This window comes from Falco cherrug, chromosome 3 (genome assembly GCF_023634085.1).
Source record: "Falco cherrug isolate bFalChe1 chromosome 3, bFalChe1.pri, whole genome shotgun sequence".
In the NCBI taxonomy this organism is placed as follows: Eukaryota; Metazoa; Chordata; class Aves; order Falconiformes; family Falconidae; genus Falco; species Falco cherrug.
The window spans coordinates 104,151,684-104,295,862 of record NC_073699.1 but is presented as its reverse complement, the minus strand read 5'-3'; the positions used below and the strand labels follow the sequence as shown (position 1 = coordinate 104,295,862).

The 144,179-nt window shown below is 41.7% G+C and overlaps 2 protein-coding genes and 1 long non-coding RNA gene across 32 annotated transcripts; all 3 read right to left on the bottom strand.

Annotated features, from left to right (window-relative positions):
* Positions 1 to 9,880: 9,880 nt before the first annotated feature.
* On the bottom strand, positions 9,881 to 34,002 carry LOC106631344 (uncharacterized). 30 transcript variants are annotated; one of them, XR_008731359.1, is made up of 8 exons: positions 33,740 to 34,002; positions 32,671 to 32,745; positions 32,392 to 32,460; positions 29,122 to 29,330; positions 21,159 to 27,519; positions 18,887 to 18,961; positions 12,625 to 12,810; positions 9,881 to 10,823 (listed from the first exon to the last, which is right to left on the bottom strand). It is a non-coding gene; the product is annotated as an uncharacterized LOC106631344 (long non-coding RNA). The 30 variants fall into 30 exon arrangements; XR_008731360.1 differs by having other exon boundaries at positions 12,706 to 12,810; XR_008731374.1 differs by lacking the exons at positions 12,625 to 12,810; positions 18,887 to 18,961 and having other exon boundaries at positions 21,159 to 21,247; positions 21,335 to 21,397; positions 21,541 to 27,519.
* An 8,384-nt stretch (positions 34,003 to 42,386) lies between these two features.
* Positions 42,387 to 109,310, bottom strand: TPPP (tubulin polymerization promoting protein). Its single transcript, XM_055705541.1, has 4 exons — positions 109,203 to 109,310; positions 95,340 to 95,657; positions 64,515 to 64,668; positions 42,387 to 50,861 (listed from the first exon to the last, which is right to left on the bottom strand). Exons 2-4 carry the CDS (start codon positions 95,648 to 95,650, stop codon positions 50,667 to 50,669), a joined length of 660 nt encoding a protein of 219 aa, XP_055561516.1. The 5' UTR covers positions 95,651 to 95,657; positions 109,203 to 109,310; the 3' UTR covers positions 42,387 to 50,666.
* Positions 108,580 to 109,695, bottom strand: LOC129735591 (uncharacterized protein C10orf95-like). The gene is made up of 2 exons (XM_055704824.1): positions 109,480 to 109,695; positions 108,580 to 109,035 (listed from the first exon to the last, which is right to left on the bottom strand). The coding sequence occupies exons 1-2, from the start codon at positions 109,693 to 109,695 to the stop codon at positions 108,580 to 108,582; spliced, it is 672 nt and encodes a 223-aa protein (XP_055560799.1).
* Between the last annotated feature and the right edge of the window lie 34,484 nt (positions 109,696 to 144,179).

Below are 144,179 nucleotides of genomic sequence, written 5' to 3'. Positions count from 1 at the left end.
AACCTGCAGGCTGCTCAAAATTGTCATAGGAATTGGAAACAAAAATCAAACAGAACTCCAGCAACAAATACACAGTTTCCTTCCAGGAAAAAACAGCAGATGCACACTTATCCTGTTCTCGAACTCCTTACGAGGCCACAGGTATCGGCCACCGTCAGAGAGCTAGGGGGCTGGCTGGAAGCAGGGTGACCTTTCCTTATTCTCATAATCACAGCACATTTAGCTCTAGCAGCAGTGCTCATGACTAACACTTCACGTGAAACTTTGTGACCTAGAAAATAATCTAACAAAGGAAAAGGAAGCTAAACAGTGTCAGTTTCTCATTATAGGGGAGGTTTCTGAAAGGTCAGAAAGTTTCTGAAATAGAACGCAGTAGTGTACGGACAACACAGTTAAAAAAATATCTAAAATCAGCAGCAGGGGTTGAGTTTATACAATATTTGTAATTATTAGGCTCTATATAAGCAAGAGACGTTCACAAAATAAATGTTTAAGCCTGGAGAGTTCTTAAAAGACAGGACTTAGATTTACAGAACAGAGCATTTAGTGATTTTATTATTTACTCCAAATACCGTGGCACCCACGAGCATTGACTAACCTCTTTTTTGTTCCCACCTCTGATTTCTAGGACTGTAATTATTGATTTTATTTCTTTTTCTGTGCATGACTTTTGAATTTATTATCCTGCAATTTCACAGAATGTTTCCTTGTTCCTGTTATGTGATAGGAAGAACAAAGGGTTCCAACTTACTTCCAGTGTTATTTTACAATGTACAATTACCATATACCCTCTTACTCACTGTCCTCTTAAACCATATCATTCTTTCTAGTTGTTCTTTAGATGCAGGATTTTTCCCCATGCTTCCCAGCTTCCACAGTGCTGCCTCATTCTGAGTTACCACTTCAGTATTTCAGATTTGGACAAGGGTTCATTGCACTTTACATTATGTACCTCACTGAAGTTAAGACCGTATTTACTTCAGTGTTCTGCATTCAGTGGAAAGACACAGGCTATCCATAGGGAAACTCGGGAAATTCCAAAACAAAAATTAATTACCTTCTGGAGGGTTAGGGGGGGTCTACTTTAATAATTCAGCCATTTCAATGATACTCTTACAATTAAGTGAGAAGAATGTGAAGCTACAGATAGTGAACAAAATACTCTAAATAAGATTGTAATTTCAACTTATGTTATATTCTCATTCTTTTCTATTTTTTTTTTAATTCTATATCCTTATTACTGCTACATGCTTGCCAGAGTTGTTTGGTTGGGGTTTTGTTGAGTTGACAGAAATTATTTTTTATTTTTATAAATAAAAATAAAATTATATTTTTATTACATCTAACCTATCCTAAAGATGATAGGATTTACTTAGAATTTTATGAGTGTTTAGAATGAGTACTTAGAACTTCTATGAGTTCAGATCCCTGGCCTCCACAGTCAAACACTTTGCTTCAATCAACAGACTTTCATCATAAGCCAGTTCCTCTAAAGTTCCTCAGTTTTTTTCTTTCTTTGACTAGCTTCTGTAACATAATATCACTTGCATATTTTTAAGTGTATTAAATTGGAAGCTATTACAACTTAAGTTTAAATACATTTGAAATTAAAGCATCTTTAACCAGGGAGTGGTATACACATTTGCTTCTCTTAAGGAGGGAGATAAAGCTTGATTTCTACCAATTCAAAAGTTTACAATCAATTGCTACCAAGAAAATGGTATCAGCTGAAAACTCGTTTTCAGAAGCACTGTTTGCAATCCCTTTGCAATTTCACAGTTATATAAAAATGACTCGTATTTTCTTTTGAACTGATGAGAGTATGATCTTATTTTAGATCAAATAAGGCATTGCTTTAGTTTGCAGACTGAACTGTAATCCTCAGTAAACTCTAATCTTGGCAACGTAACAAATGCAACAACAACAAAGCTGCTTCTACATGTTGTTCTTCCTTACAGCTATGAGTAACTTCCCATATATCAAACACAAAGCTTAATATAATCTCGGTCATTCTTTTCTCTCTTGGGGGTCTTTGTAAATTGTATTGCTTTAGGAAATCTAATACAGTGACCACTCCACCAAAGATATTACAGAGAAGTGAGGAATACACACTTAGCAAAAAGATCTGTTTAATTGTAGGAGTTTGGGTGGGGGTTTTTTTGCCCCCTTCATGTTATCATTTAGAAGTCATATTGTTATCTGGCATATTTGGCATGTTTTAGCAGAAACCGCAAGATTCTATTCAAAAGAAAAAATACTACAGACCTTGACTTTACTGTTATGTCTTTTTCCCAGAAAATCTGCTTCGTTGCACTTGATTTCATATTGAAAATATATGTACATTCCAACATGACCATTAAAATACTTTCTATCAAAAACATGTTTTTAACACAGATTGATAGCTCATGGCAGAAACGCAAATGGTTATTATGCACATGAGATTCTGGGAAGGCAGACAGCAGTATTTCTACTTGTGGATTTAGGTAACCTTTTGCCTGGGATCGTAGAGGTATCTAGAAATTAGGGCTATTTTTCTTTTTCTTTTTTTTTTTTTTAATTGGTATTGAAAACACTCGAGGGCTCTTCTGTGCTTCTGGTTTTTTTTAACATAGAGCATAGCTATACACAGGAAGATTCTGTAAGGGCTACAACACAAACAAAATATTGACATAACAAGAAATTGAAAACTGAAGGGAAAAAGAAGAGCTACCTTAATCCAGCTATTAGGAAATGTTTGCTTTTGCTTTCAGTTATTTAATTTCAATAGCTAAAGAAAACAAATTAAAAAAACCACATAACAGGGAAAAGACCCCACATTCTAAAATCATGTATGAAGGAATGGGTGTAAGTTATGGAAATTCTTTGCAATCACCACGTGGGCTATATGAAATCAATTTATTTAGCATAGTTAAGGAAATAACTTCAAAAGCTCAGCCAAAAATGAAGGTTTTTAAGGAAAGTACTTCATAAATATGACCTAGAGGTGCAGTAAAAACGTGATGATGTTTGGAGAAACAAAATAACATTGTTACCATAGGATACACATCATTGAGCAATATTTCACATTTGTTTATGTTTCTGCTCTTGGCACGTTCATGGCAAATAACTTGCATATAAGATCTTGAGTATAAGGAACAGACTTACTGGCTCATTTAGCTGAATCTGTCACAGACTTACTGGGAGTGATTAAAGACACATTCTATGTTCTCTAATGCAGTACAGCATCACAACACCCAGCTACTGGCTTGGAAGTCTCCATCCTGTACTGCGTGGTCCTGGCTTTGGTAGCTGCAAAGCCCTGTTTGCAGTAGGCACATTACCTGTCTGATTATTTCATTAGCCACATTCTGTATTACTATCATTAGTATAATTTCAAACCCAGATCTTTATCATTCACAACAATTTTTTAACCCGCTCTGATCAGGATTTTCCTAAATTTGTAACAATTTAGTGACCATCCTAGCCCAAAACTCCTAAGTGTGGGGTTAGTTCAGAACTTTGATCTTGAGGTAGACAACCCCTTCTGGCCAGGCCCTCTGGTATCCATACTGATCTGTAAAACTATTTTCTCTCCCACTTAAGGGCTGCCATCACTGTAGAGAGGAGTGATGTCAAACTGCACCTTCATAACATTTATTATGTCCTGTGTTCAAACTCAAAAGTGCTGCATTTTTCCAGCCTGACTGCTGTTTGTGGCCTGATAAAATTCAACTGCAGCAGCAAACATGCATGTAGCTTTTCTACTGGTATCTAAAAGGATGCATTTAGAGCAATGCAAATATTTTCTTGTTTATTCAGTGGCTACATCACTAGAATAGAAGAAAAAAAGTATTGATTTGGGTGAAATCACAATTTTTAAAAAATGATACAAAATTTTTAAAAAGAAAACCACAGTAGTTTCTGATAAACCTGAAATCTTTCACTCTAGAAAGAAAAATGGCCTTAAAAACTTATTTTCCAAGTTACTTAGCCTCAGGTTTTTGCATACGGTAAAACAAATGCAAAATGAAAATTACTGTTCAAAACAAATAATTTATTCTGAATCATTCAAGATCAGTAATTCAGAAATTTTAATATTTTCATCACTCACCAGATTTTTTCAAGTAAAACATTTTCTAGTAAGCAGTTTAGTCCTCTCGGAATTATGGTTATCATTGAGTTTGCTTTAAAAATAATTCAGGTTGTATATAACAAAGATGGAAATGGTCATCATATGCCAAGTAATCATTGTCTTTACTCTCTGAGTTGATTTATTATTATTAATGCTGAAATACTTTGCCTTAAAAAAGAATTTGAAAGCACAACTAATTGTTTTTCTTTCCCCCCTTGCTGTGAGTGTTGCTTTTTTAGTACCGAGCTATTAATGAAGTAGATTCTGAAACAAAGTAATACCTGAGTGGGACCCAGGTTCCACTTCTCTTTTCATTAGCCTGTTTGAAAACACCAGGTGAGTAGGACAAATTGGTCTGATACCGATTGCTCTGCACTGAATTCATTTTTGGCAGTCATAATTAATTAAGAATCAAAGTGCTCCAGCATCATTCCACGGGGTATAGTAGAAAACAATGATTTCCTATTAGTAATTGCAATACACAGGACAATAAATGAATTTACACTGATCAGTAGGAACAGAAATATCTGGAAAACAAACTTACATTATATTAATTCAAAATGTTAGTCCCCTAACGTGCATCCCGCAATACCTCTAATTTACAACAGATCTCTATTCAAGTACAACTCGTTGTTCTGGTACAGTAACATATGAAGAAAGAAGTGAGCTAAAGTTTAGCATATCAGAGACTGAGTAAGTTTCAAAATGTTGGTGTCTAGACTATGTCTACTAAAACACAGTCTGTGCCGAAGGAGGTGTGAAGTGCAAGGACTTGTTGAGTTCACTGAAAAGCAGGGTTTGCTTACTCTTGTTTACACTTGGTCTGAACAGGTCTGACATTTTAGTTAGTTTTATTTTCAGAACCTGAAATTCTAAGGAAAGTGCCCCAGGTACCCTGCAGCTGCTCAGGGAATTTAAAGTTCATGTAGCTATCAGTATTTTTCTAACAAATTATTAATCAGAATTGACAGGAATGACAGTTTTTCTGGGCAACTGCAGCAGCCTGCCAAGAACCTGCAGACCCACGAAGCCGATGCCAACACTTCAGCACCCCCAAGGTGTGTGTGGGGTCATCTTGCCAGGACTCTGAGAAACACAAAAGTGTTGGTGTTCTGGATCAATAAATTTTTTTCTTGTATTTTCTTTTCAGTATTTTCTGACAAATTTTTGTTTCAGGGAAAGGTTTGTTACTAACTGCAGCATGATGAGTATAGGCCAGGGAGTGAGAAATGTCTGTAATGTTTCCCCTGAGGGACCCCAGGGACTGTACTGCACACACTGGCAGCACATTTCCCTGCCGCGATGGCTGCGAACCATCGTGCAGGTGTAGGCTTACTCTTCCTTTGCATCTCCCTGAACACTGAGCAACCACCGGGTATTGCCCATGACTGTCCCCCCGAGGCATGGATGCAGCAGTGGTCACAGTGCCGCTACTTAACAATGAAGTAACTACACAGTATGTACAGTAAAAGCTAGCCAGCCACCCTCAGGTCTTGCTGGCATTCCAGGTTCTGTCAGCCTGGATGTATATGACTAATGGAATATCATTATTCTTACTTTCTCACGTTTTAGGGAAAGTTCTTGGCGTGAATGGCCCCAGCTTTTGCTGCCAATGTATAACCACAGGACACTCATTTACTGAGCTGCTCATAATGAGAGAAGATATGAATGAGGGAAAGTCAGAGACCCTGGTTTTTGGTATTGCAGGAAGCCGCAGTATAAGCGGTGTGAGTAGTGAAGAAACTTGGAAACACCCAGGGTGAAAAACAGGGAGATGGTGAGCACAGGGCAAAAGAAGAGCACAGCGAGACTCTGGACAAGTTATTTTTGTGTGAAATGGCAAGAAATGCCCTGAAATAGAGAAGCATGCAGTAAGCTGGGCCTAGAGCCATGGTTCTGGCACACACTTCATGATTTGATGCCCCTTCATAGTTCTATCTTACTGGGAACCAGTGCTCTTCTTTCTCAGATCTATACTGATTCTAACGTCTGGAGCGCGTCTCCTGCCTCACAGTGGGTCTGTGATGGTGGGTCTGTAACACTAGAGACCGAAGCCAAGAACAGAAGCGAGTGTGACAGGAAGAAATCTTTTGCCATTCCCTCCCTTTCATCTTAAGATTCGTGATCGTGTTTTTCAGTTATTACAGCTGAAGGAGCATATAACACTATCAGACTTTGATGGGGGAGGGAAATAGTAAAAGTCCACGAAAAAAAAGTTTTTCTCCTGTGTGCAAAAGAGGAGGTGCATGTCTTTGCAGATTTGGTGAGTCATGCCTCACAGCAAATTCTCTTGGGACCCAAGAAACCATACTTTCTTTTTAAGGTGAAGGCAAGATTCATAAAGATAAGAACAGTTTTCTACCAGTAGGAAAAGTAGTATACTGCTACTAGTATTCTACTGCAAGGAAAGTCCACATAAATGCGATCAAATGTCAATGCATATAGCTTTGATGCTTTCTTATTTATTAACTTACTGTAACTCCATTAGTTTCAAGGTGGATCTTCATACTGGTGTACGCTGTAGGAAAATGCCTTCTTACTGAATCTTCCAGTCCTTATTTCTTATCGGCTATTATACCATCCATTGCCATCCTGTCTTTCTCCTCTGCTTCATATCCTCTCACAGTTCTGGAGTGACTGCAGAACTTCTACTTCCCCCATGATAAATAACAGAAAGGAATTCCCATCCGTGTCAGAAGCTGGAACTGAATTGCTTTCGTTTGCGTTAGGCAATTAGGCTCTGCTGACTACATCTCCTACAGCTGTGTTTCACCTGTAGGGTGCCTCAGGAGCCCATTAAGAGCAGCTATTAATAAAAGCAAGATAATTCAGCTGTCCCATTAGCACACACTTCATTGAATTTTGTGAAGAGTTTACTTTTATTTTGGATTTCTCAGCTGGCTTAATCATAGCCATGAGGACTTGTCTTAAATAGACTTTGTTTTTCAAACTCCTTTTAGCTGCCACTCCCAGAATATTTCAGATTGCATACCTGAGTATCACAGCTGTCCAACAGTTTAATCTTGTCAGGTAAGTGTTTTTGAACAAAAGAAAATAACATCAGTAAAGCATTTCTAGACAAGAACATTGCTGTTTTTTTCTTGAACAACAGGAAAGCATCAGTAATAAAAGGATCAAAGCAACAAAAGGAAGATTTTATATGATCATTACAATTTTTAAAAATGAAAATTCCCATGAAAGTAATAACATTAGAAAATTAATATTATATTTCCTTCTATTTCTCATTGATCAAATAAAAATGGATCTGGTAGCATAAACAACGCTGAGTACAGATATGCTAGTCACCATTCACTTATTCATTTCAGTCTAGTGGCTTTTCATTCTACAGCTAGCTTAAATTTCCTGAGGCAAAGCCTGTTGTATGTTTTTGTTTTTCCAGAGGCAAATTTTGTTGCTCATGAAACTCTGATGCTGTCCTACTCACCTGAGGGTATAGCCAAGTTGGAATTTTGAACCATAACAGTAGATAAAGAAATTACTGCCACTGAAAAAAAGGAGGGTGCATACATGGTCTACTGCAACAGAAACTAAAGAGCACTAGGCACCATGCACTTAAACCCTTTGCAGTGGTAATGTTTCCCCTCTGTTGCTTTAACACAGTAAGAGCATAAATGAGCACAGCCTAAGCCAATTTTAGATGGATATTACAGAAATATTTTAACTGGACTGAGATTTTGACTGAAGTAAGTTCAGATGAAGTCATTTGGCTCCAATAATGCTAGATGATTTAAAGTATACTGACTTCAGCATTTATGTACTCTCAAACCTTTACCTTAAAGTGTCTTGACATAAGTAGGTGTACGGGGGGAACGTACAGCTAGGAGGAAGAAGCATTTTCTCAAACTGTAGAACAGATACACAGGAATGCCAGTGCGTGCTTTTTCTATATATTTGCAAAAAGAAAAAGTTACTGTCAGACAGACAAGACACACAGCTGCTTGTTTTGGAACACCATGTAACGGTCAGCTCCATTTCAGGCTGCAGTTTCTGAGTCTGCTTGTGTCACTTGGAAGAATCTGCCGGTGACTGACATCTCACTGGGATCCATTTCCTTCCCTGAGCTTTCACCTTGCACTGCTCCAGGGCGGCCGCCACCACTTTCTGGCTTCCAAAGCCACACAAACAAGATCAGCTAATGCCATTTGGGATTCATACTGTGTCCCTGCACTCTGCTCCTCAGCACATCTGCTTCCAGTAATGTTTGGTGCAGACAGCAGAACTGCACTCTGTGGTACAAGCAGAGAATCTATTTATTCGAGCCCTGTGCTGTATTTCACCTCCAGTGCCCATGTCTCTTACTCCTGTGAACAACTCGTCAACAAGCAAGTGGGAATCACTTGTAGGGAACACAGATGGTTATCTTTATACAATGCCCAGGAGGAAAAATACTTCAGTGCAGCATTATTTCTACAGGAACAAAAATACACAGAAACCAGAGAAAACACAAAACTGCATTATTTAAGTTAGCACCCAGACCCCTGAATAAAGATTGGCAGATGCAATGTGTTCTTTCAGTGCATGTTAGTAAGTGGTCAGTAATTTACCAAAGGATGACATTAAACTGATGTCTTTGTTGTTAAACCACATCTAACTGTTGTGAAGGCTCTTGTGGGGTGGGTCACTTAAAAAATTAGTCACACTTTGTAGACTGATACATACTTCTCCTCGTGACAGGATTAACAGACAATTAACAGTTCCTTTTGTGGGGGGCTTCTGCTGGCATTGTAGCAAATCTGCACAAACTGGTACAAGGCATACTTATTGTCATTGACTCTCACCCTTTTAGATTTGTTGAGACTTCCTATAAAGAGCATTTGCCAAATGGGGGTACTTAGATTTTAATAATTATTTTGACATTAAAGTGAGACAGACCGGAAAAAAAGGGGATATTAGTAACCATAGCCAAGACAAAAGAATAGGAAATTACCCTCCAGCTCCTGTAATAACTAGTGCATGGATATTAACCAATTAGGAACATCTCTCTTCTTGCATTACCACCTACTGCTGTGCAGAACTGTTTACCATTTCATTACCTTCTGTATTTCAGGACACGGTAACACTGATATTTCTAATGAAGCAGGGCGTTCTATTTGCCATAGCCTATCATTAACCAGGGAGATCAAAGGGCCATTTCATGACCGTTGGCTCTTACCTGGGAATCTCTGTGTATAAACTGATGAAAGTAATATGCATGTGTGGAGGCTTAATAACCACTTTCAGGAAGCTCTGGGCTGCTCATTTCAGTATTAATCATATATATTTGTATCCTGAAAGTTCCTTAATTGTTAATGCAAGAAGATATGAGGTTATCTGAACTCCTCTCCACCCTACTTCCTCAAGAAAAAGACTTACAATACATCCCAGATTTTAACAACTTAGCCTGGTGGAGATAGGTAAACTGAAAAATATAGGTTATTCCATTAGATGCTGGCCTTCACACTACTGCCTCCAGTGACCATCAACTCCAGATGTCCAGCAAATTGCTAGTGATAATACAGATAATAAGATGCAGGACTTCCTAATGAATGCCCCAAGCCATCCAGTACCCCTGAAATACAGAATTAGCAGGACAAAATGAGTGCTGAAGCAAGCATAAAGCCTATACATGCTTCCTAGTTTACGACAGACATATTTTGTGCTGTAAAATTCATTTAATGTAGAAATACACCACAGAAGCCTTGTAGAAAACCATGGCAAACAAGTAATATTTACTGAATACCCTAAGTGACAAACAGTACTGGTAGAATGTATAGTCACATTATTTTAGAGCTTTATTTGGCCACATATAGAGTCAATCAAACGCTCCTAGAAGCATTTCCCACATATGTGATGTAGTAAGTAACAGCACTGTATAATGGCCCTGAGGTATACCACTACACACATATTAGCAGCCAGGTTCAAATCTGAGAGAACACTGGAAACGTCTAGAACAAAAATACCTTTAGCCTCCACAACCACATACACACAGGAAGCAGACCAGGGTCAAAAGACCATTGCCTAGGTCATGAATGCTTTAATGAATGTACAATCCCTTAACAAGTAAGTCTTATAAACAGAAGGTTTTCTGCAGCTCATTTCACTCACTGTTGTTATGCACTGGTTATCTGCCCTTTCGAGATTCGAAGATCAGCCTGCCCCTGGGAAAGCAACATCAGCAACAAAAATACACAGTGAAAATGAATGTCTGCATCTTTACAAAACTAGAGCCCCAGAAGACTCAGTGTTTCACCCACAACCAAGTACAATGCTGCAAAACTGATTCAGGACTGTCTGCACACTGGCCAGCCCTTGCCTAGCACCACAACAGCTGAGGACAGAGTCCCCGTGACACGCTCTCCTGCACGCAGTGTCTTGGCTGGTGGCATACAGTTAAGGCCAGAAATAGAAGCCTGAATCTGCTTCCGAAAGGTAGACTGTGCCTTAGGGCACAGCCCTAAGCAAAGGTTGGTGTTTAATGTCCATTGTGGGAGTGGGAGACAGAGGAGGCACTATGTCCCAGAGACACACCTCGGGGCCAAAACATACCCGTTGTTTCCTCATTGCTTCAAGGCGATAATAATTTACTGCTCAATCGGCATCATTGGCCATCATCTGGGGCATGTCTGATGTAAGGCTTAGACTGGTTCTCCTCCACGTTTTCTGCCTGCCTTCATGCTCTGAGATGGTTGTGGATGTTGATGAGGTAGGTAGCCTGCACAGAGAAAGGAAAGCAAGTGTGTATGAGAGGGTCTTTCTTCCTCAACCCCTTCTGTAAGTGCATCGTCCAGATCCGTCACTGGAGAACTGAATCTCCAATTCACAATTCAAAACTGAATTTATGTAGAAATTCTTGCCTCCACGAGACCTAGAACTTTCCTTTTGGTGCTTAGTTCATCTTTTATATGTGAATTAGATTTACTGCTTCTTTCTAATTAATTTTTTACCTAATAGTAGGCAAAGGAATGGAAGGCAGTATTTAGTGATTGGAAAAGGGTGAACAAACAAGGTCTGAAGACAAGAAAAGCATACATATTCTGCTCGTTTTAATTATTTCATACAAATAACCTTAAAAGCAAGACTTCATATGCTAAACTTTATTTTAATTATGTATATAAAAGAGTTACAATAGTTTATAAAACCCTAGGAAAAGCTAATTGTTGAAAAATTAAGTTTGCTGACTCCACTAGAACATATGAAATACTTTTAATCCTAAACCTAAGATTTCTTCCAAACTCAGCCAGACATAGCACCTAGCAATTTGCTTTCCCTGTAGTTTTTGCTTGTTTGCTTCCTTGCTTGGTTTTCACTTTGAAAGTAACCAACACATAAAAATTCTCTTGGACAAAGAGTGCAATGAAGAAAAAATTGCTTCAGTTTTACCAAAAAGACAGCGTATGTGCTTCACGTTCTCTTTCTATTAAACTTGAAATACTTTGCCTTCATAGTATTTTTTTATTTGCAATAGTCCATGTGCATTGCTATCTTCAAGGAAAAGGGTTAGACCTATTTGAAGGAGTGAAAGCAGAACTATGATTTCTACACTGTGCTCCTGGACCAGACTGGATAAAGTTTTAGGGCAATAAGCCTTACAAGTAAACAACTCTTTCCTATTTCCTTGAAGAAACAGCTGACTTTAGGCTCCATCTCTATTACCTTTTTGCTGATTGACAGGGTCAAACTAAGCTAAAGAACTGGTTTCTCTGGCTTGTTCCTATTACAGCAAGTTTTGTGGAACTCAACATCTGCCACTAGTTTTAAACTTTCTCACACTCCTGAACTGCCCTTTATACTAATTCTAATCTCAGCTCCTTTACAGACTTGCAGAATGTGTTCCTGGGGAAAAACTGGCCCAAATAAAATGGAATCCAAAATCCTCATTGCTTCTAGGCTTGCTCCCAGCACAGGTTATATTTAAGGAACATATTTAAACCCCAACTAGTTTCTGAAATTTCTGAATACTGATCTTGTCCCACCTAGGTTTACCTCCCTTCAAAAAGCAAGATGTTGACTCATTATTACAATTGTATATAAGGCTTTAAGCCTTCCTTGTTCTTTTTACTGATTCTTTTTGTTCTTTTTCTTATCTTACACAGTCCTTTGAGTGCTTGAAAATAGCTGATGAGCTAAATAACAAAGCATGGGCATGATATCTAAAGTACAACATGGCTGGATGTGTTAAGGCTTTGCCTTAAAATTACATGGAAAAATACATGGTCTGATATTATAATTTAATTTCCTTCTAAATCTGTAAACGGAAAAGCAGAAGGGAACTACCTGGTATGAAGAAAAGCTGGTTTTATATATATGCGTGTGTGTGTATGTATGTATGTATTTGTACCGATATGAAAGATATTTTAGACTGATTGAAACTGCTGCCTTATCTGCCATACAGACTTCCTGACAATTGGATAGCGAGTACAATTATGGCACTGCAATAGTTAAGAAAGTGAACAGTAGCCAATAGGTGAGGACAGGCTTTATGATTAGGTAATCTAGAACCTTTCGATTCTTACTCTGTTTTTCTGTAGACTGTTGCTCTCTATTGATAAAAATTGAGGAAGGACACCTTTTGTTACTTATTTTCAAGAGTTTACCAACTCAGCTGAAGTGGGAGAACTTCCAAGCCTGGGCATTCCTGGGGTAGGACCATTCTTGACAAGCGCACCTTCACTCGAACCAGTTCTGAGACTTCTGAATTTCTGAAGTAAAACACAGGGACATGGCCCCTTTCTAAATGCAAAATGTACTTAATACATTACTATTGTTACTCATGTGCAATATAGAATCCTAGAATGGTTTGGGTTGGAAAAGACATTAAAGACCATCTGGTTCCAACCCCTGCCATGGGGACACTTTCTTCCAGACCCAGCTGCTCCCAGCCCCGCCCAGCCTGGCCTTGGACACTGCCAGGGATGGGGCACCCACAGCTGCTCCGGGCAGCCGGTGCTGGTGCCTAACTGCCCTCACAGTGAAGAATTTCTTCCTAATATCAGATCTACATCTACCCTCTCTTAGTTTAAAACCATCACCCCCCTGTCCTATCACTACATGCCATTGTAAAAAGGCCCTCGCTAGCTTTCTTGTCGGCCCTTTTAGGTATTGGAAGATGCTTTTAGGTCTCCCCGGAGCCATCTCTTCTCCAGGCTGAAACAGCCCCAACTCCCTCAGCCTGTCCCTGTAGGAGAGGGCTCCAGACCTCTGATCATCCTCGTGGCCTCCTCTGGACTTGCTTGCAATATCTTAATAATGTTCACATCACTGACTAGAAAAAGTGCAAAACAGTCTGTATTTTGGTTTCAAATTCCCTTCAGGTAAAAAGGCACACTTGGATGAGTAGGGTATTCTTCCATTAAATTCTCTTCCATACCAGACCTGGTGCATGACAGGAAGTCGTTTGTATATTAAACTTCGCCTGATCTGATAGCACACAATGGACTGGTAAACTTAAAAACTTGATTCTTCCATTAGGTATATCATCAGATTACTGTTCAAACTCCAAAAAGACAGCATTTCCTTTATTGATTGGCCATCTTGAGATGAGCAGACATCAAAATCCAACCTATTTACTATACTGCTTTAATGTTTCTGTCTTATAGAGGTGTATATGGAAAAATGTGTTGTCAGGCAATAATCACTCTATTTGTGGGGGGTTTTTTGAGTTTAGATACCTGAAGTACATGCTTTTGAATAACAAATAAAATTCAACATTGACTATTCTGAATTGAAAGAATTTAGTGCTTTGGGAAAGAAAAATTGTTTTGATGCAAAAGGTTAGGACAGAGGGAGAAAAAAAAATAAATGAAATTATAAACACCAGTTTGCATTTTTATGCTGAACATCAGTTCAGTATTAGGTTGTCTGCAACAATAACGTGCTGTATTATTAACAGTTGTCATGCGGCAAGGAAGCTTGATGTCTCCATGAAGGACTATGCTTGAGAAGCAATGGGATGGCAAATTAAAGAGGTAATAAAGGAAGCAGTGCTTTGCAGGCAAGAGAGCTCTGCCTAATCTAAGATACTGAGAATCTGGGCTCACACAGAAAGTGAAATCAGACTAGGAGAAGGAGAAGGAGAAGACTCTAACATCTGAGTGTTTCAAAGATAAGATGACTTTAAAAAAATCTTTCCTAAATTTCTATTTCTGCATTTCCAGGCGTGTTGTCCCTAAAGTGATTAACCTAGAAGCTTGAGAATTTGACCTGTAATTCCACTGACGGAAACAGCAGTGCTCTATATAGTCCTGTCTGGCTATCTATCCTATCAGGACACAATTATCACACCAGCACACAGTGGGACTTGGTCAGGCTCAAACAGATCTTTCCAGCCCATTTCAACACATCCCTTTGTAACATCTGTCACCTCTTCCCCATTTGCTAGTGATTTTTCTACAGAGAGGCCAAATGTCCTAGTGTTCTTGGCTCATCTGTCAATGTCTGTTTAGATCTCTCAAATGTACTCTGTAAATTAAATGTTATTTTATGAGCTCATTAGGAAAGAAAACTAGCAAACATGATAAACAAGGGCTCAATCCCTTTTGTACAGACTAGTCTAATATATGAATTCACTAATTCATCACTTAATGAGGTTTCTAACTCAAGTTCTTTAATTCATAACTTGCAGCTCATAACACATAACTCATGAACCTATGAAAAAAACTGTTACCCAGCTGATGGGAAGAGCGCTCATCCTTTCTCCTCTGTCACAGTCTGGGCATCCCCTGTATCCCACAAGCACGTATGAAAGCCTCGGAGTCCAGCAGCTGTTGGATCCACTTCAAAAACTTTTTGGGTAAGCTGATGCATCTATACCTTCCAGCTGGGAAGTCTGATGTATTTCATCCATATTTAGCAGATTCTTAAGAAACTGCCAGACAATTGCTACTGCAAGGATTATGGCTGCAGGAGACTGCAAGCTGTAGGTAATACTGGCTGCATAATGATCTTTAGCCATTTCTGGCCACCATACCCTGCCAATGTGCTGCCCTTGCTTTGAGCTAACGGTGCTGTTCTCAGCATATGTCAGGCCTTAGAGAGAGTTGGCTTAGCCAAAATCTGAGCTGGAGTTGAGTGAACAGTCACACTCATCTTAAACAGAATCTTCTGATCATTATTCTGCTGGCAGTGGTAGGGGTACTCAAAGAAAGGTCTACATGCTACTCTACTTCAGACCTGTAAATGATTTGTGAAAACAAAATAAATAAAAAAAAAAAGTTCTGAAGATCCTTTTTGAAATGGAACTTCAGCAGATATTCCACTTCTTTGAGAAGCTGTATTTACTGTTTAGCATATTCAAGCACATTCTGTACTAGCCTGACTAATTTTGAACTGAAATTGTTTGAGAGCAAAGAATTTGTCATCTCAAAACTGTCTAACAATTTTGACACTTATTTCAGGTTTCTTTAGAAACAGAGTTCAGCAATATGTAGTCTAATAAGGCATTTAATTTGTAGCTTTTTTCACTAGCAATTGGTGTTAGTGAATGTAATACTTGCATTACTGTATATATTAGATGTAGATGATTTTAAACAAAATACTTCAAGTTACATGTAACTTTCTTCCAGAAGAGCTACATTCAAACTGCCTGTTCTTACTAATGATTCTGCAAATGACAGTATTTTATAAATTCTCAAGCACACAAGAAATGAGAAATGTGCATTAGAACATGCTCTTTTATTGATATCATCCTTGTCTCTGCAGAACAGTCACTGTACAGTCTGCAACTAAATATGGTTTCATATTGCAGTGAGACTAATAATTTTTCATTGCTCAAAAGGAAAGAATCCACTTGCTCTTTCCTCGATCTTCCTTTTCTAATCAAACACTGTTTTCAGATTCCGCTAACTCTGGCACTTGTCTGCTTGCACTGTGAGCTTACTTAAGCTAAACACACATATATTTTTGCTTGGTTAGTGAATCAGGCCAGCTTATCATGTGATTAAAGGAGCACTACCAAAAGCTGGGGAGAGGGAACTGCACCATTGCAAGCCAGCAGATAGAGGTCTCAGCTCCAATATAACACCAAGTTCCACATACACTCTCCATAAAAGCTTATTCTCACTGAACTTATTATTGTAAGAAAAACTCATTATTGGAGTAATAAGCACTGTGTTATTAATAATTTTTGCATTAAAAAATCTTGTGTGGACTTGGAATAGCATAAACTTTGCTTAGTTTTCTTTTACAACAAACGCCTGTAGCAGGCAAGTCAATCTTTGGCAGTTTATTTTGTAATGTGCTTCAGGTAATACAGGATACTATTGGTAATTTTTTCCTAAAATATGGAAAATCTTGCAATTATTTGTGCTCATTATAAAGAGCTTAGATGGGGAAAATCAGAGGGAAGAGGTTTTTTTGTTAATGGGCAATCACTATCACAATAAATATTCAATATAGAGAAACACAGTTAAACATAATCATCAGAGCACCCATTGTCTCCATTGGCTTTTTAAAGAAATGCACATAAAATACGACAGAAAGATATTCAGTAAGTGTGTCTCCTCAAGCATTGATAAAATTTTCAGAAAGAAGCATATGGGCTGAAACACCTCTGTTACCATCCATCAGGTGACTCCTTAAAGCTTAAGTACCTGTAAAGGCTTGAGGTCAAGGTCAACCCTTGGTATCTCTTAAGTGCTATATATAGTCTGAGTATAGCACAACTACTGTACTGTTTTCAGGGCAAAGAGCAGAGAACAGACCTGTGCTGAACATGAGGAGATAGCAGGTTGCACCCTTAATAAAACTAAGGTGGGCTCTGCCCTTTCCAGGGCTGTGATAGCTGACTCAATGTTGTTTGTGGGAAAGAAGAATAATTACTAATTTATCAGTAATGAATTAAAGCAGCATTTTTCTTTTCAGATGCATTCCAGGAAACACTTAAATTCAAGTCTGAAATTATGGAACGACTTAGATTAGTCAGGAAAGATACACTCTCTGCTACACATGCTCAACAAAACATAATACGACCTATCAGCACTGCAGTATAGAATACCTCTATGCAGCACAGAGCACAGACCCACCAAGATGCTTATGCTAATTCAAAAATAACTAGCTAAGAGGTCAGCATTGTGGCTGCCTCAGTGGATAGCTCTGTTGCTGTATAATTATTTTTACTGGGAAGCAGGATACGTTATTGAAAGTGGAGTGTGCACTGATGTCGGTCAAGGCTACTATCTCTGTATGGCACCTAGCTGCCCACTGTAGACATACCAGCTTAAGCAGAACTAGCTCCACCTTTGCTATGTGAAGCTGCACTCTGTGATGGAGGCAGATCCAAAGTTTCAGGCTTTGGACAGAAGGATATGCTTCTGTCAAAGTAAGATTCCATTGTACTGCACCATTATCTGGGTGAGTCTATCTGAAGCAATGAGTCATTCATTAAGCATGCCATGGAAAGCATCATGTTGCAAGTTCATCTCTGCTTGCCATTTTAAGCTGTATAACCCAAACACTTCAAATAGTCTTGAAGGAGTCAGGGACTTACTAGATGTGAGAGAGGTCTGGCTGCTCATACGTTGGGAAAATCCAACTATCCAGTCAGCATCAACTTATTCATAATTGAGATAAAATAGGTAAGTGGATGGGCACAGCATTTCAAAGGAATTCTCACAGACCACTAACGCGGCACATGATTTTTGTGAAATACATGAACCATCAGTCCAATGGAAACAAGAAATACAGACTGTAATCAAGAAACTGATAAACAGAGAAGCAAAAGGAGAAACTCAAGTCAGAACAGTGATTTTAAAGCAGCCTCCCTACCATTAAAACTGACAGCACTGCTGAGTAAAAGCTGAAAAAGGGGCCCACTGCTTGCTGAAAGAAACTTGGGACCTTTGACAGAATATCTAGCAAAGGATATTTCACCAAGTGTGACTGGAGAGAAATCTTGATAATCCCTGTTGCACAAAGAACCTTCAGCTGCATGATGCAAAAGCATCATGTGCAGCATGCAAAGCTCAAAGAAAGCTGAAAACTTCCTTTTTACTGCATATTAAATGTACTGTATATTAGCAGGTATTCACACTAACATTCACAGTCGTACGCACAGAACAGTCAACTAACCCAGCGCTGGTTTTGTTTCTTTTCAGAAGGCATTACCCTGCAAAGACCTGCAGTGCGGACCTTCAGCTCCATGGAATTCCAGTTTGGCCATCAATATCTTTATGTTCAGATGTGTGAAGTGACCTGTAGGGTTTTAACCTCCAGATAAAAGAATATTTCCATGTGGAATCACTAGGTTTATACAGGATTACATCTTGTCACTACCATTTGGTGTTGCCACAGGCTTGGTAATGAAGAATTGAACAGACAACAGAAACACCAGCAGAGTACATTTACGCAAAACCACACAAGACCTAGATTTTGAGTCTACAAAGCACACTCATGAAATGCTACAAACAAGGAAAAGTAACCTGGCACGAATAACAGACCAGATTCAAAGTCAGTTAAGTCATACTCAAACCACCATAATATTATGTCTAAAGGGAAAAGCTTCAATGAAGGAAAAAGTTCCCCAGCCACTACCACACAAGCAAAGACATAACTCAGGTAGGTAGCACATCATATTTCAGAAACCCACTTGCAGCATTTAGTAAGTTATTCTTATGCGGTAAAAATACTGTATATTATGTAAAATATGTTGTGTTATATTTTATATAACAATCTCTCAGAAGATGCTTGTCTCTCATAATTAACCTGAACTACAAGCAGAAGATATCATGTGTTAGCTGTCCAGCTATTTCTCTGGATTTTGCTAGAAAGTACATGAGTTACCTTCTTGTGAAGAACTAATGGTTTAGATAGTCTTTCATTTTCCTGGACAAATTGCATGGTACTACTCATCAATACCTGAAAAAAAAAGAATTTAAAGTTCCATTTCATAAGCTAGGTTCTAGCACTATACGTACAACATGACTAGCAATAAATAATTTAAAAAAAACAACTAAAAAACCCAAATTCTTTCATGCAAGGTTATACATATATCATGACTTGTAAATGTTGTTCTATCAATTTTAAGCTCTTCCGAATAGAAGCATTTATCCATTCATCTGTACACATCACGTATCAACTTTTGGCCGAATTCACATTATAATACATCAGAATTTACAATCCAACTAAAAATAAAAATGAAAAAATATATATGTGTGTGATCTATAAACAATCTAAGTGTCCAAGTGATGTGTTTCTGTCTCTGCCTATGCCTGTATTTTATTTAACATAAACGACACGGTCCCTGGGATAAAGGGCATCTGTGATTGCCAGATCGGAAGAGGACACTTAGACCTGAGCAATACTCTTACTTAGATCTTACATGGAATTTCTTAACATACTGTGAAAAGTGGTCTTAATCATTATAGTTTGAAAATCAAGATACAATGAGATAGAGTGGATTGCCTAAACTAACTATCTCAAAAACCGAGCTGAAACTGGGCCAGCCCTGCTCTCTGTCCCAGCTGATGAAGCTCCAGGCCCTAAGGAGGGATGGCTCTAATGGGGTGTGCCTGTGGTCCTGCAGTGATGTGCTGCCTCTCCAGAAGCATATCCCCTTCATTTAACTTAATGCAGGACATGTGACAGGACACCACATGACCAGGTGGAAGGGCTGAAACCACATCCTTCTGCCATTACCCTCCACCTTGGGAAAGCCAGCTAAAGTGTTTTGGTAGAGTTGTATCAGCTGAAAAGCTGTGTCTACAAAAGCAAATTGTTTTTTACCTTTTCTAAAGAGATGCAACACTTCAGCCAGCTTTAAAAACTAGATGGCTTTGAAGCCTGGATTTAGGTATCAAAGCAGAGTTACTCTCCTACAGGACACACCAGGGAAAAGCTAAACTGTCTGTTAAGTGACCTAGTGACAGCAGAACTGTGGGACCTCTAGCAATTCCAAAAGATAAAAAGCATTAAAAAAAAGCCACCATTGTTCTCAGTTTGCAAGAAGTAAACACACACAAAAAAAGGTCTGTGAACACAGAGAAAGGATTTCCCGCAAGTTAGGTGGGGTATTCAAAGCTTGTAACTGAATCAAATTGAGCCAAAACCGCAAGAATTTAAACTCTCATACAAGGGGATCTGTCTGTGTCTGTATGTGCACATGTGAGTAAAACCATAAGTATTTCCTACTTCTTAATTACTGCAGAGGATATAACAGCGTTTGCACAACAGCAGTTTCCTGTTACTGGTATTTATGTATTTTCTTTTTGTAACTATGAAACTCTGCAGCAGGGACAGTCTTGGTTTTACTGTCTGAATCACTGAGTGTGCTACCAGCTGTCTTACTAGACATCAGCAAATTATATTCCTTATACTAGAATGTAAGAACATACCCATTTTAATGTTGTAATCAACATATGCTGTTGTCTCAAGACTGTACCCTGTAACAATTCACACAGCTTGCACTGAGACCCTCAGAAAAGACTGCAGGTCAGCAGAAACTCATCTGTGCAAACTTAGCAACGATGAAATGTAGTTCATGAGAATGCTTTAGAATGCATTATTTTTTAAGCTAGTTAAACACACGTGTTTAAAATGGAACTAGTTTTTCTATTTTAGGAGGCCTTTTAGTATATGGAAATCACAACTTCCTGAAATATGCGATTTTGTAAGAAGACAGCATAGTAGGGAAGAACCTTATTTAGCAAAGATAGTTTATATATTTATACCAAACTTACTAGTTTCTCACTCCCCCAATCTCATGCCTTCCAGCTCCAGCTGACTGACAAATTCCCAGCACTGTGATTCACCAAGTCCCATGATGGGTGAAATGTTTCCATTAGGACCCCAAGTTTCTCCTTGGAGAGATGTCTGGGCTTTTCTGCTTAGGGAGTACCAAAAAGTTCTGATTCAAAAGCAGACAATTTTTTCAAAAAAAAAAAAACACAGCCGCTCAAAGGGCTTTGTTTCTTGTTGAAGGATGGAAAAATCAAGATCAAAATCTCAAAAGTTCTCATGAAAAATACCTGATACCAGGTTTGGTCAGTCCTGTTAAGCTTGTACAGTTTTTGGAATTATGATCTTGCTTATAATTAAATAAAATTTTAAATCTTACATTTCATGTTCACATACAGATGTAGAGACTAAATCTTCAAACTCAAATGTAGTTCCAATCTGTGTTGCACTGTTGTGAATATGTCAGATCTACAATTAAAGAAAAGCACTAGTTTATTGACCAAGCAGAAGTATTTGGCTGAGTTTTGATTTCACAAACTAAGTGAATTACTCAACTATTTCCACATTCTTTTCTTTTATTCTATTGGTGAAACAAGAAAGCAGGAATTTTCCTTCTTCCTGAAAGGATACAAGTTAGTGACTTGCCCTCATACCTGTCAAATCTTTTCAGCCATCAGCATTTGCCCAAAAGCTGTCTCAGTTGTTTCTTTGCTGACAAAAGGCCATGCCCTCACAATTATATTAGCTAGTTAATGAAATACCTTGCTTTACTGAGGCAAAAGTTTCTTCATCCCACCTGTCAATTTATTAAGTGCCCAACTGTTGTCAGCCAAGCTGTTTTCAGGTGCACACTGCCTGCTGACTCTGCATGCAAGCCGAACAGAGCAGGCCTGGAAGCCAGTGCTGATCTATGAGTCGTCCCAAGTGAATTCTCTGTGCTCAAGAAAAAAACGGGATTAGATAGGCTCTGGTTCCACCTGCAAAGACTATAGGAACAAGACAGCTGCTCTGGCATAGAAATTATCAGTTTCTTGTCCCAACCACAAGCACCTCCAGAGATCCTGACAGTGAGGGAGGAACAATACCTTAACTACTTCTCACAGTGGCCTGAATGTGCCTGAAGATATTTTTAAAGAACTATGTGGCAGTATCTGGATAGCAGACTGCAAATGACACAATCTACACATACATGATGTCCGATACTGATTGCTTCTATCTGCTGGAAAAATGCTATAGCAGGGAGCAGGAGACAATATTGGGAATGTAGACACAGCACGGTATCCTTGACTGCCTTCCAATTGCTCACAGTCTATAATTATTTGTTAGTTATGTCCCATGGCATGCTGGTATGCCTATGTCCTTTTCTCATGTGAAAAAAATATTAGAGGAAGGCTCTGAAAAACTTGGTAAAGATTTTTGCTGCTAGAGCCTGTTCATTGAGTTTCCACACTTTGGGGGTAGTTGGATACACAGGATGACATAAATAACCCATCTTTTTATAACATAAAAATGCTTAGAGCATGAAACTGCCATAGACTGATTTTTTTAAAGGCAAAGAAAAAGAACCAGAATGAATTCTTCAAATTACTATATAAGCAAATGCTTTTATGGCATCTTTGCATTTATAGCATTCTCGCACTAAGGCAGGATTTTTAATTCTAATTCAAACCAAGTAATGTTTATCACGCAGCCAATCTATGGAATATAAGGAACTCTGTCTTCCCTGGAGCAGTGTATTTTTTCATACTCTCCATATTGAGTGTAAAGCTCATGGTCAAACAAGATCAGATGGGATCAAGATAATAAGTATGAATGATAAGATGCTTCTTAGTCAGCTCATTTTGACCAAAAAAGACTAGGGGGTGTTCATACAAACAGCTCTGTAAATGTATTTTAGAGGCTGCAAGTAGGAACAGGAGCTAGCTAGCTCCAAGGAGCCAACTACTCCTGCTTGGGAGTAGTAACCTACTTGTTTATCTCAGCAGCTAAGTGATACACACCAAAGGCACAGGTTCATACACCTAGACACTATCTAAACACTAAACACTATCCTCTCCAGGACAAGCAGTGCACTCCAGCAAAGTTTACGTATATTCTAAATATTCCTGCCAGGAATCAAGATATGCAGGCACATGTGATAAGCACATAGACTAGGAAAGGTCAGTCTGTTGTGGCAGTGGATGACTTCTCAGTGCCTACCGAAGTTTATGTTCTCCTTGTGTTCCAGAAACTTGACAGTATCAGTGTCAGAAAGGTCAGGCACACCCAGTTGCTGTGTGAACAGACTCCAGAAGCCAAGCACATGTCATAGGTTTAATACTGCAATGACTTGAAAGGTACAGTGTTCACTGGAAACAGGTCTTTAACAGTGCAATATTCATCCAGATGGGCAAGATGCACTGCACCTAGCACTGATGGGGTTGTAGTGGAGCAGGGTCACAGCAAGCCATTTTGGCACCTTGGGCATCTTGCATAGGAGCTCTTCTGCATTCCATAGGCCTGTTTTGATAAGGTACCCAGTTTAAGGCTCTGGGCTCAATCAAATACTGCTCACTAGTGGGACAAAAGACAAGCATGACATGGCAGCAGAATGGTAGGATCTCAAACCCACTTTCTTAGAACTCCCTGCCTGGTCTATCCTGTAGCTGCGGATATTACCTCCCATACAAAAGAACGACCTCAAGACAGAAAACATGTGAAAGTAGTTATTTTACCACCCTGGTGATTACTAATTAATTTGGCATACAAGTAGCTCAAACATTAGGGCTGTCATAATGAGACATGTTACTCTATCCAAGAATACTGCAACAACCCAAGCTGTATCTTTTATCTGTATTGATTGCTACAAATGGTTTTACGTAGCTGGCATTCTCCAAACCAAAGGCAGCTATTGATTGTACAAATGGTTGGGTTTTTTTACCCTATACACCAAGGTTCATAAACAGAGAAAAAATGTTTCTCCACGGTATGTCATTGTTTGGTCCGCATATGGAAAGTCCACCTACGGTAATGAGATATATAGAAAAGACTAAGGCTTAACACAGTGGCATGTCTAGAAGACTGAAGGGCAGGCAGAGATTCCAGAGGAAAAAAACCACATATTCCTTTTGATTGCTGACTGATGGTTCACAGAAGCTCAGGAGAGCAAGAGAGCATCCTATACAAGGGAGCAGGAGAAAAGCAAGCTTTTTCATGGCATTAGAGCTATAAAGCAAAAAGCAAAAAAAGTTAGCTTCCTCATGTGCATTGCTACTCCCCAGGTGTGATATGAAGCATCACAGTGAAAACTGGTTGCTCTGCCAACCTGGAGAAATGAATGAGCACTGACAAACTGGCTGTTCTTGTGAATATTGTAAAGCCACATAATGACAGCACGTTAGTGAAAAGCTGTAAGTTATGTGTGCTCTTTCACCCTCTCCAAGGTATCACTTACTGACTGTCTCTCCTCTACATCTTTCTTTAAAACAGTCACCTGGATATCACTTTTTTCAGGGAATTAAATGTCAACTAAGGAGAAGTGAAGAGATGAAGCACCATGATCGGGACACTGTTTCTGTTTGTATGTTCTTACAGAAATAGGGAAGTGGTAACAGGTGGTGTGCAGGACAGCCAAGCATCAGTCAGGGTGCAGGCAAGGTGGTAGGAAGGGCACTTTAACCCATGAAACAAAGAAAGGCTGGAAAAATGTGTTAGTGCCATTAAATTATTTAAACCTCCCTACCCACCTACGCTGAAGTTATATTCCACCATAACAACTTCTCCTTACTGGATTTGACCCCATGCATGGGTTTTGTCCTCTGCTTGTGGTTCAGACTGTTTCTTCAATGTTTTTCAGGGTCTTCTAGTTCTCCATGTCTCTGTCAAGGTTTATGAGATCCAATGGGTCTGACATACTCATATTTGTGTTACTGAGACTGCCATAGCCTAGTTAGCAAGATAACATCAAACTCTTCATAGCCATAGCAGACCGTGGTAATTCTCATCCAAAATCTACTGATAAGGTATTTAGTAAAACCAGAATTCATCTCATGTATTCCTTCATCTGCATAATGGTGGTTGTTTATATAACTGCAGAACAGTTAAAGTAGTGCAGATCATTCTGGTGGAAGAAGACTCCACTCCAAGCTTCTCAGTATATGACTGCAGAAAACATCATATATGGTAGATGAAGCAACAAGAGCTCTGGTTTGTGAATTCCTAAAGAATTAGGCACGACCATGTAAAAGCCTTCAGATCAACATTTAAACAGCACAGTAACAACCTCTCTGTCATGCCTCCAGGACAGAAAAGGCAACATGGATGAACAGAAAGCCTACAGAAGACTACCATGTAATTCTGAGCAAACCAACAGACTCAAAAGGAAAATATTCAGAAAGCATTTCATTTTCAAATATGGAAAACCAGTGACACACTTTTAACATATATAAATATGTGTCAGTTATATGTTAAGTACCTATATATGAATATAATTGGGTTTTACTGCTTTATGTGTATATAGCATACTATGAATGGTTTTAATTTATCAGGCAATAAGCAGCTACTGCCATCTATTGGAGAAATAATTAAAATACAGAAATTACATTATACGGCCAGCAAGGGATCTGGAGTACAATATCCTTTCTGGAAATAAATGCTCAGTATTTTATCACACATAAAAACTGTTACAAGAAGATTATCAGGGGCTGTTAGCCTAGTTATAGATAGATTACAAGTAAGGAAGTATAAACAAAACAAATTTTGTTTAGCTCCATTACAGAACTGTTCTGAAAGCTTGCTTCTAAGATACCAAGTAATTGTCATCAATTCCATGCCCACAGTCTGCACCACACAGCTGTGCTGACTGCTACTGTGCTGCCTGTTGTCTCTACTCTTCCACTTGACCTGTGACAGCTCTTTACAACACCAGCACCTGTTGCAAATGTCTTTTAACATAATACAGTTCTGGTTTGTGTCGTACACTACTTGCATTGAAACTCGTTCCCAGGGGCAATAGTAACGAACAAGAAATTTACAGCAGCCACCCTCAGAGGCTGGTCTTCCTGCCAGTGCAGCCTACAGCATCAGCAGAGGCTGAGGGTATGGACTAGTGACCTCAGGCTCCCAAGGCACCAGATCATAGCCAGTGACTACTCACCAGCTAAGCTGTGGTAACTGAAAGTGTGTGCACTCTTAGCCTCCCCTAAAATACATTGTGAAAGAAAATGCTGCCTCAAGTCCTACTCTAAGATTTGTTGAAAGCCAGGAAACTAAAATTAATCTCTCTTAGTTTTATAGATAACGTGAATCCTCTATTCACCTACGAGATCCCCTTGTAAGCCATGGAGACAAAGTAATTAAAAAGGTTATTCCTACAATTTGTCTTAGATATCTGCCTTACAAGATGAATTATCTTGTGGAGAGGTCTGTCTTCACAGACTAGAGAGAGTGTAGATTTGAAGATCCATTTTTGAGATGCCTCAGTATACAGTAAACTGATGTGCACTGCTCCCAGAAAGTGAGTTTCTGCTCCTTTCTGCCTACAACCCGTTCATCTTCCTATCTCCAGCACATTCCACATCTTCCATCTGGTGGATTTTGGACCTTTCCGCGAGTGTCTTTAACTGAGTAAATTAACAGAAATCTAGCTTGGCAGGAAAGGTTTGGGAATCTTTTGTTCTAGTAATGATCGCAGTCACTCACATAACAATTTGGACTGGAATGGACATATGTTGCTTAAACATGTATCAGTTTTCTGCCTTGCTAGTGAGTTGGAACGGCTCACAGGAGTCTGACAAGCACCAGACTGGCACAAAGAAAGGGACAGTAGCATGTGACCTGGAACAAGGGAGGACAGAGTAAAGCAGGACAAAAAAAATATCTCTAAGACATGCTACCTTCAGCAGTAAGAAAGCATTTGATCAGCTCTGCCAACTGTAAAACTTGAGATTTATGATCTGTTTCCACAAAAACCCTTTATAAAAGTCAGTCTAAAAGATAAATGTCATTTTCTACTTACAGTTCAGTTGTCTGTTTTAATTAAAAAACGTAAGAAACCACTGTGAGAGAAGATTAAAGACTGTATGTTAGACTTAACAGACATCTGTATAAAAAGAATAATACATCCAGAAAGTCCTTGGACAGAGAAAACTGCAAATAAGGTTGGTGGTTTTGTTTCCAAAAGTAACACTGAGTTGCTCCCTTGTCAGGAGTACATCTGGACCTTGGCCAGCTCCACAGAGGTAATTTTTGACACCTACTCTAGGGCCTGAGTAGAAGTTTGGTACTAAAGTTCAAGATAGTGACCCAACGAGGCCAATATCCAATGGTCAAACCCAAAAATCAATGAGATATTGCAAATATTAACATATTTCATTATATTTATATATATATTAATAGAAATTAAGGACTTGCTCTCCATATGAAGCAATCCATTATGCATTAAAATCATTCTATGCAACTGGTTGTAATCTGTGCACTGAAGAGCAAACTATTTTTTCCACCAAGTACTCCATATAATAGAGGGGATATAGAATGCTGCCTGTTCCTTGCAGAATTTGCATAAGGACATGCACAGCAAAATTTCAGCATGCATGAGGAATCTGTTCCAAAAGAACAACAAAAATCAGACCACAATGTCCCTTGACGAGATTCATAGCTGTCAGTATTCACACTACCTTACCAGTATTTCACAGCTTCACCTTCACAGAATGTCTTGCAGCCACCATTTCAGGGACTTCCTTTTAGAGAAAAATGAACAGATGCTGAAGAAGGAAACACCAACGGAGGTACTTTAGTTGATTGTAACAATGAGGTCTGAAATTCTAAACTGATTCTTTGTCATACTGACACAGACAACTAAAGACAGGCATTGAGCTGCTTCTTCCTTTCTGTAAGGTTTTGAAAATGAAAGAAAAAGTAGTCATGGTTTTTTGGAGTCCCAAATGCTCACCTGTGTTATAGTCACTTTGCTCTGTTACATTAGTAAGAGCAGCCTTAGAAACTATAGTTACCATGATATGATCACTGCTGGATTGTCTACTGGTGTACAAGTTCTTGATAGAGCAAGATTTGTGGGTGCATCATCAAGTATGGTTTGGGAATCTTTTGTTCTAGTGATGATTGCAGTCACTCATATAACAATTTGGACTGGAATGGATATATATTGCTTAAACATGTATCAAGAGCAATATCACCCATGCTTAAACACAACAGTCTCCTTAGTCTTGAACAGTTGTTACGCTCTCTCTCAGCCTAGCTTGAACAGTGAAGTCTGGAGCACACTGTCTCACTATTAAGTATCAAGCATAAAGTCCCCCAGCACTGAATTAAAATGCATTCATATACACATGAATTACAGATTACAGCACTGTACCTTCTCTGAATGTAAAGTGTTCTCATGGAGGCAACTGCTCCCAGCATACTTAAATGATTAAAAAAACTGAAGATTATCCTTCCTCCAGGTTGAGAAATGTATCATGTGCCTGATGGAAATAGTTCTTAATCTCAGTTTCAGCTAAAAAATTCTCATAAAATCACAGAACTAGAGACTAAAAATGTACTGTGGCCAAAAGCAACAGTATTACACTTGATTCACATCTGTTATATCAGTTTTCTTAAAAAATCTTAAATATATCTTTCTGTCTTAGTGTACATATATTTTGAACTGCCATAGAGCTTAAACATTCTTAGATTTCATAACAACACACATGTAAAGAAGCATATCAGAGTCAATTAAAACAGCCTTTCAAAACTCATGCTTTAATTACTAATTGAAAAAGAAACATACCCAGATCACAAAAAAAAGTAATTATGTCATACCCTGCTATCTGCTGAGGATGCATTCCTGAAATATACAGTGGTTAGCAGTTTTTAATTTTTCCACTGGAATGAATGCAAGTGGGACATGTGTGTATTTCTTGATTTTCTATACAATGTAAATACACAGGGACAGTACATATGACACAGAGGATGGTCTACCATGAGTATCAACTGGAGAAGATGCTGTATTTCAGCAGCTGGCTTTTTGGAATAGGTTAGTATTCCAAAAGAACTCATCTGCTTCATCTACAAAATTGAACACTTATAAAACATTTAGTTCTTGCTGATGAATTAAAGCAAATCAAATCAATAAAAGGTCAAGGATAGAAAAACATGGTAATGATGACAGTCATTGGAGCATAGTATTAAGTGATTGATGACAGAACTCCAAAATGATAACTAGAAAAACTACAGATAGCAAAGTGGTATATTTATATTTCATTATGGTTCATATTTTCATATTTTATATGGTACACCTTTCACCTTTCAGTGTCATAAGAATGTGTATTTGAATTAATAAAGTTAACACCTAACAGTTCACTTACCCAGATGAGATCCAAGAGCCACCAGGATCCAGAAAGAAATGAGATACAGTACATGAACGTCATATCAAGAGCAAGTATGTTTAATCCATGCTTAGTATCACTTCTGTTATTTCTGTTTCATCTGTCTGGAAAATCAGCCATGTCTTGGAATGCTTCAAACACCATAACTGAAGGGCTGAAGGGAAGATGCTTCCAGCTAGTTCCACAGACTGCACAAAAAGTAACACCAACAGCACAGATGAGAGAGTTTAAACTTTCTTGCCTTTGCTGTCAACAATTCTTCTATAGATGTCTTTGCCTTGATTTTGGACTTTATTTTCCAGTTTCCCCTGTTCTGGCCAATAATAAGGCTTTGCTCAATATGAATAAACTTTACTTCTAGTATCTTGATCACCCTTTTTAAAAAAAAAATCCAAACATTTGGCTTTTAAAAATGAATTTTGACAACATTTAGAGCTACAGACTGTTTCTTTTGCGGAACTCCACTTGCTCTTTTGCTCTAAATTCCTTAACACTGTAGCCCCAAGATTTTGTTTCTTGATGCAGTGCTGGAAGAAAGAATTCTAACCCAGACTTATCCTACTCTTTTTCTTACCACTGGGGTTTTACCTCCTTTGAGGAAAAAGGGATGCCTTTTTTTATATGTTAATATATCAGAATGGGAGGCGTTTTCTTACACCTATCAGAATATCACATTACAACATCTTATCTGCAAATAGTTATAATTAAAATCATTTCCTCTTGGGCATAAATATTTTGACATAAATTAAAATAACCTAGTATTTTTCAAAGACTAATAAAATTAGAAACATGCTACAGAATTTGTCCACAATAAAATTATACAACACTGTATTTTCTATTAAAAATACAAAAGTAAATCAGTATTATTCAGTATACCCTAATCCCAGATCAATCCAAACCACTTTATGGGTTCTACTTCCTTCTAACATCAATCATTATTTACTATGCTGGTAAAGCCAGGAGTTACCCATGCAGGTATAAGATTAAGGCTGTATTTTGTCCCAGAACATCACTCAGCAGGGACCTAATGAGGAACCGTGAGTCAAAAAAGAGACTTTTTGTATCATGATGTGGGAAATACGACAGAACCACACCTACCCACACACTTCTCCATCTATTTGTTTGCAAAATAGTGCACTGAGAATACAGTCCTTATCGCAAGCAACTGAACCCAGGACAAAGATTTATGTGGCTACATACTAAAATGATCTTGTCATATGCCTTTGCACAGCCACAGTGGTCTAGGAAAATCCTAGATCCTAGAAATCAGACTGAACTCATATAAGGCAAAGTCAGCAGATCTAAAGTCTTACCACTGGTGAATGGCTGTCTTGCTCCTGCTGTACACTCAATGGTACTTGAGTTACCCTGGCTCTAGCTGGGTAGACAGCCTTGTGCTACATTAAGAAGTTGGATCAATCACAGAAAGCTCCAGCAAACAGTAAAGCTGGTAAAAAGGAGTAGATGGAACTGTGTAGCTGGAAGCAGCACAAGGAACAAGGACATCCCTTTCCAGAAGCTGCGGTTACTAGATTGGCTCAGCTGTTTCTTTTAACTTCACCATAATGGATTGATCTGAATTTAAAAAAACAGATACTTTTTTTTACCTCCATACTTATTCTGAAAATACATTAATGAAGCAATTACTGACATTTACAGAAACAAGTAAATAATAAATGCAACTCCTACCCATCTGGTATCTTCAGTGCTATGCCTACCAAGAAGATTTTCATAGATTAGGTATTTTTTTCTGTCCTTTGGAAGATCTATTAGGAGCTCATTTTACATAGGCAAATTAGTCACCAGCTGGTAAGCAGTACTGCTCTCCTATTGACATTAATGGATTATTTAGCAAAGCAGAGGTTTTTGGAATGTGCAAGAAGAAAAACACATCTGTAAGTGCATGAGGTGCGGAACTACTCTGGGAGTGACGAATACGAAAACAAGTAATTCTCCACTCTTTGCACCAGTCTTCCAAATCTCAGATATTCTTTCTAAAATCTGACAGAATGGTGCAGACATATACTTACAGTTCTCTCAGGCCATTTCTGCATAGGGAAAAGAGGAAGCAGATAGTCCTAAGGAGTAGAATTTGTTCAGAAAAAGATTTAGCCAGTGCCACAGCTTGCACAAATGAGAAGAAAGAATTGTATGATCAGCAATGGGGATGACAAGGAGAGTTTCGGTAGTGGTGAGCTATTGGATGAACTCATCATGTCTCTTGGAAGCACACACGTTTCAATGCCAAACTTCACATAATCTCATGGATTTATGTGACCCAGAACTAAAAATCTACTAGCTAAGCTACAAACCTACTAAGCTGTTAGACTTAAGAACAATGTCTATTCAGATGGTTGCAAAACCCTGAAACTTTTTGCTGTCTTGAAGTTAGAGATGAAAGTCCAAACTAACAAAACTGATTTCCTTAAAGAAACTTACACAGTGAACTGAATCTGTCATGAAAGAAAATGCTAAGGATCTTACAAGATAATCTTACAAGATAATACACCCTTCTGAGAAGAACTGAATTTGTAGTCAATGTGAAGATGAATATGTTTAGATTGCTTAAAAATCAGGTTGAAGATAACATATTTTGACTGGAGTACAAAAATTGATGGGAGTATTACTTTGAAAGCATGTTATCATTCCGGCTTCTCTGAATGTATAAGGACCAAACCTGTTGTGATGGGTTGTAGTGAAAAAACTTTGATTGAATGAAAGATGATAACATAATCAAATACTGATTTAAGAATAACTCTCAAACTACTTGAAGGTATCACATTGGCAAAAAAGCTATACATCCCAGATTTCTACTCTGAGCCACACATAGCTGGCAAACATTCCAAAGTAGCTCCTTTACCTGAGTACTTCAACTAACCAGTTATGAAAGGAATATTAAGTAGGGACAGGGAATGCTAAGAAATACGGAATGCTAAGTAGTCCAAACCCCTGGCTAAAGGGGAAGTAGAATCAGCAGAATTCCATGAAACTTGCAGGGATTCCCCTGGGAGTCAGCTGCATGCCCAGCTGAGCTGCATTCTGCAGTGAAGCAATGGAATTTCTGATAAAACACTACCCTCTTCTGGAAACCAGTTACTTCCAAAGGTTCTAGATTCACTAGTTTCAAGTACATGACAACAATGTTGCAGTTCTCTGTCAAACATCCTATGGAAGTCTCTTAAGGTTAGGGAGTTGGCCCATATTTGTACCATATTTATATATATACACATTTCATAAATGAACACTTACCCAGAAATTTACTGAGGTCATTAGAAGTCCCTTATTTGGCTCCAGGGAACCAGCAATCTAGAGCAACAGCTTAAAAAAAACAGAAATGCAAGAAGTGACAGTCACCATGTGTGCTCAAGGAAGTTTAATGGTGAGTACCCAAACAAAGAAAAGGTTGGCCTTCTAACTGTGAATGAAAAACATGGGGATTTTATCACAGATATACGCTGGAAATACACAAATAATAATGATCTGACATACAAAGATTTATTACAAACAAAATGGTATGTCATCCAGTACCTGCAATGAGATTAAAGGTAAGGCAACTCCAACAGTTCCAGTACACAACAGGGATGACATGTTATCTGCTGCCATCTGAAGAAGAGATTGTAAAAAGCAGATTAGTAATGAATATGAAGGTAACAGATTTACTAGTTTTTCATGCTTCATCAGAATTCAGAAATGTTTTACATTAATTACATTAGTTTACTAAAAGTTATCATCACAAGTACAAACCCTGAAAACTCGCACAAGGACGCGATTGCTGCTGTTATGTTCTGCCAGTTCCTGCCTGGTCACCATACCTCTTATCAAGTATGTATTTATTAGAGATATGAACAGAAATAAAACCAGGTAGATAATCAACACTATAGAGCTTGTCTTCATATCCATTTTTTACAAAGGCAGTACAGGCAGGTAAAAAGACAAGACATTTTTGTGGCTAAAGATGGTCACATGCTCCTCTTCCTTAGTACAGCCCGTGGTGACAGTTCAGAGGACCCTGCGGAGCACTGTGTTACACCCATGTGTAAGCCCCGTTCGGAGGACCCTGCGGCGCACTGTGTCACACCCGAGTGTGACCGCGCTGTTGCAAAGCGACAGGCGGTAAAAGGGCCCGGTCCTGCTCACAGCCCATAAACAGCCACAGCTCAGAACCTGCCTACGCCAAGTAAACACATTAAGGAAGCCCAGCAAGTTAAAATGCATTTCACTGTCTATGCACTTTCCCAGAATGTACTTTTACATAACCAACAACTAAAATACTTCAAGTTAATAGATCACAGAGGGCGGCAAATGAGCTCGCCTAACGCCAGCGCGCCCACGGTGACGGAGCAGGCGCCCGCGGCCACTCCACGCCCCGGCAGGCGGCACGGCCCCCTCAGGCTGACGAGCAGTCCAGGCCGGCAGGGCCCTGTAGGGGCCACCCCGTCCCCTCCGCTGCGAGCGGGGCACCCGCGGGCCGCCACAGCGGGGCGGGCCGCGCCGGGACACCTACAGGCGGCCTGAGCCACCCTCCCTGCCCCTCCCCTCCCGTGACCGCTCCCCGGGGTGGCGGCTCGGCCCCCGCGCCCCGCCGCTCTGTTCTTACGGGCAGCGCCAGTGCTCCGGCTCCGCCGCCGCAGGCCCTGCTCTCGCTGAGGCGCTCGGGACTTCAACCGTCCGCCCGCTGTCCCGCCCCGGCGGCTGCGGCCGCTGCGCTCCCCCGCGCGACTCCGGGCCCGGCGGCGCTTCTCCCGCCCCCGCGCACTCGGCGCAGGCCCCAGGCAGCTGCCCCGCTCCGCTCCCGCAGCGGGGCGAAGGTAGCGGCGGCGCAGAAAGCGGCAGCCCTAGCGACAGCCCAGCGGTGGCGACAGCCGCAGCCGGCGGTGGCGGGCCCCGGCCCCGCCCTGGCGGGTCCCGGTTGGCCGCAGAGCAGCGGGGCCGGGGGGCCTGCCCAGGGTGGCGGCCGGCCTTACGCCGTGTGAGCGGCGGTGCCGGCGGGCCGTACGGTGGCCGTGCGGTGCCGGCGGGCCAGGCACGGCCGGTTGCCCCGCGGCGGGGGGCAGCCCCTAACACCGCCCTCGCTGTCAGGGGGAGCTGCCGGTGACGCGACTGCCTCCGCGCTCCCGCTCGCCGCAGGCCCGAGAGACAAGCGCCGCTGTAGTGCGGCCGAGTGCGAACCGGTGTCACTTCTCCCTTGATGGATTCATACGTTCAGGAGAAAATGGCTTCACGGTGGTTTATGTCAGAAGAGCACCCGACTCGGGGCTTCAGCCCCGCCGCCCCCTGCTCCCCGCAGGCGCCGGTGGGAGGCTTGGCGGGCCCAGCGCGCTGCCGCGGGCACGGTCCCCTTGGCCCGGGGCCACCGGCACAAACCGCAGCCGCCGCACCGCAGGAACACGCCGGCTGTTTTTCAAGTGCTGTGCGCTGGAACGGCTGTACTTTGCTGGCTGGCTGAGTCTCTTGTCATCTTGCCCTTCAGTGGCTTATTTGCGTGCTCAGGGGATGTAAACCTTTACAAAATCAGAACGTGTGACTCGTTCAGATGTATGTGTATACACAGAAGTACTGCAAGAGAGAGACAGTCTCTGAAATTATGTGTTTTCTTAATATGCTTCTGATTAATTAATAGATAGATGACATACGGGGGTGCCTTGTCTTCATTTTCATCTTTCCTTAATGCTCTTCTTTCTCTTTTCTTCCCTTCCACTGCTATATCCTCCTACTTTGAATCATCTCTGGCACTCATCAGTTCTTGCAGTACACCAGTTCCAGTCACTGACCCAGCAAAAAGCTATTGCACAATTCCGGTTTTGTTGTCCATTATTCCACACAAGCTGATAGAGTCACTGCCAGAGTCCCAATAAGAGCTAACTTGATTTAGATGTGCCATTGACATAGTTCAGTGTTTAAATATGTTCTGTTTCATTGTTTCTTGAACTTTGAGTAACATGAAATACAAAGTGTTTTTTATAATCTGGTCCCTGAAAACCTAAGGTTTTTAAAATGGATGTAATGCTCAAACACCCCAAGGTTCTTGGGAATAGCATTCCTAGATATGGAAACAAAGCCCATTAAGGCTTATAAATGTTTCAGAAAAGATGTTATATGTTGAGTTAAATCATGGTAGGAGTATAGGTAGTGATGGATACAGAGAGAGACAGAGTAGGAGCTCCCAATTTTGAAATACATACTTTGTTTCTTGTGTTCTGGATAGATCTTACTTCGGGTGGCTCCTGCACTATATTAAGTACCTTTCCTTTGTAATTATTTCTACAGAAATAATGTCATAGATTTGAGCAGAGATAGACCCAGTGTTACCAGAGAACGCACAACCCATTTTCTCTTTCATAGATTACCTTTAAATTAAACAACAAAAAAAAAAATCAAACAAAAAAACTCAAACAAACAAACAAAACCAAAAAAGCCCTTGATTATTGCAGGTTCATAAGACAAATCTAAAAGGTTGGTTGTGGTCAAAACCCTCATATATTTAGAAACTGAGGTTTTTTTGTTCCATAGCTTCTGTCCTAAGGAAGATGGTAGGTACACAGGTCAGGTGTGTTCTCCCCATAGACAAGACGATAGTGATTTAATTTGTGTAACATGCACCTGCTGAAAATACTTGTTTTCAGGGAAAAGTTGGAAGCACAGAGGTTATTTTTTCCTGGACAGTGAGTATGCAGGATTTTGAGCAGCTGCAGGCTTGATATTAAATGATATTTGAAAGATGTCATACTTCTTTCTAGCATCCTTTTGCAATCATTACCAAATAGTTGCTATTACTAGTTCTACCGTAAAAAACCCAAAACCAAACTATCAAGAAACCCCCCTGAAGTAGCAACAAGAAACCCATTTCCTATTTTTGTTTAGTACTAAAAATGAGATACTTAAGAATAGCTTCATTCTGTATTTTGCATTAACCATATTAAGTATTAAAATGTATAGAAGCTATTACCCGCCTTTTTTATAAATATGCTGAGGTTATGTCTTCTCATAAGATTCCCTTCCCAGGCAGGCCCCTACCCTGCCTGCCCTTTTGCTCTGCTGTAGGTGATGCTCAATCCTTGCACCTTTCTGGAAAACATGTAAGAAAATTGCTCATTTATAAGATAATCTGAAAAATTTTAGTCATCTGAAATCCCTAGATTTCTCTCACAATCCATTGGTTAGTTTGGCAGTAAGGACTTTGTATGTTTGTTTGGTTTTTTAACAGCTAGTTTAGGAAAAATGTAACCAATACACACTAGGTTTTGAAAGCAAATGGAAGACAAGGCTAAGAAAATGTCAGCTGTCTGGAGCAACATTGTGAAAGTTACATGTATGCTTTGTTCATATTTGTTTTCTGTGGACAAAGAAGGGGAAGTATGACGGAGAAGTTTATTTTCCAATAAAATGGAAAATCAGCATTTTTTAACTGAGAGTCTCAGTGCCTAATTCCAGTTCCAGCATACCACTGAACGTGTAACTAAGGTATTGGTTCCTGAGATGTGTGTCCAAAGAGATGGGCAAGTGGTAGGTTTCATGCTGAGATCATAACTTTACTTTGGCACTTGATTGTCAGCAGTTGAAGCTTATTTTCCTGTAGCTATTCAATACGCTTTAGAAAGCATGTGTTGATACAGTCTATTGCAAGATGAGCAGCCATAGCAAGCAAACCTTTGGCAGTAGTTTCAGTGAGGTTGATACAGAGCTTGAGTAAGTATTTCAAACTTCAAAGTTTGTCTTTCACAAAGATTATATTGCACTAGTGAGTATGCAGAAGAATATATTGCAATGCTCTGCATGTTAAATTGGCAGCACTTGTAGGAACTTCTCTTTAGTAGCGACTACAATTCCACAAAAACTCAAACATAGCAAATCACAGAACTCTCAGCAGCATCATGGGGATCCCAGGTGCTTATTATCCTGGGGATCTTAAGTAGTTGCTTGAGTTTCGGAGCTGAGTTACTCAAGTTGAAAAATGGCATCAGTATATTCAGCAGTTATTACAAGTTTTTCTGACTCAGGTGAGATAGCAATTAAGTCCATGAATTGATGTTGAGTTGCTGAAATGAACGTATTTAGCTGCTTCCTGCCCCTACCACAAGCACTAAACCAGACCTTTGTATGGCTGAGTGCTGAAATATATCTGAAAAAGAAAAGATACTAGAGCACCAAAAAATATCTTTCCAGCTGCATCAGCTTTCCAGTCTGGTTTACTGTAGTGATGTGACACCTGGAATAATGAAGAAATACAATGCAGAGAGTGAGAACGTGAACAAGTGACTGGAAATAGCAAAGAGGAGAGAAATAGCAAGCACTAAGGTTACACACACTGCTTCAAAATCTGGATGTCAGGGATGTTTTTCTGTAATTAAAATGAAGTTTGCTAATTTTTCTTCCACTTTTTATAGCTTTTTGCAATGTTAATACCAAAAATAAAATCACTCTTTTTTCCTAGTTTGTAACTATCAGGTTATTTTCAAGAAAAATGGAGTGAACAGCTTGCTGCCGTAGCAAGGGAGAATTTTTGTTCCTGTATTGTCCTTCTCTGTTCCCTTCTCATACCTGAGGTCTCCCTCCCTCATCCACAGCTCCTGGCACACTCCCTTGTCTTCTCTCTGGCACTCATCAGACAATTCTGTGAGTCAGTTTGGTTCATTAATCTATCAGAGAAGACAGCCTTCTTTTTCCTGGTAGACTTGTTTTCTGGCAAGTTGACACATTGCACGTGCTCACAGAGGAATCCAGAGAACACAGGAGTTTGTGCAAAGTAAAAAGTATGGGCATTGACAACTTCTAATTGGAAGGCTGGAGAGTGAAAAATAGGGGAAAAGGATTTTCAGCTTCCTCTTACAGGGTCTGTGAGCTGTTAGATCAGGTACATCTCAGGATGCCACAGGCTGATGAATGCCAATATTAACTGATGACTGAGCTCATAATTCAGTCTTGCCTCTCTTAACTTTATGCTTATCTAAAGCACAATGTTGTTTGTTTGGAAAATGTGTAAAGGCAGGCTTTGTTCACCAAATACCTTTATATAGATAACAGATACCCTGTCATGTCTGTTTCTTTTTTTGCACCTCTCCTCACTCCCTAAACAAACACCACCAAACACCACCCTTTCCCCACCCCATGCCATTTTGTGTGGAGACCTAAACCTTGTACAGGTGAGTCTGTCGGTTCTGCCTTTTGATAGAGCCTAGTAGGTGTTACTAACTTGAAATTTTGTTTTGTTAGGAGGGGTTTAACTCAGTGTGTCCATCAGAACATGGACAACATTAGTATTCACTTCACTTACAAGATGCTACTGTCTCATGCCATGCAGCAAAAACTTCTAGTTTCTAGCTTCCTGGCTTAATGAAGTGATGTACAAATGTTAAGTTGCTTTGTTTTCTATTTATTAAAAGGGTATTCAGCATCTAAATTCTTTAGAAAATCTCAGTCTCTACTACAACTACATTTCATATCTATCAGAAGTGTTTAGACTTTATAGCTTACTGCACTCCAAGATTTAGACCTGAATTTGAATTAATGTGAAAAAAACCCCTGATTATTGCCTTTTCATAGTGCTCATACTTCCAAGACTTAGACAATTATGTAACTAAGTAAACAGTACATGCATTCCCTTGTTTTTGTAGGACAGGCAAATTTAAGGAAAGTTGGGAGTTTACTTAAAAATCTTGTGTAGAGACTCTGTGTGTTTTACATTTCTTATATGTGTCATGAGGTAACCTTTGTAGTGTAATCATTACATTTATAGTTTTTTATCCTCCACTTAAATAGCAAACTACAGTGGCTTTGATCTGTGTGTTTGGGGCTCTTCCGTCTTGGTTTTTTTTTTAAAGTTTGGGATAAAATACTTTCACCACCCATGACAGATTCCTAGTAAAGTCTAAGGTCAGTAACATTTCTGATCTCCTTTTTTGTTTTTAGAAATGCTCTAGAATGCATTTCTTTTGGATAGGCACTGTCCATCCTCTCTAGGATGTGGGGAATGGATGTTTAAATGTTTGCTGTGCTGTGTATTGTCAGTGACTTCAACGTGTGGAACCTATTTTCATTGGATAAATATCAGTATATGACTGCAAGAATTTTTTCCACTAAGTAATTTATAAGAATTGTTCGTGTAAAAAGTTTCCTTTGAAGTAAAATTTAGAATTAGTAGTACTAAAATGGACTAAACCCACCGAAATACTACTGAAAGAAAACTTTCAAAAAATCAATTAATTTAGCTGGGGAAGCGAACAGAATTGGTTGCCTGATTTTTTTTAATTTGCAGAACGTTGATTTCTACCAAGAATTAGCAGGCATGCACATGCCACAAGACTGACGTTGAGCAATTTAACTGGAGCTATTAGCAGTTAAGGAACACAATGAATCAACTTTTTCTTAACAGTACGGGCAGCAGCAGCTGTCGGTGCTGCAGGGGAGGCGGACGCGGCGGCGCGCAGCCAGGAACGCTCGGCACTCGCAAGCCGAAGCCAGCCCGGCAGCAGCCGGCCCCGGCCGGCGGGCAAGGGGCGTCAGGGAGCCGTGAAGGCATTCCAAGTGACCCCCTCCAGACAGCGCCCAACGGCGGGCCCGGCGCCCCTCCCCGCGGCCCGCAGCACCCCCGCCGCTGCCCCTTGCCCTCGCGCTCCCGGCACGCGCGGCGGGCCTCTGCACGGGGCTGACCGGCGCGGCCCGCTCGGTAGCCGGCCCGCTCGGTAGCCGCGGTCCCAGTCGCCTCCCGCACAGCGACAGACGCCCGCGAAGCCTGCGCTGCCGCCGCCGGCCGCAGCCGCCCGGTCCCTCCCGGCCGCTCTGGGGCACACTCCGGCGAGCGGTGCTGCAGCCCCCTCAGCCGGAAAACCTCTGCAGCCGTTTGAGCCCATGGATGGTTGTGGAATCTCTCGAGTTCAGAGTTTTGGAAACAAAGTGATGCAGACCTGGGATGAACTTCTGGCTGGAATGTGAACCAGAGCAGTAAATGTCAGTGAGCCTGGGTTAGTTTACATTATTACTAAAGCAGTGCAGTGAGTTAAATAGGAAGCTGAGGAAATGAAAAAAGGCCAACTAGAAGACTGGGTTTTATAAGTCCCCTGAAGCCTTCGACTTGGCAGAGGTAGCTTGTTTATCTTGCGACGCCCCCCCCCCCCCCCCCGGCTGTGGTAGAATACCTGGTAGAACCTGGAGACAGCAGCCTGCACTTGGCATATCAACATGAGAGCAGGGGACCTACCTGATGCTGTTAGCGCTCAGTTTTGAAAACTTGGAACAGAAAGCCAGCAACGGTTAGGTGGCACTTCGTCAGTCCCATCTCAATGGGGCTACCTCTACACGTACAACCTCTGTGTAGTTAATACAACAGTAGTTCAACACAGAAAAAAAGCTAGCTGAAGTAATTGTGTTCCTGGAGTAAAGAGAACACATCCTGGGTGACGTTTATTTATTTTAAAGTCATGATGCATAAGTGGCCTGTAGGGCTGAGTGGGCATTCTAAAGGCTCTACATAAAAATAATAAAAAATGCTCAGTGCTTTTGAAATTACAGATCTTAGTGTCCAATATTCTCATATGGCAGAAGGGCACTACCTCCCCTTCCTTAGGGTCTTTGTGAATGGAAAAAAAATCTTGCTTTTTCCTTTAGTAATCTCTAAAGGTTCTGCTTCATCAGGTTTTTTACAGTTTCAGTAACCATACACGCTCAGAGATAAAAGGAGCTTTATCTGGCAGTCACACTATAAACAGTATATGGTCTCTATGCAGGAAGAAGAGTTATCCCAGGACGTAATTGTATTAGATTTCACTTAAAAGGCATTTCTAAAGGAGGTGTGTGAGCGCAGAGACCACTTCCAGTTTGAGAACTGGAGAAGAGACAGTGTAGCTGCAAGCTTTTTAGTTGTTTCCTTGTAGTTCCTAATCCAGTACTTCTACATTTCTAGAGCAGCACTGTGTCTGGGTTATTGTCACATTGTTGATTATGTTATTATGATGTTCTGAGTTTAATTAAATAACTTCAGTCTTTCATTTCTTGAATAATCATGGTATTATTGCTATCATTCCCCAGTGGGAAGCTGAAGAATGTTGTTATTTATGAATAAAAAGTCCACATTTGCTTTTGAACATAAGATCCTTAAAACCATGTTCTGTGTAACAAATGACTTTCCTTGCAAGTAAAACATTTTCAACACCACTGAGAGAATGTGAGAGAAGTAACTCAGGCTTTTGAGACTGAGGACTAATCTTAAGTAGCTAGTTAAGAAGATATTGTTTCATCCCTGACTGCTGTGGGAACAAGCGACGCACCTCACTTGTAAGACAGAAACAGCAAGATGTTCACTGATATAAAACATCAATTTAACAAAGTTTGACAGTAGATGTGACAGTGGTTTAACAAGATTTGATGGCAAGGTACACTTGACTATTTACTGCCTAGGGGACAGGGTCAGACAAAACTGTCAGGGAGACCCTCCCGCTGAGTCAGGAGGTTCAGAAAGGACCCTCTTGCATTCTAAACTCCTTGGAGAGGAGTCTGGGTGCAGCTAGATCCAGTCCTGGTCCCTGACCTGTCAGTGGTTTATGTCTAAAAGATTATATATGAGCAATCAATCCTTCGTATCACTTAGCTAAGATTTCAAAGTTTAGCATGCTATTAATTGCTTACCAAGACTCAGCAGCAAGGAATCTCTCAACCTTGAGGGGTACCTTGAGAGGTGTCCCTACTCAACAGGAGATCCTGGCATGCAGCCAGCTGCTGCGCAGGACAGCTCAGTGGGCCCTGGGCTGTCCACTATTTATGGGGTAAGGCGATCGACTTACAGTCATATGTGCATACCAGCTGTATTTCGGTGGGTGCATGCTCAACTAGCCCTCAGCTGCTGAGCATGATTTATGGCCCTTAGCTATTGTGTTGTTACCTGTCTCCCAAATTCCAGCTTGAGCCAGAGGCTGCCACAATGACCACCGATGGTGGCTATTGCTTCAGCAGAGAAGGGAAGGCGAAGACAGCACACCACCATCCTGACTGATTGCATTTGGTGGATCTCTGGCTGTTCAAGGATCACAGCGGAGTTCTCAAAATGTTAATGGTCAACTTTACTACTTATTAAAACTAGGAAAATAACTGATAAAGAAGAAATATATTCTGCTTAGAATGAGAGAGCTGGTTCAGAGAGTATTTTGATGTAATTTATACATTAATTAGCAATTTGCTTAACATCCAAACTGCAAAATAAGTGTGGCTAACAAAGTTTATCAACAAATACCATTTACTTCAAGAAATCCAGCAGCTGATGTAGTAACACTTTTATTGATCACTTTACCAACTAAGGATACAATTTTACAGTCAGTCAACAGCAGTAACATACTTTATAAGAAGCTATGCTTTAAAAAATGGTGTTTACAATATGGATTTCACTACAGCTTTTCAAGCCAAGCTTTTACAGTGCTAATCAAACAACTGCTATACTTGAACATTTTCCCTAAAACATCAACAATAATGTTGTAGACAAAGTAGCTTTTCTATTAATGTGGATTTAGAATGTAACAAGACAACTTTTAAAGGTTTAAAACATCCACAACGTTGTCATTACTTTAACATTCACACTGATAAAGTGATACACTTAATACTTCCTAGCATTAATAAACAGTGTAAAAATATATTGCATATATATATATATATATAAATTTGTTTCCTTTTCCTGAAAAAACCTAGTACAAACTAGTAGTATATGATCCCCCCTTCAAGTTTCTTTTACTTATTTTAAAGATTGAATAGTAGTAGTTTTAAATTAACAGAAACAAAGATATGGAAATAGAGAATCACTGTTGTGCTCTCCCATAACCTCTTGTCATGGTTACTAAGCATATTAACCCCTTGGTAATGGTGGCTCCATTTTTGCTAACATCAGTTAGAATTTTGGCACTGACTGCAGTGGGGATAAGACATTGCCCAGTGCACTCTGCACTGGGTGATGCCTGACCCCCTTCATCAAGTGATTAAAAATGTTTGCTTAGGATATAATTTATCTATTATAGTTACAATTAAGAAATACTATGCTCAAGTTGTTCATTTGTAATAATGGAAAAAAAAAAAGGTTCAGTGTTAAATTAGTGAGGAAAAAAGTAAACTTGTCAGGTTAAATGATCATGTAATATTCTTACCGTATTGAAAATTTCACAGTGAACACAGTAGGCTAGTACAGCTGAATGTTAATGTTTGCAATGCCTGCAATTATAAATATTGCAGGTAATTAATAGCACACAGCAGCTTCCTGGTTAATGAAAGACAAATGAAACTAAGAACAAGAAATAGTAAGATTCACTGAAAGTTTTTATCATACTGTACAGCGCTCCAAGGAAGACTATGTCAAGACCTATATCCGTATCACAACTATTTAATGATTAAATTTTTTAGTGTTCTAGGTAATCAAAGATAAAACAGTTTTGCCTCTACACTTTACAATTAGGTCCTGACAGCATGCACATCCAGATTTGTGCAAATAAAGAATGAAAACATCTAAACCAAATTAGAAATGGATGTTGGAACAGCATGGACAGATGACCAAGCCAGCAAAGGAATAAAGCATAATGTGGATAAATAAATGGTTCACGACTGAAGAAACCCAACCTCAAACATTCAAAAATTACATTTCTGTATAAATATATATTTCTCCTGTAATATTTAAATCTGTGAAACCTAAAACCTTGCTAAGAATAAACTTCAATATACTTATCCAACATTGACCATTTCTCTGCTTTACAGAATGTACTTTGTATTATAAGCATTATACAAAACATTTTCCCTGCTGCAACAGTTTGCCAAAGCTGACATATTCCAAACCCAGCACAAAGACAGACACAAGCACACTTGCTGCATCCTATAACTTGTTCTTCTCTATGACCCTGATATTTCATACACAAATGGAAGCATACAGAAACTCATTGGATGTAAAGTGAAGCTTAAAATAATCCACCATTGTGGGGATACAGACGGCCATCATTTTTCTTGTTTTGTTGATCATCCATAATATAATTCCTGATCAAAATGTAAAGATGGATGAAGTATGAGTGTTTTTAGGGCTACTTTTTAAATTAACTTTAATGTAACTTTATTTACATTTGTGATCTGCTCTGAAAAAGTGCAAAGTAATAGAAAAATCTCAAATAAAGTTAACTGAAGGGAAGGGCAATTTATCATAAGTGTTATCTTTAAGACCTTTACAAATGCTTACAACAAAACTTACTTTGTACATGCCATGTGCTTTACAGTAACTCACAAAAAGAGATGTTGTATAACTATTTGAAAATTTATTCATTGGCTGTTTACCTGCAATGGAATATGGTAGGTGCTTAACATTTTTCCAGATCAGGTTAGTCAGTTGGGCATTTCAGTGTCAATTTCTAAATGTAAGGTATTTAAAGAAAAAAAAAAAAAAAAGCTTTTTTGTATTCTTGGCGCTCATGTATATATATGCTGCAAAGTAGTGCATGTGTATGATTGTGAAAAAGAATTAATTTTTTAGAAAAAAATCATTTCAGACTACCAGTATTGCAAAAGTCTGTCAACAGTCAGAAAATAGGCTGGGGGTTTTGCCCTTTTATTTATTATCAAGCTTGCTCTTGCTAAAGTCTTCCTAAAGTGGATGATCAATTAGTTTGAATGAAACAAGCTAATTCAAATGTTTTCTGACAACAAAGTAGAGTTACACTATAAACTTGTTTTGAAATCCACCTCCATATGGATTTTGAAGCAATATAGCCAAGGTAATATACTGAAAAACGTGAAAAAAACCCAAATATATTACAGTTATTTCTCCTGGCAAAACCAAATTACTTGAACAACTAAGACATGGAAGTTCTAGCTGCAATATTCTTTAGCTTCCCAAAAAACTACTCCTAGCTGGAACATCTTTCAAAGCATTGTTTTTGAGTTTAATGAGTAAGCATGACCACAACTAAAGGTCTCTTACTAGTTCTGGGATTCTGAAGACTTAAAAAGAACATCTCGGTCCGCCATTTCCAGCTTATACTGGGTAAGCCAAATGGGCACTTGGGAGTGCACAGCATGACTAACTGAATGTCTAAATGCTATTTTATGGGCAAACATTCCAAATACAGGAGGTACACATATCAAGTTGAGGCACTCCAGACTATGAGAACTTCGCATGAGTTTGAGATCCGTCACTGTGTTTCAGGTATTTAATTTTATAAAGGGCAAGATTTAAGTCCATAAGCATTGTATGACAGTCCTGTTTCCTCTTCCCACCTCAACGTACCATAACTACGCTTACTAACTGATGATAAACAACTGTGTATACGTACTGAGCATCCACTTGCATCATAAAGTTGGGGCAAGGGAAAAAGTAAGGCCCATGCAGGGCAAAATTTTAAATGGTCTTTTGAAAGCAGTTGGAGGAAATCTTGCTTTCACTCTGACTCTCCCCTCCTTCCTCACTAGAATTTCTTCTTGTCACACCAAGACAATGTTAGAAACACTGAAGAGTGATTTCCCCCAGAAATAGGAACAGGGTAGACATGTAAAACAATAAAAGCCTCCTTCGATCTCTACCTTCATGCTATGGAGGGAGAATAGCAGTGTCACCAACTGGCCAAGCTGAACAGCATTGGCTGAAAGACAAGGGTATGGCCTTAGTAAGATGTAAGGTTTGGATCAACATCTATATGGTTTAATTACTTAGCTAGATCCAAAGAGTATGTGTACGCTCACACAAACTTGTACAAGTCTTGTATATTACATTATTACCAACTAACAGACGAGCCAAGAACACAATATTTACACTACAAATAACGTACACAAAGGTGTAGCTATTTTGGCACACGTGCAAGGCTAACAGTCAGTTAAGAGGACATGTACTAGTGCAACACATTACATTTCCTCTATCGTGAAGGTAAAAGGTTTCTTGGCCAGTGCAAACAGAGAATTCTCATTCATGGATGACAGGCACATGCCCCACACACGCATGCATCACTGAAAGGCAGAGTTATGTTTTGAATATCATAAATTAAAATTCCTAACTATAACAAGCCTTAAGGAAAAAAAACCCTACAAATTACAACTTTAAAGCTTTGGTTTTGGAGAAAGATACATAAGGATTTTTCTCTACAGATCCTGGGATATACCCACCACTTGCAAGCCAACCCCTTGGCAGTCACTTGCCTTTTAGTTCTGGCTAATTCCAGCTACCATTTAAAAAAAAATTAATTGAGCCAATAAAGAGAAGATATGGGTGACTGAAATGCTAATTCATGAACAAAGCTTTCTATAATGTCAAAAAGCTGTCAGAGGAATTTTTAATTTAGGTAAGGTCAGTAAAATACATGGAAAATACCACACTTCAATCCAAAATATCTTTGAAGGACAATCTCTATGGTGATGAAAAACACAAGTTGTGACATATCAGTAATTTTGAAACCTCCCTTTCCCTAAAGTGAAAAAGAGGTAAGAAATACTGTTGGTTTAAGAAAAAAACATTAACAGCGGCTAGATCTTGGCCACTGTCCAACGTTCAACATTTCCTTTGAGATTCCAAATATTTGATTACGATTAATTACAACTGTTTACATAGGACTGTTGAAACCATGTCTGTTTTTTAACATCTGCTTCTCAGTAACACTACTGTGGTAACTCTGACAGCCACAAAAAGCAGGACAATAATTTTTGTTTCTGTTATTTCCATATTCATAAGATTGTTGCAAAACTCTCAACAAGTAACGGAGTGACCAGAAGGAATTAGTAAGCAAGCACTAGTAAGAAAACCCATTTGACTTCTGCATATTTTATTTTAAGATGACGTTACTTTTAGAGAATGATTTGTAAGGACTATTCTTTTGCTTCTCTATTCATCTGTTTCTTGTCCTCAGTTTTGCAAAGGATTTGGTGGCCAGGTTAAGCCTCAGTGGAGATACAGGCAAATTGTGTACTCACCTAGTATTTACGGGTTTAATTTTAAATTAACGGTGTAATTTGAGTTTATTCTTTAAGGCAGTTATTGCTAAAACTACCTGAACTTTCTGATCACATCTCTTTTGGTAGCAGGTTCAGCAGTAACGAAAGCAAATTAGGAACAACAGGATTTTACAGAATATGTCACATAGAAGGGTGCTGCATAGTATAAGATGCTGAAAATCAGACTGGAAGGTTAGATGGAATGAGTTGAGATGCCCCAAAAAAGGAGATGATTTTAAACTTTGTAGGATACCCATGTCTTTACTTCAGACATGATATTTAGTTACAGTCTGGAGTATGGCACACAGGAAGAGCATATGCTCTACACCACTTCAAGTGCTGAAAATTGGTTACCTCCTACAACTCCTGAGCTATCCCTTCCCCTCATCTCTGAGGTACCAGCTGTATTTGCTGTCCTGAGAGTCAAGGGCATGGCAGGTGAACAAGAAAATGTACTTTGCCTCATTCCCAAGCAGGCCTGGAATGTATGGCTAACTTTCAAGCCAGTATTTAGGCCTTTAATTTCCTACAGATATTAGTGGAAAAGAGCTTAAGAAGGTGGCTGAACCCCTAATACAGCTGCATCTGGTACTTTTATTCATAGCCCTTATCTTCCACACCAAATAAAGGGAGAAATCTTTCCAAAGTACTGTCTTTCCAGCCACAACTTTGTTTTGTCACTGTTGCATCAGAATGACTTCTTTTCATGCATCTGTTTTATTGAGTTTTTTAAACTATCCAACTGTAGAAAAAGCGTGCTCCTCAAAATAAAATACCACTGCTTGAGGCATCTTTTCAGGTCCTGATCTAAAGCTTAGTCACCACTGACAGTATTTCAAAGAACTTTGCATCAGGCCCATACAAAGTGCTTTGGTGCATAGCCGGGATTTTATACGGTACAAGTAATGCAAAGTAAGCACTGGCAGAACCTCAGGTAGTTCTATCAGCCTCTTCTGAGCAAACAGAGTAGTTCAATTTCTAGTCCATGTCAGCTCGGGTCTGTCCACATTCTCAATTCCTTCACCTGCCTTCTATCTTCAGAGCATGATGGCCTCTCTCATACTGTGAACTAGCAGCTTAAAACCGAATCATACCTTACAAACTGCCTAACCAACTACTCCTCTTGTGTAGCAACAGCCTTGTGCTACCAACACTCAGTATGTGGTACCTGAGGAAGTCTGTCACTTGTGCACCTCAGGGTAAGTACCACCAGATGTGTCTGATTGGGAACTAGCTAGGAACCAACAGCCAGATGAGCAAGCTGAGAGGGTCCTGCAGTAGGCTGGACTTCACCCTTCACTCGGGCTGGGGCTGTTAGCAGTGAGTTATGAGTCAAGTTTTAAAGTCAGTGGGAAGAACAGGGACACTGGTTTTGCCTGTAACTTAGCTGAAGGATTTATCAAGGGTTAGAGGCTCAGCCTTTTTATTCATAAAAAACAGGACTATCCTGGAGACTTCTTCATGTGCACAGGCACCAGTGATTGGAAGAAGGTTCTCCACGTTTAGACAGTTCACTACCATGCTGGAACGATTCAGTCATTGCTGGGATCACAGTACACTATTTTCTGCCTCAGAGCATGACAGGTCAGCCGTGCAACAAAGGAGTGGATAATCCTTCATTCCATGGAAATTTTTCTTCAAGAACAATGGGTAACTCTTTGAAAGGCTTCACGAAGATGGATGCCTCTCATCCTGTGCATCCTTACATACATCAAAAATCTTCCCAGGTAACCAGAGTCAACCATGGGAAAAGTCATTTAAATCTTTACACAAACATGTGCCGAGTTTTGGCAAACTTCCCTCCCTCTTCAAAACAAACACCAAAATAAATTGTAAACAAAGAAAATCTCCAAGTCTACAAGGAAGTCCTTGCCTTTGTTTGCTATTGGTGTTTTGGTTTCAGGCTGATGTATGGGCTCAAAGGGTCACTGAAGGCAAAGTTACAAGAAAGGCAATTCCATGTCAGAAAAAAAACAAAATGTGAACAAGTTAAGGGCTGAAAACCTCTGTTTCTGGACACTGGCCAGATACAGACTGTTGACCTGCCTGGCACATAACAACACACACTGCTCACTGCATTTTATGTACTGTGAGTGGGATGCCAATAAGGGCTGGGGGAAAGCAATAAATTTGTTAATCTTTCATCTGGGTCAAACATTTAAATCAGTGCATGAACTCTTTTTGAAGAAAAGCAAAGCAGAACTGCTAGCAGCTGTTTCTGAATACTGAAAATCTTATCTTTCATAATTTTAGAGAAGCACATTAATACATTAGGGTTCAGCTCTTGTGGAAAATTAGACCAGCCTCTTCTCTCCTTTTTAACAAATATAAAAAATGAGTTATTCTTACTCCTTCCTGTTCAGCAGTTTTGACATTCTGGGCCCCAGGCAGGTCACACTTAGCTGCCTGTACCTTAAGCCTGTGAAATTGGTTCTCCTTCTATAGCAGTGGAAAGCCATTCCTGTCAATTACTCCCAAGTCAGGCAGTAAAAGTGAACAGAAAATCAAATCCCTTGTCTTCAAACAAACCTAACATAAAATGTAGCCCAGTTATAATAGTACATTTTTGTAGGCAAATACATGGATATTAATTGCAAATGTCCTTATTCCAATGGGCCATAAACTTTCCTTATGTCCTAGCTTAAAGGGTACATAAGCTAATGTATGTGCATAATAACATTCACTTAATAGCAACCTGTTTAGTCATAATAAATATTTTAAAGCATTATTAGCTTAATGCCCCCTTCATTTCAAATGTGAGCTAATAAAAACTTGAAAACAGACTGCAAAAAGCTTTAATAGACTTTCTTAGTAATGTCTTGTTCCTCACCTCTCAAGTTAGTACAAAAGCTCCAGCCAAATCCACCCAGTCAGAACAATGCTACAGTACGCACAGTATCAAGCACAAAGTATAGACAGGAGGAAAGTAAGGACTGGTATTTTCCACCTCTTTTTGTTGACATAAAATACTTTAGAACCTATACTGTCCTAGAAATAGCTTTTGTTTTGTTTTGTTTTTTTTGATGAGTGGTGTATGACATTTACAGGCTAGCACCTTGTGTGTTACAACCACTTACTCCCCCAGTAGTATGTTGTTGAACGTTTTAAGGAAAGTGCCAGGTCCTATATAAGACATTTTTTAAAAGGCCCCAAACAGTAGTCTAATCAAACTGCATAAATAATGGGATACTCTTCAGAAAAACTGCTACGGAAGACCCTCTTTTCAAGAGGTTCTCTTTGACATCTTCAGGACAACTGGACATTTAGGAATGTTTGAGATATTTTGCTTGAATTGACAAAGTGTGGTATAACTGCTTTTGACTTTGGGTGGTGTTTTTTTGTCTAAAGTTCAACAAAACAATGCATTTTTTGTACCTATATATTTATTTTTGCCAATATATGCATGAGGAATGTAATGAAGTGGCATTGTGCTGCAAGTAGCTCAGCAGATGTTGAAATCAGTTCCAGTTCCTGAAAACAACTTCTTGACGACAGTCTTAGCATTCACAATAACCAAAACATGTGGGATTCATCTACATCATTCTTACAAATATACTCTCCTTCCCCTTCTCTTTCTCCCTCTGTGTTGTAAACCCTCAGCCTTACTTGCTTCCTTGTACTTTATGATCATATGTGCCTGCATGCTTATAGCCAGATACATATCCTGAAGCATCCACCAGATCTTCTCGGCCAGCTTTGCCTTTTCCTTTCCCACTGGGATCAAACCTCTCTTTGTGAGAACCCGTGAATTTTGACGTATCTGTAAGGCGTGACACAGTTGGAGATGATACGGCTTTCTATTGGAAGAAAAGAGAAGAAACAATAAACCCTCATCAAAAATCAATTATTCTTAATACAGATATTTGAACATGCTACTAACATTTAAATCTTTGTAACGATGGAGACTATGTAAATGTCTACTCACTTCCAGCAAAAGGATACCAAAAAATGTTTGTTTCTTGCTGTAACATACAATGACAATAATCAGATCGACAAGAACAAAATAGTACAAGTTATGTCAAAAACTTTTGGAAGAAACTTTCAATAGGAGATACTTCTGAGTAATAATCAAGTTCTAAGCACCAGAGATATGAAGAAGTCACAGGGAACAGCCGTGTTCAAAACCCATTATGTCAACATCTGAGCATAAATAAGCCTGGCGCCACCAACACAGAAAAGCAAACCAATACAGCTTCAATTCACTGCTTCAAGAGACAAATTCCTTCTAAACTCTAGGAGTCATGAAAGAAGTAACAAACTAGAAGGACTGAAAGTTATTTTCAGTGTTAGCAAATTAGCAGTCTATAAAATGGCACTGAGCAAAGACTTCCCTTTGCATTGCTTCCACTGAGTCATATCAGGCTACTTAAAAATCAAACTTCTGATGTTATTGAGACAAAGAAAATTTGACTACACAAACAGAAAGAAAAAGATATTTCACAGAACAATACAGGAGCACGCTAACCTGTGTGCTTGGACTAGGAGTAGTCTCTTTGATCCTTAAGCTTACACTTAAAATCAGAAAAGAAAGGGCACTAAAGAGAAAACAGAAGATTTTTGCATAGTGGTGGGAATGGAGCCAAGATGAGCAGACTGGTAAAATCTGGGTATCTTTCTTCTGCGCACCATCCTGTTAGGGTGCATTTTAGAGACAAAAGTGACATGGGGTTCACTGCAGTGAAGTAAATGCTCTGGGAAACTTATCTTTCATCCAAAAACTCATTCCCCTTCGAGCCATTCTCAGCCCAAATAAATGCTCATTAATGAGACCTAACAGACTTTCAAAGTAACACATAGCTCTTCCATAGGACGACACATGTCAAATATCTTTTAATGCTGAACATTAAAAGGCCAGAGACTTGGAAAAGACGCTTGAATCTGTACCAAGAGGAACAGGATACTTGGATTCAGTTAGACTGGGAATGAATGACGTAACTTGTACACCATGGAAGCCACACATCCTCCACAGTTACATAAAAGCTGTTTTGAGGGAATTTGTCCACATACGTAACTACTTAATCAGAATCTCATGTTGTAAACTTCTGCTTTTCTCCCTCCAAACATACCCAATGTGTGAGACAAGACTGCACCTCTCTGCAGTGTTACTTTTGCATAAGGCCCTGAGGGAAAGAGTGTTCAGAGGTGCGAGTTCTGTCACTATCCAAAAGAAACTGAGCACCAGAACATGCATTTCTCAGAACAGCAATACCTTTAGGGACTTCAAACTTGCAGTCTCGGAGTACTATCTGCATCAGAGGTTATTTATCTATATTGAAAAACAGAAATGAAGACAATGCCTAGCAAGAAGTGCTGCTTCTTAACACCTGCAGTTTTCTTGTCCATGTTGGCCTGCTAGCACCTTATAACCAGGAAACCTGTATTCACAGTAGAGCTAATTAAAAAAATACACCCTATGATCAGTAACTGTGTTAGCAGCCCAGCTAAAGAAAGATGAAAATGCAATAAAAATGTATAAACTGAGACATCAAAAGCAACAAAGTAAAAACTTCCGATCTGTTGCCCAGCTGAGAATTTGTTCTTTCCAGTTGTACACACAGCAGACAACAGAACCAAAGGATTGTCCAGCCACTGGAAATTACTGTTGTTAGGAAAAGTAAGTTTCTCGAGGAAAACAGACACACACTTCTGTAAGATAACAGCATAAGCTGTTAGCTTCACCCTGGGCACAAGCACTAGGAATTCTGTGGTACTTTAAGTCTTACTTGTGAATCGCTGTTTAGTTTGGTAGTGGAAGGGAAACATGGGGGGCTTGTACCTTGAACAAGAATTCTGGCACAAACCAGTAGAAATAAGCTTCTGTATGGCGTAGCGTTTCCTGTTATGCAGTGTTCAGGAGTAAGAACCCAGCCGCTGCTTGGAGACAAGCTGTCAGACTGTTTGGTGGTTGGTGGATGACACCATTCAGTTTGAACCATGAAGCATCTATACTAGTGGGGAGTACACATGTATACTAGTATACCTAGCACATAGTACACCTAACTCATGTAAATACACAGGCTCCCTTGTTTCACCTTCGTTTTAAATCCCCTGCAGGTCATAACAGCTGCAGGAGCATACCAATAAAGGCTGACTCTAGGACAGAATACATGTGGGGAAGTTTCTTATGCTTGGTTATTACTAGATCATTCTCCCTCAAAACGAAATGTATGATGCTTCCTACTAAAGGCATTTTCTTAACTATTAGCACACTTCTTGTGTGTTCTTAACAAACTTACTATGAAGACAATGAAGATCCTACTTGTGACTCTCCTTATGTAAGCCAGCAAGCAAAAAGCCATGGTACAATACTTGCCAAAGTGTCTTTCATCATCCCCAACAGCAGAAGCAGCTGCTATACAAGATGCAAGAAAGCTTATCATATAATCAAAGGACTAAACTTTGCTCTATGTTTACTTAGATAACACTATTGCTAAAAGCCACAGTGACAAAAGCTGTTTGTACTGTAAAAACTCCAAATACAAGACGGGCAGCATTCAGTATAAAGTTAATTAAACTTGACACATATTCACTTTCCTTATATTTCACCACCACTACTTTATGGAAAATCAGTTTTCTCTAAATGTGTATACATTCTGCATTCTCACAGAGAGAGGTCTCAGAAACTCTAGCTGACTGTCTTTTCTTTACCAAATCAATTCTCAGAACAGACTTCTGTTCTGAGAATGTGTCATGGTAAGTTTGATTACTATTTGGAAAAAGAACAACAGGTTCTGCTCCTCTGTTTCAAAGGGTTTGCATGATGAGTACGAAATTTGCCTCAATACCCAAATTACAATAAAAATAAGTAAGAATTATGGTACAGTAACATAACTGTAACAGACTTACTAATACTTGTATGACTGCAATATGAAAGGAATGCCCATATATTTACATACAAGAAGAAACAGTAAAAAAGGAATTAATAGAATGGCCTGTGTGAAGAATGAAGGACATTCCCAGGAAATTACTCCCAGGACATCATTCCCAGTGGCCACCTTGAGGAATGTGGTGTTTATATCAAGACAGCCTGCACTTTTGATAAGACCACAACACAGACAACTTCTTGGGGCTGGGGGGGGTGGGTGCATCCTAACAACAAGACATTAGCAACAAGGTTGCAGTGTGCCACATGATCCTTTCCTTCTCCTGATAAGTCTACTGGGAAAACAGGTACACATTTCAAACCAACAAGGGAAACGGAGGATGGGCAACAGCTTGGCAAATTAATAAAATACAATCTTTTTGTCCTTATTATACAGTTATATTATTATTATAGATTTAATAAAATTATATTATTATATAGATAATATATATATATAAATAATATATATTATACAGTTAAATAAAACCTAAAAAACCCTAAAGCATCAGCACAACAAACATCACAAATGCAGAGCATGAACAATAGCAATCCCATATCCTGTGTTCTTTCAGCCTGGGATGCATTAGAAGGCTTCCTGCATCACAGGAGTCACAGTACGTGAGATGAATATAAAGGCAGCAGCTGCAAGGCAGACACTTTCTCTAAATTGTTTGTAACCGAGTAAGAACTGCAGCCTTTTCCTACGTTGCATGTGAAGTCAGTGGTGTACCTGTTTCCACACATGACAGAACATTACAACTGAAAGACGACAGTCCCCATCGGTTTCCTGCTGGCATAATTTCTGTGAAATGGGAGGCTCACTTTCTTTCCAACAATACAAAATTCAAGCAATTTTAATTCCTTGTACGACATGCTCACTCCCTGAATTGATCTATCCATATAAAAGACTAGAGACAATGAGATGCCACCATAAAACTATGCAGAACACCCCATTTCTCCTTTTTCTTCTTTGATGTTTCTTATGATGAATGTGTATCCATTAAAAAGAGAATACTGCTTCCTCTTCAAGCTCACATGAACATTACACAGAAGGGCCACCTGCAATCTAAGCATCCTGCCAACATGCTTTCTTTCCAAAAAGCCTTTGTAGATACAAACCAGAATACACAGAGACTTCATGTCTGTCTTGGACTCCTCAACCAGAAGCATCTAGCAGTACTATGTTATCGCAGAATCATAGACGGGTTAAGGTTGGAAAAGACCTCTGGAGGTCATCTGCCCCAAACCCCCACCTCCTCACCTACAGCTGGTTGCCCAGAACTGTGTCCAGATGGATTGTGAGTATCTCCAAGAGTGGACACTCAACAACCTTCCTGGGCAACCTACGACAGTGCTTGGTCATCCTCACAGTGAAAAAGTGTTTCCTGATGTTCAGAGGGAACCTCCTGTGTTTCAGTCTGTGCCTACTGCCTTGTCCTGTCACTGAGCACCACTGAAAAGAGCCTGGCTCTGTTCTCCTCTTTACATCCTCCCTTCAGGTATTTATATACACAGATGAGATTCCCTCTGAGCCTTCTCCAGGCTAACAGTCCCAGCTCTCTCAGCCTTTCCTCATAGGAGAGATGCTCCAGTTCCTTAATCATCTTCCTGGTTCTTCACTGGACTCTCTCCCAGTAGCTCCATATCAGTCTTCTAGAGGGGAGCCCAGAGCTGAAGGCAGCACTCCAGATGTGACCTCACCAGTGCTGAGAAGAGGGGTAGGAATACTTGACAAGTGTTTTGTATACACTTAGCAAAGTATACTTTGCCTAGTGCAGCCCAGGACACCAGTAGGCTTCCATGTGGCAAAGGGACATAATTCTAGTTCAATTCCGTGTCCACCGGGACGCCCGGGTCCTTCCCTGCCCAGCCGCCTTCCAGCCAGCGGCCCCCAGCACATCCCGGCTGGTGCCTGCGGCCGCTCCTCACCAGGTGCGGGACTTTGTGCCGCTCCTTGCCGAGCCTCCCCAGGCTCCTGCAGCCCGTCCCTCCAGCCTGCCCGGGTCCTGCGGGATGGCAGCACAGCTCTGGCCCGTTGGCCACCCGCCCAGAGCTTGTGTTGTCATCTGCCTCACTGGGGGTGCGCTCTGCCCACCCTCCAGATCACCGATGAGGCCGTTGGACAGGAGGGGACCCAGCGCGGAGCCCTGGGGTACGGCACTAGCCACCGGCCTCCAGCTGGGCTCTGTGCCACTGGCAAGCACTGCCAGGGCCTGGCCATCCAGCCCGTGTCCAACCCACCTTGCTGTCTGCTCGCCTGGGCCCTGCACTCGCAGCCTCGACCGTGCCAAAGGCCCTGCTGAAGGCCAGTGGACACTGCCCACTGCTCTCCCCACACCTACCAGGCTGGGCATTTAATCATGTAAGTTAACCAGGTGGGTCAAGCATGACTTCCCCTTGTCAAAGCCATGCTGGCTACTCCGACGACTTTCTTGTCCTTCATGTGCCTGGAAATGATTTCTAGCTTTTCAATCACCTTCAGTGTCCTAAGGTGGCAAGTTTATTCATAAAAGGTTCCTGTATGAGCTGATGACTTATTTTTAGTGAACTGCCTTTATGAACCAAATATGGACCCAACTTGTTTTTATCAAAATGCTTTTTCTGTTTATGAACAACAAAACCAATCATGGAGACCAAACTGGAATTGAGCAAAGGGCAAAAACAATTAAAAGTGTAGCTGGGAACTCATTCTGTGCAGGCCAGCTGTTCATTACCAATTGCACATGGGCATTGGAAGGCAAATAAAAAACAGGGTGTGAGGGGAGCTGACCGTCTCTCATCACTGAGGAGAAGTGTCGGAAGAAACAAAGTGAACAGCACAAAGGGCTGTATGAAGACAATTTCCATCTTAGCAAGTCAACACTCTCTCTTCTTTTTCACAATGAAACACAAAAAAATTATTCTCTTTTTTCATACAGCAGGTCTGCTTGAACTGCTCACTATCTGGAGTAAGTTATATAATATCTCTAGTTACATTTTTCTAAAGGCAACAAATTACTTGGGGCCAACCTCCTCCTTTCCCTTCTGTGAGCCCACAGAAGCCTCCACCATTTTCCTTGTCTTATTTGCACACACAGTTAACCACAAAGTTTGCATATCACAGAAGATGCACATGAACTTGATTTTTTTTTTAAACTTTCTCTTTAAGAGGGAAGTTTTACTTAGCACAACAGAACCAAATATAATGTCTGTGCAAGCTCATTTTGGAACAGCAAATGAATCAACCAAAGATACTCTCAAAAAATATTAAGACTTCTGTCCTCCAAGACCAACCATTGTTCGCTTCACTCAGTTATTTCCATTAACACAAGACAGCTGCTATCATTTCCATGTCTTTGCCTCTGTCAAAAGAGGAGATCACTGAAAAAAGATTCATTCTTTTGTTTGTTTTCTTCAATCATCAAGCTTGTATTTTTACTGGTATTTTGCTGGACCATTGTGCTGCTTCTAATCTTAAAAACATCTTTCAAAAATGGTCATTGTTCCTTCACTGCCAGTTTCCAACCAAAGAGGGTGTCACATGACCTCCAAGTTCAAGGAAACATCTCAGATGAGTCAGGAAAGGTATGCATGCCTTCTGTCTCTTTCAGCTACATCTCCTCTCACATCAAAACCTCACTGGGAAGATCAGAACAGGCCACAGTCTCAAGAGTCAGCTATGGGAAATAAAAGGAAATTTTCTCTAAAAAAAGAAATTTTATTCAGACTCGTAAGAGAATAAGAGGAGGGGAGGTAAATCTTAGTCCTGCCCTCAACAGAGGGGTGATATTAGAAATAGTGCTAGTTCAGAAGTACACAAGAGAAGGGGGTGGGAGGGAGAAGATTATGAACACGATTTGGAAGATGGGAAATTCCAACCAGACACACAGAAAAAAATTCTTCATCACTGTGATTGGTCAAGCACAGAAACTGCTTACCTGGAGAGACTGAGGACTGGAGATATAAGAACTTGAAATCATGAAGTCACAGAACAATTTCGGTTGGAAGGAACTTTTGCTAAGAGTCCTTATCTAGCCTAAGCCCTTCACACAGCAAGGCCCAAATGAGCTTACACAGAAACTTCTTCAGTTAAGGCCTCCAAAGACAGAGGTTCCACAGCTTCTGTGGGCAACTTGTTCTAGTGTTTGACCACATTTGGGTAAAAACCAAAATAATAATAATAATAATAAAAATATCAAACAACCCATCCAAATTACCAATTAGCCATGTTCCAACTTCTGTCTGTCTGCAACAGCCCTCATACCAGAGAGGAAGAGAAAGCTGCAGAGTCTGTTTAAACCCTGAAACCCTTTCAGAGTGCCACATGCTTCCCTCCTCCTTTCTTATGAAAGATACCTCTGCACACCTGGGCGATTTTGCCTTAGACTTCAAGAAAAAAGACAAACCAAAAAGCAGTTTATAGAGCAAGTCAACCATTCCATTTCATCAGTCTGGAAAATCAGAATAAGTTTCAGAAGTGTACTATAAATCCTTAAAAAGCTGAAAGGAACTACACAAAAAAGGAAAGGAGAACACAGAAATCAAGAACACACATTCCATGAGACAGCTGAAGAGGAACATAGCTATTTGCTGAAGAAAAATACATCCACTGAAAAACATGCTCTTGCACTCATTTGGCTGGTTTGCTACAGAGAAACTGCAGCAATGCAGTTAAATCAGCATGAATGTTAAGAGAATCAACAGGACCTCTATCTCAGCTTTGGTGTCAAAGGCTTAGAAGCATCCTATGACACCTGTGCCACAACCATGAAAATAGAAAAACAGCGTAAGACTAAAAGATCCCCCAGACTTTCAGGACTCTTCCTTCCAGGACAAGGCTAAGGCAAAGAAGAAGGAAGACAATTCAGTGCTGCTAACGTCATGTCCACTGTTTTCAGTTAGCACTCATTACCATCCTTTTTATGAAGCACGCAGTTTAAAATGCCGAGCTAATGCCAAAGAAAGCTGGGGCATCCACCTGGCACAATGCAACAGGCTGGACAACCAGATCAGCGCAGCACCAGGCAGCTGCAGCTGCAGGGCTTCCACTTCTGCAGCCAGCACAGCCCGTGTGAGCTCTCGTCAGCCGTGCGCCGCGGGGCTTTGCACAGAGCCTGGCACCATCCCTAAAAGGATCTCCCAAACCAGTTACTGGGGCTAAATGCAGCAAGAAAAGCTACTGGGCTGTAGGAGTACCACACATTCAAAACAGACATGAAGTGCAATGGTTTTTGCCATGAACTTGTCTCCACTGAAACACCTTGCCTGAAGAGATTTTCCACTGCTTGCCATCACTGACAAAGGTTCAGATTTGATTTAAAGCTGCTCCACAGCTTAAGCAGAAACTTACTGGCTTGACGCAAAACACGGCAGTAAGGTTTTCTGGGGTGTTCTGCCCGATCTATGAGTGTCCAGATAGTACAGAAACATTCCCTTCCTGCCCTAGGTACTGTGTCTTTTTAGTAGGTGGTGGATCACATGAAGTATGGGAGGCCAACATCACCTAGCAAAATGGCAGACTGCAAGCACTGCTGCCCCCACACATCTTTTTTTTAACTTTTTCTCAACTGACCTGCTGAATGAAATCAACAATATTAACACTCTGATGGGAGAGCTGCAAAACTTGGAGCTGGCTACTACGGAAGCAATGCCGCTCCTCAGAACAGCCAGGAACTTGGGAGCAGCACTTCTGTGCAGGAAGGCAGCAGCGTGCTGGCAGTGCTTGCACTGCCAAAAGCGCTGGTGATGGGCAGGGGGCAAGGCGCTAACATTGCTCCTCACCAGGACGGTACGCATTTTAGCCACAGTCTTCCCGGCTACACTGTCAACTGCGATCACCCTTGCTCAGCTCCTCACTGAAACTGGCTGGCTTTCTGTATTTGCTCCTTCAACCATAAAACTTTAGTACCCAATAGCATTTCTTCCTAGAAAACGTTGCCATAGAGATCTGGTTATGTAATTAAAATGTTCTGGGAGCCTTCAGAATCCACACCACCGTCAGCAATCTGAGCAAGTCTTTTAAAATTATTTATTTGCTGGTAACATCCAGAACCTTTGTAAAGAATGAGACCCTCAAACTCACGAGGAAACAGGAAAAAAGAAATTCTCAAAGCCTAAGTTTTTCCTTTTCTGGGGATTATACCAGGACTCCATACCAAAAGGATTTAAAAATAAATTAAAAAAAAAAAAATAATAAAAAATCATGGGAACACATGCGTATGCATTAAAAAAAAACCTGCAAAAAGCCAGGAACAGGTGTCAAGCTTCAATGAAAAATCCGGATTTCATTCATGTTTCTTCAGTTTAGTGTGCACACAGACACACAAAAGAAAGCGATAAGCCACTCCAATAAAGCCAGAAAGTAGAAAGTAACACCCGTTTTAATCAATCAGGACAATGACTTTCAAAGGACTGGTTTCCAGTAACGCCACTCAGGTGTTTCAACATTGCAAGTCCTGGCTCTACATGTAGCGCCTAAAACTCCTCACCAATGAGCATCTGGCTACAGCCCTCTTAACCTTCTAGATAATGGGAAAAATTGCAAGAGCTGGTGTCTCCCAAGCCAACCCATTGTTTGCTTTGTTGGTTTTTTTCAAAACAAACTAACCAACCAACCAGCCTGCCACAGCTGAAGGAAAATAAAAAACTGCATCAAATGCAGCATGCTCCCCTTTACCAGCATCACATCCCAATTCTTTTAGTAGCTTTATAGACATAGGTAGATTAAATATAGCTTAATTACAACATTTATGATATATTAATCTTCTCTACGAGATGGATGATTTCCAGCTAATGTCTTTATTTTCACAGTCAAACAACATACATACACGCATCTGCTTTAGACGTGCTGTTAGTGCCTAAGGGGTGTGTGTGCGTAACTTGGAAATGGCTCACCTCTTGGGTACCAGATTTAAAGTCAGAGTCCACATCATGGCTAATCTATTGCATGCTGATTATTAAGGATTTGACCTGATCTGTAGAGGGTCCAGGTGACTGAAAAGAATAGGTAACTGCAATTTTACCTAGTAAGAAAGAGATCCTAAATGTTAACAATTCTGTCTAACAACAAGCTACGCTGATTACTCAAATCTTTCTACAATAATAAAGCTCATAATTAGAACTACAAACCTGTGGCGAGTTCCCATGCTACCAAGGATCCTTAAAAGAACCTGCCTGCCCCCATAGCATCAGGTGGTGCTGGGTCACGCTATCGCCCATTTTTCCCCTTGTGTGTGGGCACTAAGCCCAGGCTCAGCTGACTCTGATGGGTCTTCGTTGACCCCCACGAGTGCCCAGAGTACTCAGACTGGAGACCTGCAGGTGGAACACGTTTGTGACTACTCCTTACTGCCAGAAGTCAGGAGCTTCCAGCCTTCTCCATCCTGACAGTCTCTGTCCACTTGGTCTCCAGCTGCTGCTCCTTCCTCCCCTTGTGTAGCTTGGGTTTTCCACAAATACCACATCAGTCTCCTCCTCACCCTTCCCCTCAGCCTGGGACCTCGGGGCCTTGGCCGTAGCACATCTCCCACAGGAGAGGCCACCCCTGCCCCGACTCCAGCGACAGGCAGGAGCCCTCTGCAGCACAGGGCCTGGACAGAGGGCTCCAGCCCTGGGGCCCAGGACTCGATGTGCTAACGGCACTCCTGTGGAGTACCACTGCATCCCAGCGGGTGTCCATGTGCTGGGGACCACATCCTGCAGCGTGCAGAGACCACCGCTGTCCAGCCTTCGGGCAGACCCACATAGTGCCAAGTGGAACTCCTGAGCCTCTCTGCGCTCCTGCTGCAACCACTGCCACATCTCAGCTGCTGCGCTCTCGGGGCTGCACTCTGGCTTCCTTGCTTTCCCCTGATGGGTCCCTTCTGGTGAGAATACAGTCCTGCCTGCATTGCCAGCACCCTGAGCAGCCACACCTAGCTTTCAAAGTGCTGTCGCTGCTGCACTGCCCTGCCACCCACACCACCCTCGGAGCAAATTCAACTGTGCTGGGCCCCGAGCAACCTCACCCAGCTTTGCAGATGGCTCTCCCCCCGAACAGCAGGTTGAATGAGACCATCTCAGGTCCCTTCCATCGAAATTACATTTCTATGTCAGGGACACAGTGGATATACACTGAGCTTCAACTGGTTTCACTTTGAGAGCCAGCAATGACCAAAGCAAGTATCTGCTCCACAGAAGGTGTAGAAATGCATTTGACAGCTACAGCACACTGCTTTTGCTGCAGGAAAAGAATGAACCTCAGCCTGGCTCTTGCAGGCTTTGTCTAGGAGTGAGGGCAACTAAAAGGTTCTAGACTTTGTTTACATGTCTGACTGTAAACTGTCAAAGCTGCACGGCCTGCACTGGCTATTTTGTTGTCAGATATACTAACACATTAGCTAATAAAGCTATGGCTTAACTAGCCCCCATCACTTGCCTGTTCTTTTTCCTTCTGTGTGACCAAGCGAAGCATACACCTTCTGTTGCAGATAAGAAAGCAGCCCAGAATTTCTCCGTTTCAATGTCTGGCTGCTGAGCCTTCTCAACCACATCAACCACAAGCAGGGATTTTTGTAAATCTACAACATTTTGAAGGTCAAGAAAAAATAAACAGAAAAAGAAAACTCCTCTTTTATCATAATATACACTAAAATTCTCATTGTCTCATGTGAAAGTAAGGTTTCTGACCATCCTGTGGAAGCAGTGATTCCCCCAAGCTGCCATTTAATACAGACATATTGCCCTGCCTCCCCAACAAAGAGCACAAAATATCAGAAGTTAAGACATAAAAATCTCCAAATGCTGCTAAAGTATACTTATCCCCAAGTATTAATCACACTTTCAACTCCCTCCCTAATACATTTAGATTAATGTGTCAGTAGTCACACTACAGTTTTCTGGCTGAAACCTGAACCAAATCTATGTGACCTACAGCACAGCTATACAGAGTGGGGCACACACCACCTGGCATGACTGACTGATCCTAGGACAATTTAAGAAAAGCTTCATATAGAAAGCAGTCCTACTTAAAATTTCCAGGACACAGGCTTCCCAATGTAAACAAAGCATTAGAATGCTTGCATACAGATTTCATATCTGCATTTCCAGGTTGCTGGAGGGAGATTGGCTGCATATTTATTTATTTTAATGCCTTTAATATCCAAGTGATTGGGTCAGTTTTACCACCTGGAAACTAAATTAGCACGATAAATCAAACATCAAATTTGGTTTTTTTTTTCTCCCAGCCTGCAATCTCCCTTCCTTTAAGCTCCGCCTCCTGCTCCTTACTTTGCCAGCAAGCAAGGAGTGAATATTGTGATCCCCCACCCCCACGTCCCACTCTCCCATTATTTCTTCATTACATCTCCCAACATTCCCCAGGATTGCAAATACAATAGGAGTACTGGCAAGCCACACACTGCTGGCTCATATCCCCCCCCTCCATTCCTCTCCCCCTGTTGATGGCACTTTCATTACCTCTGCAGCACCTGTACGATACTACTCTGCACCCACAAAGCACTCTCGCCCTCCTGTCATCCACGCAGAAAAAGGCTGTTCGCTTGTTAGCATTTCAATATGTGACTGCTGAAACACCGAAAACTGAATCAGGAGTGAAGCCTAGAAGAATGTGCCCAACTCAAAGGATTTTCCTTGAGTAGATGAACAAGCTACTTAAACTCACTAAAATCAGTGAAGGACAAAAAGGAAGGTTCGTTATTTTAAGCCTGTATAAAAACAATCACCTGTTTCAAGCAAGAGTACAGGAGTAATAAAATCAAATCTTGTAAAAATCTGACAAACTGTATAACTCGAAAGAGATGTCTCCACTTGACATTTCCACTGTTCATTTGTGCAGAATCAATTTCTGGAAAGATTATTTATAATTAGATTTTCATTCACAGCCCTACAGCCAAAACTCAGGAAGATCACAAATTTTAAGCAGATAACAGGACTATTCAAGTCGATGGTAAACACTCCAGTATCTCCTAAACTACAGGGTAAAAGCTTGCCTAACCTGAGCATTTACAAGGACAACCCAACTTATGTACTCTAGGCTTTATAACTTCATTTTCATATATAATTCTTAATGCCAATATTTTAAAAAGAAAAATAAAGAACTGACAGACTTTGAACAAACAAAAAGCAAAGACCAGACCACATGATAATTATTGCCAGATTTCCAGTGTTTTGGGATTCACATGCTGTATTAAATGTATTTTCAAGGTGTCTTTGCTTCAGTCTTTTTGATATTTCACACAATATCTTAGAACTGTTTAATGAGGTTGTAAATTTAACTCCCTTCTACTCTTTTTGATTTGGATACAGCACTCTTCACGAATGTTTCTACGTTCTAACCACACACAAGAGAGCTCCTTGAAATCTCCTGACCGTGCCGCTGGGTGGTCCTGCCATTCCTAGCAGAGGCTATGGCTGTGCCCGCAGGAACACCACCCCCCGCACTCTACTTTCACACACGGCTCCCACCCAGCGCAGCACAGCCGCGGCCCCCAGGCCCACAGGGGCAGGCTGCCCAGGCCTGTGGGCTGCGAAAGGAAGCGGGTGAATGTAACAACACTGCAGCAGAGCAACGGACAGCTAGAACAATCCATCCATGAGATCAGTAACATACCGTTACTCCAGATATAATTGGGGTTTTCCCTTCAATTAGTTTATATATTTCTTGAACTGCTTCCTCATCACTTTTGTCTTTAAATCGCTTCTTGGAGAGTTCTTGAAGAGCCTCCTTAAACTGCTCAAAAGTGATAGTTCTGGAAGACTTTCCCCTGTTGAAACACACAGAAATTAAAAAGAAATTACAAGAGGCACAACAAGCATTCCCAGAATAGTGGAACAGTTGCAGTTCAAAACAGAAAAATGCAACAGAACAGGAAGACCCATGCAGCCCATACATGGTGTCAAATAAAACATATCCCAGGAACAGCACTTCCTTTTTTTATGTACACCAGCAGGATAGCACTTTAGAAACGTCCCTCGATGAACAGTCAGAAATGTGGAAGAAATAAAGGGACCTGGCCTACTGTCCAAATGCCTCCAGCTCATCAAACCAAATATAGTCTCATTTAGTTGATGACTAATATAAAGTCTGCATGCATAAAAGACAAGAACTGAAGCATCTTAGGTGAGTTTTGTTATTTAGTATTTTTTTATTTCTAGCCTAGCTAGACATATCATATACAGGTCACTTATTCATGTATTCACAAGTAAATTAAGAATAATGCTGCTGTGTAAAGCAAACTATTGAAAAGCATTTACAAACTTGAAATTCCTTCTCTATTCAAGACTGACAAATTTTAAAGTGATGCATTTACATTTAATGCCTGTTTTCCTTCTCGGACCCATCACCTTCATAAAACATTCACAGGTTCATGAAAAACACACTATAGCAGTCCAACAACTCACACACACACACGCCCCCCCAGAAATTCAGAGCTGAAGACTTGTTGTTTTCACTAACAGGAAGCCCATATTTCCACACCAGTAAATTACTTAATCAGGTTTACTTTCAGTAGAGAAGATTCTGCTAGTGTACAGTACCAAATCTGACAGAGTGGGAAATTCACACTTTACAAACGTCTATTTATACAGTCACTCCTGCAGAACTTTTACACTTATCAGGCCAAAGGGTTCAATTGATAAAACTCCTACAAAGAAACTCAGCATTCATGAGAGATGCATTTAACCAAAAGGAGATTACTGCAAGTCTGTTTTCTAGGATTTCAAACTATTCAGTTTAGGCAGGAGATAACGTAGTAGAGTACACACTGTTGCTGTCTTTTCCTTAACACAAAACCATTTGCAGTGTTCCACATTTTAAAACGCAGGTATGAGGCCACAGCATTAGTGAGATTACTCATGATCTAAAAATTTAATAAATTTCTTTTCTATGAATTGTACTGCCCACAAAATGCACCTTTTCTTGTATTATTAAGTTACAGATTCCCTGATCTTTAGATCAATAATTTAACCACCAAAATTTAGCCATATGTTTTAAGCTAAAATTTAACATCAAATAGAAAAGTTTCAAAAAAATGTTGATACTTATATTGATGTAATCTTAAATAGTACCATCTTTAATAGCAGAAGATGTTTTTCTGTTGCTTACAACATCATGAAATCCTCAAAGTCAAAGAAACATTTGAGAGTCCATATTGCTGGGAAACATGCTACTATGTGAGTTTTGCTTGCTGCTTAAGCATTTCTTTTTATGCCAATTTAGAGAGCATTTCAAGCAAACCAGAAAAAAAACCCAACAAAACATCACACAACCCAGACCAGTCCTTTAAACAGTGATGGCTGTTTATACAGGAATAAACAATAGATGCAAGGATAGAGAAAGTGCACTGGCAACAGAAACCTCAGGGTAGAAAAACTATGCATAGAAATCTGATTTTAATTCAAGTGTCACACAGAGCCACTGCCAAGAGCTATTCATCTATCTATCTGTCATCAATTTACCTCACTCGGAGGGTGCCTCCACTAACGAAAGGAGGGAGTGAGATTTCTCAGGTTTAGACACCAACAGTTAGGAAGTGACTTCTACTTCAATTAAATAAACACAAAGTGAAATTTTATCCAAGGCTTTTAAAACAAGAAGAAATTGGTTATTCACAGAAAAATTCAACCCTAACACAACCCTTTACATATCATTCAATACTAGTATCCTTTATTTCAAACACAGCCCAACACGTAGCAAATTCCTACATCCCTCACACTCACTATTTTAGCCAGAAATAAAGTTTATTTGTTTTTTGATCAAACTTTGCTGTTTGTGACTACTTGTCTGCTTTAGGTGAAGCATATGCTGGAGTTTCTCATGGCATTAGCTAGTCAAAGCATATCATGACAGTGGAAATGAAGCACAGAATCCAGTATTTCATTACTTAGACAGACATGGAATAACTGCAATTAACTACTTGGAATTTGTCCAGGACTCTCATTAATAGGATTAATATCCCTCTTCTGATGAAACACGTCCAAAAACCTTCAAGAGGTCAGGACTTCATTTTGTTTTGCCTCTCATTTCGAGAAAGATGACATCGGCAGTCATTGCAGAGCTTAAGTGTGACACCACACGAAGGCCCTTGTTCACTACAGACTCACTGACAAGTCTAACACACAGACCTTTCAGATTCAGTTTTCTGTAGCACATTGATTACCTGCAAGTCTCCAATCAGGACTGCTACAATTTGGCTTGGATCATCGGTCAGGGTCATCACAATGGGAAAGGGAATGACCCCTTTCAGAAAAAAACTGTTGAAATTCATGCTGACTCCTTTTATTTTTATTAATACATGTAGAATTTATGGTTCCACACATCAAATGCAAAAGAACAACTTTTTTTTTTTTTAATTCTGTATTAAAAGTAAAAATACATAAATAAGGGTGCCAAAAGGAGCAGAGAACATCTGTTCCTGGTCTAAGACAAAGCCACTCCTACCTCTCACAGTTGGTCTTTTCCCTGTCAGAGTAACACAGGGAAAGGAAATGGGTTCTTCTTTCCCTCCAACATAAAAAGTAACCACAAATTGGATACACATATGATCAATGTAGTATTGCTGCTGGACTCAAAAAGAAACGTGCATCATGGCAGATATCCTTTACCAGCAAAAAAACATTAATTGGAGTGACACTAAAAACAGGATTGTGAATGCAGGAATTTTTGGAACTGTATCCCAAGTTTCCTAAATAAAGCAGCTTTAATTCTGAAATTCATTATCTTTTCCTACACTCCAAAAACATCCTCTTTCCCTGTCCCATCTACCACAGTATTATCAAACCCATCTGAAAAACATTCTACTTAACTCAAAAATTCTGCAGTTGCAAGGCATGCCAAGCCTTGTAGAAACCCCAAAAACATAACCCTTAATTATCTCTTAACATGTTTTGGCACCTCTGGTATGCCACGTATGGGACATGTATGCCACATACCACAGCCTCAAAGTTACCAAGTAGCAGTGCTGCAGGCCCTGCTGCCTCTGGAGAGAGGTCTCAGAGCTCCGAGCAGCCCTGCGACCATTGCTGCTCAGCGGGACCACACGCACCAGCCCTCTCTCCCACCCCTACAGTTGTGGGTTGAATGCAAGGGGAGAACGGACCAAGCAGAGAGAAATGACAGAGGCAGTCTCCCAACAACCCTTCATAGGTCTGGATTTACACACTCCACAGGATCAGTCTCCTCCAGCTCCACCAAATGCTCTGTGGAGAAGGACATGGGGGTGCTGGTGGATGAAATGCTGGATGTGAGCTGGCACTGTGTGCTCACAGCCCAGAAAGCCACCCATGTCCTGGTGGCATCACCAGCAGTGTGGCTGGCAGGTGGAGGGAGGGGGCTGTGCCCCTCTGCCCGGGTGAAACCCCCTGCAGTGCGGGGGGCCCCAGCACAGGACAGACATGGACCTGTCATAGCGGGTCCAGAGGAGGCACAGAAATGCTCCGAGGGCTGCAGCAGCTCTGCCGTGAGGGAAGGCTGGGAGAGCTGGGGTGGCTCAGCCTGGGGAAGAGAAGGCTCCGGCGACACTCACTGCAGCCTTCCAGCACGTAACGGGGGCTCACAGGAGGGATGGGACAGACTTTAGCAGGGGCTGTAGCGATAGGACAAGGGGGAATGGCTTTAAACTAGAAGACAGCAGATTCGGACTGGATGTGAGGAGGAAATCCTTGATGATGAGGGTGGTGGGGCACTGGCACAGGTTGCCCAGAGAGGCTGTGGGTGCTCCATCCCTGGCAACATCCAAGGCCAGCCTGGCCGGGGCTCTTGAGCATCCTGATCCAGCTGAAGGTGTTCCTGCCCATGGCAGGGGGGCTGGGCTAGATGGCCTTGGAAGGTCCCTTCCTACACAAACCATTCTGTGACTCCATGAAAAATGATAAACCTATGAACACTGCATGATACAGAAGGCAATTGTATCCTCAGTTTATTTCAGCTATTTTTAATGCCCTGTTCACATTCAGGAAGCCCCTTCCTGACACCAGCTTTTCAGAGGTCATGAACTAAAAAAAACCCATTAAAAACCCCCAAATGAACCAGTTTTTTCTATTAAGCAACTGCTACAAAGAATCAGCTTCTTTGTGTGTATTTGTAACTTGTTTTTAGAAGCTCATTATAAATATCTCGTTTCCATGGGAATAACAAAACAAATATATTAACTTTCATTTTCCAAGTATTACAAGTTCAAACAACTTGCCTACAAATAAGTATGCCAAGGGCAATCTCTCAGCTATTAACACTCCTCTCTCAAGTTTAGCACTCCAGAGAGTTAATAGAGACCTAGAAAGAAGATAACCCACTGTACATTAATAAAGAAAAGGAAAAAAAAAGAAAAAATAAAAAAAATTAAAAAAATATGACGAATGGAATAGAAAGAATGTGTGAACACAATACAATCAGACACTGGAAATGCTAATTAAAGCTATCTGACCAGAAAATGAGACAAAATGGAAAACAAAAAACAACAGAGGGAAAGTAGGGCGGAAAAAAGGCTGTTGTAATAATAGATGTCATAAAGTTGGCCACCTCGATGAAAAGAACAAAATATATACGAGGGACATTAATAATAGAAATTTTTAAAGCCCTGCGCTTTACTATGACACAAAGAAATCTTTATGTTTAGGAAGGATACAATTCTATTTTAAGCTCTGCTTCTTACAACAAACAGAATTACTCTGATGCATCACCCTTCTGTGGAGGAAACAGCGTATTCATTGCCCACTCATGAAAGCTGCTTGCACCTATGCCTACCTTTGGGAACAGACTGAACATACTCAGAAGAATTTTAGGAAGCTTCCCATCACTTCCCTTTCCTTGATGGGTCTCTCCACAAATAACCCCTGCAATATGGGGAGATTCTGAACTGAAGTTTGAATTCCTCAGTTTGCTGTTGGGAGCCCAAGTTCACATCTGTAACAGCATCAGTTCTGAGCCTGGGCATCACCATTGTGAACACAAAGTGTAAAAGATCAAACATCGGCCCAAAATAGACTGCAATAGCAAGTGATGTAGATTTCACTTGCACATACTGACACCAACAGTGTTCTGTGTTCACAAGATCAGAAACGATGCAGTGTAAAAACGTACTGTTCCAAATTAATAGTTCTACATTATTTGGACTTGAGTATTACTTGGATTAATAGTTGTCTACAATTTTAGCTAAAAAGAAAAGCTATACAAATACACTCCATATACCCAATACACAAAATCCTTGACCAGTATTAGAAATCTTTACCTCTACAGCACTATTACAGTTCACTGTTAACACAGAAAAGTCTCCGTTTAATAGTTTCCTCTCTTAATCTCTGAGCTACCAAAAGTCAGCCCATACTCCTATCCCAAGAGGTCACTTTTCCTTTCAATTTCTGTAGATTGAAGAGGGGAAAGAAGATGTAAAAACACTTGGAGAAGCCTCTGTTCTTGCTAGCATGCCAGAGAAGATTACAGCAGGATATACTAACCAGGACTGTTTTGCCATGGAAGCTGCCATCTACCCACAAAGGTCTAACTAAGGTGTACAGAAAGTCTGACAACGGTTTGCAGGCAGCGTAACTAGAGGTGGGAGCCCAACAAATATTTGTGCAAACTCTTGTACAAGGAACTTTGTAAGGTTTATTTAGTCTAAATTCACCACGGACTTGGGGAGTGTCAGCCAACAGAGTAGTCAAGTAAAACTCAGCAGCACCAACTCTTGGAAAACAGAACAAACAGGGTTTTGCGTACTCCCTGTACTTACCCCCTTCCCAAGGCAGCCCCTGTCATTCAAAAGACAGAATACGAAGGACTGTGCTGGCAACAGAATGCCTGAGTGGCTTACTTGTCACAGCTCCTCACAGTTCCTGACTTATTACGGGCACAGTAAGTTTAATGAGGCAATTTCCAATTTGCTGCTACTGGTCCCACATCCATGTAGGTAACTGCTAACCAAGTAATAAGAAACACTCCTGAATTATCAGCATTAATAATTTAAATTATTCTAATCAATTATATAAGCATGTCATGATAACATTGAGAACAGACCGTAAGTCAGACTTTTTACCCCAAACCCTAACAAGAGACAAAGGCATATTTCCAGATGACATTCACACCAGACTTTGAACCTTTAGCTGTTTCTACTTTATTTTAACAAACAAACAAAAAAAAGGAAATGGGAAGCATTTCTTTTAAAAAACATTTTGTTGGGTTTTTTTTAAGAGAAATAATAGATGGATCTTTCTCAACTTGGAAAAAAAGTAAAAAATTTTGGGCAAGAACAATCTGCCATACTAAAACCTCATTACAGCTGAAACTCCCTGATTTTCGTACAAACAGATTTTTTTAATTTACCACTTTACAGCAGCAACTTTATGATTACTACTGTGGTATTTCCCAAAGCATTCACTCCTGTTCATTTAGTAGAATTGACATTTATTCTTTTCTTGCTACTTGTGATAACACACAAAGTCTTCTTGATGTAGTCTATAAACATAATGTACATTTAATAACAATTTTTAGTGCTATTTGTACTGCACACAGTGACAGTAAAAAGGTACCACATACAAATTCCTTGAGGCAAAAAAGGTTTGTACTGGTCTCTGAAAAACACATCGCTCATCAAACATGCATTCTTTTTCCAAGGATGTCTGCTGTAATGTTACCAGCACAAAGTCCAAGGCTAATCTGTTCAACCAAGAAGCAGATTATGCCCCAGGGGTGGTAGTTTATTCTTTTCCTTTTGTGGTTTACAATTTAGAATTTCTGCTCTCTTTGGGCCACGCAGCTCAGCATTTTTACTGGCCATCAGCCCCACAACTCACAGCCAAAAAAGAGCCCCAGCCTGAAACTAGGTTCCTAGGTAGGCTAACCAAGCTGCTGGAAACTTGCAATCTAATAGAGTATTTAGCATATCCTGTAAAGATCTGTTTCTTGCTATCTATCTGTCAAGAATGAAACTGAAGAATTACATAGACAATCAAAAAACTTATAAACAAAAAAGATGAGTTTCTTCAATAAAACTGAAAACTGTATGACTAACCCAAAGCAGAGACGTGTCAAAATTTGACAAATATAGCTGGAGGGAGAAGGGGTAGGGTGGGAGGGGAAGGAAAGATGCTGTAATACAATTCTGTTAGGTTCTTTGTGCTGCACTATCTAATAGCTCTGAAGAAAGGTGGTTGTAAAAGGACCAATTAAGAAAACAAAACCTGAGGTATATCAACTCGCACCAGAAACTTCTGCCCAATTAATGGGTAGAACTGAGATACCAAAATTAGGCATCTGGATGTTAATGCAAGCAGGAGTAAACTGGCAAATTGTTAGGAAAGAAGATATCCTTCCAAAAGATATCCTCAGAAAACTGATGCTAGGAAGAAGCTACAACAGAGATCTTCGTGGTCGTGGTCACTTCTGGAACGCAGGCACCTTTGAGTGCATAGCTATTTACTATTTACTAAAGTGGATTCCCTTGGGGGAAAGACTAGGACTGACAAAGACAACACTCTGATGACCTTCACAATTACTCTATAATTTCTAGCATCTTGGCCAAGTCAGACATAAGGAGTTGGACTGAACAGTTTCATATACTCCATGATCACAAGGCAGCATCATTATCGGTTTTCTCATCATTCCAGGAGACCAAAGCGAAAAAAGAGGCACAATGCAAAATGCAGTGCAAAATGCTTTCTCCATACCACAGCAACTGTCATGACTTGCAGAAGCCTCTCTGGAGCCAGGAGTGGGCAGCAAAGGCAGAGCACACATCATGTACTCAGGAACTGAATCTGAAGTGCCAGTTTCCCTCCAGATGCTTTTTGTCTCATTACTGAGCAAGGGTAGAGGAGAATGTGCCTAGTTCATTCCATGTATCTGAAACTGTGACAGCTTGTGAACTGCCATGCTTTGAAGATCTGAAGCAAGAGGACTTCAGCAGCTCACTAAACCAGCAGTTGGTATCTATAACAGACTTTAATTTAACCTAAATATTTCAGGGTTTTATCATGAAAATTCTCCTCTCCTGTACCTGAAGTTAATGTTTTTCTCCTCTTGGCTTTATTTTGGTAGTATTTCCTTCCATTGCTTCACTCACAATGGAAATTTATTTCCATTAAAATAAAATCTAAAGTTTAAAAAAAGCCAAAACAACAAACAAGAAGGGCAAACCCAAAAGCTATAAGCCTATAAGACAAAATACTATTGGGAAAGGAATGAAGAAGGGGACTGGAGAAAAAAATGACTTGGCAAAAACACATAGTAGGTGAGAGCTCCCAAAGGAAAGCAAACCCCAGAATGAGTTAAGAGATTAACAGGACTTAAGGACAATGAGGAAAAGAAAAAGTCCAAGCAGAAAGTAGGTCTGACAAATATATAGGGTTTAGAGAAAGAGATGAAATTAGCTTAAAAGAGTAGCAGAATCTACTTCTTTGGGGTTTGTTTGGGTTGGTTTTTTTCTGTTTAAGAGAACAAAAATAATGTTGTATCTGGGTATTTAAGAATAAAGATCCACGTAACAGCTATTGATAACAAGCTGCAAAGGAAGTACTTGGAAAACACTGCGAAGCCTGGAGAAGGCCTATTCCCCAACTTGCGCCGCAGGAGCTTGCAAGTGCATTTCTCATGACGGGCATGTACCTGAGTTTGAGAAGAGTTAGAAACGTACTACCAATTAGTCTGGGAGGACTTCAACTTTTCCTTGTTAACCGGTATCATAAAAAGAAGACATGTTCTGGCTGTCAGTGCCCTGGACTCTACACAAATAATGTAATAACCGTACACAGATAAATTATAGTGATTTTATCATATACATTGCTTTTATCCTTAGAATGTTATCTACTTCTGTGAAAGAACCCAATAAATGACAGGCAACTTACAGTGCATGTTGTTCAGTAATGTAGAAATCTATCTTTTGGGTGCACGAAGGACTGGCACTATTTGTCAGCACAACTCAGGTGCAAGTGAAAGGACATGGCAGGAGTAAGTGACAAAAGCAGGGAAGTTAGCCAAAGTAAAGAAAATTGTAAGAAATGGATAGCCAAAAAAATGAGAGGCTGCAGACAGATCTCAGACCCAAATGGTAGGGGACAAGCTAGTGCTGAAGCAGAAAGACAATGCCTCAGCATCAGAGTTTTGCAGATATGCTGGCCCCTTCTCCAGAGTGCTCAATTTATTTGCCGTTCTCTTTGGTTCTTTTCCCTTAAGTAAGTATATGCACTAGGCTGGGCACACGTGCAGAACCATAGAGCAAGGGAGTGGAAACTGTTAACTGCAGTCTAACAATCTAATACAGTTCACAGCTGCCAGGATACTGCTGAGCACATCCAAAACACAAAAATCCAAGAGGATGATGTTGTAGTGCTCATTAAGTCAGCCTCATACCAATAAATGAAAGCAGTTAAGGAAGCTCAAGATTTACTAATAGTTCTCAATAGCTAATCGTCTAATCTGTCAGTCTTCCCCAGGCTGTGACAAGCTTACTATACAAGTTAGTAGTAAGAAGCTACTTTCTTATAATAATACTTAGCATTTTATCTTTGAGGGATGAAGAAGCTGATACAACCATTACAGTTTCAAAACCTCTTTCTGCTGCTGAAGTACAGAGGCTTATGGCAAATACATTACAGCTGACAGGACAGGGCAAAGAACCAGCATCACCTGTACTTTCTCAGTCAGCTAAAGCAGTGCACATAAACTCATTGCTTGATAACCCAGGGAAAGAAAAGAAGGAAACACAGGTAAAGCACCCTTCTTGTCAGCTCATATGCGATTGCTGGTGAGCATGTCATTCATGTCCCAGAAAAAAACCCCAACCACAAACCAAAACAAATCATCAGCTAGGTTTGCTTTGATTCACTCTCTCCAGCAATGTGAAAATATTTGGTTAAAAAGGAGACCAGTCTACATACAATGAAACAATGTCCAACACAAACACTGCTGAAAGGAAGCTAGAATACTGTCACAAGTCGTGACCGCAGGCAGGCCAGCACTGCATGGCTAAACATCCTCTAAGCAAAAGCGAATGCATTTTATCTCAAGCAGTTTACCCAGAGAAACTATACAAAATAGTTCGTAAGTATGAAAAGCAGATTCTCAAGGACAGCTTTCAGATTATCAGCCATTTTTTCAGGACTTCAGTTACACTATTAGCCTGAATCTGTATAAATACATAACCCCAGAGATAGAAGAGATGTAACCCAGTGAATTTTCATGTTAGCACCCAGTCCCCTCAGGCTCTGGAAAGCCAACAGCCTGCCTTTACTGCTTTCTCTCCAGATGCAGTATCTGTGTTCTGACTGTGTGGACATTCAGGGAAGCCAAGTTACCTCTTTTGATGAGACCAGTTAACCAAGTATTTTCACATAGAGGAAAAAAAAAAAATGAAATTTCTGCAGCAGAAATCAAACAGTTACATAAGACAGTGCTGTTTTCATTAATGAGACTCAGAAAAGCTCAGTATCTCAGTGAGGGCTAGATATTGTATGATTATATGATGCAACAACTTAGTTCAGACAAAATTCAAACAGAAGAGGTCAAAGAACAATGGCATTATTAAATAGGATTTGACACAGTAAGATCTTAACTCATTAAGTCTCAAGATATTAGAGCTCAAATTATGCTTTCATTAAGAACAGAATTGGACCTTGAAAGTAAACCATTGCACAAGGAACAGAATAATAAATTCATCAAACTCATTATTATGCAAGAACAATGAGAATCCAAGCGTCTTTCTAGCAACTTATCATCCAAAAGGTTTTCTTCTCTGTTTTCCTTAAAATTACACTTTAAAAAACCACAAACCACTTCTATGTGCTGCTAACTTTCCTAGAATTTCTTTCTTGTTTTCCTCCTGGGATTTTGTGATGTTTCAGCAAAAAGCCTAGCTCCACATATTAATAAAGGCTTTTTAATTCCCAGGAAGGACCTTTATAGCTACCAAAATGGCCATTTCACCTATGTTGGAGCAATCCACATCAATGGAGCATGAAAAGAACAATGCAAGATGGTGGCAAGGCAAATGGTGTGTATTGTGGGGACCCATTTTTAAGTCACTATGAAGCTCAAGCAAAACTACAAGTGCTATTTGAACATTTTATTGCTGGAGGGAAACATGTCTGGAACACGCTGTTCCAGGGAGGCCTCCAACAAAACTCCCATCCTAATTCCGAAGATATACTGTTCAGTATAAAGAAGAAAATAAAAGTCTTGTCACTGACTGAAGACAAGAAAAATTAAGAGAAAGGGATGGGAAAAGCAACCTTTAATTCACACAGAGCATATTCACTCTATTATTCAGGCACTGTAGCTGTTTGTTAAGGACCACACTGCCAAGACACAGCAAGTTTATTCATATTTTGTGCCAAGAAAGCACTAGCTGACAGCTGAGGTATCCAGTAATATTTCCAGTAAATATTTCCAAGTTACAAACTGGTTGGGAGTTGGTTTGGTGGGAGTTTTTTTGAGAGAGAAAAGTATAGTACCATTTAACACTACACAAAACAAGTGTCTTTGGATAGCTATTTCTAAAACAACTTAAACATCAAGGGACATGGCTTGATATATTTGGGGACTGTGACAGTAGCTCATTGCTTCCAAAAATGCTACTACGGAAGCCAGAGCATCAGTCTCATCTAATGCAAGTTGGGACTTTCCTTTAGAATTTAGTAACACAGAATTGAAAAACAGCACATTTTTATCAGACTGACCCAATAACAAAATACCATTTTCAGATGGTTTTACAACAGCAACATTTCAATTTTTTTTAAAGGATTTAACAGGGTTGGGATTTTTCCCATGTGAAATCACATAAGCATGAAAGTAACTTCAATGATAGTGAACTTTCCTGAGAGGTCAGATATATGCAAGTAAGTTACAAAATGTGTGTATGTGGGAGGGGTTGTTTTAGTGATCCTGAAGACAGGGTGAAAACATGGACATATGTATATCTGCTAACATTTTCTGCTGGCAACATGAGAAGGTGGCAGCATTAAAAATAGACAGCTGGCGTTAACTGGGAGCGCAAGCTCAGTCTATGGGAATCACTGAACACAGACGGAGATAGAAAGGTGTGAAATCAAGAATGACACACCAAGGGAAAGAAGAAAAACTAACTACAATGGCAGTCCATATCCAGGGACTATTCATGCCCCACAAGACATCTGTTTGTCATAACCAACGGCCAAGGACCAAATCACAGCCTTCAAGAAAGGAGACTCCACACTGCAGGTATGCATGCAGCAGAAATATCACAATTTCTCTGTCAATCAAAACAAGACGTATAACCTAAATAATAAAGAAACTTCACATGCCCCCCCCCCCCCCCCCCCCGGAAAATTGCCTCCCCGCATGAAAGGGAAAGCTGGACATGGAAAAGCTCTGAATATGCAGATGGTCTCCAACCTTCCCATTCTATCTGTGCTCCTTGTATGGGAGACTTAAATCTGTGTTAAAACTCCAACATTCATGACAATGTCCTGCTCCCCATATCCCTCTTACCTTCATGTCTTCTGAAACAACAGTTAAGAGAATTAATATTGCCGATGCAATTGTTTGCATTGTCAGCAGTCGTTCCCATTTTACAAAACAAAAAGCATGACAGAAAACCAGTCAGATTGTGGCCACAACAGTCTCTGAAACAGTTTTTACAATGGGAGTATGAGAATATTTGAAGAGGTATCAACCCGAAGAAAACCATACTATTTAAAAGAGGAAAACAGGAAACCTGTAGTTGTTTGATGTGCAAATTATTCCTCCTAATCTTTGCCCACAAGTGAAAAAAGGATACACAGAGTAAAAAAAGACTGCACATATTTGAGATGTATACAATTGACATTTCAACACTTTAAATCATATTCTTGCTTTGGGTACAGAGTTGTTCAATCAGCTACAAACTTGCTAAAACATCAAGTTACTTCAACCAGGAACAAAGCTAATTAGTTCACTCAAAAACTGAATGCACACAAAAAATTGTGGAAAAAAAGTATTTTCCTTTCATTTGGAAAAAAATTTGGGGAAAAGAAACAACCAGGAGATGGGAAACAAAGCAGGAAATCTATGAGTCCAAGCTAATTCTTACTTTCTATTTTTCTATGTAGGCAAGCTGAACTTAAACAAGTATTGTAAGAATTAGTTTTAAAATGTCCAGTCTTGCATTTTTAAAATCTTCACATGACAAAACAAAATAAAAACCAAAAGGTACCCCAGACATCAAATCCAAATTTTCAGAAATATCTCTAAATTTGCTCTTATTCTTATTTGGTAGACATTATGATTTCTAGTTCAGCTTATATACAAGTCATCTGGAACACTATGCACATAAATGAAGGCTTTTAATCCACAAACAGTTTTAATTGGTGTCATAGCTTAACCCCGGCCAGTCGCTCACTCCCCCCTCACCCACAGGGACGAGGAGGAGAGTTGGAAAGGCATGTAAAACTCCGGGGTTGAGGTAAGAAAAATTTTATAATTGAAATATAATAAAAATGAAAGAATAATAACAATGATGACAATAACAGTTAAAATGAAAAGGGGGAGGAAAAGACTAAAATCCAGAGGGAAAAGAAGAAGGGAGCACATGGTGCACAATGCAACTTGCTCATCACCCAGATGCCCAGCCAGTCCCAGAGAATGATCCACCTGCCCCGGCCAACCCCCCAGGTAGATATACCAAGGATGACATCCCATGGTATGGAATACCTCTTTGCCTGGTTCAGGTCAGCTGGCCTGGCTGTGTGCCCTCCCAGTTCCTTGTGCCCCTTCAGCCTTTTTGCTAGCAAGGCCTGAGAAACTGGAAGCCAATACATAAAGCCAAAACACAGGACCACACTAGCTCCTAGGAAGATAATTAACTCCACCCTAGCTGAAACCAGGACAATTGGTGAACACAGTATCTTTGAAAACTACATATGCAAAATTGTAACCTGCTCAGAAATCACGTTGCAAATTAATTCTCTAAGGTGAGGTGCTCAAGAGAGTGTCAGAAGAGAAATTCTCTGACAAGAGCACAGTTTTGCTCAGTTCCCCTTTTGCAATAGCTTCGGTATGTCCTGACCACAGTGAATAAATAGGGGAACACGGAACACTGAATTCTTCACATGACACGTAATAAAATGCTTTAGAGTTAACCTGAAACTGAAACATAGTGAAAAAGAGCCCAACAAAAACAAACATGCCAACATTTTTCAGAGAGCTGATGCTGTAAAGATGACAAGAAACTAACAAACCCAGCAAACCAAACCCAAGAATATCCATAAACCAAAGCTGCTTCCATTTAGACCAAAGAATAAGTGTAAGACAATTGTCATGGCAACAGGATCCTTATTTAAGCACAGTGCTTTAGTTTTTTGTCTGGATCCAAAGAAGCTAATTTGGCTTTGAGTGGTCTGATTTCATACATGTCCTACATTCTCAGAAAAAGCTCTGTTGCAACATTACCATAAAGCAACGATGCACATTACAGAAGTCACTTCTCTCTGCTCACTCAAGCGTCAATGTAATTTCCAGAAAAATCTTACTGTTTCTTTGCAGAACAGGCACTGAAATAACCTCCATGAGAATGTACAGAGTGATGAGCAGTTTCTGACTATTGGGAAGTCCAAGACTTTTCATGTAGAAGCTGAAAAGTCTCATGTTCTGCTAACACTTGTATCTGGTCTCAAAACACTATTGCTCCTGTGTTCCACAGAGATATCCATAAAAATACTTGCTTTTCTGTTATCTATGCCTTCTGGTCAAGTACCAGTTCTGAACTGTTTCACTGGTTGTTAATTCCTCCAGTAGCAAATTTCTCTTTCCTACAGAAAGAGAATTGGGGCTCAGGTAGTCAAAACAGATGGGAAGTCTTCAGGTTAAATTACACGGCAGCAAAAGCTGTGTAACACTTGCATATAAGAGATGTGGCACCTCATTTACTCTACAGATCCACAAGTCTAAAGACAATTTTGTATGTATGCTACTGCCAATGCAGAGAACATTCTGTACTAAATCCCTCTGCTATGCCCCTGTCATTTCTCCTTTGCACAGCTTACAGAAAAAATAGCTAATGCATCTGCCCACTTACTTGTTTTGTATATCTCAAGAGCCATATCTGTGCACTTTCCCTCCCAACACGAAGCTGCAGTAATTGACAAGGCAACCATCAATCTGAATGAAGACTCCCCTACTAATTATAACAAGGAGTATCTGCAGGAAGCACAATATACCTCGCAAGCGTTAAGTGCAGGCCCTTGAGCTCTGGGACCTAAACAATTCCATGTAGGCAAAGCACAGGTTGAAGATAAAAACCAGAGGGTTTACAAACCACAGAGTTCTATCCATTTCCTGATAAAAATCCTAAGCTAACTCTACCAGAGAAAGTCTGCCAAACAAGTAGCTACACCCAGGTTCAGAAAAAAGTAATTTTGATTCTAAGGCAGTCCTCCTTGGGGTGAGAGATCAATCCTCTCTCCGTGTCCAAAGAGGGAAACATATTTTACTAATGGAAGTCTCAGTTGTACCACAGAATCTGCAGAACAGCCCATGCCAAAAATGTGCTGGCATTCTGTGAAAGCTATAAACAGTGACCAAATTCTCTGTGGGAATCTCTCCCCTCCCCTGGATTAAAGGTTTGTTTATCACTTTACAGTGCTGACTCATGTGCATCTGAAACCAACACAAGAGAAATGCAGAAAATTATGACAGTTAACATCAATACAGATATTCTAACATTTATATCATACTTCTCTCAAGTCAAAGCCCTAGCTGTATTTAAAAGATCCACAGGTTTCAATAAACAGAGATTTACCCACATAGTTGTCTACCTTGCAGACATCACCATCATGAACCAAGATGACAAGGAACAACTGGGAAGCCTCCAAGATGCTGGAATGAATCGTGAAAGCAGAGAACAAGTGTACATTCTTCTGGAAATTGGTGACTTGTTTAGATCAACAGCTACTGAAGGAAGGTGATGATACTGATTACAGATGATGCAAAACCCAGAGGAGCAGCTGGTACCCCAGAGGCTGTGCTGCCACTCAGCCAGACCAACCACAGCCAGTGTTGGGTCCTGCCCCTGGGCAGGGCCAGCCCCACGCACCAGCACGGGCTGGGCTGGCCTGCTGGGGGGCAGCTCTGCAGGGAAGGGCCTGGGAGGGCTGGGGGGCAGCACGTTGCCCCTGGGCCAGCAGCGTGACCCGGTGGCCAAGGGGCCAGTGGGACCCTGGGGGTGTGAGGAGGAGCGTGGCCAGCAGGTCGAGGGAGGGGATGCTGCCCCTCTGCTCTGCCCTGGTGAGGCACATCTGGAGTGCTGGGTCCAGTGCTGGGCGCCCCAGTTCAGGAGAGAGGGAACCACTGGTGAGGGTCCAGCGAAGGCTGTGAAGGTGATGAGGGGCTGGAGCATCTTCCTGAGAGGGAAGGGCTGAGGGAGCTGGGGCTGTTCAGCCTGGAGAAGAGGAGGCTGAGGGGATCCCATCAATGCCTACAGATACCTGAGGGGCAGGTGTCAGGAGGACAGAGATGGGCTCTTTCCAGTGGTGTCCAGTGACAGAACAAGGGGCAATGGGCACCAACTATGACACAAGAAGTTCCACCTGAACGTGAGGAAGAACTTCTTTCCCTTGAGGGTGCCAGAGCACTGAACAGGCTGCCAGAAAGGCTGTGGAGGCTCCTTCTCTGGAGACATTCAAACTCGCCTGGATGCAGCTCTGTGCAGCCCTAGCAGGGGCTGTACTGGGTGGTCTCCAGAGGTCCCTTCCCACCCTGACTAGTCTGTGTATCAAGCCAGGGCTGGAAAGATTCCAACAGTTTTGGAGATGCCTGACATAACCTCAGTGACTGAACTAAGGAAGCAGCTAGTTACTGAACTATTAAGGGAAATTTCTGTCAAATTTAGCCTCTCTCACATCTGCTGCAAAGTCTATCAGGGCACAGGACCACCCTGCATGCCAGGGTGAAAGCAAAGCTGTCCTTAGATGATTCCAGTTGAACAACGTTGCTGTGATCAGATGCCACTGAATAGTTAATAGCATTTAATAAACTCAAAACACCTTAGAAACTTTTCCTTCCAAGAACACACACACACACTCACTCCCAACGTAACAAGCCATACCAAACATCAGAAACCTTCTTGAAGGGGAATACCAACCCCCTCTCGATGCATCTGTTTCTCATTCTCTGAGAGGTAACAACTCTCCAGGTTCTGAATACAAACTTCTAAATATGTGCTGTCCTGACCTCTTAATTTTTGCTTTCTACAAAGGGCACTTTCTGTTTCATTTCCAAACAGGAATTATTACATTCTTACATTAGCAGTACCTAGCAGTTTAGTTAGTTACGTTCAGAAAATAAGGTTTCACATCTTTTTTCCTGAATTACTATGTCAGTTCTAAAGCTTCCATTTTCTCCAAAGCCAATGATTTTACCAGCTGAAGCAAGAAAGTCAAGTATTCCTCCAAACGGTCATTTGCTGACAATACAGTATTTTGGTGCAAGAAGGATACTCAGTATAGTAATATCCATTCCCACAACATTTAGTATAGGTAGGTAAGGGTTTTACATTGTGGCCTGTTAATGGTGCAATTAGTATCAGAATCCTGTGCTCTTATTCCAGTGCAGCGTCAGAAGACTATCTTACCTACCAGATTCTTATATACCCATTTATTTGCAACATAAAATCTTCTGAATGAGGACCACTAATGAATTTCCATGGGAGCTAATTCGACACCTGGTCTTTCACACTCCACTAGCACTGCCTGTAGGGTACACTGCTTTATAGACTGTAAGGATATACCTGACTTGCAAAACTGCAAAATGACCACTGCAGGAACACAAGATGACGTAAAATCAACAGATTAAGACAATGCCATGTACATACACACTGTTAAGCTCTATGTGCTGCACACACAACATATCCATTATACAGGTATACATATGTATACAGGTATATATATACAAGTATACATATATACATATATAAAGGTATACAGCTACCTTTCAGTATCTTCTCCTATTGTTTTCTTATATGTGAAACCTACCTCTCAACTTACAAAGCACTGTAAATAAAAAACTTAAGACCCTATAAATGCCAAATTACTCCATTTTTCTTCCGCTGTCTATTCATAGACTCTTAAGAACAGCAACTCATCTGCTCATTTAATTTGCCAAAAAAACAAACCAAAAAAAACCCCAGGACACCAAAAAAACCCACTTAAAATCTTCTCCCTAGACACCCTCTTGTAGAGCTGTAAACACCAATCAACGTACACTGCTTGCAAACCTGCAACACCTTAATTGACACCATGCTAGATGAGCACAGTATGACACATGCTATTCACCCACAGGAGCACACTGATCTCCACTTGGATTACAAGTGCCCCAGACACCTGTTTCCATACAGCATCCACCACAGGAAGAAAATATAAATAGCTTAAATTTGGAAGAAAGGTTACTACCTGCTTCAAATTGAGACACAGGAAGACCAAGCATAAGGACTATCAAAAGAGAGTTCATTACATTCCCCTAGTGCCACAAACTAGCTTGGCATGCAGCAGTAGTAGCTGCTGTACACAGGGAAGTAACTGGACAGAATGGTAAACAGTGCAGTCACCATTTTTTCATCTATCCCATACCACAGAGCCCTGTTCTTGCAGAAGAGAAGACACAACACCTTTTTGTGAAATACAGACTGCACATGATGATGAGTAAGAGCTGCCTGCCCTCTCCTCTGTGATCCTCTTCAGTAGCCTCTTGTATTCCTCCCACGCTGCTCTGGGTTGGATAAACTCTCCATCTTCAGTACTGTCAGTTCCATTCAGCAGCTTAACAAACACCACCTCACAGCAATGAGTAACAAACACCTCAAATATCCTGAAGCAGACAAATCCAGGGTTAATTGCTACTGCACAGGGAATTATATTGAGTATTCTGGAGAACTTGTGTAACTGAGTGAGATTCCAAACAGTAAGCCCAGGCCTATCTTGTTTTCTCATACTTATTTTTCGGTTGTGGTGTAATGAACTGCTATCACATTACAGCATCACTGTATACCTACTGTTAGCTGAAAGAAAAACAACATCCTTATACACACTTTTATCATGATGTAAAAGCTATCAGCTGCGTATTTTACACAGCGTAAAAAAATCACAGCCTCTGACAGCACAACTACTGCTCCTCTCATTGGCTCACTTGCATTTTTAAACACTATCTGCAACTGAAGGGCATAAAGACCCAAGACATCTGGGCAATGAAGCAAGTGCTGTCATGTGTCATGAGAGTCACAGCCTGGTGCCAAGGACCACCACTGTTCTGCAGCTGCTGGTGCCCATGATCACAAATGACACTAAGTGGTACAATGCTCAGCTGTACCAGCAGAGACAAGGAGATGAACAGGTCTACAGCACTAAGTCCTTCTCACCAGATGATGCTGCCTTATCCTTTTCTTTGGAGTACTGTATTACTGTGTCTGCTGAAGGAGCACTCCAGAAAGCTTTTCATTTTCCTAAGCATCCTATGACGCCTGTGCCACAACCATGAAAATAGAAAAACAGCGTAAGACTAAAAGATCCCCCAGACTTTCAGGACTCTTCCTTCCAGGACAAGGCTAAGGCAAAGAAGAAGGAAGACAATTCAGTGCTGCTAACGTCATGTCCACCGTTTTCAGTTAGCACTCATTACCATCCTTTTTATGAAGCACGCAGTTTAAAATGCCGAGCTAACGCCAAGAAAGCTGGGGCATCCACCTGGCACAATGCAACAGGCTGGACAACCAGATCAGCGCAGCACCAGGCAGCTGCAGCTGCAGGGCTTCCACTTCTGCAGCCAGCACAGCCCGTGTGAGCTCTCGTCAGCCGTGCGCCGCGGGGCTTTGCACAGAGCCTGGCACCATCCCTAAAAGGATCTCCCAAACCAGTTACTGGGGCTAAATGCAGCAAGAAAAGCTACTGGGCTGTAGGAGTACCACACATTCAAAACAGACATGAAGTGCAATGGTTTTTGCCATGAACTTGTCTCCACTGAAACACCTTGCCTGAAGAGATTTTCCACTGCTTGCCATCACTGACAAAGGTTCAGATTTGATTTAAAGCTGCTCCACAGCTTAAGCAGAAACTTACTGGCTTGACGCAAAACACGGCAGTAAGGTTTTCTGGGGTGTTCTGCCCGATCTATGAGTGTCCAGATAGTACAGAAACATTCCCTTCCTGCCCTAGGTACTGTGTCTTTTTAGTAGGTGGTGGATCACATGAAGTATGGGAGGCCAACATCACCTAGCAAAATGGCAGACTGCAAGCACTGCTGCCCCCACACATCTTTTTTTTAACTTTTTCTCAACTGACCTGCTGAATGAAATCAACAATATTAACACTCTGATGGGAGAGCTGCAAAACTTGGAGCTGGCTACTACGGAAGCAATGCCGCTCCTCAGAACAGCCAGGAACTTGGGAGCAGCACTTCTGTGCAGGAAGGCAGCAGCGTGCTGGCAGTGCTTGCACTGCCAAAAGCGCTGGTGATGGGCAGGGGGCAAGGCGCTAACATTGCTCCTCACCAGGACGGTACGCATTTTAGCCACAGTCTTCCCGGCTACACTGTCAACTGCGATCACCCTTGCTCAGCTCCTCACTGAAACTGGCTGGCTTTCTGTATTTGCTCCTTCAACCATAAAACTTTAGTACCCAATAGCATTTCTTCCTAGAAAACGTTGCCATAGAGATCTGGTTATGTAATTAAAATGTTCTGGGAGCCTTCAGAATCCACACCACCGTCAGCAATCTGAGCAAGTCTTTTAAAATTATTTATTTGCTGGTAACATCCAGAACCTTTGTAAAGAATGAGACCCTCAAACTCACGAGGAAACAGGAAAAAAGAAATTCTCAAAGCCTAAGTTTTTCCTTTTCTGGGGATTATACCAGGACTCCATACCAAAAGGATTTAAAAATAAATTAAAAAAAAAAAAAAAAAAAAATCATGGGAACACATGCGTATGCATTAAAAAAAAACCTGCAAAAAGCCAGGAACAGGTGTCAAGCTTCAATGAAAAATCCGGATTTCATTCATGTTTCTTCAGTTTAGTGTGCACACAGACACACAAAAGAAAGCGATAAGCCACTCCAATAAAGCCAGAAAGTAGAAAGTAACACCCGTTTTAATCAATCAGGACAATGACTTTCAAAGGACTGGTTTCCAGTAACGCCACTCAGGTGTTTCAACATTGCAAGTCCTGGCTCTACATGTAGCGCCTAAAACTCCTCACCAATGAGCATCTGGCTACAGCCCTCTTAACCTTCTAGATAATGGGAAAAATTGCAAGAGCTGGTGTCTCCCAAGCCAACCCATTGTTTGCTTTGTTGGTTTTTTTCAAAACAAACTAACCAACCAACCAGCCTGCCACAGCTGAAGGAAAATAAAAAACTGCATCAAATGCAGCATGCTCCCCTTTACCAGCATCACATCCCAATTCTTTTAGTAGCTTTATAGACATAGGTAGACTAAATATAGCTTAATTACAACATTTATGATATATTAATCTTCTCTACGAGATGGATGATTTCCAGCTAATGTCTTTATTTTCACAGTCAAACAACATACATACACGCATCTGCTTTAGACGTGCTGTTAGTGCCTAAGGGGTGTGTGTGCGTAACTTGGAAATGGCTCACCTCTTGGGTACCAGATTTAAAGTCAGAGTCCACATCATGGCTAATCTATTGCATGCTGATTATTAAGGATTTGACCTGATCTGTAGAGGGTCCAGGTGACTGAAAAGAATAGGTAACTGCAATTTTACCTAGTAAGAAAGAGATCCTAAATGTTAACAATTCTGTCTAACAACAAGCTACACTGATTACTCAAATCTTTCTACAGTAATAAAGCTCATAATTAGAACTACAAACCTGTGGCGAGTTCCCATGCTACCAAGGATCCTTAAAAGAACCTGCCTGCCCCCATAGCATCAGGTGGTGCTGGGTCACGCTATCGCCCATTTTTCCCCTTGTGTGTGGGCACTAAGCCCAGGCTCAGCTGACTCTGATGGGTCTTCGTTGACCCCCACGAGTGCCCAGAGTACTCAGACTGGAGACCTGCAGGTGGAACACGTTTGTGACTACTCCTTACTGCCAGAAGTCAGGAGCTTCCAGCCTTCTCCATCCTGACAGTCTCTGTCCACTTGGTCTCCAGCTGCTGCTCCTTCCTCCCCTTGTGTAGCTTGGGTTTTCCACAAATACCACATCAGTCTCCTCCTCACCCTTCCCCTCAGCCTGGGACCTCGGGGCCTTGGCCGTAGCACATCTCCCACAGGAGAGGCCACCCCTGCCCCGACTCCAGCGACAGGCAGGAGCCCTCTGCAGCACAGGGCCTGGACAGAGGGCTCCAGCCCTGGGGCCCAGGACTCGATGTGCTAACGGCACTCCTGTGGAGTACCACTGCATCCCAGCGGGTGTCCATGTGCTGGGGACCACATCCTGCAGCGTGCAGAGACCACCGCTGTCCAGCCTTCGGGCAGACCCACATAGTGCCAAGTGGAACTCCTGAGCCTCTCTGCACTCCTGCTGCAACCACTGCCACATCTCAGCTGCTGCGCTCTCGGGGCTGCACTCTGGCTTCCTTGCTTTCCCCTGATGGGTCCCTTCTGGTGAGAATACAGTCCTGCCTGCATTGCCAGCACCCTGAGCAGCCACACCTAGCTTTCAAAGTGCTGTCGCTGCTGCACTGCCCTGCCACCCACACCACCCTCGGAGCAAATTCAACTGTGCTGGGCCCCGAGCAACCTCACCCAGCTTTGCAGATGGCTCTCCCCCCGAACAGCAGGTTGAATGAGACCATCTCAGGTCCCTTCCATCGAAATTACATTTCTATGTCAGGGACACAGTGGATATACACTGAGCTTCAACTGGTTTCACTTTGAGAGCCAGCAATGACCAAAGCAAGTATCTGCTCCACAGAAGGTGTAGAAATGCATTTGACAGCTACAGCACACTGCTTTTGCTGCAGGAAAAGAATGAACCTCAGTGTTGCTCAATGGATAGGAAGCAATAAAGATCATTATGCAGCCATTATCCATTGCAACTTGCTGTCTCCTCCCTATGCCAAGCCTGCCTGATCCCTGACATCTTAATCGTCTTCTACTTCAATCCATGGAAACTGAGAAACTACACTGATGTTTAAGAATATGGAAAATATTCACTTGCTAATCAGTAAAACTAACACAGATTTCGCATAGATGCAATTTATAAATGAAAACCAGGTGCAATATGGTCATACTAGGCTTATTTCCAAAAGAAAGAGGGTGGGGGTGGCGTGAGGGGTTGGACAGGACAGGAAAAGTCCTCTAAATACCCACAAGACAAGATCTCATACCAGATCCCTACTACTCGAAACCAGTAGAAGTAGTCCTTGTAGTCCACAAGCAACATATGCCACAAAGTGTAGCAAATACCATGCAAGCTGCTATATAGTACTGTGTATATCATGCAGCATTCCATATCAGCCAGGAAATGAATCACCCACCACTGTATCTATAGGTTTCCATGTGATGTCTACTCACACAAAAAGGTGTTTTTAAAATCATAATCAGCATACATCTTTAGAGGTACAGAACTTACCATCTCACATGCAAAAAGCAAGCCTGCGTAACAAGCCAGTGAATCTAAATCTATCACTGGTTTACTTTTAGAATTTATGCCTCTTGGCAGAAGTGGGAGAAGTGTTACTTTGTTTTTTTAAATAAAAAGCATTTCAAGGATAAAGTGCAAAAGGCAACATTACATTTAGCTTCTTGGTCAAGAATGAAAAATATCTCTTAATTTCAATTAAAATAAAGTAGAGATGATGTGGCAAGGAACATGTTCTGTGGTAACTTTACCTACATTTCTACCTATAACCACACTATTTCCCAATTATCCTGGGAGAGATTTATCAGCACAGATTATGCTCTGCATACCATTCTATATCCACTTAAAATTTACTTCCTCATGCAGACATTTTAAAAGTACAGAAGTCAACTGTTATGCCTACTTCATGCACAAAGTAGCATTACACAAATCAAATTCTGTGTCACTAGAAAAATAATCTCCCTGGTAGGGAAGTAAAACACCACTTACAACTAACATGTGCTTCATTTATATACAAAGACCACTTCATATCTATATACATATTTTAAAAAAATTAAGAGAAGCTTCAGTAAAACCTCTGCTAGACATAAATGACATCAGAGAATCTCATGGAGAGCGAGTTGTTTTGAATGAGAGTCACAGTATTGGTGTCGAAGTACTACTCCTTTCAAATACATGAAGAAAGCAAGAAGCATCATAATGTTTTGATACAAAGACAAGACAATAATTATATTCTAGGTGACAAATAGGGAAGGCATGCACTCATTCTTGCCAAGTGTTATCTTGCTAGCTGCTTGGAGCAAGCAACCTTTTTAATTCTTCCACAGTCTTGCAGCAATGGTGAATTACTGTTGAATTAAGACCCAGCTGGTCTTCAGTGGAAGTGCTCCTGCAGAGACCTGATGGATCCACACTGTGGGAATCAGGCTAAATAGCTGACTGTGCAAGATATACGAAGGACAGAGTATGGGTGGAACTGTGCAGAAGTCAGGGCACAATAAAGTGTGTTGTGAAGATTCTCCATGGGAACAAAACCTTCCTTTCTCAAAAAGATGGAGGAGAGTTTTCTGCCCTTCAGAACACACGGCTTCCTCAGCAACAAGAAAACATGTCAAAGCAACATAAGAAGCTATTAATGGAATTTGAGAGGACAATTATGCTTTCACTTGATCTTTTACCAGAAATATTTTAGAGGGCAGGGAGTAAGGTATATTTAAAAAGCTTCTGTAGATTAACTAGTCTTCAGTTAATAATCCAGTATAGAACCACAAAAATTTGTTTAAAATTTAACACATAGTAACATGAAAACAAACAAATGTTTCCATGGAGACAACTACCTAAATAAATGCTCACAATGGATCCAAGGTGTGACGTCACCCAGGCCTGCCTGCAACCATAGCAACATGCCAGTGTAAACAGAAATATTTTTATTTTTCTGTCTAATAATGTCATAGAATTAGAAGTTTTATGGCAGTGCTTAAACCATATTCTTGCAGTGCTGAGTGGTAACACTTCTAAAATAAGAGCAGAGGCATTTCTATCAAGGCTATTACTATTACCATATTAACTACATACAACAAGTGGAGTATGTGTATGGCATAGCTAACATATCACATTTCCCAGAGCAGTTGTTGACCCCAATAAACAAAGAAATTTAAGTTCCTAAGGCAACATGCCAGAATGCTGGTCAGAGATCAGTAACATCTATTCTTCTTGGGTATTCTGCTTTCCTTAATACAAAAACCCTGAAGTTCTTAGACTGCTGTGTCTCACTGTCTTGCTGGATTAAAAAGAATGCAGCCACATGTTGCTTTTCATACCAAACACACAACATTTCTATGCCCTTCTCCTGTATCACCAATGAGCTTGCTTTCTCCGAGGCAACAAGATTCACTAAACCCATATTTGCACTCTGCAAGCACAATATGAGACACACAGCCTACCAACTCCTGCAACTCTGGAAGAGTAACATAAAAGAAATTGTCATTAATGAGGAAAATTTCCAAGAAGGCAGGCAATTGTTTCAGCTATTAAAAAGACACACACGAAAATCTCATTCTTCATGAAATCCATCCATTTTCAAATGCTACTGCTATGTCTGCAAATCGTAGGTCTCTAAATTCAGTAGACCCAGATTGCATTACCACTCTTAATTTACAAAATATAAAAGAAAGATATCTATATAAAGTTCAGATAGTATGTGAAAAATTAATCCTTGGAACAATCAAATATTACTAAGCTATTTATATGAAAATGTGGTATTTTAGCAGAAGCCTGAACTACAGGGAAACTGAAGTTGTTATCATTACAAAAGTGGTGAAATACTGGTTTTGGTCCTGTCATGAAAATGTCAGTCATTCATAAAAACTCTCCTTCTCATAGAACATGACTGTGACTTTGTCTTCAAGTATGGCAGAGAATTTAGGGACCAGTTGAAAAAAACTGCTTCCTACAAAGTATTTTCAGGCTTTTTTTAAAAAACAATTTTATCAGCAGGTTTTTCAGAGAAAGAGTTGCTTCATTCTTGCCATTTAAAAAGAGAAAGCTATCCTGATACCAATCAGCAAAAGAGATTTTTACATTACCTTAAGCAAGGAGCTAGCTTTGAAATAAAAATTTACCCTGCAACCATAGTTACTGTTGTATGCAGTCCAATGAACATATGAAGAAGAGTCCAACATCACAAGTTTTGACTGTGAAACTACAAAATATAGCAGGGAAAGTCTACTACATAATTGCATTTAGTTATGTACACTTCTATTGGTTTTGCTGCTTTTTTCATAGATTTAATCCCATAAGATATTGCAAAACTTTGTAATTCCCTCTTCACGTCTTGCTTTTACAGCTGCAACATGCACAAAAAGATAATGATATCGTATGAGATATCTTTGTTGTATGTTTTTATAACCAAAAAATTTAAAAATTACTTTTCTGCTTATTACAGAAATGGCAGTCTATCCCAACTATATTAATGCAATCCAAATATTTGGCAAAAGTGTAAGTGGTTTTCCTCTGATCTGTAGTGGTGCAAATTATAAATATGCATACATGTGACTACTCTCACAAGTGGACTTTGGCTTTTCATTTCAAGCAATTCCATTGCAAGATTCAATGCTGCTTAATTTCTTGGATTTTCCGAGCTGAAAATATGAAGTTCTTACAATAGAAAAGAAAAAAAAAAAAAGAAGAAAAAGACATCTATTAAATCATTTCTTAACACAGCTTACATTTCAATCTGCCAAACTGGAAGGATTTGCAAGACCCTTAAGAACCTACAAATTGCTGTCAAACAAAAATACTTGTTGGGGAGAAGGGGGAGATAACTCAATTTTTATCTTTTCTTACCAAAGAATGCAATTCTAGCAGTTCTTCTTTCATGCCTGCTACTGTGCATTTTCTGCATTAGACCATTCATTCTTCTTGTCCTGAAGTACATACAAATGCACTTATATGAAAGCCTTTAATGGACTTTTTATGCAAGATAAATAGACAAATTACACTTCAGTCTGTCCTGACATCCTCGTGCAGAAGGACAACAGCATTCTACACTTACTGTCTTATTTGTAACAAAGGTTCATCAGAATTTCCTCAACTTTTATAACATAACCTTATACAAACTAATCTCTGGAAGACTGACACAGTTCCAGCTTTGAAGAAGTTATCATGGACTATTCAAAACTTTCAGAAGTTTTGTTCACCTGGTTTGGCAGAGGTGGGGACGGGGCTGTTGAATCTACAAAAATGTTCATTACTTCTCAGGATAGAACAGATAAAATCTCTCCTGCAGTAGAGAAAGTCACCAATCCAAGAAAATAAAACACTATCTTTAAGTAGCTCTTAGGTAAACATATCTGTTACTAACTTCCCTCTTACTTTACCCTGACTGTCAGCAATGCTGTGTTCCTACCTATTTTGCAAGTATCTATCGCAGAACAATAAATGAAGGCTGGGAAATTTAGCAAGATGACAAACATGGGCTTTATACACAGACGTAGTAATTCATAATCCAAAGAACAATTCTATTAGATTAATTATTTTCTAACATTCGGACAACATGTGCCATTGTCATAAACTGTAGGCAGAGCTGGCTAGAAAGCAAAACTTGCTAAACACAGTGGCTTTCCAGTAACAGACCCAAGAGAAAACCCAAGTCTACTGCAATGCTAGATAGCAACTGTAGTTGGATCTGACAGATGTCTCTTCTTACCTTTGGCCAGCTCCCTGGCCAGACTACAATGGCCAAGACCCACCAGCCCCACCTCACTGAACCACTGTGGCTGTCCCAGAGTCCATCTCGAGAGATGCCGACTGGCTGAAGAACCTAAAGCCAAAGTACAGAGTCTTCTGACACACATAAGCATAACCCCTATTATGCTTATGGGTGTATTAGGCATGGAAGCAGTACTCTTGTGCATTATGGGGAGTTAAGAGTTTCAACAAATGGGGAAAAACTTGGGTTGTCAAAAAACCTTTGTGCTCTGCTGGGAGGAAGTTGCCTGCAAAATGGAAATGAGCAAAAGTTTATTTTGCAAGTATGCCTGTTTTGAAGCATCATCAAATCTATCATTATCCTTTAGCTTAGGGTTAAATGTGAGGCAAAAGAGAAAGCAAGGAAAAGCAGTTGTCTGAACATGCTTGAGAAACCCTGTATACTCAGCCTATGCATAAACCTCCTATGTTACAGCATATTACTAACACTTGAGTAACTACAGCCATTAAAATCTTCCTTTGTTAAGACTTAAAATACTAGATGTGAAATAAATGTGATTGAGACTAAAAGGAATTGTTGACACATGCTCTCAAGAATAAAAATGTAAAAAAAACCCAACACGTCAGGAAACATGGAAGTATACCTACCGAAAACACGCACATGAAAACCAGACCTTCCTAATAAAGACAGCAAGTCTCAGCTACTGTAAGTTTCCCCACTTGCCTTTTAAGCGGTATTAATTTAAAAACATAATAATTTTAAAAGATAAGAATGGATAAAACACGTTATATGTACACGCACAGGTGAGGAATAAGCAAGTAATTAATAAACAATTAAGATAAAGATGCTTTTGCATTTAACGCAGTTCTCTTCTGAACTATTAAATACCAGATAAAGAGAGGAAAAGATGGCACGTTCTTTCAAGAGAAATGGCAACGCTTCACAGTGGTCATGGGAGAAAGGTCTGAGAAACTGCTGAACAGGCACCTCCCCAGAGGCAGAGACGGAACCTCGGGGCTGAGGAGGGGCTGCTGAGCAGCTGCAAGGGGACACCTCCCCTTCCCCTGGGGCCACAGCTCCTCCGGAGAAGAGGACAGGACTCCTCCTGCCCCTCAGGCACCAGAACTGACACTCCTTTGTACCTGCCAATGCTGCATAGCTGCTTATGCCGTACCACTGCGCTGGCCTACCACTAACTTGCCCAGATACCAACATGAGAAAGCAGCGCTAAGATTTTTTCTCAGATGACAGATACAGAGAAAATTTTAAGTCAATGAAAGCCGAAGAAAAATTGAAAATAAATGCCAGCATTGCCTATCATAGATCAAAAAAGAAACAAACAACCCTACCGCCTAAACATCCATTTCAAATGACTAGTTCACTGACAGCATACCTGACTCTGGCAACACAGCTTCCAAAACGTAAAAGTAGGGACTCAAAGAGAAAGTTATTTTATTTTTATTTGTTATTATTTTTAAATATATTTATTAATATTATTATTACAAGATCAAGTGGGCTGGAGCACGCATATGTAGTGTTTTAAATTGCCTAGTAAAATCCCCAAGGAGAAAAGTAACAAAGAAAGAAATAAAATACATAATGTCATCCTAACTGCGCATGTTACACTGGACAGTCTTTGGAGATCAAGGGCCTTTTCTCCTCTGCCTTTCTATGCTTTGATGCACTCTTGAAGAGTCAGTGCTTGTAGCCAGTTTTCCAAACTACCCTTGTCAGCAGCTAGGTTTGCTTGTCCTCCCCAGCATTATAGCAGAGCAGTTGAAAACACAAGCCAAACAGATGTTCCTACGAGCTGCAAGTACAATTAAGGGACCTTCCTTAAAGCTTGTCTGACTCCTGGTTGTGTTGAGGGACATTTTAAACAGTTACTGTGGTATCGAACAGTGGTGTGGTGGGGGTGGGAGGACAGGGCTATCAGATCAGATACTGCGGCAGGTGAGAACGATCCAGTTCAGCACATCAAGCAAGAACAAAAACAATTATTTGGGGCTTCATACAGAATATGCTGGAACAGCTGAATGCCTTTCCTTGGATTTGATGACTTTCTGGATCACGCTTGCCTAGGTTTTCAATCTGGGGAGAAAGTTCAACTAAAGCTCCAGTCTGCTCACAAGAATAAGCTAGGTCCACTGAGATAATCCTAACCAATTAATCACAGCCATCAGTCTCCATCACAAATTCACCATCAGTATGGCATGGCCCTACAACACTTTAAACATGAGTAGGTGGTGTGCTGGACACCAGGACTATTAGAATAATGGCTTTTAGTACATGTCCCAGCTTAGCCTCATTCTTCTGAGGCTAAGTTTTGGCAAGATGTGAAACTACATCCTGACTTCATCCAGATATCCTTCAGGAAACATTCACATTATTTACTGCAGTAAAAAAAAAATTACTTTTCATGAAATAGCCTGCATTTGTCCCAATCACATCATACCTCTTCATACAGCGTAACACCTGTGACACTGAAGTCCATTTAAGACAGCATGACAGAAGCTGAAAGCTGTATTTTCAGACAAAGCAGCACAATTTCATAGAAGAACACAAGAGACCAATTGTGACAAATACAAACAGTGCCTTGCAACATCTGTAAGCAACAGAAGGTAAGTTTAGATGATATCTACAGAACATGTTGGGGAAACAGGGAAATGATGGCAGAAAGGAACTTACTTGATTTTACTGAAGACAATGTCAACATCTGTGATTGTCACGTTTTTCCCATCTATCACATGACAGTCCTTACATAGCTTTGACCAGTTCTTCCCATGCATTTCTTTTCCTGTGGCTCTTGTATCACCATGGATGGCAAATTTTCTAAAGGCCTCTTCCAGAGCACTTATTTCTCCTGCCATAGCCCCCTCATGGGAGCTGTTTGAATCACAGGATAATCGTTTTGCTGCTCGGTCCTTTGCTGGGTCCGAAGGAGACTTTGGAGGAGTCTTATTCGCAGGTTTGGTCATCTTTCCTTTACTGTCAGCCATTTTTGTGCTGCAAAGAAGAGGGTAAACTCAGTACATTAATTTGCACTAGGTTCACTTTCTGTTAAGTTACAGGCTACATTCATTTCACAACTTATGAAGAGTAAGTGGTTTATACAGCTATCAAGAACTCAGTGCCCTCTACCATCAAACAACAGTCTACACACAGAACTATGGAACTCTGCCCATCTAGAAAAAAATTCTAGCATATTTAAAAAAAAAAAAAAAAAAAAGGACAGGGAAAGAACATTCCAAAATGGGGCACAAACCTAATTTCACCATTATCAGCCAACAAGAGAAGAGAGCATGTAGGTATTTGTGGGGGTGTGTGATCTTTTTTTTTTTCCAATGGCAATCACCATGGTCACTTTACTGATTTGAATATAAGTATTCCCTTTACATTGTAGGCATTACTACCTACTTTTATTTCTGATGGAAAAATAAGCAGCACTATTTTCTGGACTGTGGGGTTTAAATATTTTTTTTATTCATTGACAAATTAAGTATTTTTAAAGTGCAGCAAAAAATATTAATGTTATAACCCTTGTGTTATATAATGTAAGGGCTAGTAAGTAAGGAAGCCTCAGAAATGCTTAGACAAGTGTCTCTTGTTAACAAAACCATTTCTCAAGTTTATGCCCAAAGAACTGTAGCTGTGGAATTAATTTGGAATGAATACATTCATGATGCAGGAGCACTGAGAAGGGATGTCATTACTGCAGAGAACAACTTTCAGATTACCATGTTCACGTAGGACAGGTTTGCCTCTTAAAAGAAACCATAAACTGAGAAACAGAACACCAAGTCATTTTCAGGTGTCTTCATAAAGAGTAAAAACCTATCATGCCAGAAGCATCTCACAGAAGCCTTTGCTTTTTGCTCACCCACTCAGCTTGGCAGAAGCAAGAGGCACTGAAAAGCTTAGGGATAGGGTGCTCTGTGTGCCTGTCCCAACAGCTACACACAGACTGTGGCCCAGACGCACATCTGTGGTGCTGCTAGAAATTTTAACCCATAAAGAGGTGCTTAAGGTATCAGAAGTTGGGCAAATACTAGGTAAGGGCTGGAAAGCCCACTATACTTGCCTCATCCACTCTTCTGAAGTCACAGCTACACATGGTATGCAACTAACATGCAAAGGTTGATACGTATTTCTAGTTAAGGTTTTAGTTCTGCATCAGACAGAAAGCTCTTTTAGCTTATATACTGTACTTCAATACAAACTCCTCAGCAATGGAAACAATTCTAGAATTCTGCCTCTTCTGATATTGATTAAGCTCTGTCACTTGAGTAGCCAAGGCATACCCTTTCCTGCAAGCTGCAACAGAACTAACTGTAATTACCTTCTCTGCAGCAGTTACTGCTAAGCTTCATGATTAGAAACAACCTTTTAATAAAAATTATACTAAAGGACCTTTATCCTTTACACTTGAGCAAATGCAGCATGGCCAAATCACTACTGTCTATTTTGAAAACATTCAAGTAAATGCCTAAAAACTTTGTTATATCTTAAGCCTGGAGATCCTTCCGTTTTGTTTACAATGCCAGCACAAATTCCGGCCAAATAACCAAAACGCTAAATTAAAGTTAACATGTCAGGAATTTACTGACTGTTGCCTGAGAGTTCTAGATGCACCCTGAAATTAAAAGAAAAGCACAGAGGGAGATAAAAAATTTGAAAATGCAGAAGTTCATTAAAAAGTTTAAAAACTCACCAATTCCCATTTCCATTTCCTTTGCACCCTGCCTCTCTCCAAAGAACAGCAATTTTACCTCAACAAACTTTTCTGATAGTCTGCCAACACTGAAACTCCATACTATAAGTACCCACAATAGTAGCTTAAGATTTACAAGTATTGCAGATGCATACATGTTTACCAAAATAGTGCCTACATCAGTCTGAAATGTCTGATTCACCAGGCTACGCACATTCTTTTGCTAACAAAACAGTGACGAGCAAATGTAAGAAGAAAACAAAAACACTGCTGACACAATCTATGCAAAAAAGAATTACATTAAAAAAATCAGATCATGAAGATCTATGATCCACCTCCGTCTGTGAGGCAGCCTGACTTCCAAAAGCAGAAGTCTCTTCCAAGCTTCCACCATTTCAAATCTACTAGAACTGGAAATTAGAACCAGAGATCTACCAAGCTAACACTAACTGGTGGAAAGGGAAAGCAGGGAGAGTACACATCAGCAAAAAGAATAATGTCTGTATAGGACATTAAAACCTGAAGTTACCTCCAGAAGAAGTAACAGGACAAAAGGTGAAGATCTGTTATACTGAGATGTGTGCAGCTCATACCACATTGCCATTTTAGCTTGTGCCAAATAAACCTTCCACAAGATTTTTGGGGATAGCCCCCGCCTGCTCTTAGCAATTCTGTCAAGAAGCTATGCTCCGTGTGAACATCCTTGAGACACTTGCACAGCTTACAAACTGTAAGTAAGAAAATGACTGTGCCACTCTGTCTCATCTGAAATTAGAAAAAATAACTACATGTCTACACCTTTAAGTCTCCCCTGAACAAAATCTTTCTTTAGCCAGTATCAGCACCTTGCTGGCCAACTCTGTCCAGTCCCACATCACCCATAACCACAACTCAACTTCACACAGCACAGCAGAACTGGGTTTTAAAAAGCAAGTCATGATTTCAAACGATGAGCTGAAACCCACACTTGAAAGGGTTCCGAGTTTCTGAACGGTGTGATTTTTAAAAGGACTACATCATTTTTCGTCTGTACTGCTGTCTTATACTGTCTTTAATATGATAGCTGTAGTGATTGAAAATATTTTTTGCTTACTTTCAGTTGCTAATACGTTAAAAGTTTATAAACTTGGCATAAGAAAAATTCTTAAAGGAACATATTTGGCCTTGAGAAAGACACTTCAATTCCAGACTTAGTTCCCTCAGACATCAATAAATGAACTTTGTATTGGGCTGTTTTGAGTTTTTCTGGGCCAGGGGGAATAGGATACACTCTACAGAAAAGGTTTCAGTTTTGAATGATGAAATCTGGTACACAAAGTGGACTAATTTCAAAGCAATCCTCACCAACTAAAGGTCAAGGATAGATTAAACTAAGGGTTCTGCTGTGGTTGCCAAAAATTGTCATGGATACTCTTTTTCTTGTTGAACCGTAATTACAGTTTACTTATTAAAAATCCCATGTAATAGCGTGAAATTTACTAAAAGAAGCTACCTTGTTTATGAAAATACTGACCTAGCCTCAACTTAATTTTTTGTTTCTTAACATTAGAAAGAACACACTCTGAAGAGAATATTCATTAATATACTATATCAGAAGGAAAAGAATTGTACAACACAGGATATGACATCAGATTTTTAATGACGTCAGCTCCTTTAACTTTTTTTAGCTATTAGAGATGAGGAAGGAGATCATGCCACGTTAAAGAAATGATCTCTAAAAGAGAAGTACAGAATAACTTGTTTGCTAAAAATTCAAGATCAAATGCTGGTTTGAGTCTTCCTTACCCTTTCTCCCTTAGACAAAGGGATCAGCAGGCACTTGCTGGCTTCTGCCAGAAGGAAAGATTAGCAGTTACTTGTGGAGGGGCCACAGCAGGGTGATAGATGGAAGTGACAAAAGAAAGTGACTACTCTAAAGTACCAATTCTGAAATTCAGTAACATAAAATTAAGCGACTGTTCAAAAGCCTTAACTGTGAGGATACCAACTATAACAACTGCAGTTAACCAAAGAAACACCTTTCATCACCACCCAAAAAGTCTAGTATGCACACAATTAGATAATATTACATTTCCAGAGCTGGCAGAGGGAAGGGAGGTGGGACTAGCCACCCATCGCATCCTCTCCAAGTACTTCTGGCTCCAACCTAGCAGGTCCACATCACAAAAATTAAGAAAGAGGTATAAGCAGATGCCAGAATTCAGAAGGCTTTGTGAAAGAACTGTTCCCAAAAAATGGAGTTCCAGAAATCCACAAAATATTTAGGCAACCAGGTGTTATGATCTGCTATAGTCTGTGTCATGTAATACTCCTTTAGCATAATGAAAAAGCAGTTCTTGTCCCTTCTCCCACTCTGCAACAGGTAAATAACACAGCACATCACAGAGAGATATCTATGCAGACAGAGATTAAGCTAGGGATCAAACTGACTGAGGTCACGGCTAGCCCATGCTAAAATAGACTGGAAGTGTAGATCTGTGTTCTCAGCGTATGCCTAACCCATTAGAAAAAGTTTTCTCATATCATCGAACTTCCTTTCAGCCAGCAACTACAAAACATACTCATCTGCTGACAGACAGCTGGGAGAGCTCTCCCAGATAAAGCCACCTATTAATCTGGATTCTTCCAAAAATGAGGGAGACAAGCAGCTATTGTTCCTGTGAATTCCACTTGCTGATTCTCTATAGTTGCATGAACACCAGGTACATGTAAACAAACCCAAAGCCTCAGTACCGACCAACTGTCAGCTCTACTGAAAGATTTCTACAAATTCACACTCTTTCACTTACCCAAATCCTCTCCAGGTATCAATATAATGCAGTGCAGAAATTTCTGGTACAGCTTTGATTTAGATTTGGGGGAATTGCTCTTAGAAGCAATCCATCTCTCAGCACCAACAAGGAAGACCTGAAGTCTTACTAAAACCCAGAGTATTTTTGCCAACAACTTCTGCAGCTTATGCAACTCTACAGAATATCCATGTGTCCTACCTGGTCAGAATTCACTGCAGCATCTTCCCTGTCCCTGAGAACTAGTGCATGGCTAATCTGCTCAGGAAGCACAGATTGTAACAGAAGTTAGCCTCACTGCCATGTCACAGACAGGGAAGCCAAAGCAGAAGGACAGAGAAACATGTCTGTTCTGCTGCCAGAGTTCAGAGCATAATGAGGGCCCTAGGACCCGTACTCCACACTGCTTTAATTATTGGGCCACACAAAGCAGGTACATGACTGTATGGAGCGCTCAGAAGAACCAGTGTTCTCTGGCTCTATGAAGGAAATATAGTCTCACCAGCTGCAAATGTATTAACCCAGTTTATGATCTCCACATCAAAAAATGCTTTAAAAAAATTAACAGAAAACTATCAAAAGTGTGAATAGCTAACTTTTTGAACTATACCATGTACTTTCTCATCTGCTTTGTTTAGCTTGCCCCTAGAATGCTAGGAATATTCTGTCCCAATGTACATTAAATTGCTTTCATTTGCAAGTATTACAAAACCAGGTTTTAGTGGAAGTATTCTTGCAGCACTAACTGGCATGGAAATTAATAACAGTCTATTTGTCCAAAAGACTAGAACACTACAGTTGATACTTACAGCAGCCTCAGATACAATTCAGGTAATGGAAAAGGCAGCTTATTTTAAAACTGTTCATTCTTCAGCATATTTACCAACCAAGAATTGACTAAAACTATACTGAAAGTCCTGTGAACTAAGGAACACTTTCAGTTCAAATTTTATAATGGCAGAAAGCATTCAAGCATCAAGCAGACCTCTGTTTAGGAAACTGCCGAGACTGACAAATTTCAAGAAACCATTCAATAGCACCATGGCACAACTGCAATGCAGTAACATCTGCCCTTCCCTGTAATGCTCACCTTTGCATATGCCAGCCTTATTTCTCAGGTGCAACCTAGCTCCATTGCAATTTGCGACACAACCCCCAAAAGACCCCAAAGTTATGTTTACACTGAGCATCGGGGTCATCCTCTAGCTAAAATCCAAAGTCTGCAGTCCAGATTCCTCATCTTGAGCCCAAAGACAGTAACTTGGATAAAATAGCCCTAAAATGGAGTATCTGCTCAAGTTCTCAATCTTAGTCCTGATCCCCTCCCTAAATTCTTAACCCTTTCCACCATATGCCCCAGGCAACTAAGCAGCAAAAATCTACGAATTCTTGATTTTGCAATGCTTTTTGCTGTTCTTTTTATGCAGAGTCCAAGGTTCTGCTTTGCTTACAGTCACACCATAGAGCTTTGGCCACAAGGCAGAGTGGAGGTGATACGCTAACTGTGCCCTAAATATCCACCAAGATATAATCCAAACCAGAGATTGCCCAGACAGTCTTTCTGCAACCTCCTTGCCACCCAGCAATTCTGTTGTACCTTTTGTCTCCATGAGCTCTTAAGTGAGAAGGGCAAGTAGGTACTCCACAGCACAAACCCTAGACTTATAAGCAAAGATACTGTTCTACTATCTGCAAAATGTCACCAGCAGGTTAAAAAAAACAGTAAAAGTATTCTTTCAAGCACTCTATTCCATTTCTTGCTGGCCTTAAGCCGAGTATGCAGGCTTTCCAATACTCTTGCTCTTTGTAACGGATACTCAGATCAAAAAATTCCCCAGTTCATGGGCAAATGGCACCCAACTGATCTTCCTGGCATCCTCACCTTCCAAAGGGTGGGAAAATATAACAGATTCATCTGCAAAAGCATCTATGCATCTGTTTAGTTGGCCAAGGAAAATATGATTCTACATTGTCAGACAGTATCTCTCATGTATGTGATCACATCAGATATGTGAATGAACGCTCAAGAAAGCAGCAGTCAGATATCTACCAATTTTATGGAGAACCAGAAACAGAGTAGGGGGAAAGGAGAAAGATGGTGGACCCTTGCAATGCGGTTAACACTGCCAGCAAGGTGAGGTACATCTGGTATTCCATAAAGATTTGAAGAACCATACATTGTTAACATTAACAATTTTACTTCTGTTTTATGTCACAATAAGCAGTAATATTTCTGTGCCATTCTCTTATAAATGCATTAGCCTCAGCCTCTCTGTACTTACATTCTCAGCTCCTCAACCCAGACAAACTAACAGCCTTCCTAATGATATTTCTTAGATGGTCTTAAACCTGAAAGCTCATTTATTGGCTTTTAGAAAATAGGCATGCTACAAAGAATTCTGCCCACAGGTACACAACCTAGTAGTTTTACGTTAATTGTTACCCGGTTTTACCTTCCATTCTCCTGCTAATCATTCCTGCGCATCAAGTGTTAGTAAGCATGCAAGTACTTAACATGTAACCTTTATCAGAATCTGTTTCTGCACTGTTGGTGTGCTGTCGGTAAAACTTATTCACTACACCACAAATAGCTGTCATCCAAGATTTCTTAAGACCTTCTAGCCAATCTGAGCAAAAAAAGAAAGCACCTCTTCAACGAGCACGAGAGGTGCTATTTTTATGAGTGAACTGGATGCATAACACTGTCAAACTGTGCAAGGCATTTGAAATTTGTCTGACTGCATCTGTTTTATTTTAGTACCCGAACTATCTTCCCCTTCTTTTAGAAATGTTACAGAATTGCAGTTAAAAGGAATTCTCATTTATTTTGTCTGTAATTATTTATACAAAATAACAACAGCAGGGACAAAGCACAGAAGATGGAATCTTTTTCCCACATTTTTGGATAAACATTCAAGCTGAAGGAAGTGATATACAACTGGAGAAATGCAACATCCTCCTAATAAGATGCAATGCTTTAGATAATGGTCCTAAAGCCTCCTTCAGAGCTATCTGTAGGAACCAGAGTTAAGGCATTTTTCTTTTGAGTTGTACTTTGAATGTATTTCTCCACGTGTGGTGCTCAAGTGCATGAGTGCCATCCATTTTCCCTAGCATATAGCAGAAGGAAAATGAGCAGGGAACACTGCAGACCAAGCAAAGCTAACAACTCTATTTACATTTAAACCAACCCTTATTTAAAGAAAATTAAATCTTTTCACAGGCTTTATGAGGAACTGCATGGCTGAACCTTGAGTTCTCTTGACCGATATACATGCACCCAGCATTATGGACACAGACAAAGCTGGCTAGATCATACAGAGCTACATTAAGACCTTCAGCAGGACACACAGAGTAACAAAAAAGGTGGTTAGTCTAGCTGTCCAGTTTCTCTCCTCAGCAAAACACTATTTCAAACTGTGATGAAGTTACGTGTGTCATTAAAAGAACAACCTTAGAAAACACATTACCAAACACAATAATTTTGAGTGCTGGCAAATGGCTTCTACTGTTCTATTTCTAAAAACTATTGCTACCTGCCTACACAGTTACTGGTACTGTATCATTTATATACAAATATAAGTTTAGCTGTTAGTAAATTACATTCCTCCATTCCAAAGAACTACTTCATAAAATACCACCTCTTTATATACCCATAAATGAAGCACCTATACACAAACATATACACACCTTTATCAGCAATAGTTGTATTAGAACTTTTTTGTTTCAAAAGGCATGCGTTCACTTGACAACACTTAAAGCTACACAAAAACTCTTTAACGAAATAACTCTTGACTAACTCTACAACATACTGTAATACCACTGCGTCATACCAGGTTTCAACTGTGAAGGCAGAATCATAAATACAGCTATCCACCACACATTTATGTACTGGTGAACTCCTATCACACTTTTTTTTCCTCATTATGCAACTATCCCACTTGAGGATTCCACTTACTAAGTATTCATCCTGAGCTCCACTAGGCTGCTATCATTGTTAGATGAAGAAATAATCTGGACACAATTGCTCTGCAATTACACACACAGGCAAGGATATAAGCCAGTGCCTAGAACAGCCTTCACAGAATAAAGTGAATATGACACTGATTAGAGCACAACAAAAGAGGAGCCTCAACTATTTCGACGAGGTACTTTTTCACGGTGTATCAGAAAAAGACTTGGGAACCACAGATCCAAAAAGACTGGTAGACAACAGCTGCTCTCTGCAGCAGTTAGTCTTACAATTAATTTATAGCTCCAAATAACATGCCAGGCCTATCATCATCACTTCAGAGATTAGCTGAGTACAGGTTCCCTGGCTTGTACCATTACAATTGTAGAGTTTGCTTAGCCTCGTTTCTTCATCACTACACACTGTACCCTCCCTGCCACCCGCATCCACAGCAGACCACTAATCTGAACTTCCATAGAACCTTTCCAAAATATTTCTGCAAAAGCCACGAGCAATAAAGAACCACTCCATGAAAGGAGGTCAGAGACCATACAGCAAGGAGATGACTTTGAATGCCAGCGAGCTTTGTAACCACCTATATGCAAAAATATCAAGAGAACTATGGCAATACTATTGACAGGGATGGAACTGGATTCAAGAAAAAATGAGCTAATTGAGACTTATAGGCCTTGAAAGTAAGATTTAATAGTCATGAAGCATCACCTCTGATCAAAGAACTGGAGATGGTATAAGAGCTATAAAATCATGAGATGAGATGTTTTACCTGTAAGACTTAAAGAATGCCACCAATGTGATCTGTTAGGCAATTAAAGTCACTTCCACAAGGTATTCAAACATCACATACTAAATGGCTCTTAACTGTCAAAAGATCTCAAAAACCTCAACAGCTGAAAATTCAGGCTATGCCAACGCAAATTAGAAATAAGACTTTCTTAGGGAGGGACAATCAACCATGGGAAATACTACAGGTAACTTCCAAGAATTGCTGCTCATAACCTGATGTCTGCACATTAGAGTTCCTTTAATGCAGAAGAACGTTGATAAAAACCTGTCTTTCAGAGACGTTTGACTAAGTGTATGTTATTGGTCTCAGGTAATTAACGTCAAGCAAATACTACTTGAGTCAGATTAGACTGCCTGAAGATCTCTTATATGTTCTTAAAAGTCTGGTGCTTCAGTTTTGTCTGAATCAAAAAACCCCCAAAACTAACCTTTAAGTACAGATTTTTTTCAACCACCCACAGCTCAGTACAAAATAGGAGGGGAATACTTCCCTTGCTAAATCATCAATAATTATTTCACATCTATAAGCTTCACTAAGATGAACTGTTTGGGTACTGGTCCTTCTGATTGTGAAATGACATGAGACAGGCAGACACAGATTTGTTTTTAATCTAAAAATAGTCTCATCAACAACGAAGGAACACTTTTGGGAGCAAGACCTCTTAGCATTTGAATTTCCATCGCAAAAAACTCCTTAGCACTGATCCAACAGAACAGCGCTCCTCAACTGTGCATTTAAGAACTTGTTTGAACTAAGACTGCATCCCTAAGAGATTCAACCAAAACCTGTTACATCCTTGACTTCTCTTTTTTTTAAAAGAAGTTTTTCTGTGCTCACTTTGCCAAATACTCCAATACATGGACACTGACACACAAGCATATTCTTGAGATCAGCCAAACCAGGCAAGAATTAACCTCATAAAATTATCTAAGATGGTTCTACTGCAGATTCATTTTTCTTTTCACTTGCCCCATAACACATTGAAACTTTGGTCTGTATGCTTCTGGTTTTCTAACACGGAGAAGGTAAGTTTATATCACGCACTCAGAACACTATGAGGCAGGGGAAAGACCAGGAGGAAAAGAAAAGGAAGAGGGAATCTTAAGACAACTGGCAAGAGTAAGAACCTGGGCTTCTCCACGTCTGCCTTAGGGTCCTGACACAGTTCAGTTTTCTTCTGCTACAAGGGAATCTTAATTGCCCACCCACTACACATAACAACTAACAACAGAGTAAAAATCTCCCTCTCCTTTGATGGACACACCACTGTGAGGCAAGAAACAACCAGCACAGTCAGTCTGTTCTGCTCCATCAGCGTTTAAGGTGAACATCCAGTCAGAAGAAGCTCCCTGAAACCCAGCCAGGCTACGCATACTCATCCTGTATCACATGTACGGGCCCTGTGAACGTAAATACCATATTTATATTGGAGTATTTTACCAATAACACCCTCTCAATGCACAGTTACTTTCACTACTATTTCAAAATATTCCAATAACCAGACTACATTGTGATGGGAAATTCTTGCAGTACCTCTGTGTATGGCAATTTGGGATGGGCAGAAAGATGTATTCACCAAGAAATTTCTTTCTGTTGAAGCTGTATTTGTTACCATGTATTTTTTGTGGGTTTGGGCACATAAAGAAGATGAGAAGAAGAAAGAACTAAAACAATTTATAGATAACACTGGGGAAAAGGCAAAGCAATGTGATTTTTCCTGTATAACTTTGATTTTTCTAAACAAAAATTCCATTTCAAAATGTTTTTAAATGGTGTTAAATTTAAACTACGGTAAAAAATAAGTAGCTTGAAGATAAAATGTTTTATATTGGGTCAATGTAGGTGTTTGGTTTATTTTAAATTTAATTTGTTTCAGCATTTAGTGAAGCTAAATACACTTAAAAATTCCCCCAAACCATTTACATATCCCAAGATCACCCTTTGATATCAGAACTTCCCTCAGAGAACCGTGCAAGTCTTACATGAAGTTCTACAACTTCCTTTGCTCCAACATATGAGAAAAAGAAAATACCTAGCCGGATAATGCACACATGTACCAATGTATCCTTCTTAATAGCAGCTGCATTCCCTTTTTTATATCATTTAACAGTATCTTGTTCTGTATTTTGGATCACAATATTTTGAGGGCCAGGCCCAAGTTTTTGTACCCAACAGATATAGTTAAGGTCCCTGACCACAACTCCTAGACACTATGGCAATATAAACAGTGGGCAAAATGTTTCTTTTCCACTAATTTCTCTTCCACTGGCAGAGGCACCTAAAAGCATTTATGCCCACATAATGCTTTTATGCCATTAGTAGTAGTCATGCCACTATGGCAGAGAAACACTAGGGGTTAAAATTATACACCTGCATTTAATTTCAGTTACACATGGCATAAAAATGTTTTTTTAGAGGGAGAAAAAACCCCAAACCCCTGTTTGTTGCTTGCTGAAAAAGAGTATCATTTATGCAAGGGCTGCAAGCAGTATGCACATACAAATAGAAAGGACATGACATCACTGAGTGACTACAGGAAAGACTGTTCTTGTTATAAATTTTTCTTCATACAGTGATACAGGATTGTGAATACAGTCACATTCTCACACTCAAAGACTTTTACACAATCAAAGTGTGCCAAGCAAGAAAAATATATTGATATTATTTTAATTTACATATTAAGCTTATCATCTCAGAGCAAGTTACCAAGCTTAAATATGGTTTATTCTTTAAAGCATTCCGAGATACACGAAAAACAATTAATTGCCTCTGCCTATAATGAGAATACACTAAACATAAATTAACTGCCTGCCTCACTCTTTAAGAGCCTTCTTTTTGCAAGGTACAATAAATAAAAATAACTTGCATCATACAGCTGCCTAGGGAAAGTAGCTGGCATAAATATACCTACCACGAAAACTAAATTAAAAGATGTTATTTTTCACCACATTCAAGCCACAGTTTAAATGGGGCACAGAATTGCTGGATGTGTACTTCCCTCTATAAAGATCTGTTCCTACATTCACGAGGGCCGAGCGCGAGCACTGCAGGAGGCTCCTGTGGGAACTTTATCTGCACCGGAGCCGCGCGGCCGCTCCCGAGCCGGGCACGCGCTGCAGCAATCACCGGGGCCCGGCTATTTAAAGGCCTATGACTGTCACCCACAGAGGCACAAGAGCAATCGAAACAGCATTTTATTTTTATTTTGGCTCTGGGAGGAGCGAGGTTGAGCCGGTGTGAAAAACATAATTCGAAAAAGCAGCAGCTCATCACTAAACGATTAGCAAAACGAGCACCGACATCTCAAAGTAAATACAGCGCGCGCGTCCAAATAGCCACCCGTGGTATTTTAAGCCCGAGACTCCGGGAGCGCGTACGCGCCGCTCCGCTCTTCCTCCGCCCGCTCGCAGTATGGGTGGGAGAAGCCCCCAGCCCCCGCGCTCCACGGCCGGGCTGAGGCCGGGCGGCCCCCGAGGCGCGGTGCTGCGGGGCACGGCCGGGCACGGCGCCACCGCGCAGCGCCGGTGAGCGCAGCCCCGCGCCGCCGCCCGGCTCCACGCCGGGGGCGACACCGCCCCTCCTCCGCGCTCCCGGGCAGCCCCGGCAGCTGCGCCACCCGCTGCGCGCGACGACCCCCGCCCGGCACGCGGGCACGCGGCGCCGCACGCAGCTCACTGGCCCCGCGGCACGCGCTCGGCCCTCGGGGGCGCCACGCGGACCTGGGGGGCGCCGCCGCTCTGGGCCGCCGGCGAGTCCGGGCCGGCCCGGGGGCTCCGCCTCGCCCCGCGCCCCCCGCAGCCCCGCGCCCGGGGCCGCCTCACGCAGGGCGCCGGGGGGCGGCGGAGCCCGCAGCCTCCAGCTGACACCTGCGCGTCTGGCACCGAACGGCTGCGCCTGTCAGCCTCCGGGAGACGGGCCACCCGCTCCGCCCGGCGGCACGCAGCGGCGGCTCCTCCGCCGCCTCCGGCCGATAGCCAACGGCGGCGCGGCCTCCCTCGCCGCCCCGGGCGCGGCCGCAGGAGCGCGGGGCCGCCCCGGCACCGTTCCGCTGCCGTGGAGGTGCGAGAACCGACGGGCAGGCGGAGAGAAGCGGCTCCGTACCGGGCCTCCCTCCCCGCCGGCCCTTCCTGGGGGAGGGTAGCAGGGGGTTAATCCAGCGGAGGCAAGCCGCCGCCTCGCCCGCAGCCCCCCGCCCGCGTTACACAACGGCGGCGCGGCCGGGCCGGGCGGCGCGCCCCCGCCGGGCGCCACCCTCCCCCCCCGGGCGCTCCCCCGGCACCGAGAGCCCCCGTACCCTCCTCAGCTGGGATCAGCTACCGGCGCGCCGCCACCCCCGCGCTCCCTGCCACAGGCGCCCGCTCACCGCCGGCTCCGGGGGCGGCAGGTCCCGCAGCCTAACCGCCGCTCGCTCGGCTCCGCCGCGCTCCGCAGCCCCTGTCAAGCCGGCGCGGCCGCCCCGGCAGGCACCGCCCCCGTCGCCCGGGCATTGGCCGCCGCTCCGGCCGCTCCCGCCCCCCGCGGAGCCTGAGGTAATGGCTCAGCGCGGGGCCGCAGCCGCCTCCGCTCCTTACATGGCTGCGGTGGCTGGCGCTGCCCTGCTCGCTCCGCTCCGCCCCGCTCGCTGCCCGGTGCCGGCGGCAGGTGAGGCCGGCGGGCGGCAGCCACTGGGCCGCTTCCCTCGCCAGCAGCTGGCGGCGTGGCGTGGCGGGCCAGGTGAGACCTCGCCCGGCCGGCTCCGCGCATCCCGCGCCCCCTCTCCGGGGCCGAAGGGCGGCCCCCAGCGTCATGCCGGGCCCTGGCTCGCCTGGGCCCGGGGTGCCGTTCGGCTGTGCTTTAGGCTGCGGTTGTTGACAAAGCAAGTAAACGCCGTGCAAAAGAGCGGGTGCGCGGTGCGGCGGCCGCATCCTACGGCCTGGCGCTCCCCGGGCCCGCCGCCGGCCCGCAGCCCCCCTACCCTGGGGCACCGGCTGCGCGACCCCCGGCCCGCCCCGCAGCCAGGAGCCCCCCAGCCAGGCGCCCGGGGCCCACAGGGGCGGCGGGCCGCGACTCGGCGGCTGCTGCGCGGGAGTCGGGTTGAGGCGCCCACCTGCAGCCATGAGGGGGGAGCAGGGTGGCCCAGCCCCGGCGCCGCGGAGCCTCAGTGCCTCGGAGGCAGCAGGGGTGCAGGGTGAACCTCTAAAACAGTCATACACCTACACTTGCCTTAAGAAGCACAATAATAATTTATGAGCTATTCTAAAACTACCTTATAAACCCTTAGTTCAGTATCTTATGGCAACCATTGGGATGACCCAGAATGTCATAAATGCTCTAAGACCATGTCATGCTGGGGTGGAGTTTGGCTGCACTACCGACCGGGGGTTTGTGGTACAGCGTGGCAACTGGACTTGCGATCTCTCAAGAGAGCACAAACCAAAATCACGTTGGTTTTTTTCCCCCCCAAGTTTTCTCCTTCATCACACAGGCACAAACGCACCCTTTGTGAGGCCTAAGCTGGCCTGAGACACCAGAGGAGTGCCTGCCATACAGCTGAGGCACAGATTAGGACAGGTACAGCTTTAAATCAGAACATGCTCTCAAGGGCAAAAATGAATGCAATATGGATTAACATGAAACAAGGTATGATAGTAGAGACTATTCTGCTAATGTTTAATATGGGGCTAGTCCTACATTATTTTCAATTCTCTCACCTATCCTACACAGTTTAGAATACAACTATCTGTTTCTGTGACAGAATTTTCTGTCACAAGCCATACCATCAATCTTACAAAATATGCAGAATCAGAATCACCCAAATTTTATTCTGTGATAGAATTCAGACAAATTTCACTATTTATTTGAGCTTCATTTAAAAAAATAAAAACAGGAGGAAGCAAAATTCACAGAATCATAGATTGTTAGAATGGTTTGTGTAGGAAGGGACCTTCCAAGGCCATCTAGCCCAGCCCCCCTGCCACGGGCAGGAACACCTTCAGCTGGATCGGGATGCTCAGAGCCCCGGCCAGGCTGGCCTTGGATGTTGCCAGGGATGGAGCACCCACAGCCTCTCTGGGCAACCTGTGCCAGTGCCCCACCACCCTCATCGCAAAAACTTTCTTCCTCACATCTAGTCTGCATCTGCTGTCTTCTAGTTTAAAGCCATTCGCCCTTGTCCTATCGCTACTGGTCATCCTAAAAATCTGTCCCCATCTTTCTTATAACCTCCCCTTCAGTATTTAAAGGCTGCAGACAGGTTTCCGCAGAGCCTTCTCTTCCCCAGGCTGAGCCACCCCAACTCTCTCAGCCTTCCCTCACAGGAGAGCTGCTCCATCCCTCTGAGCATTGTTGTGGCCTCCTCTGGACATACTCCAACAGGTCCATGTCTTTCCTGTACTGAGGACTCCAGAGCTGGATGCAGTACTCCAGATGGGGTCTCACAAGAACAGAGCAGAGGGGCAGAATCAGCTCCCTCCACCTGCCAGCCATGCTGCTAGTGATGCCACCGGGGTATGGTTGGCTTTCTGGGCTGCAAGTGCACATTGTCAGCTTATACCCAATTTTTCATCCACCAGCATCCCCAAGTCCTTCTCCACAGGGCTGCTCTCAATCCTTTCATCCCCCAGCTTGCATCGATACCGGGGCTTGCCCCAGTGCTGGTGCAGGAGTTTGCACTTGGCCTTGTTGAACCTCATGAGGTTCACATGGGTCCACTTCTTGAGGTTGTCCAGGTCCCCCTGCATGGCATCCTGTCCCTCAGGCATGTCAACCACATCACTCAGCTTGGTGTCATCTGCAAATTTGGTGAGGGTGCACTCAATCCCACCATCTACATCACCGATGAAGATACTAAACAATACTGGTCCCAATGTGGATCCCTGAGGGACATTACTCATCACTGATCTCCATTTGGACATGGAGTGTTTGACCACTACTCCCTGGATGTGTCTATCCAGCCAATTCCTTATCCACCAAACAGTCTGCCCATCAAATCCGTATCTCCAGTTCAGAGAGAAGGATGTTGTGGGGGACCATGTCAAAGACCTTACAGAAGTCCAGATAGACAACATCCATAGACTACATCCCTTGTCCATTGATGTAGTCACTCCACTGCAGAAGGCCACTAGGCTGGCCAGGAAAGACCTGCCCTTGGTGAAGTCATGCTGGCTGTCTCGAATCACCTACTCGTCCTCCATGTGCCTTGGCATGGGAGGATCTGTTCCACCACCTTCCCAGGCACAGAGGTGAGGCTGACAGGTCGGTAGTTCCCAGGGCCCTCCTTTCGACTGTTTTTAAAAATGGGTGCAATGTTTCCCTTTTTCCAGTCACCAGGTCTTCAACTGACTGCCATGACTTTTCAGGTGGCTTGGCAACTACATCAGCCAATTCCCTTAGGACTCTGGGATGCATCTTTTCAGGTCCCATAGACTTATGTACGTTCAGGTCCCTCAGGTGGTCTCAAACCTGTTCTTCTCTTACAGTGGGAGGGACTTTTCTCCCCCAGTCCCTGCCTTGAGGTCCATCCACTCGAGAGGTGTGAGAAGAGAGACTGCCAGTGAAGACTGAGGCAAAAAATTTGTTGAGTATCTCAGCCTTCTCCTTGTCCATTGTTACCAGTTTGCCAGTCATGTTCATCAGGGGAGTACACTTTCTTTGACCTTGTTTTTCTGGCTGACATATCTGTAGAAGCTCTTGCTAATCTTTTTTGCATCTCTTGCTAAGTTCAGCTCCAGCTGCACCTTGGCCTTCCTGATCCCACCTCTGCATAACAGGGCAGCGTCCCTATACTATTCTCAGGATACCTGGTCCTGGTCCCTGCTTCCACTGCCTGTGCATTTCCTTCTTGCTCTTTAGTTTGACCGGCAGGTCTTGACTTACCCATGCTTGTCTCTTGCCTTCCTTTCCTGTTTTCTTACAGCTGGTGATCGAGAGTTCTTGCACCCTACAGCATCCTTAAAGATCTGTCAGCTCTGTTCTGCTCCCCTGTCCCTAAGAGCAGTTTCCCAGGTAGTCCTATTGACTAACTCCTTGAAGTTTGCTTTCCTAAAATTCAGAGTTCTGACTTTACTTTTCACCCGACCCATCCTGACCCATCCTGCTTTCCATTGTTGTTCTGTGCTATATTTAGTGTGTGGAGATGAACTTTTTATCCAATAACCTAACAACAATTTCTGGTTGCACTTTGAAGACCCCATATTCTCAAATAGACAGGGATTTAGAGGTTTAATTTAGCAATTTAACTAAATTTATGTATTTCGTTCCTAGTCCTGAGTGCATACTGTTGAAAATCTGCCATCATCCAGTTTTGGTAAAGATAAATGAGTCACTAAAAGAAATCAAGGATACCTCAAGGGCAAGCACGTTCTGCCAACCTAATCCTCACTGGCTTCCATTCCATCTTTCAGTTCACAGTTTGCCAGGTAGCTCACCCTCCAGGGGCCAGGGTGGGGATGAGAAAAAAGGTTAGTTTCTTTATTTCTTTCTTCAACTGATGTTTGTTGTTCAAGACATTTATCTCTTACACCTCCCAAACTAATTTTTAGAGAAATGTAGTATAAAATCACAAAATCCCATTTTAGGGTTGTCTGTATTGGGTTTACGTGGCAAGGTTTTGGTAGCTGGGGGCTACAGTGGAGGCTTCTGTGAGAAGCTGACAGAAGCTGCCCCTGTGTTGGACAGAGCCAGTTCCAGCTGGCTCCAAGACGGACCCACTGTTGGCCAAGGCTGAGCCCAGTGGTAGTGCGCTCTGATAGCATATGGAAGAATGAGGGAAAACCACTGCACAACAGCAGCAGCAGCAGCCAGGAGACAGGAGTGAGAATATGCGAGAGAAACAGCCCTGCATACACCAAAGTCAGTGCAGAAGGAGGGCAGGAGGTGCGCCAGGCACCAGAGCAGATGTTCCTCATCAGCCTGTGGTGGGAGCCCATGGTGAGGCAGGCTGTCCCCCTGCAGCCCGTGGAGGTTAAGGGTGGCGCAGATACTTACCTAAAGCCTGGGGAGGACCCCACGCCGGAGCAGGTGGATGATCCCTGAAGGAAGCTGTGACCCCATGGGAAGCCTGTGCTGGAGCAGGCTCCTGGCAGGACCTGCAGCCCTGTGGAGAGAAGCCCAGGCTGCAGCAGGTTTGCTGGTAGGATCTGTGACCGCACTGGAGGTCCCATGCTGGAGCAGGCTGTTCCTGGACTGCACCCTGTGGAAGAGACCCACGCTGGAGCAGTTCATGAAGAGCTGCACCCCATGGGAAGGACCCACACTGGAGAAGTTTGTGAAGGACCGTCTCCCATGGAAGGACTCCAGGCTGGAGCAGGGGAAGAGCAAAAGGAGGAAGAAGTGACAGAGGCAAAGCGTTATGAACCGACCACAGCCCCCATTCCCCATCCCTCTGCGCTGCTTGAGGGGAGGAGGCAGAGAAGTCAGGAGTGAAGTTGAGCCTGGGAAGGGAGGGGTGGAGAGGAGATGGGTTTGGGTTTGTTCCGATTTCTCACTACCCTACTCTGTTTAATTGGTAAGAAATTAAATTAATTTCCCTGAGTCGAGTCTGCCTTGGTAACGATGGTAATTGCTGAGTGATCTCCCAATCTTTATCTTGATTGATGAGGCTTTTGTCATAATTCCTCTTGAGGAAGGGGAGGAATAGAGTGACTTGGTGGGAACCTGGCAGCTAGCCAAGGCCAACCCACCATATTATCACACTAAATAAAGCAATGTAACTTTGGATTCATTTTAATCCTGTGTGTAAATGAACTTTTATATTTTAAAGCAGGAGCCTGGCCAGTTCTTTGTTTGCGTTTATTTTCATTTTTAATGCGAGAATGCTATCATTGAGTGCTATGTGTGCCTTGACATTTATTCAAAAATAAAATCACGTGACTGCCAACATGCATCTATATTGTGGATTTCTGCCACTCTCTATGCTTACTTTGCATGATGCAATTACACTGTTACAATTAATTCCCTAGAGCTCCCAGAAGCCTTCTCTCATCCCTGCAAAAAGAATGATTTTTCTCAGTGCAGAAAACAATCTATTCAGTTGTACACTGGTAAGACAGTAGTGCTCTGCCACAGAACAGGGCCTTGCAGCAAATCCAGAGTAGTCCAGCCCTTGATTAGCTCGCTCTCCTCTGGAAGTCCATTCCCTCTCAAGGAAACAAGACCCTTGACCACAACCTTGAGACCTCGCTATCTTATCCTAAGATTGGCTGCCTTTCCCCAGGGGGCTAGCACAGCTGTGCTTGCAGGCTGTGGCTGAAGGATACCATCTTTTCTCCTAGGCACAGGCCACTGCGTAAGTCCACATGCAGCGTGACCCGATGATTTCTCAGTGTGAGCTAGCATTGTAACTTCTCTTTCGCTCTTTGAAATAAACATTTGAAAATATGATTGATAAATGTCATTCTCTCTGATGGATTCTTGTTAGACATTCCCAAACCACTGCAGCTGGAGAACATTTCCTTAGAGTGCAGGAATGGAGCAGAGTGCAGGCACTGGCTGTATCCTGGATCCCGCAGAGACTTTCAGAATGCAAAATTCCTACAAGCTGCAGTTTGAGAATGAACTGGCTTTCTTCTGGGCTAATGGCAACAGAGAGTAGAAAAACTGACCCTACATTTTTTCTTTTCAGAGGGAAAACTCCCTCTAAATATTGTAGCACAAAGCCATTACTTAAAAGGAAAAAAGTCTTTCTTGAAGCATTCAGTGATGTGAAGGTTATGACCAGAGGCATTTCTTGCAGGGGGGTGGGGTGGGGGGGGAAGCTTTTTAAAACTACCCATTTCACAATAAGAAAAGCACAACCATACTTCTTGCTGAATTCCAGAATATTACTGATTTTAATTAACACTACGAGAAGTATACAGATCTATTAAAAATAAAACTGTACCTATTCCCCTACCTCATTCTCCCTGTCAAGTAACATGCCAGTTCTTTCAAGGCAAAGTCTTTTGGGAGGGAGGTAGATCAGCTTCCTGCAGTTGGGACAGCTTCTTTTCAAGATCCTATAGTTATTGCCCATCCTTGTTATTGATATGATGTTTATCATATGAATTCTGTTTAAAAGTTTTGTTATTTTAAATATGTTTTAGCTTTTTCCTCCTTCCTTCCCTAGTTCTCTATGAGATGGAGAATTCTTCTCTGCTTAGGCAGCTCCTTTGCTAATACACTGAACTAGTTTGACTGGAGTTGGAAAACTTTGTGCCCAACAGTAGTTCCTGGACTGAGAGAGATGGACTGCAGCACTGACAAAGTGATGGATTACATAAACAGTGGGTGTTCAGTGAATCAGCAGTGACATCATACCTTGAGCCAGAACTATTAAACAGTAAATAAAAAGATTTTTCAAGTCATCACGCCTGGGTAGTAAAATGTAACATCAAGACCTTATTATCGTTATAAAAGGTCACTTTAGTTCACTTGTAATTTTCAAACATTGTAAGTTTTAATCAGAATACTTGTGTGTAACAAAAAGTATTAATTTGGTTGAAACTTCCATCAAAATGATGGAATAATTTTTAAATGCCGGTAGTCACTCCATTTAGAAAACCAGGTTTTTTCTGTTGTTGCTTTTTTTAGCCACTTCTTGGAAGAGTTACAGAAACTAAAAAGCAATCAAGTTTATTCCAGTCTTTCATTTGGTGAAAATCAAGTACCATTTCCCAAGTTATATTATGTTATACTAACAGTCATAAATATATTGTCATTTGTATAAGTATGTGCAATGTATGTATTGTCAATATGTCATACTATGTTACACATAGTTGATTTATGTACAGCTATATGTACAGTCTCGATCATTTAAGGAGGGCAAAACCTAGCTACCTGCCAGACCCCCACTAGCAGTGCAAATACATTTTTTAGATATAAAATTACAAGGAATATTTAATTGTATAAACAACGTGGCAGAATTTCAAATAGGTAGACAAGCATAAAGGGCCATTCTTGTGCACAGGAAGTATGACATAGAACATTCTGTATTTTGCAATGTTCTGTCCAGTAACTTTGTAGAGAAACTAATCCAATTATGTTTATGGAATCTGTGCTGCTCATCAATTTTACTAGAATATAAATTAATAATAAAATCATGCAAATATACAAGCCAGAGTTCAGGAGATGTGTGCATGTATTATTGAAAATACTTGATCACACAGTCCTGCAAATGTCTGACTATGATAGAATTCCTTATTTATTTGCATTTGCCAAAGGTCTCGTCACAAACAATGTTAATGAAAAGCTGAACTTGAATCAGAGCACACAGAGCTTCAGAAGCTATAAAGTTAAAGAAATGGCCTATGTTCTTCACTCATCTCTGTTGCACACAGACCCTTTTGGGGAGTACCTTATCACATGCTCGCTCTTTCAGATGGAATGCTATTCTAACCCCTAGTCTATTCTTTTCCCCAATCACCTACCAAAAAGTGAAAAGGAACAAAAAATAGGACAATGCATAACAACTCTAGAAAAGAATAAACTTCTGCAGCAGATCCAATAATTTGGACCAGATTTAAGAAAACTGGATTCCAGCAGTGTATTTTGTACAGGCTTTCCATGGAGCAGCTAGCAACATGCTCAGTTTCTATCTGCATCTGTTTTGCGGACATAAATTGGGGACAATCCATTTTACAGTAAGGATAAATCCATTTTACAGTAAGGATATATGAGAGGCATAGAAATATTGTAGCACAAAGCCATTACTTAAAAGGAAAAAAGTCTTTCTTAGGGAAGCATTCAGTGATGTGAAGGTTATGACCAGAGGCAGTTCTTGGTGTGTGTGTGTGGGGGGAGGAAGCTTTTTAAAGCAGGTCCTTCATGCACTGAGTATCTTTGCTCTATATGAAGTGACTTTGTAGTTAAAGCCACTGACTTTGAGTTTAAAGACGGCACATTCAAAAGCCCACAGCCGCTTCTCCTTCTAAATACCTGTTTTCTGCATCACAAAGACTGAAGTAGTTGCTGCAGCCTTATTGGTTTTCTGATTTCTTTTCCCCTCAGTTAACTGCTGAAAAACATTTTTTGTCCCTTTTTGGGTAGTTTATTCAATTTATCACATATAGTCGCAACTTCACTCTATCTTTCTTAACTCAGCATTTATTCAAAGCCCTAAAATACTCTGTGGGAGGAGATATAAATTGCACTTTTGACAGGAAGGGTGATGGTTAGGAAGTGAACCTTAGAAGTGCAGAGAGGGTAAGCATCAGTGATGTCCAATAACAAAGATTCAGCAATGCAGTTAAGACAGTAAACAAAACCTGATGACATTTATATGGAAATGGCCACGCCAAGCTATTTCCTTAGTGCAAGACTTTTTCAGCACTGTTCTGCCTCTGGTGACCTACATTCTGGAATGCTTCAAGGAGAAGTAGGGAAGCCAAAATGAAAAATAAAAACTTTACCAAGTCTGCCCACAGAACAAAAGCAGCCCTTCAGGTCCTCCCGGCAATAAGCTGCTAGAATCTGAGAAGCTGGGTACTTTTTTGTTCAGTTTAGCTTAAATTACTTCGTGTCAGCAGATATGAAAACATACAAAGCGTGTCTTAAACTCACCCATTTGTTCATCTCAAATGTTGCTGACTGCCCCTGGCACTAAATTCCACAACTGTTTTCTTTGTGTAAAAGTAAGAATTCTTTTACTGTTACATTGTATAACAGACTACTGTTAACAAGCATTCATTGATTAGGAAATGAAGTGATAAGAGATGTAGATTTGTGTTAAAAATAAGCAATAGTTATCCAAGCAGCTACCACTCATCTTTTTTCTTGGCTAGAGACAATAATATAAGCCTATCCAACACTCTTAGTTGTGACACCTTCTTTTTCTAGTAGTGGTAAGAAAAACAGCTTTGTCAGAGCGCATCCCATCAGTGCGAATAAACCCAGATACCGTATGTGGACTTACGCAATTCAGCCTAGAATCAAGATGTGAAGTTATAGCTCCACTAAAACTGAGAGTTTTACCATTAACATGAAAGCAGTTAGCATTTCGTTTGCAATTCCCTTGCTTTCTCACCTACTGTTACTCAATAAAGCCATAGAAAAGTCAGTTTAAAACCAAACCAAGCCAAACCCAGACTAAAACAGAGTCTGTTCTGTACTTCTTAGGGAGCACGTGGTTCAACATGACAAGTAAAGGGCCAAACATAACAAAGGTGCTCATATTCTGTATTGTTTGATTTAGGTCTAACGTTATATTTGGCCACTTAGTGCTTACTCCCTAGAAGTATTTGAATACCTGAATCCCACTCTTAATTTAGGCCTTCATCTACTACAAACAAAAGCCAAACAATGACAAAATACAAAGCATGCAGTCAACTAGAGTAAAACCAGAGTATTTTCCAGTCAATAATGACAGCTAATACAAGAATCCTTTTTCCTACCCAATGGAAGTGAAGACTGTTCTTTTCACAGTGAAAGGCACAGACACATTCTGTCAAATTTTGGCTGAAGCTGATCAAGAAATCCTGGTCTTAAGGGTTTTAGGTTAGACCTCTTCCACTTTTACCCCATTGTGGCAGAATGTCCAAACGCAGTACTTGTCCACATCTCAAACAGGCAATTTCATGCTCTCACATGTCCAGGTACTGCTACAGGCAGGTTACTCTGTGTCAGACTGTGAATGGGGATACCTGCACCATGGAAAGATGCTCTGCTGCTTCTGCTCTAGGACTGTAAAACTCCTGCCCTGCAGTGAACACAAACAGCTAAGTATAAGGAAGAAAAGAAATGAGACATTATACTGAGGTGTAATGAGGCATGAATTGCTAAAGGACATTCTAAGCCTCAAATCTGGAGGTTTGCTATGTCCTTGCTCTTCCCCCCCCCCCCCCTCCCCCATTTTGTGTGCGTGTGTGTGCGCATGCACATCAAGTAGCCATACAAGTCATGTCTGACAAACAGCAAGGCTATGTTGTTTGCATTACCAGACTCAAGCATGGGATCAGGCTTCTCCTAGAATAGTCTCAGATCGCATTTACATGATCATGGTTAAATGATCACTAAATCACACCAGCAGAGTGACCCAGAACAAACAGTACATAGTTTGTCAGCTTTGTGCTTTTGTGTTGGATATACATCCTATTTAGAGGAACAACAATAACTAGTGCTCTGATTGCATCACAGAGGGATAATACTTGATGGGCTTGGGGAAAAAAACCTCCACAAACAAAACCCAAAATCAACAAAAAACCCCACTCCATTAGTACTAAATTATCAAACAAAAAATGTTTCAACATTGGAAATTTGTTTAATATGCTCCCATACTCTTTTATTACAGCAGCAGAACCAGTAATGTGAGCCAGAAAGATGCATTTGTCTCATAAGACAGAGAGATTTGACAATAACTGGAATCAGAGGGGCAACTTCTTCAGATTTGTAAGGAAAGCAAAGTCCTTATGGCAGTTGGCTGCAATGTACTCAAAGCTGTGATTTAGCAGCTACCATCTCAACTGAGCTGTATAGCTCAATTTCAAAAGCCTTGGCTCTGTGAATTGTTACATTCCCCTATAAGCCAATGATTCATAAATAATTGGCTTAAAATAATATTACTTTGCTTTATTAAGTGCAAGTTTTATTTTTTAAAAGCACTATTAGTCTAGCAGAAAAGTGCTAAGCAAAAAATCCAAGATGAAATATAAGGGTTAAAAAAAAAGCATTGTGTGTTATAGATATAAAATCTTTGGCAAGGTTTTACAAAATGCAATTGTGGACTACTTTTTTCCCAACAAAGTAAGTCAGCAATAAAGCCACTAAATGTTGCACTGGCATTCTTTATATACCAAACTACACCCAGATGCATCTAAAAAAAATCAGTTTACAAAATGACCGTCTCAGAACACTTCCACCAGTTATTCATGTCCAGAATAGTGTTTTTTATAATGAAGCAGAGCGCTATGTTTCATGGCCACTGGTCTGATAATCCATGTGCACTCTTCTTCTGGTGGCAGGAGGGGAAGATGGTGCACACTGGCTGATGCAACTCTGTATTTTGGAATTTAGTGGATTTTAATTTAAGAGAGATCTAGTTTCACAAAGAGATTGGGGTTTTTTCCCAGGTAAAACCTTTCAGAGACTAAACTCATTATCTCATATCTTTCTAGCTGATGGGAAGAGAAGCACAGAGGGAGGCAGACCTTTGCACAGTGCTCCCTGGAACAGTACATGGACACAGCACTGCAGAGAAACAGAAGCATCAAGGCTGGTATGAATCAAGCAGGAAACATTTAAGTGTGAAAGCAGAGGGGGAAAATAAACTGCAAGTGCTAGCAACACCCGGATCAGCTGGTGTATTGATGGTGACTGGGCTGCCAGTGCGGCTGGTGCGAGCAGGCCCAGGGCTGCGCTGCGCGTCCCCACGGGCTGTGCTGTGCTGGGGCTGCGTGCGGCCACCTCAGACCCCGGCTGCAGCTGAGAGCCCGTGGGCAGCTCCCGCTCTGCACTGTGCCACCTGCACGCCCTGTCTGAGCCCAGCCGCACCACGATGGGCTCGCACATCAGCAACCGTCAGGAGCTGCTTTCTTGTAAGAAAATTACTCACTATCTCTAAGGACCAAAAAGGAGGATTCCCTCGGCAGATGGCACCCGTACGGTGTGCCCTGGCAAAATCTATCCAGGGTCCATCCGATGGTGCATGCGGACATGCAAGTGGCAGGAGGAGCCCTGCACTGTCCCTCTCACCCCTCGCACAGCCCAGACCCTGGTGCACAGCAGGCTGGCATGGCTCGGCACAGGAATGCACAACTTACTGACATGCCCACTTTAGTGAGACAAAGGACAGACTGTTTTCCAAAGCGGTGGCAAAAGGATAATTAGTAAGTTAGTAATGTTACCTAATGACTTTCAGAGGTAGGACATGATGAAAAAAACAAAAGATGACCAAACTGTGAACTTACAAAGGTACAAAAGGTATGCCCAGAGAACCAGGATGTGGTTACTGGTCAACAGTAATCCAGGAGGTGTGATGAGGATTTAGAAACCAGCGCTCCTTGCTCTGTCACCAGAAGTAATCCTGGCCAGACCACTCAGATACACACACCTTAGTGCTTCTGAATATGTGAGTACACAAGAAGAGGTCTAAAGAATGGGTGACATGTAAGAGAGTGAGCATAGGTAAGATGAGCTTTAAAATAAAAATTGCCATCCCTTCCTGTATGGTCTTGCATCGAGTTTGCTTACATTAGATGCCACATCAATGGCATGCATTGCCATTACTGAACTTCGCTAATTTAGAGAAACAATAGTCTATAATAAAGAGTAGCATATATCCCCAGCCAGGTGTCTGCACCCTTTCCTGCTCTGGTTTAACATAGGAAAGCAGGTCTCACTGTACTACACGTGTGGGAGCATCGCAGTTAAAAAGAAGTTTCAAGTCATGGAACATTGCTAATATAGTTAACTGGTAATTAAAAAAGTTCATTATTGATTCCAATATTGAGCAATAATGACAAACACTCAGCTAGAACACCTCAGCTCCCACCCTGACCCCCCTTCCCACACCCAGCCTCTGTGCCACAAGTTCCACCCAGTCCAGCCATGAGCACAGTTGGTGCAGGGGGCGGGGGTCGCTGTGCCGCCATTCCCTTTCTTTTGCTGCTTTTTTGTTTTTTACTCCATCACAGGTCCCTCCACTGGCCCCAGGACTTCTGGAGTGGTACCCAGCCCTGGGTCTCCCCTCCGTCCTCTGTCAGTGGCTCTGTGCACCAGGCCTTTCTGGGGCAGCTCTTTGCTCCAGCCCCTGCCCAGGCAGCGACATGCTCCAGCACTGCCCTGGCACCTCTCCTTATGCACCCATGTTGCCCAGCCCTGTTCTGTCCCTCGCCAGTCCCGTGCCTCTCTCTTTCTTCAGCACCCCTCCTGCTTGGCATCTCTCCCCTACCTCTCCTAGCTGTTACCACCCTTTCTTAAACAGGGCTCTGCAGAGGTGCCATGAACCGGCTTCTTGGCTGTTGCTGAGGGGCTGTGATGGGCACAGGGCCATGCCTGGCCCCCTCCCACATGGGTCACCCTGCAGCCCAGCCGCTACCGAAACCTTGACAGTCATGCCCAGTGCGGGGAACCTTGCGTGGCCAAGAATATCTGAACAGTCAAATCCAGGTCGTTGCAGCAATGGGTACCATCACTGAAATGATGCCAGCCTCCCAGGATACAGTAATCTCTGCCTGAACTTTTCCATACACCCATAGCTTTCTTTTAGTTGTTCTTGCCTTTTTTTTTTTTTTTATTATTTCTTAGCCATCAAAGCACATTAAAAGAAGAGGATAGGTCTTATGTTAGAGATACAGCATAAAGACAGAAAGAAAAAAAGAGAGAGAAAATTGTTTCTTCACATCCGTACAAAACAAAACATTGCACCTTCCTTCTCCGTGGCAGAACCAGAAGGATGTTAAAGGTTGTGTTCCTTAAAGGGCTGGGTATTTAGTTTCGCACCTGGGCCTTTGGTTTAACAGGTTCCTTAACTAAGGCCCAAGAAAAGGGAACACCCATACAAAGCAACACCACTGGGCGACATGGCCAGTTCAGAGCAGGAGGATACTGAGCAATAAAACCAGGTGACTCGGAACTGCAGCAATACCTTACAAGTGGACAGTATAAAACACTGAACCTTGGGCATTAGCTGAAGAAAATCCAAAATTGGAAAGTAAACATAAGGACACGTATTAGCTACCAGTAAACCAAAAATATGAGGTTACTGAAAGGCAAACACGTTCTAACATTGTGTTAAACAGCCTTTTCCAGTAAGGCTGGAAGGAATCCATGGCCGCTCCGGCTTCTTAGTGAAATAAACGGTGGATTCAAGCAGCAGCGCGACCGAGGGGCTGCCGCTGCGCGGCGGCGGGCAGCTGGTCTGGCCGGGGGTGCGCGGAGGCGGCTGGGCCTGAGCGACGCCCCCGCGCGGCGCCCCCTCCCCGAACACCGCGCCCTCTCGCGCAGCGGCCGGCAGCCTACCCCCGCAACAGGACGGGGACGGGGCAGATCTTCGGGGCGGCACCCGGCGGCCCAGGTACGCGGGTGGCCGGGGGACCCCGGCAGCTGTCGGAAGGCGGCTGCCAGGCGGGCGGCGGGGACCGGAGGCGGGTACCGGCGGCATCCCCGGGCGGAGCAGAGCGGTGCCCGCGTGCGGCAGCGTGCCGCCGGCGGGCCGGGGGGCGGCCTCGCCCCCGCTAGCACAGGCGGCGGGGCAGGGGCTGGGGGCCGGGCAAACCCGTGCGGCGCAGCGAGGTGCGTTCGGGTCCGCCGGCCGCTGGGCGGGAGCGGGGCGGGCCCCACGCGGTCCCTCGCCGCGGCCCCCCAGCGCCCCCGCGGCCCCGCCGCTCCCCGCCGCGGCCGAGCCCCGGCCACCCGCGGCCCGTTTTGCCGGGGGATGGGGGGCGGCGGCAAAGGCTTTGCGGGGGCCCAGGCACGCGCCACTCACCGCCCGTCCGTCGCCGAGCGGCGGGTCACCGTGCGGCAGGAGGCGCGGGGAGCGGGAGCGGGGAGCGTGGAGCGTGGAGCGGGAGCGGGGTGTGGGGCGAGAGCGGAGAGCGGGCTGCCCCGGCGGGGCTGCCCTGGAGCTGCTGGTGACCGGCTGCGGAGCCCCCGCTCCCGTTGCGGGGAGCACCGCGCAGCTCGCGGTTGCGGCTTGTTACAGCTGAGGCGCGTGCAGTTCCTCCGCAGTCACAAAGCGGCACGGGGAGCGGAAAGGGAAGGTAAGGATGTGGTCAAAAGCAAGATTTTCTAATTAGCAGTGCAAGATTAGCTAATCCTCCCCTCCGGATTCCCTTAGCAGTCCACACACAGGCAGCGCACTTACGTTTTTCTTCATACCATATAAACGCAGGTTCTTCCGCTGGGTGTTCACAGTGAAGACGGGACGAGCTGGGGGGGTCTGCCTCTCGCTGCCTCCGTCCCAGTTCACTCACTCCTGCGAGGCAAAGACGCTACGTGGGAGGCTCAAAGCCTTCACCCTGCAAAGCCTGGCCGGTAACTTCTTGCAAAGAAAGAATACCAAGCAAAGAAACAAAAGCAAAAAAAGGTGAGGAAATGTCTAGAGGTTAAATTGCACTACTTGAGAAATAATATCATAGTACACGATATGCATAGCAGAGAGAGATACACCTTGACACCCTGGTGATGTGCTGAGGAAGCACCCGCTTTGCCTGTGCCCACGCAGAGCTGGCACAGCCACCCTCTGCCTGGCCCTTCCCCCTGCGAGCCAGGGAGCCAGAGCATCGCGGGCTTTTGACCACCTTGCCACAGGAGAATTCATTCACCATCCTGTACAGCTCTGGCCACCCAGTTAGGTATTAAAAGATTAAAACCAAACACTGATAAAAACCGGCCAAAGGCTATGGAAAAATTACCAGATGTAGATAAGCCAGCCCTGAGCACACAGAACAGCAATAGGTCGTACACTTTCCAGGAAACTCAGTTGCTTGGAAGAAACTCTGAATTACTGCATTTTCCCTCTTTCTAGTTTTCTCTGACTAGCCTTTTGATTCTTCAGCAGAGTAGCACAAATTAAAACCAGTGCAAAACTTCCGGTTTACTTACCTAGTTCTTTTAAGTAGTTTTTACAGCCTTTGTTACAATTGTCCAGTTTCCCACAAGACTACATGCTAAAACTGGAGGAAGTTGGATTAAGGAAAGCTTTACAACAAGAATAATTGTATTTAAATTATGATTAATTTTAAAGTTAAAATTTATTCTACTTGCATTTTTTCATTAAATACCAAACAAAAAGGCAATTATAAATACTGGCAACAAAACCCATTGCATCTAGAACACACTGCAGAATATCAAAACCTGAACCTAGAAGATGGACTTTAAAATCTGAACAGAACTAATGCAGAAATGGTAAGGTGGATGAATGTGTTTGGAGACGTTATTTAATGGTTCTGGGGAGAAAATCTGTACTCAGTTTTGATAAGTATTACATTTCAGTCAGGAAGATCACTAACCGCAAACCATTCATCTTGCCAAATAGTTCCAACCACTAAGTAATTGTTTGGTTACGCACCTTTTCAACAGTACCCTCTCAGTATTACATTGCCTAACTTGTTCTTCTCCTCCAGATTGTATCGTATTCACACAAAAAAGCCAAAACATTTTCTACATGTTTGTGGAAACACAGCTAACAAAAGCTGTGCTGTTCAAAGAAGATAGATTAAACTTCTCCAGATATAATCTCAACACACACAACTGTTAACGTGTAAAAGTAATAGAAAACATTTTCCAGATGCATACACATTTCAGGCATTATTAAAGACTAAAAGAAACCCAACCATTGACTATAAGCCATCAGAAAGCTGAAGCGTGCATTTTCCATGATACGGGTCCTTACCATCTCCACTTTGTTCAGAAAGCTAGTTAATAAAATAAACACATACCTTTATTAAGCAACAGAAGACATGCGCTGGAGTACAGCAATAAGGATAATACCTAAAATCTCCCCAAGTATAGCTTTCATTACCATGAAGGCTATTTAAAATATATGCCTTAATCAGAGTGTTAAAAATATATAAAATAGTATATTGAAATATTACGCAAGATCAAATGAAGCAGATAACTGGTACAAGAGTGATAAGTACTGCTACTAATTACCAAATGGAATTCTTAATAATATAAAATTCCAGTATTCTATTTCACATACCCAAGCTCATTAGAACTGGTAGGAAAACGAAAAAGGTTTAAAATAAATTTGATCAGCTCACTCACTCTTACATACTAACAAACATTTTGAAAATTAAAGAAGACATCTGAGCAGTGGTAAAGGAAATTCATTTTCACCACTGGCTCACTTTGCAATCAGTACTGGTCTGTTCATTTTAATTCTTTGCATCTTTAAATGGTAACTTTCTCTGAGGTCAGTAGAGAAACCTGCTAAAAAAGTTATTACCAATAATACAAATTAAATTTCCCTTGAGAAACATTGTAGGGTGTATCTAGATCAATTGTAAATAAGTTGGGCTGGAAGGGACTTGCCGAGGTCGTCTCATTCCATACTTCAGGGCGAAGGCAGGACTAAGTTCAGTGCTTGGGCTTCAGGCCAGTTCTCCGCTGTCTCTACAGACAGATCTCCCTCTGGAACCGGTTGCAGGGCTCAACTACTCTCTCTAATTTCTCTGGGAAATCATTCAGTTTGGAAGGTTGTCTATACAGCTTTACATTCAGGACCTGGAATGCCAAAGTGTGCGTTCCTGGAACTGAAACACACCTAGCCACACGCAGGCAGCCACAGCGCTCCTGGAGCATTGTGTCCAGGCTGAAGCCCACAGGATAGGTTACTGGAATAAAAAAATGACACTAATAAAGTTAAATGTAATTACAACTAGTACTCTGTCAAACAATGACAAACTTTAAAGGAAGGTCAGGATGAAATTTCACCTATGGAGAACCCTGAACAGTGACCAGAAGACAGCAGTGATGCCTAGCCATTCCCTGCCAGCCAGGCATGCCCACCTGGCAGTTCTGGTGAGCAGGATCAGATGGGAAATCCCCAGCAATTCTTGCACGGTAGCACCTGCAGTGCCCGCACAGCTCTGTGTGAACACACAGCCTAATGTTCTCTTTGAGCCATTTCAAATTTACTTCTTTTTTTAAATGCATAACCACTCCCCACCCCACGAAGGTAACAAGGAAGAGCTGTATTTATGTGAGACCAGAGCCTGCCTGGTGTGTATGACCGAATTGACTCCCTCATATCATCTACTACTGAATTTCATTCATTGCTATGCCAGGCCAGCCTCCCCCCCACCTCCCTCCTTTGGGTTGAATGGGAATATGGTAGGGCACAGAGCAGCACCATGGCTTGGAGCTGAACTTCACGGGAAATGGAAGCTGCAGTCATCCCTCCAAAGCCATGGAGTACCGAAATCACGGCCTGAAATGGGAATGGAAAATGTCAGCGAGTAGCACTTCTCCGAGAGCTTTTTAGCTTCATGTGAGAACACAGAATGAGTAAGAACTTAGTTCCTGAAAACTCTGCTCCCAACGCAGTACTATCTGCCTTTAGAAAATCAATGCTACTTTGTCCTAGGAGGTTATATTTAGCTAATCAAACAAAAGGTTAAAATATACAGTCAAAAGTTAGCAATAAAGTTGAAAGCTATTTTGCAGAAGAATCGGCAAAACGCAAAGCACCCACCGGAGCTTAGCTTCCACAGCTGTTTCCCGTCTAAAGCCACAAGGAATCCATTTTCAGAGGCTGTGAAGAGCTGCTGCGTTACTTGCAGAGGAATCACAACATTTCTAGCACAGTTGCTCACCCACACTAAAATTATTCATGAGATTAAGCTTATAAAGCGAAATGAAGTTTTAGGTGAGGACAGAGTTACAGGGCTTGTCCTAGAACCCGTGCCAAAGCGCACTTTGGAGTGGAAGTGGAAAGCTCTCTCCCAGTGTTTTTGCACTAACTGGAAAGGAAAAGCCACAGTCCTGCTTGTACATGGCCAGAGCCCTGCGGCACCCCGACCAGCGGGCAGAGCCCCTTGCCCCAGGATCGCTGTGGTCAATCCTTCGGGTTTTTCCTTTGACCCAACTTAGAAGTGATTCGAAAGCACATTATGTCATACTGTAAAGCTGCTGTTCCAACAAATTGTTTGGCTGCCAGTCCGTGACAGCCTGAGTCCTTCCCAAAGGCAACAAAGCAGAGAATATGATCTGCTTCATCGTGCCCTCAGCATACTAATGGTGAGTAATAAAATTAATGTACAAATGCACATTTATTACTTCCCCACAGAACTAATTTCAAGATAAAATACTGATGGGAAAAAAAACTTGAACCCACAAAGACAACATTGACTGCAAAAGACAGGCAATACTTCTTTCCCGCGTGATGCTCTGAAGGGGGCTGACAGCTCAGCAGGGGGGTTCTGCCTTTTCCAAGCAAAAGAACGCGCAGTGTGGCACAGGCTCTCGGCACGCCTGGTAAAGGCAGTGTGAGCACAAGTGAAAAGGGGAGGTGGGGAAGGGAAGAAGTATCTCACATGCAGAATAAAAATTGAGTGTGCTTTTGCACAAAGGTGTTTCTTCAGTTAGGCCCACTTTAGGGGAAGCCTGTACATAATTTATACAGTTCCATATAGAGCATCCTTTTATTAGTGGGCATTAATAATGAAGTAGTTCTTACAGAGGTCTGCAGGCTCTCCCCAACCGGTTTGAGAAGGGTGGCCATGAATGTGTCTGGAAAACCCTTAAAGAAAAGGCAGTAGGTCAGGGGTAAGAGAAAAGAAAGTGAATTTCCATTTTCGGGATTGCCAGATTTGCACCTCAGGAAAAAAAAAAAAAAATTAACATGATACGTTCACTTTTCAACCTGATACAAATTCTCACCTTGTTTAGTTGGATAAATGTCAGTGTGAACTAAGTCCCACTTCTTCCCCTTTAAAATACAGATTGGACATCACTTAAGAAAGGTGTCTTCCTTGTTTGTATGCTGCTTTAGATTGTGGATTTCTTGCATGGTGAAGTACACAGACCCTGGTTTATAATTTTCTTGCTAGGAGTTAGGAAAAACATCAGGACAGACTTCCCCTAGGAGGGGTTGTGTACCCCTGGAACAGGTTGCCGCAGAGGTTAGGTATCTCCAGCCCTGGAAGTGGTCAGGACTCGGCTAAGTGATGCTGCACCCGACCACAGCGGCCAGGCTGGCCAGCCTCCAGGGACCCAGTACTTCTGTGTAAACAGGAAAACCTTACAAACAACAACAAAGCGAGGAATAAACTTACAGTACAGGCATGGGGCAAGAAAATCCAGCTGGCTAACAAAGGAATTTCACAGAATTATCATGTTGGCACCCATGAACCTGCAGGAACAGATACGGATTCTCTCACATCTAGCATTCAATTATTTGACAAACAAGTTCCTGATAAGACTAAGGTCTGGTAAGGTCAGCTATTTTCAGCCACATCCGTACAGACAGGAGCTCTTTTGGAATTGAACTTGGTAGTTTAACACTTCTGTTACCACAGGACGGCTCTTAAGGAACTGGACCATTTTAAGGTGAAGGATTTTAAGGAACTTGAATCTTCAGTACCCTTCCTGCAGAACTGCTTGGTCTCTGATGGTAGTTCTTCCAATCTCTACTTTGTCAGTATTTTTAAGAGAGTCATGAACATTGGAACATTAGGAGCAGTTAGAGCATCTTTCTGGTAGAATGCTCAGTTTGGTGACCTTGATACCTGTTGATTAATTCCTGTCAAACCAGACAATAATTCTCCTGGACTAATATGCTGCCTCCTTAGCACTGGTCATTTACATTTTAAATTTACCTTCATATTGCAATACTGTTATTATTCATGTACAGCTAAGTGAATGTCTGAAGCTCATTTACAGACATTTTATGTTTCTCTAAAAAAGGAGGCTGATAAGTTACTGAGAGCAGTGGAAGCTGGACCCTGTGCTCGTCCATTGAACAGCTTTCCTCCCAAGTCCCCACTGAAAAGGGGACCATGCTGTTCGGTCACTCAGACATAGGTCACATTATGACTCTAGCTGCAATTCTTCTTTGCAAATGGTTAGTAGCCTAAGCAAATGTAACAGATAAATTAATAAGGATCAGTGGTGCTTTCTAACTGAAATGTGCTCAGTATGACAGATCCACAACTGCAAACGTTATTAACAGTTTGCTACTAGGTGCCCTTTACACCAACCATATGAAGCAGCTGAGCTCCCTTACCTCAAGCGAAGAATGTCGCTTCCTGAAAGCAGAGCAGGTGACCAGCTGCATCTTAGTTTTTCATTCCTGCCCTCACACTTAAGACATAAGCAAGAAAAAGAGAAATCACAGCCAGGGAGATATGGTGACAAAATGATTCTCAACAGCCGTGTCTAGAACACTCACTACTCATGCAAAACCAAGAGTAAGCCCGAGATTACTTTATCACAAACCAGGAACCTGAGGCCAATATGCCTCCCAGGACTGGGGAGCCATGGCAAAGGAACGGAAAGGTGCTGGCCAGACTCTCCTTTTTAAGACAGTATCTTTCAAAGAAGGCTAATTTATTGATGAAAAATTCGCTGTCTTAATGCCAGTGCATTAATGCAATGAAAAATTGAGAAACACTAAAGCATTTTTAATCAAAATATCCTATCTAGCTTATTTTAAAAGGCCTATTACGTGTATATTTCTCAGTTTTATAAAAAACAGTCTTGACATTCAAGATTTCAAGTACTGCGCAGGTTCGTGCCCCAGACAAACAACAGTTGGGTCTCGCTGGGAGTTCAAAGCCCCGTGAGTTGTTCTGGTCCTGATGGCTGGCGTGTGTCCAGTGTGTCCAGTGCCATCAGGCAGCCGCTCAGCTTAGGACACAGCCAGGCTAATGAGGCTAGGGAGGACCAATTCAGGTCACAAACAAGATCTACTGTTGAAGACAGAAAAGTAAAAGCCCAACAGCGCATTTTGGCAGCTCATGAACACTAATAAACTTTTGCCATCTCTTCCAGTCTTTGCTTTCTTTTCCTCCAGCCACAGCTGTTAGTCTGTTACCTTCTTCCTTTTTTGTTGTTTTATGTTGTTTTAGTCTTGTTTCAAGCACAGAGCACAGGGATTTTTCAAGACAAATCTCTTGCTACGTTTCTTTATGCAGCTCCTAGAACACATTTTGACACTGGCTAACTGGTACCAAAGAGGTGTTTGAGCTAACTGGGAAGGGGAGGTTTTTTACAATCTGCAGGCACACATGAGGGCAATGAGATGTATGATCCAGCTTGCTTGTTAAATTGTTAAACGGCTGTTTCTTTTAATGCAAGAAACAAGCAGCCAGCTCATTCTAAAGAGTAAAAGCTTCCCCTTCCTGCAAAGACATTGTGCCTACAGCAGCATGTTATCACATTGAAGGACGTTTCCCTTAATTAGAGTCAATAAAATGAATGCAAGCAAGGCAGGTTTTTATGTCTGCCCCTCCAATGAGTCATTCACAGGTTTAACAGTTCGTTAATTAAATCCAACATTCTGATGGTTACATGGGCTGCATAAGATTTTTTTTCTCTTACCATTAATTTTATGAGCAAGTTCTAATCAGATAAGTAATGAGGGTATGAGTCTTTAACCTCGTTGTCAAGAAAAGCAAAGATATGCAAACCGTAACCACGGGACAAGGTTATATGCTGTGATATCAAGCACCCTAGCAACTGGAATCTACAAACAGCAGCTGGAAAACACATTCTCCTTATTCTTTCACTGAATTCTTGTTTTTACACTGAAACTACTGCATTCATTTACAGGGATTTTTCTCCTTCCCTCCCCCATGTAAACAAGCCTCATTACAAAGCTCAAAAGACAAATATTTCAAATATAGATGAACAATTTGGACTTGGAGAGCTGCCCTGTAACGATGCAACAGAACACAAGGCCTTATCTCTGTTGGATAAGGAATGATGTCAACAGTAGCTATGTTAACAAAGGGGTCAATAATGACTATAAACATAACCCAAACAATTGAGTAAGTGAAGGGTAAGCCAACAGGGGTTGGTGCAGAAGAGAGGCGAATGCTTTTACAAGGCCTTTAAAGAAAAATGTCTTCTTTGCTTTGTATTGGGAATACACAAAGCAGGAACAGACAGTTAGCTGGAGGGGTTTTTTTAATCATCATAGAGAAATCATCATTCTCTTTACATACATTCCACAGCAATCCACTTCCAGACACTTCTACACCCAACCACTCAGCAGAAAAGATGGTCAGACTGGTGTCTTTGATGTACAAATAACCATAGCGGCATTTTGTGAGAGACAGTATGTGTGTACACAGTAGAAAATTAGCATTTCTACTTAGCCACCAAAGAGGGCCAGCTATGTAGAAACACACTATGGTCTCAGTAGGTCACAATACAGTGCAATAATAAATAGTCCATTCCAAAAAAAAAAAAAAAGCAAGCAGCTTTTTCTTTATTATCTGATCTTCCTGGGGCAATTCTCGAAAAAAATTGGCTCACTAATTTTACTTCATGCTCTTGCCAAACAACTCTTCCTTCTAAGCACCTTGCCCATACCTATGGTCCCAGAGGGTACTGAGCAAAGGCTACTTTTAAGAACAATGCTAAGAAAAATGTCATGTTAAATGCTCCTAAATTACTGTTCTGCCTTGCAGACTCCACCTGAAGGCTGTAAGAGCTATTTGTGCCAAACAACCGGATCTTCTCTGAAAAGCCTCTGTTTAAACAAGTATCGATAAATGTCACAACTGAAAATAACACATCTTCATTTTTTGATTTAACTTTAAGGGCTTTGCCACTCATACTGTACAGTACTGCACCTGCCAGGTGCCCTTGCCTGTGCACAAAACATAAGCATGAACAGTTGCCACACAAAGATGTTATGACATCCAGGAGAATACATCCCTTCAAACTGCTGAACACACCTTAACTCAGCTGTTCAGTGGGTGGCTGTAGTTTAAACTTCTCTAACTCTCTCTGGAATGAAAAAAATCCACATTTCAGTGCCTCCACATTTTTGACAAACCATTCTGCTTTTACCTAGTTTGCAGGCAATATTTCTGAGGTGCAAGTAAGTATGCTAAGGCAAGAAACCTGTGAATAAGCTAAAACAAAAAAAAATATTGGTTTTAAAGGCTATCTCAGGGTTTTCCACCAAAATTCTGTAAAAATGCTTATTTGCTTCTTGGTTTGTGGGAAGTATGGGTATTATCAGTTGACCAGCAAACAGCTGATTCCATTATATGTTTACTTGATATACTGCCAGAAATCCACATCTTGTACTAACAGGGCACACAGTGCTGGTGTGTGTGTGTGATCAAAGAACAAAAAAAAATGCATGAGAAAACCTCACCAAATAAAATTCATTTTAGATCCATTGTTGAAAACAAAAGACAATGAAAATTCATATAAGAGTAATTAAAGGGAAAAGGCATTAGGAAACAAAGTTACACCGGTTTGTTCTGTTTGGTGGTTTTTGTTTGTTTTTTCCTTTTAAGAAGAAGGTCTTTCCAGTATAAAATGCATCCTTAATCTCAACAGATACTACATGAAGTGCTACAATTAGCCAGTTATCACAGGTGTTTACAACAAATACTTGCATATGTAAACAAACATTGATAGTACTTTTACATTCACTTTTAATTCAAACCACTTAGACCTCGGCAGAAAGCCCTGGCAAAAGATACAAAGACTACAAAAAGCAGGGCAACACAGAAAGTACATTTCATGTTTAGACTCTTAAAACTATGACGTGACATTAGTCATGTAATAATGGTGTACATATCTAAACAGACATCTAAAAGTTAAGAAATTAACTAAGCTCCTGACCCTCATCCAACCAAAGTGGCAAAGGTGCTCAAAGCAACCTTTCAGTGTAACCTGCTGACAAATTCTTTGCACTTCACAAGTGCACAGGTGCCTTCTGCACTGTTTGCTCCTCCAAACAGCATTTAACAAGGGCTAATCAGGACTTGCAGCCCCTTGCAGATCTTACCAGCTTTAGAAAGGTGGTTCAGCATCAAGGAATGAAATGTAAAGAAAAGACCCTGCAGACGGACCTGTCGCTGCAGCACCAGTGGTTTAGTACCTCCAGATCTTTCTCACTGAAACCACCGCTTGCTCCATCCCATCCCGCTGATGGTTTGTGTCCAGGTCTGTGACAATGGGGACTGATGTCTGGTAAAGTGTTACAGAACCCGCTGAAAAATTTTAATGTTCATTTTAAAGATCATTTTATGCAAGCAGTTGGGCAGTCAGAGGACAGTGACCATTAACAACAACTTGTGCTATTTTGGAGACACAGCAAACTCAGCTGTTCATTTGGTGACTGTCTAGCTGCAGACAAACAACCTTTAATGTCTAGGGCCAAGGTGCCAATCCATTCCCTCATTCCCACAGCAGCTGTTTCCCATGTTGAAGATGCTGGAATGGATCACACAGAGGTCCCTATTAAAAACAAGCAAACAAAACTATCTACCTCTAGCCCCACCGATTTTTCCTCAGCATGGAAAGAATGCCACCCTTCTTACTCCTGTGAAGGCATTAAAGAGCCACATGATCACTCCCTCTGTTGTACATGTTTTAATGAAGCTGGTGAAGCTGACACTGATATTGTATGAATTCACTTTAGGATAGAATAAACCTTGTAGTTAAAATATAATGAATACAAGAAATATATTCTAATGTAACTAGTAGTTGCACAACAAAAGCTGCTATGAAATCCTCCGTACAGCCCTGTACCAAGGCTAAGAACTTACATTTACTCAAAGATTGCAGGTATAGTAATTAGGTCATGTAACCATAGTCTGAAAGAAATAATTAATGAAATAACTGATGAAGGAAGGAGTCTGTTTCTCTTTCTTTCACTTTCTCTAACAAAAATTATCTAGAGGGAGCGACTAAAAGAAACAAGCAGAAGAAACAGATGGTCGACAAGGACATAAATTAGCTCAGACCGATAAGGATACTGCAAACTTGCAAGACCATCACATACCAGGCAAAAGGTGAAAAGTACACCATGAGGAAAACCTATGGGCCTTCCTCCCAGAGACCACCGCCCACGTCCCTAAGACCCCTGCCCACAATTCTTGGAGGAATTTGCGCAAGCGCAAAGGACTGATAAACTAATTAACATACGAAGGGAGAGTAGGCGGGGTTATGTAATGAATATGTATAGGCCTTAATTGAATATTCATTGTTTCATTGTATAAACATAAGATAATGAGTTACTTTAGACATGCACGTTAGGTGGAAGGATCCCCGGTGCATCCAGCACTGCCAATAAAGGATACTCAGTCACCAAAAAATTTTGACTACGTTCTTTAAATCAAGACTGAGATGCCTCTTCTGGTACTTAAAGCCGAGCAGGGAAACCCAGTATGTATCCTCACGACACAGAAAATCACTCTCCTCGGTTCCATCACCACCGGTGCGCGGAGCGCACAAAGCAGCAGGGAAACAGACTGCACTGTGGACATTGCTGGAGGGGCCCGATGCCTCCACAAGAATCTTGTATTTGAGTGTCCAGTACTTCAGCAAACACTCTCCTAAACTAGTTTGCACTTACTCTTGACTGAACTCTTCATTTGTGCTCGAGAATGTGATCTAAAGATCAGCAAATGTTGTTTCTTATTCATCAGCAGAAGAGGAACCAGCAGCCAGACTGAAGGTTTAGGGAGGTGGGTTAGCTGCTCCCTAGCTGGCCAGGCCTTCCTTCTATTCCAACCGTTAAGTTAAAGAAATGCATTAATTTAAGAGTGTATTTGTACCTGCTCAAAGCTATCAGGTATACCAGTGATCGACGTATACCTTCACTTTAACATGGGCTAAAATACATTGATTCAGGTGGGTGTGCACACACCCACCCACAGCATATCATAGCACCCTCCAGCCAAAACAGAGAGGGATGAGGCAGCTCTTACGTTCTGCAGCAGCCCAAGCAGCAGAAACAAGCCTGGCCACTTCTTTACATGGCACCTGTAATCTGCTGGGGGTACAATCCCCCTCCCCACAAGCCACACGGCATTTCCAGGTGAACAAAATTACGCCAGAACAGAAGGAAAGCTATAAAGGGAAAGCGCAATTACCTTTCCTCTCAGAATTTTGTTAACACACCAGAAAATACACCAGCACCCACTGTAGCTTCAGAATTAGAACATTATTCTGAATGAAAAAGCATTTACAAAATATGTTTGCGATTTTCAGAATTCTTAATTTTTCCCACATAAAGACTTTATGGAGAGAAGTGAGTTCACCTGTGCTTTGAATCCATTTGTAAGAAGAACATGCAGAACCTGTTACAATTCCACAGATTAAAAAAAATGTATTTTTAAATACTAACAAGAAAATACAGAGCTCAGCATGTGGTATGCCACTGTTTTGGCACTGTTGGTATGGAAAGCTTCTTTGTGGTTATTTAGTTCTCATTTTAAAATAATTACTCAATTCTGTATGTCCTGGACTAGGCAAGGTAGGAAAAAAACCCATTGATGTAAAGTACACTATTTCTCTTTCAGAAAAAACCATACAATTCATGAAACATCCCTTCAATTTAACAAAGGAAATTTTAGTTGCCACTATCTAGGGGCAGAATAAAGAACTAACAAACAAAATGGGTCTTCTCAGATCTTCAGCATGTAAGGCAGTAGGAGCAGCATCAAAAATTAGAAAGACTGTTTTGTCGGAATACCTTTCCACAGTATACACATACACATGAAACAGCCACTACAGATTCTAAGCACAGTATTCTGGAAAATACCTTTGCAATTCAATTGCCTGCCATAGCACATCAACACCATCTGTTTAATTTTCTGTGGTGTATAAAGTGGTTTATTTAGGTTGAGAGGCCCATGGAGACCTCTTACACAGGCTAAAAAAAGCTTTTCCAGGTTTTGCTGAATTCAAGGACCATCTAAATCTTTTCTGGAAAACCACAAGATACACCAGTTTCTTTCTTGCAGTGCTGCTACTGGGGTTTTGTTTTTTTTTTTCTACTGAGAATAACATGAAACAATCTAAATTTCGAATGTGCTTTTCTGAATTTTGTTCCTACTCCCTTTTGCCCAGGTGCAAGAATGCTTTAGTATGGTTTGTGCATTTTGCCCTTTCCCCCCGGCACTGCAGTTATTTAGACACCCATCTTTCTAAGCATTGCTGCCCACAAGTCCGGTGTTCTGCATTGCAGTAGCCAAGAATATTTATGCCTGTGTCAAACAACTTCAGTACTGTAGCAATAGAGGGGGAAAAAGCAGAAGGCTGGTGTCACTGGATTCAGTGAGGGATATGTTAGCTTCAAATTCTGGGAAGATGGATTAACATCTTCCTAACACTTCTAATACTCAGGTGATTTTCCACATTTCAGTTCCTCTTTACAGAAGGCATTTAACTAAAGATACGAGTATAGTTGGACAGTTTCAAACCTGATTTTTAACACAGAGGATGACTGGAGGTCTGCAGGTTTCCTCTGCAGCTGTAGACTTCTGAGAATTATTCCTCAAATAATAGATAACCCTTCTGAAAGCAAGTCTGTTCTTTTCGTGAAAATACGGGTCTGTCTCATACAAATAAATCAAAACAATTCTCAGCTCATCCTAGAACTGGTCACACAGCCCCCGCCCATGCGCGGTGTCAGTCCCGTCACCGCGGCCCTGGCGGCACGGCCGGGGGGGGAGGGGGCGGCACGGCCCCCAACGGCTCCCGTGGGGCGGCAGGCGGCGGCTCCTATGGGGCAAACGTGCGGCCAAGGCTGGCAATGGCTGCCCCGTTCTCCTGCCGCTGGGGGGGGGGGAACAAGGAGGGGCGGCCACAACGTGCTTCTCCCTCGCTGCCGCGGCCCCCGCCTGCAGCCCGGCGCCACCGGCCCCGGCCGCGCTCGTCCCCGCCGGGCCCGGCGCAGCCCTTGCCCTGGGGCCCTCACCCTGGGCTGGCCCCTCGTCCTCCCGCGGGGGGCTGGGGTTGCCCGAGCCCGGGTGCAGGTTTCCGTAGAAATAAACAAACGAGGCAGGGGCGCGCCCCCCCGAGCCGTAGGGGGCTCACCCGGAGCGCGGGGGGGGCGAGAGCCAGGTCGGTACCTGCCGTCGGGAGGCGGCGGGGGCAGCAGCGCCGGGCGTTCTGGCGGGGTGACCTGTTGGCCGGGAGCAGCACGGGTGACCGCTTCAGCCAGCCCGAGCCCGAGCCGCCGGCGTCGTGTGCTGCGAGGCTGGAGCCCGCCGGGGCGCGTTACGAGACCCGGGTGCTTTCCCCAGGTGCACCCACCTGCGCACCACCCCCCCCCCCCCACCCCCCGAGGCAGGCGGCCGAAGCATCCCGGGGGGGAGGGAGGGTGGGGGCCGAGGGGCGGCTGCAGCTTCGCCGGGGCGGCCGCGCGGGGCGGGGGCACTCCGGGTCGCCCCCATCGCAGGAAGCAGCATCAGTTGCTGCTTTGGAGTTTTCTCAGAACCACGATAGGAACGGGAAGAAAAAAACCAAACTTTGCGCAATTAAGGATTCTGGTCTTATAAAAAATATTCATTGCTTTATTGTTCTGTGCAGTGATCACAAAGTTACCATGAGATCGCGCACATGTTTCCTGCTCGGCTCATGTCAAAATGCTGCATCAGATTAAGGAAAGAAAATACAGACTGCTTGTTTCTCTGTGCTGTATAAGCTTTTCCTGTAGCACGTAGTTTGAAACAAAACCAAAAAAAGCTAAGCTTCATAACTTTTTTGATGTTGAAAATAATTTTCTTCCTCAAACCTGCTGTAAATCATATTTACAAAACCAAAGCCTTGCTCCTAGAAAGGATAAAAATCATAACTTAAAAAAATACTACAATTCCTATCAGGAAAACCCATGTTTTTCCCATCTCTGGCTTCAGACAAATTCCAGGTCATCTCACAGTTAAACCTTGGAAAATCTGAGAATTTCAGGTTATGAAAGGGAGTATATTTGCTTTTAAGAGTTGAATTTCATTCATTTTGTGTAATGGAAAAGGGACTACCAGAACAATTCATGGAATCTGCACTTTGCTTTTACATTTCTAATTAAATATTAACAGCAGACCTTAATGTTATCTGAGTCAAAACTACATATTTTTGGCTTAAGTCAAATAGCATAGCAAGGTTGATCTACAATTATCGTTAATCTAAGATCTAGGGTTTTCTACTTTCCAGAATAAAACAACCTAAACCAGAAAAAAATCCTAAACCCCGTGGGTTTTGTAGTTTTAAAAACTTCCTCTTTCCCTTTCATTTTTAAATTTTAAAATCTCTCCATGGAAACACATTAGTGAAACACTGACTAATAAGTTAAAAACAAACCTATGCTAATTTATTAACAGTTGTATCTTTTTGTTAAAAGATGCTATTTTAAAACATATGCTATTTTAGCCACACATTTATATGAAATTCTTGGCTTACACCTTGACTTTTGCTACCAAGTTTGATTGTTGAGTTTTACTGTTTTGCTGTCCTGCAGCTGAGGTTTTTCCTGAGATTTTGCCTTTAGCAGCTCCAGACACAGTCAGCAGTTCAGCCAGGAAGCCTTAAAGAACCTTCAATGCTTCTGTACCTCACAACCAACACAATTAAAACGCACTGATGATCTCCATCAGCTCCATCAGCATTCAGGAGCTCTAAAACTCTGATTTCTAGAAGGAAATGCAATTTTTTCCCCCACATCTGCTGCAGTTTTTACAACTCCTGCAGGTTTTTTAGTGCAAAAGAGAATGCTTAAGTGCATAACAGTGCAAAGTATTTTAAGTTAGTGTAGATGGTGTTTAATCTTTAAGGGGGATTCACAGTGAATACTCTTTAAGAAAACAAAACTCAACTTTATCAAGACACTCATATCTAATCCTGGGAATAGGAGGGGTTTTGTTAGGGAAAAAACCCCAACACCAACCCCAAACTTCCTAGATTTTTAATTAGAAGATAAAATGCATTTCTCTTATGAATCTGTAAGCCATACCAAGAAAGTATGGCTATATTTTTCTATCAATTAAAAAAACACTAATGGAAATTATGGACATATCTAGTTTCTTTTAAAAAAACCTACAAAACAGAGAATTGTTGCAGCATAATATACATTATTCTTTGTCTGAAGTACATAGATGTATTACAAATACCGTCAAAAGAAGCTATGTATTACTGCTTAAGAAAGCCTGTGCACACAAATTAGACCGGTCATTCATTCGTTGTTGTCACCCAGAGGATTTTAACTAAGAGAAGCAATGAAATGTTAATTTCCCAAAAGTTATGCAGTAATTTCATTAATCAGGAACAGTATTACAAGCTTTCTGTGTGTCTTGCGTTAGAAGCACTTTAGTCTGTATTGCAGGAGTTCAGAGGGACAGGTTTCACATTGCAGTTTAATGACCAGAAGATGAGAAAACAAAACCCTCAGAACTCTGGCTCTGGCAGAAAAAGAACAACAAAATGGAAAAGAACAACAAAATGGAAAAGAACAACAAAATGGAAAAGAACAACAAAGCAAAACCTCTACAAATATGACAAGCTTCAGATGGTTCTCATATGACAAAAGAAGAACATTTGTTAGCACTTCATTTAGTATATAATGGTGTTGAAATATGTTAACTGGAAGATCTGCCACTGCTTCCAAAAGGTAGAGTGTGTTTGTGGCTGGTAAACAGAGCGCACTGTTCGTTGTCCAGGGATTTCAAAATGCAGTCCTGTGTATTCCCGCTGAAGGGTGGGATGTTTAACTTCAGAGCCATTTACCTGGATTAACCCAAATGACAAAGCAAACAGGTGACCTAGAAATGGAACCAGCTTTCTCTGCACTGCGTGGTGCCGACTCAGCTTGGCTGAATGTGCAGTAGGCAAGAAAAGGCACGCTGCCAGCGGGCAGGGGACCAAACGTGTCCAAGGAAATACACAGATCCACCACACCTCAAGTCTGAAGAACTGCCATTTCACTTCCCAGTGTCAGAAATAAACTCCAACAAAGTAGCTGCAGCTCTGCCCTTGCACAGCATGGCAGAAAGGGGAGATCGTTGGCTGTTATTTTAGCAAAATACGTACTTTTTTTCTCCTACATTTTTTATAACGGCATCAATCACTTTCCACAGCCTTACTGATCTACATGACTCATTGTTCGAATTTTTCAAATATTAATCTTTTAAATAATGGTCAACCTACAGAATTTTAGTACTTTAGGCAGCTGCTGCTCTCCTTAGATGGAGGCTGGGCAGTGAGGAAGAAATGCCACCCAGATGCTGACAAGAAATGTGAGTCTGCCTTAACATGAAGACTGAGGCACATCCTGCCCCGTTTTCTCTCTTTCAGTCTCCTAACATGACGTCCTGCCCTCCTCTCTTCTTAGCCAGCTTCCAGTTCTGACCAGCTTCCCCTCACTGTTCATAGTTTGGCAATAGATTGGACTGATGACAGAATTCTAGACAACTGCTAGGAATTTTGCCTCCATTTGTGTCAAATCATCTTCACTGTCATCAGGATTTTGCTCAGTGTTGACAGAAAAAAAGGAAGCAACATACAGAATATGTAAGATACCAATTTCAACTGTTTTGCAAGTGATACAAATCTGCCGGTAGACATTTGAGAGAATATTCTATTTTATCTTTATTAAATTAGCATTCTTCAGTGGAAAAAAGACAAACTCAGATCTTCAAGAATAATAGATATTTCAGTAGGTTTAATATTTTAAAGAATGTGCCCTGTACATGTAAACTTTTAGATCTGATATCATGCACACTAACAGAATAGAATGTAGAATGTTTTCCAATTTTTCTTTATATAAACAAAATATATACATGAAATTACAAGTAGTTTTAACTGTTATATTACATCCATTCAACGCCCAGATTATCTAAACTTAGAAGTTCAGACTTCTTATTTCTTCTGCAGCCATGCTAAAGATAAAATCTGAAGACATTTCAAAAAATTATACTTGAAAATATGCAGCATTTTCTCCATAATAACCTCCAGTATTATTAACATAATTTTAGATTAACATATAACAACATTTTCTAATAATAACCTCCAGTATTATTAAGATAATCATTATATTTGCATACATTTTCCAGAAAATGAGACAGAACAAATGTTTGTCTAGTTCAAGAAAAATGCTCAACTAGTGAAGGAGGTACCATCATACACATGCCTGTTCAATGTATTTCCTACTATGGTAAGGAACCCCACAACCTTTCTGGCCAAGCCATGTCCAGAGCAGGGAAGGATGACTGTGCCTCCTGGAATGCAAACCCAGCACGAGTTGTGCTGGTCCGTGTGTCTTCACAAGGTGCCGAGTTTCGCTGAGTGGTGCATACAGGCGCCCGAGCTGGATTAGCAGTACCAAGCCTATTCCCACCTGCGGGGCTAGAAGGATCAGGGAGAAGGCAAGGCTTCGGATTCAGAACTTGCCTGCAGAGAAGCAATTCTATCAGATTGCTTTTTTTGTGCTTCCAACTCAGTTATGTAGCCCCTGCTTCTCAGAACAATTGGCTCCAAAAGCCAATAAGGAGTCAACATTATTCTGAAATCAGAGTAGCTGGTACCTAACTTAAAGATATTTACAGACTAGAAACAAACTGGAAGCACAGAGCTGGAAATTCCTGACATTTGTGTGGAAGGAAAGTGAAAATTTCTAAGCTGATTTCCTTCTAAACTACTTAAAAAAGACTGATGGTATTGTTTATTCTTCAGTGAATGCGTTTAACCCTGACAAAAACTGAGATATTAGCCAGAAAGCCACTGGAAAGACAGAGAGCATCTGTCACTCTCTGAGAGACACACACCAGTCATTTCTGATCTCCAGTTACTCAGTCACTTACAGTGGTCATCAAAGTTTGAAATACACTAAGTGGCTTTTAGCTGCTGGAAAGCAAATGAGGACACCCCCCCCCCCACACACACACCCCCACACACCCCACCCCACCCCACCCTACCCCTATTTAAAATGCTTTAATTGAATCTAATAGACAAAGATCTTAGAGACTGAAAGCCTTGCTTACTGCGCACTGTATTACCAACCAGTCTCAATAGGCTCAAAGCCCCGGGCTGTCCCCCCTTCAGCTCCCCCCTGCCTGCCAGTGGGTACGGACCCAGGCTCCCTGCCGCCTTGGGGCGAGGGGTGGGCAGGCAGCAGGCAGCCCCTTGCTAAGTCCTTGTAACACTGACTACATTAGGGAAAGAAGTCAGCAAAGATACTCTGTCGTACCTGTAGGAAGAAGAAAAATACACTCCATGCAGGTAATATATTAGAACTTGGCGTTAGTTTAACAAATGTGATACAAGTCTAAATCTGAGCAAGTTTCAAGGCAGACAGAAAAAGGTACGTTCTTGATATTTGCAACGGCCTAATTCTACATGTGAGACACAGTGTGACAGACTTAAAAAACAAAGTTTGCAGGGATCCATAATAGATAGAAACAGTGCTTTAATCAGTTTTGTTCCTTGAAACAGCAAAATTATTTTAAGAAAAGCACTTCAAACATTTAAAGGCAGAATACCTTGTCTCTGCTTGTGAGTTTATAAATTCTAGTAAAAAGTTGTTCTACTAAAAGATATGGAATTTCCCATGTGTAACAACAGTACATGTAGGAAAGACCAGCAAGTCTTCTTACTATGGTGAAGCTACCAAAAAAAACCCCCAACCCAGAAAACCCCATCCTCTCCCCCTAAACCTCAGAAGTTACTTTTTTCCTTACCCTAATAATTTACACATTGGCTTTGCAGAGATAACAGTGCTGATTCTGGATGACATTTTATTTCTGTTGAAGACTGAAACAGGAATATTCAAATTTTCCTTAGCACATTTTGCACTGCTGGGTCAGTTGTAGCAGTGACAAGGCGAGAAAGTAAGGCAGTGAAGAAAAAGACCAGCAACTTGTGTGAAAACAAGTGAAGAAGGCATCAAGTGTTTTAACAACAAACTGTCAAA

Excerpts from the sequence above, each read along its gene's own strand:
- LOC129735591 (XM_055704824.1), bottom strand. The coding sequence starts at position 109,695 with ATGACGCTGGGGGCCGCCCTTCGGCCCCGGAGAGGGGGCGCGGGATGC. Across the intron at positions 109,036-109,479 it reads GCGCCAGCCACCGCAGCCAT|GAAGGGCCGGCGGGGAGGGA; the intron begins GTAAGGAGCGGA and ends ACCCTCCCCCAG.
- TPPP (XM_055705541.1), bottom strand. The coding sequence starts at position 95,650 with ATGGCTGACAGTAAAGGAAAGATGACCAAACCTGCGAATAAGACTCCT. Across the intron at positions 64,669-95,339 it reads ATTGTCTTCAGTAAAATCAA|GGGAAAGTCTTCCAGAACTA; the intron begins GTAAGTTCCTTT and ends GTGTTTCAACAG. Across the intron at positions 50,862-64,514 it reads CAATTATATCTGGAGTAACG|AAAGCCGTATCATCTCCAAC; the intron begins GTATGTTACTGA and ends TTCTTCCAATAG.